The sequence below is a fragment of the Lutjanus erythropterus genome, chromosome 18 (genome assembly GCF_056507025.1).
Source record: "Lutjanus erythropterus isolate fLutEry1 chromosome 18, fLutEry1.hap2, whole genome shotgun sequence".
NCBI classification, from domain to species: Eukaryota; Metazoa; Chordata; class Actinopteri; order Lutjaniformes; family Lutjanidae; genus Lutjanus; species Lutjanus erythropterus.
Genome location: NC_139334.1, coordinates 18,298,375 through 18,442,553, shown reverse-complemented (window position 1 = coordinate 18,442,553; position 144,179 = coordinate 18,298,375). Strand labels below are relative to the sequence as shown.

Here is a 144,179-nt window from a genome sequence, read left to right as displayed (position 1 = left end):
AACTATTCCACCAGGCAACGCTGAAGAGAAATTGATTACAGCGCCGGAACGCCTGGCTGGAAAATGAAACGACTTCCAGGATGTTTTTTCTGTAATTAAAAATGAATTTGTCACAGCAGAAGTGAACCTGGCCACCGGTGAATACCTGTTTTCCTCTGCATCACCTGATTCAGTTTGAAACCAGCCAAGCCTTCGCCTTTTATGTGAAAGTTCCCCTCTAATTTTCCTTGTCTATGGTGCCCTGAGGCGGGTTGGTTGGATGGGGGGGTGGGGAAGGGTGACATCACACCATTTAGGCAAATTCCATATGAAAGAAAAAAAGGAACGGGCTGAAGCTGTCCTCCATAAAACAGTGGAAACACTATAAAGTTATAGGAAGCGATTAGCTGATAATTAAGCAACCTAAACAAACCCCCCACCGCTCTCACACATCATTACTGCCTCCCAAACATACAAAGCGGTGCACATGTGCGCACAAACACACACAGTGAGTGGAGGCTGCTGTCTCTAGGGCCGTAGGTTGAGGCATCAGGAGCGGCAGGGACCGAGGAGGGAGGGCTGAGGGAGCAGGCTGCAGCTGGGGTCAGGAGAAGGCACGTTAATCACCGCTATCCTGTCAACAACAAAGAGTGGGCCTCACCCAAATGCTCTGCTCGGTAGCCATAATAACACCACGTAGGTATCAGTGTGAGTCAGGCAGAGGTGTCACTAGAGGACCGAGCAGAAGGAAGTGAAGACATGGTGTGATGATGCAATTACAGGAGTAAAACAGGAGAGGGGAGGAACACAGAAAAAAAAAAAGATCTCAAGTGGTTCCTTTTCTCGCTTTAAGTATCACTTACGACCACAGGGGTTTTTGTCAGAGAGGGATCCCACACACCCGCTCACCCCCCAATTAAAATGTGATAAATTATCATCATTGGCTGGTGTTTGACATGACTTATTGCTCATATGCCCCACTCATCCCCGTAAACACAGCTACTCTTTTCACCCGCACCAGATAAACTAAAACTGAATGTGAGATACTGAACTTGGAGGCATTTTCTTTCTTTTTTTTTTTTTTTTAAATCTACACCAGGCAGTTGCGGTGATTCACAATTTTTGAAAAACCTTGACAGGCTTATTTTACTGACTGTTCTGTTTTATGCTAAACGTTAGATACCCGTATGAATATGGACAGAGCTTCCAGTTTCTGTACGCTGTGTTCATTTTGTCCATAATTGTGTTCTGAAAGCTTGAAGATATGAATCAAACAGAGAAGGACATGACGAAGAAGTTTTAAAAACCTGAAAGTATTGGAAATGATGTCTGCCATCCATTAGTTACTGAGGAGAATTATCTGTCCTCATGTTGTGATATATTTAATGGTCGCAGAGACCACAATCGTCTATAATGCTGCCTCTTTCTCAAGAGCTACATTATTATAACTTAAAGGACATTGGTATGAAGTGTGTGGTGACTTAAAGTGACAGGACTCCTTAAAAAACGTGGATGGCTGTGGTTTTGTGGGACATAGCAGTGACCATCTAACCCCATGCTTACATACAATATTAGATTAATGCATGTATTAGCAATGCAATGTATGAAGGCATACATAAAATGCTTTTTATGTCAATCTGCATAATTGCTGTCACCCAGACACACTGGCAGATTTGCAGTGTATTAAGTGTACTCTTCTATTTTTTTTTTTTTTTTTTTTTTTTTTTTTACTGTAGCTCTGTGACCTCTGACCCAGTGATTTTTAGGTAGTCTACCTCCTGAAGTATTCTCCACCGCTCTGCCTACACACACATGCTGCCATGTACCCTCTTTTTAGTTTAGCCCAACAAATGTGTTGTTTCAAGCTCCAGTAATTGAAACACAAGCCTTTCCTGCAGTGACCAGACCGCGACCCCACATTGGGTCACATTACCGAGCAACGGACATGTTTAGATTTTTCACTCCAAAAGAAAACATCATTAGGATCTGAGAGTGGATTTCACTTTTCCCTCATGTCCGCAACTCAGAGGTAATGGCGGCCTCCCCCCACTGCCAGGACGGTGGCCTTAGACCTGACCTTCAACCTGCTGGTCCTCCACAGTACATAGACACACAAATACACACACACACACACACACACACACACACACACAGAGTGATCTGCATTTAAAAAATTTTTGAAGTATTACAACTGGTTGTTGACTAATAATTTAAATAATTTCCTTATAGTTTTCGGCAATTATATTTTCAGAGGAAAACTAGACAATATCTAAATAAAAACTAATTTATGATGACTCAAACTATGCTGAAATCTACTGACACTTTCGTCAGTGAATAGAAACAAGACAAAAGTGTTATAGAGACAAGTTGGGGTGAGATCCATTGTGGTGTGGTAGGGAGATTACGCAATTGGACAGTACTGATGTACCAGGGAAGTCCACTAGCATGCACTTGCTGCATGTCTCAAACTGTACAGAAATGTCAATGTTTGGGACAAAGAGAAGGACAGACCTGTGGATAAATGTCACATTTGATGTCAAGGAGAACAAGACTCTTTATAAACCTTGTGGAGTGAAAATCAATGGTAAAAACACAATGAACTTGTAGCAACGTTTGCAGATGAGTTATACCAAAACTCAAGGTAAACACACACTTAAATGTTTTTGTTTTTCAAGATAATGCTGTTTTATCAGCTGACCTGAGCTGCTGTGTTTTCATTAAACTTGAGCTGCCCTTTATAAATTAGAGAAGTGAAAGAGTTGCTAATCTTATATCATAGATTAAAAGATACACACTTGATACACTAAAGATAATAAGTGTAAAGTGTTACTGTCCTCAAATTGAAACAAATATGTAACAAATCGAGGAATGCATAGTTGAAGACATGTAGCATACTTAAAGTTAATATTAATAACAGTAACTGTTGGGCTCAGAGTAGAAGCAAAGGGGGGAGTGCACCGCCGGTGCCCCAAAATTTGAAAAAACACAGCAAATGTTCCTTCTTGGATGCCTCTGTTTTAGATAGACATGATAAATTGCCTCTAAGGTGCCCTTCCAGTGGACAAAATGTGTTAAAGTGCCATCTAAAACGTGCGTCCAGTGGACAAAACATGATAAAGTGCCCTCCAGAGTGTCCTTTCTGTGGAGAAAGCATGAAAAAGTGCCCAGAGTGCCCTTCCAGCCTGATTCTGCCACTGATAAGAGGTGAATTTAAGTTTCTTACATGAATATATATGAGTTTGGAAGCTCGTGTTTAAATAATGCAGTAAACTTTAACAAAATCTAAAAATCTAACAATTCAGATGACTAAAACTAACCATGGCATTTTAGTCAAAAAGCTATGACTAAAACTACATCAAAATCTTTGTCAGATTTAACTGTGCAAGTGCAGACTGTCTCAGAGTGGTCTTTTTTTTCCCTCTCTCTTCCATCTGGACTGTCTCTGCTCCAGCAGTTGTCTGATCTGACACTCAGCCTGATAATAGGGTCGGGCCCAAGTGAAACCAGAAACAATTTGTTTTGGTCTGAGCTATCATTCCATTTCCCATAAGCCATGCCTCTCCCTTCTCTCCTCTCAGCCCCTCTTTGTATCTCTTGCCAAGAATTAAAAGGAATGACTTTAGACACAGTTATAAAAAGCAGCTGCTGAGTAACTTTCCTCACAGAAACATACTAAAGGCCATTCCAGATTTACATATCTTATTCCAAATCACAAACTGCATGCCTTTTAGAGAGCCTTGAGGCTGAAACAAGGTCCTGGATTGAGCAGCATTTCATTCGGAGCCCTCCTCTGGAATGAATAAGGGAGGAAGTGGAGAGGCCACACTCACCCTAAGGCAGGAAGTGACATACACTCAATGACGCTAGGCAGCAGTTGTTTTGAATCTTGTAAGACAAAAAGAAAGTTCTTAAGAGCGACGACGGAGCGCAGGGGAGAGGATGAGGAAAGGAAAAAGGTAATTTGATTAAAGTCGTTGCCTACAGCAGCATTTCCAATTCTAAACATGTCCGTCCTAAACCCGCTGATGTAAACACAGCGTGCTCTCTGACCTCTGTGGTAAACATCTGTTCAGGGATAGGCTTTCACCCTCACTCAAGCACCGCCCGACATGGCATTGATGAATACGCTTTTAATCACCAAAAGCAACACATAAAATGAATCTTCATTATCTACTTAAGCGACTAAGTAAACACTGCTGTCCTGTGAGCACCAGGGCCACAAGTAAAGCTGTACAAGCAAGCTTTATTGACACAAACAAGACGGACATTTCGAGCTTGTGATTAGTTTGCTGTGAAGTCTCTAATCCATGGAGGTTTACACAAAGTTTTTAAACTAAACTAGTCTTAAATACTAAATGACTTTGGGGCGAAGAGTGTCAAACTTTGTCCTAATTTATTTTAGGAGTAACTCTACTTTATCACTGCTCACCACCTTAGTAATTATTATCTGTCCTCCACCTTGGCCACTATATGCAGGTGAACTCGGACTGTCTGAGGGGCAGGGGCAAAAAAAATTTAAGAGCAGCAGCATCTGTATGCAGTGGGGCACTGCTGTGCTCAAAGTCATGAAGCACTTTATCACGTTTCGTCTGCTGGAAGGGAACTCTAGAGGGCACTCTGAATGGCACTTTAGCATGTTTTGTCCACTTGAAGGGCACTCTCTACTAGAACCCTCATACACTAGAGGCCACTTTGGAAGGGCACTCCAGAGGGCACTTTATCATGTTTTGTCCACTGGAAGGACACTCTAGATGGAGCTTTGAAAGGGCACTCATAGGGGCATCCAAGAGAGCACTTTTGCAGTGTTTTACCCTGCCCCATCTCCGAGTCCACCAGTGATACAGTTCATCTGAAAATGTAGACAGTTGGAGTCTTGGTGCCTCAGGAGACAGAAGAACATCCCTTGGGAGAAAAAGAAGACCCTTGAAAGGGGTGAGCTGCAGCCGGTTGGTCCGGGGCCTGGGTCTCGTAAAAGAGCCGCAGCCGGCTAGGCCGAGGGGGAGGAAGGAGGCAATTAAAAGACCCGCAAGTGGCCTGAGCGCTGCATGGGCACCAGCTGACTTTTATCGCGTCATGAAATAACTACATGCAGGGGTGATAGCAAAGACAGCAAGAGATGGAAAAAAGAAAGAAAGACGTTGAGATGGAGGTAGATGGGTGGTGGGACTGTATGTTGGATTGAGGCTATAGGCCTGGCCGGACCACCGCTGAGAAAAGGGGCAGGCTATCAAGACAGACGACTTCCTACTGGAGTCTGATTATCCCCTGGAGGCCCAGGGAGAGCCCTATAAAAGCCTCCTCATTAAGACCGGACCGTTTATAGACGGCTTAATGAGTCTAGGCCACTAAAAGAAGAGAGGGAACAAGGGACTGATAAAGAGAGTGTCCACTTACTACTTTGGGGTTCCTGTCTCTGCACCTCCCTGCCCTCAGAGGTCTCTGGTCAGAAAAATCACAACAATCATCTCTGTGGGTAAAAATGACACACGCCCAAGGAAACCAGTCAAGACCATAGTCAGAAATTATATTGGTAACAGCCATTAATAAATGATAAATTGATGGTTAATTCAATTTTATTTATTGGTAAAGTTTTATAAACATGAGTTGCGGCTTTTATAATAGCAATCCAAATAACATCTATAAACAACACATTCTCACTCCCAATGTTTTAAAAAAGGTAGCTTGTCAGTGACCCTCCACTTGACATTGGAGTTACCCCATTATAGTCAGTTTTGCGATGTGCAAGGCTCCTCGATCAAGTTAGCATTAACAAATATGTAACGTCCTGGTATACTGTCAAAACAAAGCTACAAAAACTACTGAGGGAAGTTCAGGTACTTGGTTAACTACTTGGTTAGCTTTGAGAAAAGATCATACTTCTGATCACATACATACAAGTTCACACATGTAACATAACATACAGAGGTTATATAGTAAGTCCATATGGTATTGTAATCATCACTTGCAACTTTATAATTTCCATTTAAATAATGTTTATAGATGGTTTATAAACAAATTATTTAACACTAACAACGTGTTACAAATGTCTGGTCCATCTCTCCACGTCATGACTTCTTACAGGTTTACAAATCAAAAATCATTAACAAATCCTTAATACGGTATAAAAATGTTAGAATCTGTGCTCTTAGTTTATTAATTTTTTTTTAATCAGAATGTAACTGAGATCGTCTCTGAACAGCTATGATGTAATAAAAAATTCATAAACAAATTGTTTCATATTTGATAAATTAATAATGAAATAACGTACAAAATTTGGAAACAATTATCATTTCATTGAAAAACTATTAACTTAAGTTTAATTAACTATCAATTTACCATTTATTAATGATAATTATTATAAAGTGTTGCCATTGCATTTTACAAAACCAAAAGTCCACTTGTCCTCTGACAACACTGTCCTCAAATCCTCATCTGCCTCAGTTAGCACTGTTGCCTCACGATGGGAGGATTATGTTTTGTATTTACGGTCCCTCATCCTGTAATAGGAGTCGCTTATTTCAAAGACATTATGTGGACTGTAGACTTACATCACAAGTGTATAAGTGTGGAGACCACAGTGTCCACAGTGCTTCTGTTTTACCTCAATGTATGTTGGAATGTACTCAAACCTCCCCATGACCTTTAATACGATTAAGGAGTGGGATAAACGTGCTACTTAGGCCACACTGGTCTCTAAACACAAATGAACATCAAACTAATGATTGCTTTCTTAAAGCTGGGGAAGGCAATTTATTGTTGGCAACATGTTGGAAAAAAGTTTCATGACAACTTTTAAGCATAATGTAAGAGAGAAAACTGAGAGAAAAACAGACTTGTGCTCCTCCTCTTGGCTCTGTTTTTCAGGCTTTGGTAAGTATTTGACAACCTGGGAATGAGACTCAACAATCAACTATATTTCTCCAGAACTGTTTATTGCACCTTTAAGTCGCACGACAGGTCCTGCAATTTTCACATCATGCTTGACGTCATTACTCGCCAATTTTAATCAATCACTCTCCCAACAGCCTGCACAACAACTCACACTTTTTCGCCTCGGAGGCAAAAACCAAACTCCAACCAAGTGACTAGATGGGCCCTGAGCATCTGATAAGTCCTACAGTACAAACAGAGCGATGACCTCCTATAGGTCATTCGTCATACCACTCCCCCCTCAAGCTCCATGCATCCTGGTCACCGCCCTCCACGGCTGATAAACCACACTGATCCTATCTGTTCCTCTGAGAACAACAAATGCTACATCTTGACACCAGCTCTTTTAAAGTCACACTGTGCACACACCGGCATGTGCACACGCATGCATACTCACCTGCGGTAAGTGTGCACAAGTATTTGGAGGCACAAACACACACATTCATAAACCACACACTGCTATAATCTTAATTAAAACCAAATGCTCCTTAGCAAGATGTTTTGGGAATAATTTAGCTTAATTCAAGAAGTAGAAAAAGAGAGAAAAATGACATAAAACGTTCCTCATTTACACTTTACCCAACACCAACCTCAAGAGCATGTTGTAAAATCCCTGTAAGACTAATCATGCAATACTTTATAATAATGCAATGCCCATAAATAGTGCAATAAAAGTGCTGGCAGTAGTCCTGGAATCCTTTCACAAGGCACTTCTGATAACTGCAGATGGATCGGTCTCTCTCTACCTCTTCACTTGCTCGGTGGCACGCTGGGTGTTATTCTCCTCCTCGGAAATAAAGAGGCATTTTGTTCTGTCAGAAAAGGGCTTCTGGGTGGTATCAGTGCGCCACTTTGTGCCAAGGCAGAGAAAAAGAAAAAGTGAGAGCAACAGTTTGAGGAAGAAGAGGCTTAGAAGAGTGAATGATTCATGACAGTCCTGCGAGCCGAGGGCAGTCAGGAAGGGATGAGACGCCACAACACGACGGGATGATTAGAATCTTACACATTTAATTAGATAGTTCCCCTCCTGTGGATCCCTTCAGCATTTGAATCCAGGTCACAGCATAATGCCGTGACACCCCAGTGAAAGGGATATCATAAAGAAAAAATAGCGTCCGACAATCAAAGAATAGCTGAACTCAGGGGAACTTTTTTTCTTTCAGCCAAACCGGGAAGCACCTTGGAGCATGAAATGTGGCTCCAATTGTTTCTCTGTGTGTGTATCCACCCATAGCGCTGGAGAAGGGTTATTGGCAGGCAGGAGGAGGGGAGTTTCGGGAGGGGATGCTGAGCTGAGAATGCCAGGAATGTCCAGCCCTGTTTACAGCCCGGGCCGGTTCACACCTGCAGGTCAGGGTGCTATCACCAGCCCCGGCCCCTCCTCTCCCTTCTGCCCTCCTCATTACAAGAGGGTCAAGCTCAGAGGTGACCTAATTAGAAGCTCATTACATCACAGACAATCTCCATTAGCATGCCAAGCTGGCCTGTTAATCCATTAGCACCACAGAGGCCCCCAGGGCAGCCTTTACATTCCTGCCCCTGTGGCCCTCACTCAGGGCCCCCGCCACACACAAACACACAGTCACACACACCCATACCTGTTTTGATGGGAGACACCAAAATAACAGCATCACAAACATGAACAATGACAGAAATGTTAAAGGTACCCATACCCTTATCAATAACAAAATGAATGCACTAAATAGTTATCAAGGGAATATCCTACTATATTGGCTGCCAAGTGAAATACATTATCAAGTTTCAGTCATTGTTTTAGTATCGTTAATGTCAATAAAGGCTCAAAGCGTGTTTTTGTCAAAATATTTTGATTCCAGGTTTCATTTTTCTTGAATAAATCCTCCTCTTTTTCAAGAAACTAAATGTTTCAATTAGACCATTGTCGTCTGCGTTTCCACCGCTGTAAGAAGACCCACAGAGATTAGATTTAAGTAATTTTTGTGTGAGACTTTACAACAACAATGATGCCATAAACAGCAAGCATCATTAGTCGTGCAACACCGCAAATACCAATCAGAAACGTTTAGCGCTGTAAGCCCCACCCCTAAAGTTCTGGTACATGTGGAAAGTACCCACTGAACAGGGACTTTTTTGAGGGTAAAATCATCAACATATATTTGTAGATGCTGCATTGGCCTGGATCTTATATCAACACCGCCGCCATTGGACGGGGTATATTATCACATTGACATTTCTCAACTGATTTCAATGAGTTGTTTGTATATTAAAGGATTCATGATCTACATTGAGTAAGTTAGAAAAGAATTTTTTTTTCCTCCTCCATGTAGATCATGGAGAAATGAATGAATTGAAATTGATTGAGAAATGGCAACAGGGTTGACACAGCAATAGACTGAAGCAATCAGTGCAGCGTCCAGTGCTACCACTGGGATACAGTAAAATAAAGCTGTAGAAATCTAAATATGTACTGCAGTAACTTTAATTTTCTCAAGTAATATTGGTCCCATGAAAACTCCCATTCAGGGAGAAATCACTTTTTGTTTTTGGTGGGACGCAGCCAACATTAAAGTTGAAAGCCATTTCAATGAAGCAGTGATGTCCTGACACTTCAAGGTCTTCGGGCTCAGTGGGACAGGCAGGGGCGGGGGGAAGTGTCAGCTACTTCTGGGCTTTTATACGACTGTGGTCTCTGAGCAGAGCTCCACCTGAGTGTTTTGGCCAGAGAACAGGCTGGAGACAAACTCAAAACATGTTAGCTCTACTCTGTCTCTCTACATCTGCTGAGGAGCATGTGCTGCTCCAAGATAAATCCTCTCCTCCCCCTTTTGACCATTAGAGAGAAATGAAAAAAAAAAACACAAAACTGAAAGTCATATTTCAGCAAGCTGTTTTTTGGCACTGAAATTGCAAAGTTACAACCCTCTATATACTTTTGTGTATTTGCCCTAGGTCTGCTTGTCATTATCGTACTGAAGTTTTAAAAAAGTGAAAAATTACAGATCCTCTCACAGTAAGGTGCTGAGGTGGAGTCAAGCATGTGTCAACGAAGTTCCCTGCTCCTTTTTCCACTGTTTACCCCCATAAATGAACTTCCCTCTCTGGGCCTTTGTTGGATAAAGTGCTGGGTGCAGCTGTGGGGTTGTGGCCCAGTGCTGCGGACTGAAAGAGCCAGTATCTATCTCCTCACTGGGGACCTGGGAGACACTGAGCCCCACTACCTTCCCTTTGAAACCTCTCCCCTCTGGTGACTGGCAGACCATACAACGCTCAGAGCTTTGTAAGTGACTCCATTGTCGGGGGCAGATTGAGAGGAAAAAAGGGGGCTAGCCCTAGGGATAGAAAAGCAAGGTGAAACAAAAAGGTCTGGCTCTGTGGTCTGAAGAGGGCAGGAACGGATCAAAGGGCTGGGTGCTGACCTGCGGCCTTTGTCCGTCAGACAGCCCTGGCTTCATTTAACCTCTCTCTGGAGGCCAGCAAAGCCCACTGGGATATCGTGCTACACAGAAGCCATGCCCTATGGGGACATCTCAGTGCCTCCTCTGCAACCCCTCCACCTATCCCTGTGTCTCCTCCTCCACCCCTCCACCTGGGACAATATCACAGGTGAAAGTGGATGGGAGGGGTTGGTCTGTGCTTCGCCCCAACCTGTCAGGGATCCACCACAAAGGGAGCTGAGCCCTCTCTCCGGATGCCCGGCGGCCAAGTCTTACCTTACTACACAGCATTCACATGGCCTCGCTGCCTCCCTGCCCTGGCTCCGCTGGGAGAGCCACAGCATGGAGGGAATCAGAACAGAGAGGAGCTCTCAGTCGCTCACCTGGGGATGGTAAACCTCAGCTATGTGGCAAACAAAGGTGAACTTAGTGGATCTCTGCTGCATTGTTTAGTTGGGGAAACTTAAATCTTCCAGCCTTAATGAACTGTTGAATAGAGAGGATTTTCTCTGGTTCAAGGGGCCATGTGTGACTTTTAAAAACCTGTCCATCATGCTTTCTATAGGGGCAGGCCGAACAAACAGGCTGTGCACAATACATCCCAGGATCTGTTCTGAGACAGTCAAATTAAATTTCCAGCAACTGCACTAAAAGTGCACTGTTACTATTAGGCCTGTAAACACATGAATTAATATAAAGCAAGTCATTCACACGTAAGGGAAAATATATAGTTAGTCTTGAATCATCCTGAATGAGTTGATTTCGACATAATGACCCGCTCATTGTCCATTATCCCGCTTATTACACAGCTACTTACTGAAAAAAATATTGACTTATAATGATTGTATTTAAGAAATTACTGCTTCTTGCAGATTCTTTGATCCAAACTTCATCCATAGCAACAGCCTGTTCTTCATAGCCACAGTGATTACGGATAATGTACAGTGAAGAGGTCATTATTGCAACTCTAGAGTGATGCAGAATCTTCCTGAAGGGGTTTTATTTCACAATAATGACCTGCTCACTGTACATTATCCCGTTTAGAAGGTTACTTACCAAAAAAAATTAAGAAGTTTGCCTGCATCCATAGTAACTGTTTGTTCTCCATAACACTGGTCTGCTATTCAGTAATAACAGACCATAGAGTGCTGTAACTGAACAATCAGAATTGAGTACTGTGAAATGTGATGTAATGTAATGTAATGTAATAATCAGTGGTATCAGACTGCTGAACGCCATACTTAAATTGTTTCTCAAAATACAAAACTTTTAGTAAATGTTATCTCCATCTCCCTGGAAATACATGGAGTCTGAGTAAAAAATGAAAATCAGTCATGTCAGTAGACTCCGAGGAAACCTAGTTTACTACTCCAGCAAGTAGACCAACCCTTTGTAACGACCTCGCAACCGAGATGATTTCTAGTCCCTGTTGAGTCAGCCAGCCAACTTGAGCTAACATTAATGCTTTGTAGAGATTGTGGCATTTCCCGGACTGAATAAAAACCACACATATAAGCATAAAACTGCTTTGCTCACTCTGCCTTGTTGTAGCTAAGATATCTGCTTAAAAATAAACTTCACATGGACAGATCTGACTGCTTTGTCTGCAGACTTCATATGTTTTTTTAAGCTAGTAGTGCCGTGTCAAAGACTCATTGGCACAGCTGATGGATGGTGCCAGAGCATATAATAACATCAAGACTAAACAGATTCCATGTGATCAAAACATTTCCAATACCTTCAGGGTGTTGTAAAATCCAAAAGTCACAATTTATTGAAAAAAGATTGATATAATCATTTCTAAAATGTTTTTAGCTAACGAAACATTCTGCTTCAATCACTATTTGCTGGCATTAATCCTTTCAAAAATAAGATTGAAAAAACTGTTTGCTCTTCAGCTTGTCACATGCAAGGGAGGCTGTACCTGCAGTAACAAGGTCTAACACCAACCTAACTGCACCATATCTAAAATGACAGAGAAATATTTTCAGCGAGGAGCACAGTGTGTTGATATACTGATTTGAGCATGTTCTAAATGTCTAATTGACCAATCAGATTGCTTGGTTTACTACCAACTACCTGTCATATACTTAAAAATAATGATTATGTAAGCTGCTGGTTTTAAGTGAAGGCCCTGTTCATCTTGCTTATCATGAAATTAAAGTCATTAGGGCCTTATAGAGAAGTTGAAGTGGCATCAGAGCAACAGGTGAGCATTTCCAACAGATTTGCCAAACAAAAGCAATTTGCAGGATTACTGGGTTGCTCTTCCCCAAAAAAGGAAGGTCAAGGTGTGGAGCAGCTGAAGAGCAAGATGGAAGCTGGGAATGGGAGGCAAATGGAAGCAGGAGTACCTGTGCTGCGATGGGGATGGGGGGTCTAACTATGTTGGGAAAGAAAGCGGCCAAATCGTCCTGCTTTCATTAGTGCGCTGAGTGAAGCCTCTGCCGAGGCCTCGATTCCCAAGACTCTCAGATAACAAGTGGCTTCCCACACTGAGGCTTTCTGTTTTCTGTTTCCTCTCCAATAAAACCAGCCAGGGAGCAGGAGAGAGAGGGAGACAGGGGAGAAAGAAGAGTGATAGACGGGTGGGGAAAGGGGAGAGGGGACCCCCTTGGTCTACTGTTATCTGTCTAACTCAGTCATTTGGAGGAAGGGGGGGCAGTTTGGTTTATTTTCCCCAAGCCCAATGAATGGCTGCCGACAAGGCATTTCTGATGGCCGTGATAAGATATCCCACCCCCGGTGTCCAGCCCCTCTAGCCCTGACCAGACCTCCTGCTCCGGCCTTTCAAGTAACCAGGTTAACCGTCCCTCCAAGAGCTGGTAATGACAGACAAAGTAAGGTGGTCTCGCGCTGAAATGCACAAATGTAGCAGACTGAGTGAAAGCGGAAGGCAATGAGTGGAGGTCACTTATTTGACCCCCCACACGCAGTACTGCAAAGACCAAGACAAAAGCATTCCATAGGCAATGCCAGCCGCCCTGTTAGTGATAGGCTTTAGATAGAGTCCATATAGGACTATAGTCCATGCAGCTGCCTCGTGTATGCAGAGAATGTTGTGTTTGTCTGAGGCCCAGCCACGCTCATATGGATGCAAACATTTTGGATGTCCAGAGGTCAGTGCTGTTGACTGTTTTACCAGCTGCCAGCTGCCATCATACTGTATGATCAACATGGATTCTGTAAATGGAGCAGGAATGGAAACAGTAAAAGTATAAAGAAGCACTCATGAATTTGTGATTTGAGCGAAAGGAAGCTTTGGTTTTTTGAAGTTGATTATGCAGAAATTGATCTAACTTGCATTGAACTTGCATAACATTTAGACTGGTAAAAGCCCAATATGCAACTATCCTGGCTTGCAAAAATTTTGATACTACACTCACTTCTGTTACTTCCACTCTGCGCTACAGAGTCCTTCAACGAGTCAGATACCCATGGGCACACACCGGGGCACAAAACAGGTGTAACAGGTAAAAAATATATATTTATATAAACAAAGAACAACAATGTAACACATAAAGTACAATAATATGTTTTCTCCCTGCAGAAATCAGAAATAAAAATGATTGTGAAGTATTTTTTAACATTTATATCCGCTAATACAGTAATAACAAGCCTATTCAGATGGCAGCTCACGTCAGCACCAAGTAAACAAGAAATATGGCAGTGACAAATTGTTGACTTTCATTGACAAGTTTAAACTCAAGTGAACCCTCAGTGGAGCTGAACCTTCCGTGCATGAACGACACAAAGGAGTAAAAAGGACATGTGACATAACAGATGTCATTATACGTTTTATTTTCCAGCACTCCAGCATTTCATTTTTTAGCAGGAGGTTGGAAAATTTCAGAGTTCCGAGTCACAGACCACCAACTATGTCACTGATTTCGGTGAAACTGGAACATATTTTATGGAGATTTTTTTTTTTTTGGTTTTCCCTCTGATGTCCTCCAGCTGCTGTAAGCTAGTAGGAGTATTGGCTGGACTGGGTGCTCAGTGCACCAGTGGAGTATTGGTGTGACACCGATTTCACAAGAGCTTTGGACCGCCAGGAGGAGGAGGAGACGGTGCCAGTGTCTGGACCCAAGTAACCATCCTATAGGTGGCAGAGGCGAAGAGACTGTGGAGGACACTGACAGAAAAAGAGAAAAAGAGAGAGTGACTGAACAAGAGGCAAGAGACGACAGTAAATGTGGCTTTTAGTGGTGAGTGGTGAGAGCATGGTTTAGTGTGTTAGTCAAGTTATTAACATGCTAGTTTTTGATCATAAGTAATATAATAACAAATATCAAATATTCGAAAGTCTGTTTAAATCAAAAGCGGGATAGCAATTCTTCCAGTATTTATTTGCTCTTCACCTCCACCTTTTTACACACATCTGTCATGTTTTCAAAGAAAAAAGAACAGCACCTGAGAGACAACATAGCATAACTTACCGTTAGTCCGCAGCTACACTTTTCACTGACTGAGTCGGAGATGTATCCATTTCTTTGATTGGCCCTCGCTCTCCACTTATGCTACGGTTTTCTGGTAACATTTATATGTTTATCTTTTTTGAGAAGAAATTGAAAATGTAAATGACAGTTGCCAGGGCATAAAACCAATGGTCTGTTCTTTATAAATTAAGACTCAATATGGCTTAGCCATCAATGCTGAAAAAACATTTAAAAATAGAATCAAAAGTCAAATCAGATTGCAGACTGTTAGAATGACACAGCTTACAACAAATGCACATGTACGGCTGTCCATGTTCACGACAGCAACATATATAAGTGATTTGCACTCTGAAACTGGGGCCACCAAACTGGAAAAATACCAAACCTACATAATGTTCCTTTAATCACAAGGTTAAATGCTTTTGAAAGATCTATATATATGCTACAGGTGCGGTCATATGAGCCCAGTGTGTGTGACAACATGGATGGAGCGTTTCCTCCGCTCTGCAGAGTCGGCCTGTTTAACGCCACATAAAAAAGAAGTTAGAAGGAGGCCAAGTAGGGAAGGAACAGATGAAATCCAGCGGGGGCAGCCTTATTACTTCCTGTCATATACCCTATCATCCCTCCTCCCGCACAGATGACATGACACACAGAAGTGCATTAAGATGAACTGAAGTGCATATAAACACACACACAGACAGAAAAAACCTGTGTAAGAACTCAGTGCTTCCTTGTCAGCACTGAGAATATAGAGGAAAGGATTAAAAGTGAGACACAGACGAGAGGCAGCATGGGCACAGAAGCCAAACACATGTACACTAATACACACAAACACACAGCCGCAGCATACTGAGGCAAGCTGCTTCTCATTTAGAGGTCCCACTACAGAGCATGCACACCACCAAATGGTCCTAATCGAACCTCCCTGCTCTGCCCCGTCCGCTCACCTCACTGATAGCGGCTTTCAGGAGGAGGCGGTGGAGGGAGGAGAGCAAGCGGGTGTTTGTGTTGGAGAGGTAGGGTGGCAGGGGTGATAAACTGTGACCTTCTCCTCATACTGCAACATGCCTAATGGCTGCTCTGAGTGCTCCAGCTCAAGGTGTCTGAGCCTCTAAATGGAGGGGTATTTTTATCCTCCTCACTCTCACACACACACACACACACACACACACACATACACTCACATATTATTAACAAACACTGTGAACGGTGTGTATCACCATGGTTGACGTCCGGGTGCACCACAGGGTGAGCTAGGGCTGGCGAGTTGGCACGCAGCGCTGGCAGTACTCAAGTTCCTGATAGCTTTCAGGGGCCTTTGATGTTCTTTGCATCCCCCGGCCCCCTCACCGCTCCGTCCCCCCTCGGCCTCCCCCTTGCAGGAAATTGCATTCTGTCCGCTGCCATAGCAGATAAATGAGGCAGGAGAGGGGCTGCACACTGTCACCAGCCGACCTGGCCTGTCTCACACTGCAACCTGCAGTGTGTTAGCCGCGTGTGCTGCTATCCGGCACCCACGGCTGGCCTCGGGGAGAGAGAATGCATGCGCACATACACGTAAACACACACATGTGCAGACACAGACGTATACACAGAACTGTAGACACGCATGCCGTTGTATAATCTCACATCATACACTCCTGGTGGCTTTGAGTTGTAACAAAATACAATTACTTCATTATTGTACTAGGGTAGAATCGGTAGGATTTGTCTGAACTGTCCGTAAACGCACCGGGAATATAGTTGATTGTTTTTTCTCATTCCCAGGACGTGAAATACCAATGTTTTGGGTTGGTAAAGTGTCCCAAACACAGCAAAATAATAAGAAAATAAGTAAATCCTCGCAGAGTGCAGGGCCTCTGCAGATACAGACACCATCACACACTTCTAGTGGGTCAAAAAGTGATGATTGAAAGGGCTGATGCTGCATATTACACCTTTAAGTAGTAGTATTTTTCAGATCTTATGTTTCTGGCAACTTTTTACTTTTATTCCCTATATTTTAACACACATATCTGTTCTATCCACTCCTAACTTTTTCAAAACAGGCTCTTTAATTTTATGCATTTGAGGGGAAGTATTTTCTACCCAAGTGTTTGTACTTCTACTTGAATAAGGACTATGTGTACTTTTGCCACCTCTGGAATTGTAGATGCTTGCTTGAATAAAGTCCTGAATACACACTGAATTGTATTGAATTAGATTTAACATAGGTACAGGCACTAAAAACTCCCAATAGCGGCTCAGACATACTACATATGTCCTCACTTTATCTCCCTGATATTAGCTTTATCATCAGACAAGGATAACAACACTGTTCACGCTTGCAGCTAGCGTGTCACATCTGATTACATCATGGTGAGATTCCTGCGATCCCTCCGTGGACATTGTCTGGGAATGTCGAGAAATAATACAGCTAAAAAGGACTGCTCACGCAATGGGGACCCCAGTGGTACTTACGGGCACGGAGGCGACTAGAAATTTACAGGACGTTGCCTCCGAGCACGCGTGTATGTATGTGTGCATATGTGCGTGAGATCATGCTTTGTGGTGTTTGAGATTGTATGTAAGTGTGCACATGTGTGTCCGTAGGTACAGGTCTGAGATCATGGGCGTATGTGCAGGCGACTCGCCTCAGCCAACAAGTATGTTTGATTAGTGTTGCGCTACATGCAACAGGGTCCACTGTAGCGAAATGAGTTACAGCTACAAGGTGATGTCAGTCCTATTGGAACCCAATAGTACAACCCCACCCTCCTCTGAGCCCTTATACTAGGGGGCCACTGTGTCTCAATGTTAAGAACTGAACTGGTTCTCTCATGTTTCAGAAATAAATCAAATATATCAGTCAAATTCAATTGCTTCTTCCAAGTAATGATCTACACACAGCTGACCTTGACCCTTATCATTATCAAGTCGTTTCAGAGATGTTTGGGGAGCTTAGGGGTCCACTGCCACATTCCCATGTGTAAAGTTTTATGTTGTGTATGACTCATAGAGGCCATGACCATGTTCATTACATTAAACATTTATTACTTTAATATATTGTCGTTTATCTTCCCACTCAATAGTCCTCCTCCTTCTCTCAGCCTAATGACTGAAGATGTTTGGTTTAAACAAAAGGTAATCTGCTCCATGTTCTGAGCTGTGTGTGGCCCTAATCAAGAAAGGATGTACCAGTCTGTATTTTCTCAGTCCATGTCCACATCAAGACAAATAAATCTGAATGAATTTTAATGTCAAGCAGAGTTCGATTCTAAAATCTCTGCACATTAAATCTCTTCTTCTTCCCCATGTTTGGGCAGACAAACAAATACAAGTGTGCTTTACCACATTCATTTGATAAGGCCTCAGTATGGAAGATACAGATGCTCTCACCCTGTCTTTGATTGGTCCTCACAATAGTAAAAAATGTTCTTATCCTTCTCTTTCTGATCGTGTGTCATAAATGCTACCTATCAGGATACGTCCAGACGAAAGCATTTTCATTTTAAAACAGCTTTTTAAAAATGATCTCCTGTTTTAGAATTCATGTACACTGGGCGCGCACATGCTGGTGTAAACAGGAGGCAGATTCTCGACTCTGTGGTCGGTTGCATAGTTGCAGAAAATACTACAAACAAGGCACAACAATGGCAAAAAAAATAAGACCACAGATTTGTTTTCTCCTGGTACTTGTATACTTTACAGTGTTTTTTTATAAAAACAGGTGGACGTATGCAATAAGTGTCCCTGTCTGGACATGCCTGGACTTGAACTGAGGACACTGCGGGCACCCCCAACACCCTGCTCTTTATTTTTTGGATTTTCTGGTGGAGTGGAGGTATGCAAAATGACATGAATGCTTTTTCTACAGGTGAAGCAGATGCAAGATCCAGATGTGTTTGTTTATATCAATTTCTTCCAGACATTACTGTCTTTTCTCTTTTGTGAAAAGGCAACCTTTTTTTTAGCAAAATTTGTGCTACTTTTTTCTATGTCTGGAATTTCTACTGAGGTTTTTATGTGCCAAGTGGGAAAAAAATAGGAGTCTAAAAATGTAACTTATAATACTACTTGTTTTGGCATAGAGTATCTGTCACAGAGTACAGTACATCTTTTTTTCCCAGCAGCCATTTTGACATGAAATAGTCAAATAAACACAGGTGCTACCAATGATACTAATTAAGGTTCTGTTCCATTCAGCTCAAACACAGTGGGGTGCTACTATTCTGCACGTTGGCTCACTGTAGAGGCTCTGCAACACTGAATGGAACGGGACCTTAATTAGAATCATTGGTAACACCTGTGTTTACTCTACTGCATATCAATGTGATTGCTGTGAAAAAAAAGGTCTGTTACAGAGAGCTGCAGGTGACAGAATGTGGGTTTCATAACATCGCTGATTCAGTCATGTCAGTGAAGATAAACTTGAGTTTTCAACCTTTCAGACCTTCATTTGGAAAGGCAAAACAGAGAGGAAAAAGATGCATTTTTAATTGCAAACATAGCCAAACTCCCTCACCCCCCCTCACGCCTTCCTCTCTGTAAGCACCAGCACTCCCCTCCCCTCCAACACCCTCCTGTTGATGGGAGTGATCCTGCATGTGGTGAGTGAGGAGAGCAAGGACACCATGTGGTTCTCTCCTGCGTAACACACACACCACATGCACGTACACACGCTTATGTACACACCGACCCCATTACCCACCACCACCACCTCCGCAGCTGCCCCACATGACCCTTCATCCTCTCCTGAGCTGTAGCAGAGCGCCCCGACACATCAGCGGACTTCTGATTGACAGGCCGTGAAGATACACCAACATGGTCTCCATTTAGCTCAAGTACCGCACCGCCATCACCTCAGAACCCCCCTACCCCTACTCCACCCCACCCCGCCCTCCTCTCCATGTCCCAGGAGAAAACACACTTGAGCCAAAGTGTTTCAGAGCAGGATGTTTCCTGGGGAGAAAAGGTTTCGTCTCGGGTCACCGTGCACCGCTGTGATGGAGGGTGCTTTTTCACGAGGGTGTGGGAGGGGGCGGTCAGCTTATGATGAGAGGATGGAGGAAAAGCCGAAAAGAGGAGGGGTAGTGAGAAATGGAAACAAGGCGTGTGGATGTTTGAAGACGCGAACTGTGGCATAGGTAGGGTGGCAGTAGTGTGCACTGAAAAAAAGAGAACTGTTGGACCAACTTTTAAAAATTACTTCAATTGGTAACGCACAAATGAATTTGAGTTTTAGCACTGATATCTGAGTTCTTGACAGTTTTTAGTATTGATATCTTGGTTGTTAACCATTTTTAGTCTTAATATCTGAATTCTTGATGATTTTTTTTAGCATTTGTATCTGGGTTCTTTGTGATTGCTTTTTCAAATCAAGTTAATAAGTTAGATGATTTTCAAATCATCTGTATTCATGCAACCTAAATTTCAGCCAGGTCTTCTTAAAAACTGCAGTAACAAATCATCAGTAATCTTTTAGGAGTAGATTAAATTATGCAATATGTTAATGGAGTCTGACAGTCATTGATCTCCACCTTTATTTTCAGAGCATTTGTTTTCAGGATAAAAGGCTTAACTTTACATTGACAAACAACTAACAGTTATAAACTGCTGATCAGCTTACAGTGTAGGACTCGTCACCGCTTGTTATTGTCAGTTTACAATGTGGCGCTCGCCTTGCACTCCTGCAGCCTCCCTTAGCTTTTCATGTCTGGAGAGGAGAGGGCGGGAGGAAACAACTCACTTCAATCAAAGATATTAATATAAATATTAAAAAGGGATTCAGCCTATTTAATGTACAGTCTATGCTACTTGGTCTGCAGAACTCATTTTTGGATGCATATATTGCTCCTTTAAGGGAACGAGATGCAAATATAAGTTGTTATAATCCACAAAAACAGACCAGCATCACTAAAGCAGACATCTGAATGGGACTCAAAATATACGTTATTTCAGCTCCTACTGAAATACACCTTTTACACTGTGTGTGTGTGTGTTTGGAGGGGGCTGGAAGTTGGGTGAGCGGGTGGTGGTGGGGTATAGCTGGGTGTCTGGGGGTTAGAGAGTTTGGAGAGGTGAGGTGGCGGAGGGGGTGCAGAGGGTGTTTAGTCCTGAGAGGAAACATTAGCAAAGCGAGGAGGAAAAGCTGCCAAATTAACTTCTCACCCTTTCAATCACACCCCTGAGAGTTCCTGCCCCACTTTACTTCTGCCGATCTGGCTCCGCTTTTTGGATGAAGGAGTTGTTTCTTTTTTTATCCTTTTCCTTTTTTTTTCCTCCCTCTGCACTGTAGAGAAACATTGCACCCTCACACCATCACATGCACAAACTTATGACCCTCTACACCCTTAACCATGCATCTCACCCCCCTCTCTGTTGCACCCCCAGCTTCACCCACTGGCCAAAACCAACTACAAACACCCGTCCCACAGCCAATCAGCTTGCAGGACCTCCCTCTGCCTCCGCTCCTGATCCTGCAGCGGCGAAACAACAGCAATGTATGAGAAATCAAACTCATACCTTGTTAAATACATCCACTCTCACATGGGCCAACAGAAAGAATCGAGCCCGAGAGAAAAGAGAAAATCGCTCAATGTATCACATCGTTCCAAGAGGAGAAAAAGCTGCATTAATGTGGGTTTAAAAGATCACCAGAGGAGTGGAGCAGATGGTCTTTCATGACTGGTGCTTTTGTAAAGCCATCCATGTGCATTCAGCTCAAACCCGCTCCAGCCTGCTGCATGAGCAGCATGGTCTGGACTGGAGTGTGGTAATAATACAGTTCAGACCTCTCTCCTCCTCTCTGTGGTTCTCTCCCACCCTCCCTGACATTCCTACACAGAGCCATTCTGCCCTAATTTGTTTGTATTTGTGCATTTATTTTTCAGCTTTCCCCACTTTCTGCTCTGCCTGCTTTCTTCTCCCCTGCTCCCTCTCGATCATGTACCAGATTAGGTGGTTGGTTCCTCCTCTTTAGGTCCCTTCAATCTAAAATAGATGATTAGAGTCATTCTGCAAGACAAATGTAACTTTTCTGGACGCTCTAAATCTGTTTAGGCACATTTAATAGTGTCAATTATTGTGGGGCCAGACGGGGGACTCGGGCCTTTCTGTAGTCAGGGCCCTTAATAACATTGGCTACAATGAGAAGCAGATGCTGACCCGCTTGGTCTCTTTGAAAAAAGACATTTGAGTAGCTCTGCTTCTAATTTATGAGCCCTCCTCCACATCTGGAATTCTTTATAATTAAAACATAAACCCCAAAGTTCTACTTCCACCTGTCAAACGTTGAGAAGATGAACATAGTAATGGGCTTCTCCTGCATTGGTGGAGAGATGGAGAGACTGGTTTTGCTTGTTCTTTTTTTAAAGCGAGGGAAAAGGGGCAATAAGGGGGTGCAAAGGGAGTCCTTCTTTTGTGATTGTTTTGCTTTACGGTGAGTTCTGGTGCACTGTGTGATTCTAAGCCCTCAGCAAGTTTAACTCAAGCTACCGTCAATGTTAAAGCCAGTTCTTCCATGATGCAAAGTGAGCGAGTCCACATAAATGTTCAGGACTTAATCGTCACTTGACACAAATACTCATCTCTTGGCATAATTTTTTATGTTAAGCCAAAGAGACCTGATTTTTGAGGTCTTTTACAAAACAATACATTTTTTTTGTTTTGTTCAATATATAATAATAACATTAACTTATAAAATAAAGAAAATGTTATGTTTTATGGTCGTATGACATGGAGTCATATAACTTTTTAGGTTGAAACATACAGTTTATTTTTGCAGTGTAATGGGAGTTTGTTGAACTGTTATGAACTGAATCAGTCAACCAGCATCGGTGCGGCTTAATATCTCAAGTTTATTGAATGTGTTTTCTAGCTACCAGCTCAAAATCCTTTACAGCGTCCAGCAGGTTTTGTGTGCAAGCTGTTTACAATAAATTTGTAAGTTGAGTGAGTGAACTAGCATTTACAAATACATCGACAAAAGTGAGATAGAGGTAGCACATTAAGTCAAATATTTAGCATTTAGAGTCAAATCCTATGTGGGTCAGTTATAGGTAAGAAAAACTTGAACAAATCTTTGTGCCATTTTTTTTCTTTTGAAGTCTTTTTTTTCCCTCAAGAATCAGGTTCAAAGTGATGTGAGACAAAAGCATTACAGCGAGACGGAAACAAAGATTTCCGATCTCACACTCAGCGCGAACAGGAAGCATCACGTTTGAGATTTCCTTTCCGTGTATTAGCAAGTAATGAAAGCAAAGAAATGGATTTGCCATGGCTGGTGAATAGCATAATTGCCCATAATAGGGTTTGTTCCAACAGATCAATAGGACCTACATGAGTGAGCGCTGAGTGTGTGTGCATGTGTACGTGCCTGTGCAGAGGTGTGCGAGCGCAAAGCCTCTCAGACTTAAAGCTCCCTTCATTAAATCGAATTAAGATCCTGCACCCAGCAGATTAATTTTCTTTGTCTTTTTCTTCTCTTTTCTTCCTCTCCTCCCTCCTCCTCCTCACACCCTCCTTCTTCGGAGGGCAAGACAAAAGCAGCTGTGAGAGGGGCCGTCGAGCTTGTGGAGGTTGGAGAGTGCAGCTCGTGCAGTTAATCCTGCTGTGAGTATGGCCATGAGGACAGCATTCCTTCCATTTTCTCCGCTATTACCAGATCACCATAATTAAGTCTTCAGTGTTAACAGGCCGACCGGGCCCGTTCAGAGAGCTGATCCGCACCAGCTTCCTGTGGCTACTGCTAGAAATAGGGAGGGGGTGGGGGGCTTCCCACATGCTGAGTGTAGGAGGAAAGGGGTGTCTGGGAATCTACTCCCAAATGCACACCTGTAACACCTGCAATAAGACTCATGGACATCCGAGCCTGCTTGGATGAATACGAGCTCAGCCACATAAAAACGCAGCCAAGCGCCTACTTTTTCTTCCCAAAGTAAAGGTCAGCTATGGAGAACTGTAACTGCCAAAATCAGAAATAAATAAATAAATAAATTAGTGAGTTAATTAGTAAATTAAAGGGCCATGATGATCATGATATGTCATCAGAGATATTAAGTTGAAATACTCGCTTCTCTGAGAATAAACGCTACAGATGCCGTTTGAAATTTCTATTCTGGCCTGTAACTTGTGTTTTTGTAACACTAATTAGCGTTAAAATTAATGCAGAATGTTCAGCAAATGAGTTAGTGTCTGTTTTGTGTGGGAACTTATCATTAATAATCTTTTAGAAGAAGCAGATGTTGTGTAACCGTTAAATTAAGCAATATGTAAAAGGAGTCTGGCAGGCAGAAGAAAGTCACTCACTGAACTCAAATTCCAGTGTGTATTTTCAGAGCTTTTGTTTTCAGGATAACAAGCTTATAAACACCTGATCAGCTTACAGTGGAGGACTCATCGTCGCTCTCTTGTCTTGCACTCCAGCGGTGTTCGTGCAGCCTGCCTGAGCTTCATCATGTCTGGGGAGGAGGGGGTGGGGGGAGGCAGCTTGCTTCAACCACAGATGGTATATTAAATAGGATTTCAACCTATTTAAAGTACCTTTTTATGGCTCCAACTCGCTATTTGGACTGCAGTGCTCATTGTTGGATGTGCAATTGTTACATATAGTTTCATTAATATCCCATTAAATGCACCAAAAATCACATTGAATGTTATTTAACATTTTATTTATTAATTTATTGATGTTTTATTCATTTTTATGCCTCCACGCCGTTGACAGCCATAGCCAGAAGCATTATGTTTTGGGTTGTCTGTTTGTCTGCCCTATTCTTATGAACGCAATATCTAAAAAAAAATGCATTGTAAGAATTTCTTTAAATTCCTTCCTTTTGGACCAAAGGATGAACTAATTAGATTTTGGAGGTCAAAGGTCAAAAGTCAAGGTCACTGTGACTTCAGGTGTATCCCATTCTTGTGAACACAATATCTCAAGAGCGCCCGAGGGGAATTTCTTCAAATTTGGTACAAATGATGAAGGATGAAGTGATGAGAATTTGGTGCTCAGAGGTCAAAGTTCAAGGTCGCTATGGCCTTTATGACTGTCCCATCCTTATGAATGTGATAGCTCAGGGAATTTCTCCAGACTTGGTACAAACATCCGTTTGGACTCAAGATGAACTGATTAAATTTTGGTGATCAAATGTCATTGTGACCTCATCAAACACATTTAGGGCCTTAACTCGAGAATTTTTGTGCTAATTGTAACAAAATTACAAAGTGATTACATTTTGTTGGAGACATAGAACCACAAGGTGATTCTTCAGTATTTTCTATTTGCATTTCTTAATGCATTTCTGCTTCCTAATATGCAACTGAGGGGCCTGTCACTCAAAGTGTGCCGTGGGGTAATTGTTTACGCCTGTATTTATTTTTTATAATATTTAATATTTTCAGTGCATTTTAAGGCATATTAATTTATTAACTGAGTAATTTGTTTCTTTATTTTTGATTTTGGCAGTTACGGTCCTCCATAGTCAGCATCCTGTGGGTATCGCACACCTGATGGGGTCCTCACAAATCTTCCTCAAACTCTGCCCTCTGTTGCTGCTGTCATTTCACACTGTCAGCAGTGATGAAGAGACGCAACATTCTCTGCAGGTGCGAGGCAGTTAAAACCAGACTAAAGTAGTTCCCAACAACGACATAAAACGCACAGCCTCAAAGGACGTGTAGGCGGGTGTTTTTAAAAGGGAGGGAGGAGGTTACACTGTTGTCCTGAGGGAGAGAAGTGAGCACAGTGTGTGACAGGTTTGGAAAAAGAGCGGGGCAGCAGGGAGGAGAAAATGAGCTAAACAAGGTGGACCGAGAACGAGAAGAAGGGAGAAAGAAAAAAGGGGGGAAAGTGGCAGAAAAATAGGGTGAGAGGAGAGAGGCGAGGGCAGGCTACTACACAGGGAGGGAGGGGGAGGAGGGCCTCTTTGTGGATCATTGACAGATAATGGGCTCATTAGGCCAAACGTAGCTTAAAAAGGCTGCGGCTCTCTAAACAAACAGAACGGGTGCTGAGGAGACGGACTTAAGCGCCCGACATGGATAGAGATATAATGAGGCCCTCCGCCCGCGTCCTGCAGAGCAAAAAGGGAAGCCTACCAACTGGCTGCCCGCTCAAATTCCCCAACCATCAGCCAACCTGCTTCAACCCCAGTCGCCCTCAGCTCCCTCACAGACAAACCTCCTCCAGTTCTCTGTTTAACTCTGTCTTTAGGTCTCTGTGTTTTTTGTCTTTTTTTTTTTTTCGTCTCTTAAAGATGAGTTTTCGAAATGTATAAATTTGAAAAAGCTGAAAAAAACTAATCCCACATGAGGTTTTGGCAAAAAATAGCTTCCACAATGAATAATTGTGAAAATGTGTTTTCTGCATCGTTGCTGTATGTGGTTGGGGTTTGGTCTTTGGTTAGGTTATGGTTAGGCGTTGCAGAGATAACTGGTTGGAGTTAGGATAGGGTTGGGTTGAGGTTAAGCATCACACAAAATGATTGGTTCGGGTGAGAGATAAATTTGGGCTCAGGTTAAGGTAGAGGGAAGCACAAATTGCTGGGGGAAACAGACTTGGACACAACACATCTTCTTGTGCTTTATTGTCCAAAAGAGAGGTCACAGCCAGGGACTGTGTGAAGTAAAACACAACTTTGTGTCACCTCTGACCATCTCTGTGATTGCTTATTCTAAATGTGAATATATATATAGTTAATTAACTTGTGTTTATGTTTGTTTTGTCAAATTGCCTCACAATCACAAAGTAGTGATTTGAAGCACATCTTGCCACAACAGCTGTGGACCAAATCTGTTCCATCAGCCCATTTTTCTGAAACCCCAACATGCTCTCATCCCAGCTCATTGAATATTGACGCTGCTTTTCCAGCGTGTACTTGGCCTGGTGTGTCTCACAACCACAAAAAGGTTCCTTGTGCGTTGTTGACGGGAATTGCAAAATATTATTTGACAAGTTCGGAATGAGGACACGCTGGACACCCCAATGTCTGAAATATGTCCCACCAGACCAAAAACCTATTTGTCTGAAAGCCTGTTATCCCCTAATCTAATGCCCATTTTTTCGAAGGGCCATTGCTCTGAAAATACATACCCTGCGGTTCTTATTCAGGCCCTGTCCATGGTGCTGAATCGGCAGGGGTTTTGCACTTAATAAACTATCTTTCTGGCCTTACATCAAATGTCATTTCTTGCAGGTTTACTGTCACAGGCAAATTTCCACTGTTGGAATAAAATCATGAAAGTTTACCTCAGTTGCTGCACACTTCTGTCACCTGGGTCATTAGATGGGATAGGGTTGGACTTGTAAGACTCCCCGGATGCAGACTGTGGGTATAAGACTGACAATGGCTGCCTTTTTCATTCACCTGCCCTTCTGCTGTCTTTATGTTACCACTTTCAAAACCCCTCTTGTTACAGGAAACGAGGTAGCCACCAACACACTGAAAATGGCAAGTAACCCTAACCTGGTTGCTAGCAATATAAATGTAAGCTAGCTAGCACTGCTCTGTTTTTGCAAGAATTTGGCCAATTTAATAATTATTAATTTAATAATTGAATTAATAATTTAATAATTTGTCTTTACTTTTGTGAAATGGTAATCTAACACTACAGACTAGTCTAAAACATCTTTGTGAAACCGGCTCTCCCCAAATATTCCGCCAAAACAAGCCCCCCCAAACACTATTTTGTAGTGGAACTGTCATTGTAACCGCCCAAGATGATTATAAATGGTTTAAAGAAATAAAGACGAGCCAGGATATTTCTTCCTTATAACAGAATGATCTATATGAAACCACACCTTTCTCCAGTGCTAACACAGCACTGTGGAGATGGTCTGGCTATGGACTAAAGTCAGGGTTAGCAACTGCAAGCAGAGTGTGGATTTTCAAAGCAATGGGTGTTTGTTTTTGGGACAAAGGGCTGGCAGAAAAAAGAGCTCTCAGTCCAAAGGAACACTTTCTTGAAGTATTGGGGTTTCAGAATGATGGGCCGTCTGGACAATGCCATGTCACCGATCAAATCACTTTTTAATGCTTGTTCAACTGTTACTTTGGCTGTATGAAAAATACAGGTGGTCACGGATAGCAGTGGGGTACTAAACAGTAGTTTATGAGAAGATGAGACTCATCCTGTCTCATCTGGTGTCTCATCTGCTGATGATGTCTGGCCCACTCCATACCAGATGTTGGCTGTGATGCTCAGTCTTGCTGTTTGCCAAAAGAATGAGGACAAGGAAGAGGAGCTTTGACAATTTTTCTATTGTCTACTTGAAGTGTAGACATGGATTTTCCCAAAAACCTGTAAACACTAAGAAATGCTGTTTTTGGATATAGCCTGCTTTGTGCGGTTATAATGATCTTTACAACACATGAATTCAAACACTTTTCAACTCCCCTCGCTCCACTTAGTGGCCTGGCCCACACATCAGCCCCCCAGCTCTTACTCACTGTAAGCAGCTCTGCTTGTTGACGAGTGGGAAACACTCATTTTGACTCATGCTTTAGATAGGTTCTCCTTCACAGAACACCTGGAGCTATTTATTTTCCGTCACCCTATAAAAAGCAGTCAACATCATACCGTACACATCATGCTGCATTATTCACTCATTAGACTTAGCAGCCCAAAACTGTCCTCATCCCCGACTCTCCCCGAGGAGCAATATTGCAAAGGAAAACCCTCAAGTGATGCAAATAAAACGTTACTGAGAAGAAATGTGAGCTGCAGTGTTTAATGCTTGTGGTAAAGGGATGCTGTTCCAACAAAGACGTTTGTGGGAAACTTGAATTCCTATTAAGCAATTGGGATGTGAGTTGCATTGCCAGAAGGGGATCGGCCTTCAGTTGTGTTCACTGAGGTGCCGCTTACAGTAAAGAGCCATCTCTTTGCAGCAATTGCTTTGGTGAATAACAAATTCCTTTAGAGGTCCAAATTGATATTGTATGACAGCGCATGCGATTGAAGTGCTCCACTGTAGCATGCTATTAGGTACCATGGCTGTAAGCAATAACAGAGCAGTTCGCCTTGAACTCCTTTGTAATCAGCTCGGGAAACGTTAACACAGGGCATGGCCATCCAGCCATTGAAACTGCCACGAGATTTATAGTGAGAAGAAGTAAAGAGGCTGCTGTCTGGTTCTCCAGGAAACCCAAATATCTTCCTCTCCTCTCCCATTACAAAATGTTTGCCTTTGTTTGCCTTTATTAATACCAATATATTACACTGGGAAAAAAAGCAGGAGAGCATTACTTGGAAGGACAGAATAAAAAATGGAGGTATTGTAAGGGAGGTCGGGGCGGTTTCTGTTCATCTCCAGCTGCTTCCCTGCTCATCACGCTGAGAACTAACATGAAACACACTCACGCTACGGCCTCCTCTCACACACATCTGACATCCATTAAGGATACTGATGGAGGACCAAGCCTCTGAGGGGACTTGCGGTCCCATCTCTCAGCTCCTCTCCGAGAAAAGAAAGGAAGGGAAGGGGGAGGACGGAGGAGATTGAAAAAAGTGGATGTTTCTGACAGCTAGAAATTGGTCCAAACTTGAGCTACAATGCATGCTTTTTCTCCTCCAGATGGGCACCCAACATCTTCAACATGTGCATGTATTTTTTTGACCAAAGTCATTAAAGCATTGTACAATTTGGTAGACAATTTGTATTGTTATTTTACCACGAGTACATACATTTTTAGTATGTTCGACTCCTCCTCAGGATCTTACTACTATGTACTCATAATTCTATGGTCCAGTCGATCTGATAATGCTAATGCTACATCTAAATTAAAACCACAAACTGAAAAGGTACTGAAACAGAAATATGGACAGATGAGACACAAGAACAGCAACAAAACTCCAACAGTGTTTTGTGATATGTCTTCAGGGTCAGCAGTTAGCATAAACACTCTATGCGGTTGGTCAGGGCCACAACTCGTACGAGGATCCACACGATCAGTGTGACTTTCCGTGTTGCTCACTCTGCGGCCACAGTGGCCTTGATGCCCCGCCCGCACTGTCCCAGCTGATTCTCCTGATTTCTCCTCGGTCTCTTTTCTGTAAATATGGTTTTTAGACACAAGTGTCTTTTGTTGACATTCTGATTGGGCAACATTAAGTCAAACACCGCGCACTTAACCATTGGTGGGTTAGATTTCGAGTCTGGTGTGAACTGCTGGAAAGCCATCAGGCTACTTTGTGTTACAGAGTGAGAGAGAGAGAAAGTGCTCAGGCAAGAAATGGGGCGTGCGAATATGGACAAAAATGTTGATGTGATATGAACTTTCTTTGATCATGAAGCCAAATGTTACTCCACAGTTCTGTGGGTTACACTGCAGACTGCAGTCTCTGATAACAGTGAGATCATATGAACAGCTGGATCCACATTGCACGCTCACCTCCTTCATGTATTTCCATTGTGCTTCTACTGAAATCCTGTCTCTTTCTATGGAAGCCCATTTATACTAGAGGGGAAAAGGGAGATCCTGAAAGTGATTATAATGAGACACTTTCTCAAATTAGTATCTCAAAATAATGATTCACTTTCTGAAAATAATGACTTAGATAATAAAAAAATGTTTAAATATATTCCTTGCCCTGGTGACCACAGCGGCAGTTTTGCAGAGTCTGGAGCAAACGTGTCTTTGAGGGTCCCTGGGCCATTCTGTAAAAACATTCCAAAGTTGTCTGTGGGATATGTCTATTCCCTGGGAACGTTTTCCCACTCAGATAAGTCAACCCTGACAGTGTGAAACATCATCTGAAAACACAGAGGATCGGCCCAACACATGTAGGCCTCTGTGCAGGGCCACGGAGGTCCTGAGGGCAGAACACTCACCTTGTAAATGACAGGCAGATCTGAAAGAGAAAATGTACTCGGGGACAATGTATTAGACATCACCTTTGTGTGTTTATGGGGGCTGTCATCCTTCCTGGAAGAGAGGGTAAAGGTGGGTCCGAGAGCAGTGGAGCACAGACTTTAATTCATGTACAGGCAGTGAAAAAACAAACTTTTTTTTCTGGAAGTTAGATGAGAAGTTCACAAAAAGAAGTAACAAAATTCACTATCAGTTCTAACACTCACTAATTAACATTTTATACCACATTTGTTTAATCTGCACAAAAACAGAAGTGTAAAAATGACAATTTGTGGTTTTATAGGGGTTTATACGGGGGACTATTTCTTGGCTGGCACCTGATTGCCTGACAACTATGTGACAAGACAAGACAACAAAACTCCAGGGTGTCACTGAGACTGTTTAAACCTAGTATTAACATAGATGATCCGATCACAAGTGGACAGCTCTAAGAACAGGTGTGAAAGTACCTAAGACACACTGAGGACATATCTGAGATCTGGTCACTCCACCATATTCGTAAGTGGTCATTTTGTTTGGGCTCTCCTACCTGCCAGGATAAGCAGCGAGTGTTTGTGAACGTGCTTGTAACCACAGTATCCCCAGACTCTCTTTACTCTTGTTGAGTCAGGAAATTTTAATAACCTTTTGTTAAAACTCAGTGTTAAATGAAATATATTAAGTTGTTTCCCTCCTTGTAAAAACACATTGTGGCAGGAGAGACCCTGAGTGGTCACTGGGACACACATTTTTACTTCCTCTGATTCTATCATTAATGGTTTTATTTGTCATCTACCAGTTGTGAACTCTCTCTTTATGCTAAGCTAAGCTAACTGGCTGCTGGGTATCTTTATCTTTAATTGACATGCTGTATTTATGAGAGTGGTGTCATTCTTCTTAACTAACTCACAGCAAGGTAACGCCAGCTCCCTGTTTGATGTGTATAAAGCTGAGTGAGAGGAACATCACCCTGCTGCTCTCCTCTACTTGTTTACTCCGGCACGTTACCCCATCGGGCCGCCCCACACGGACCCCCACACACGGACCCACAGCCCGCACAGACAAACAGAGGGATAAAGAGAAGGATGGTGTGAAAGAGAGGAAAGACACACCTCATTAATCTTCCTGGCACTTTCCACTCCACGGCTGTCTGTTTTACCAGCAAGTTTACTTTTACATGGAGGTGAAAGTGACTGATACCCAAACGGCCGCCTTAACATGCAAAATGTTCAACGTCACCCACAAGTAATAATTTACACAATTTGTAATTTACACGCCATCATATTTTCTGAACTACTTCATGCCCTCTGCATTGCTCTTGTCTCTTAAATGGAGTTCTCTATATGTTTGGACACTTTCTTCTCCTGTCTGGCATGTTAAGGAGTGCGACTGGTCTATTATGACATGCTGAAGAGAGCACATCAAAACTTACATGTACAGTTTTCCTGATTAGTTTCATTATCTAAAGGCTGCCCTCGTGAAGTGCTCTGCCTCGCTCACGCCAAGTTATTTTACTCAAGTGAACGACTTCTGTCTGCAGACACAAACCAGGCGGACAGACTTGTCCACCTTATAAAAAGGTGCGCTGTGTACTTTTGTTCTTCTGGAACTGACAAAAACAAATGTGTCAAGGAAGCGGTGGTCTGGTGGTGTGTTAAAAGAAGTGTTCGAAGATCGCACTGACTTCCTCGAGTCTTCTGTGAGGTTTCCAGGCGACCAGCAGCAGACACTCCAGGAAATTACTGTTCCTTGCCAAGAAATAGTCTGGCACATATCTCCCCTTAAAACCACAACTTGTTGGTTTAACACTTTTTTTTTTGATGGATTAGACAAACAAGATACAGCATGTTCATTAGTAAAGTTTGGAAGTGCAGGCAGGTGGACTTTTGGTAGAGCCAGGCATGCCGTTTCCCCCAGTTTCCGGTTTTTATGCTAAGATAAGCAAACCATCTCCTGGTCCCAGCTTCAAATAGAGAGCAGGATTGTGACATGAGCAGCAGTATGCAATGCAAGACACTGTGGAATTTTGGACACATAAACTAGAAATTGAGCTGCACTCCTATTAGTAGGCTTAACTAGTATCACACAATTTGTGTAAAATTTTGTCATAATTAGCATATGAATTCTTGAGCTACGGCCAGAAAATATGCTCACTGAGGTCACAGTGACTTTGACCTTTGACTGCCAAACTCTAATCAGATCATTCCTTCAGTCCAAGTGGTCATTTGTGCCAAGTTTTATGAAATCCCCTTAAGGCGTTCCTGAGATATCAAATTCACAAGAATGGGATGACCCAAAAACATAATGCCTCTCCATGGAGGTATAAAAAAAGTTTATTTTTCGAATTCACTCAGACGCACACAAGCACACGCACACACATGATTGCATGATAATGACAGAAAATTACTCTGATCTTGAATCTCTTTATTTGTGCAACATAATGTTGATTAATGTAATGTTTTAGTAAATATTTGTATTGGGGTTAGCTTCTCGTAACAATTCGTTTAGATTAGTGGTTTTCAAACTGTGGTAAGGGGTCTCCAGCAAAGGAAGGAATATAGTATTTTAACATTTATCACTTTTTTTGGAACTTGGAACTCCTAGTTTGATCATTGATTGACCATGAAGATCTTTAAACCTAAAAATAAAACAATTCTCAGAGGGGATTCCTTAAGACACAGGGGGTCCTCACGGTCTAATGTGCATTTATTGTGGGGGTCCTTGACATGAAAAGTTTAGGAACCTCTGGTTTAGATGACCTGGCCATTCTGTCACTGTGTTTGTACAGATGAAGCCTGTTTATTTCCTGTATTTTGTCGCAGCAGCGCTCTTTTTCTTCCCTGTTCAACCTATCTTGGTAAAGAACCTTGTACTTGATCTTCATCTGTTCCATTCATTTTTTTTTCTCAGTTGATGTGTGTTTGTTGTTGCTGTGTGCTCCCGGTTTCTGAAGCAAAATAAATATAAACAAAGACGTGTATCCAAAAATATGGCATCCGCTGCCAAGAATGCAACGCCAAATGACCTGGTATCGATCTTGCCATCTAAATCATGGAAAGAAAGCAAATAAGTGTATTTCCCAAAATGTCAAACTTTTCCTTCAACCTTCCCTCTAATGCAGGTCTTACCAACTTAAGTCTTTTCTGTTTGTTTTCCAAGTCAAATAACAAAATAGACATCAACACAGACACTAGAACAAACAATAGACTTGATTAGTTAGTAACAACACATTGTAATTAAAATACCACATATAAAGGCTTATTATTCCTGACAAGCTTCACATTCTCCCACACAAACAAACCTGAGGACAGCAGTCAGGCAGACCGTCCCAGGCCAGGCTCCAGTGTGGAGGGATATCAGACTTGTGAATTGTAGCTGGGGGTCTGAATGACAATGGGTCTGGCAGCCCTGGAGGAGATCGTTATGGGCAGCAGGACCAGGTAACGGCTGCCGTGTGCTGGAGTCAACAGCCCTCAATCACCCACCTGGAAACCTGGAGCCCAGACAGCCGGGGGGAGGCGGAGCCGCCGGCTACAGGCTGCGGGGACGGAGGAGCCCCCATCCCAGACGCGTCAACCAGGACTGGGATGTGTCTCTGCTTTAAGTCTCACCCTGTTGAAATCATGTGTTAAAAACCAAACTAGGCCATCAGATAAAATGTCACAATACACAATCTCACAATATATAACTTTTTTCTCTTATAATTAGCACTTTTTCTCTCATGATTTCAACTTTCATCTCATAATTATGACCTTTTCTCTCTTAATTTCGAATCCTTATCTCATACTTGAGAGTTTTTATCTCATAATTTCCACTTTCCACTTTTTATCTCATACTTTCAACTTTTTACCTCACAACTTTGACTTTTTATTTCATAATTATGACTTTCTATCTTATAATTATGACGCTTCTATCTCATAATTATGCACCTCATAATTTTTACCTTTTATCTCACGCCCTGCATGCGCCCCTCCCTTCCATTATATTTGCCCAAAACCAGCCTTGTTAAATTCCCCTCCATTTGCTACCAGCTCCTCCTCTGCAGGATCCGTTTGACCACACCCATCCATCCCCACCTAAAACTGCTGCTGTGCTCCAGTTTAATCACCTCTGGATGTGGGTGGGGGGGGTTTAGGGGTGGAGGCGAAAAACCACACATTACATCATGTATTTACTTATCCAGGGTAGCTAGTAGAGTGACATGGAGAGTGGAGCTGGGGGGTGAAAGGTGAAGGACTCAGGAGTAAATGAGTCATGACCAAAACCAAAGAGGTCGGATTCTGGGGGACAAGGTTGCTTAAACACCAAAAGGTGGAGAACACCTCCACAAAGACACTCACATACCTGTGGTTGGAGCATAAAACCTTTCACCTGGGGTTCGTGTGATTGCTGCAGACAAATTTCTAAACTAATCCTCAGAGGCTTCCCAGATGTACGCGTCTTGAACATAACACCATAATGTTTCCCAGAATACAGAGTAAGCACTTTGAGATTATTTGCTATTAATGAAAACAATTAGGGGCTCAGGCTTTTGGTAGCCTGCCAACTACTGTTTCAACATTTTTCCCTTTCCTTGCAAGTGGAATTTGAACTCTCTAAATTGCTTCCTTTTAGTAACAATGCAGTAAACACCCTCCAATCCCCTCTCAACCATCTGCCCATGGTCAACATCACCTCAGTAACTGCTAGTGACATGTGCCGCAGATCCGCCTTGTAGTGCGTCCAACACCGCCCCACCTTAGCGAGGTGGTGCGGCTCAAAGAGACCAAACAGATCCACTGAAGTCAATCGGCAGACTGTTCCATTTACCCTGAGTGTGGGATTTCTTTTTTCAGCGGAGAAGTACTCCATCCTGAAATAGGTGGCTTAGAGAGGGTGAAACTATGGAAGCCCATTTCTGCCAGTAAAAGAAAAAATAGCCCCATTGTAAATCATATTTAAAAGATAAAACATGAATTATGAGATAAAGCATCATTTAACTTAATTATTACTGATGAACATACAAACTTTCATGTTCATACTTACATACTTAGTGTTCAGAGGTATATATGTACTCATAATTTTGACTTTTTATCTCATAGTTATGACTTCTTATCTCATAATTGTGACATTAAAACTCATAATTTCGAATTTTTTCACCTAGAATTTTGACTTTTTATGTTATAACTCAAATAACTTCAAATTCATAATTCTGACTTTTTAACTCATAATCTTTACTTTAAATCTAATAATTGTAATCATTTATCTCATAATTATGACATTTCATCTCATAATTTTGACTTTTCTCAGATAATTGACTCTTAATCTCATAATTTGACTTATCATCTCATTATTTTTGAATTTCTACCTCTTACCTTTGACTTTTTATCACATTTTATATCACCTTTTATATCATTAAATTAACTTTTTATATCATAATTATAACATTTATCTCAGAATTTTGTATTTTCACCTTATAGTTCACTTTAATTTTTTTTTTTTTTTTTTTATATCAGAATTATGACTTGGGGACATTTTTCCTCTCAGTTCTACCAGTGGAAATGAGCTTCCATAGGTGAAACCGAGGTAAAAGAAAGATAGAGGAGGTATAAGGAAGAAAAAGAAAAAAAAGAGGAAAGCAAAAGAAAACAGAAGAAGGCCAAGAACAGAGATGGGTGGATGGACGTCCACTCATTCATCTCCCATGTCCCAGAAACCCTTGCCTGTCTGCTGGAGCGGCAATGGCCCGCGCGGAGACATCAAGCACATTCCAAGAGTCGGCCCAATTACGGGCAGATGAGGGGCAGTTCTCTTTGTTTAAGAACAAAGCCAGAAGTGACACAACTGGTCTTTAAAGGGAGCTCTCACAGCCGTGGCTGTGAGGAGAGGGGGGCCCGGTGGGTGGGGGAGGTGACCAGCTGGTTATAAATATCTATTTGGTCAGTTACTGGAAGGAAAATTTGCAGTTTGTTTGTCATCCACTCATCCAGGTGGTGGGCCTGGTGGTTGCAAAACATCAGAACAGAGAGAGGGAGAGGGAGAGGCCAACCTGTTTGAGTCTGACTGCCAGAAAGGAGGAATTTGACTAATTCTTATATGAAAGCCACATGTCATTCTCTAGTGTAAACCTGCAGAGAGAAAGCCCTTGGCAAGATCTCATTGCATATTTAACCCAGTAATTATTCTGGCCATACAGATTAAATATTACTGCAACGTGAATTAGTCTTGCACTCATAATTACGCAATGTTAGAGCAATTCTTAATGACTATCACCTGGCAAATATTACAACATTCATGCTGAGCTGACTGAGCCTGCAGAACATTCTTTAAACAGCAACTTATCATTAATCAAGAATATTGCAAAAAAAAAAGTTCAACATCTTGAAATTTCCTGGGTCTCTGCCGCAGACTGTTCTGTTCTACTATCAAAACTATGAAATGCAATTAGAAGCTTGTGTGGGCCATGGATTGTGAATAACTGTTGCAGCAAGGCAGCTTAGCAGCCAGTGCCAATGTGTGACCATGATATCCCTGTCAGAATGACCTGATACAGTCAATCCAGCATGCTCTGTTTGGAAGTGGGCGTTACACCCTTAAAAGAAATTTTCAGATTTACTCGGCAAACAAACTCATGATCCCCACTGTCATCATGCAGGCCATCAGCAGTGGCTGTGAAACGGCTAATGCTAGGTGTGTTAGCTTCACCCTCTGCGCTGCTGCTGGTGGTTTTTGAGGTGGAGGATATGTCAGTCTTTTGCTCATGAAGTTACAAAATGATCCATTGTGGCTCACTGTCTGTACACTTGGGATAATAATACAGCTAATTGGCCAATATGTGTCAATAATACGTAGCTAACGTAACACGGTGATTTAGTAGGTTACATGATTGCACAAAGATTCATGGGTCAGTGTTGTGTAAATTAAGTGCTTTAGTGTGTGTGTGTGTGTGTGTGTGTGTGTGTGTGTGTTTTACAAATAGGCTGATTTATCTTTGCTATGTTGGATTCATGTTAATGCAATAACTTGGGGGACTCCCTGCAGTAAGTCTGAGAACGCCCTGGAGCTCTCGGACCCAGTGTTGAAGACGCATCATGTGATGAGCACAAGCGGCTAAACATTATTTAGTGTAAGTATTAATACGCATTTTATGGTTTACCAGGATATCGCTGCAGACTGTTAGCTAACTACAGACTTATATAGAGTGTTCACGCAGAATTCAGTAATATTAAATTATGTTATTAGGTATATGTCCTGCATTAAAATCAGAAGGGACGCAGTAAACTCAATATCAACACATCACAGTGACTCAGACTGTCCTCCTTTCAGTCTTTCTTTTGTGTATGAAACAGTGGGATAAAAAGGTGTAAAAAGTTTCTTTGTCTATGAGCGGCAGCTGCGTGCAACTTGAATTCAGTTTGGTACAGTGCTTTCTCAAGGTGACAAGTCCACAGAAACTTCTCAAACCATTTGTGCTTTATAGTCCACTTCTAAACTGTCCATCCATAAGCCCAATGTTCCAAATCATCACCAACACATGCTGTTTCCACATTGTACTATTGCCCTCAAGAACTCCTCCAGAAGCTGTGTCTTGTTGTGAAAGACCACATTTTTTTACAACTACCTTTGAAGCCTATGGGGGGTGCGAATTTGATACTAAAAAACACTGATTTTTGGGTGGAGTAACACTTTAATAACGCACATTGTGCAAGTGGTTGTTGATGGCCAGGAGCATGGAGTATTGGACTGCAGAGGGGCGGGACGAGTTTAAAGTTTAATTCCCACTCTGCAGTAAATTAGAACACAGCAGGGTAATGTCTGTTTATCCCAAATACAGCTGCCTGGGCCTCTCTCCTATCCTCTTCTCCTCCTTCTCTCCCCACAGACCCCACCACCACCACCACCACCACCACCACGACCTCCACCATCACCTGGACCAGCGGCACACACTCACACACACACAAATTGCATTACACAAAACATGCATTATATGCAAACACATGCACTCGCATAAACAAACAAAGCAGTACATGCATGCATATGCAGACAGATTCAAGCACAAACTCACACTGTAGTACTCACGCACTCACACACAAACATGCAAACACACTGGTTGAGCACTAAAACAGACATATCACAAATAGATTTTGGAGTCAGCGACACCAATGAACTTCAACTGGGATGCAGTTACTTACTTTGTGGCTACTTATCTACACCGTTTCTCGCTGTACTGAATATTTTATGGAGAATAGTCTATAACAGGGAATTTGTACTGAGACTGTGCTACTTTTGTTCTAAAATTAAAATTTGTTGGCTGCAGCAAAGTTTGCTGGGATGTTGTCTTGGGCTGTTATTTTGTCCACCTGTGTGACTAGAAACTTTGCAGCAGTTTGTAATAGTGTTTTTTTTTTGTCCTGAGAATAAACTCACTCTAAGGTCTCCAAAAGCAGCAGGGCAGCTGGGATGTTGGAATTAGCTTTATAATGAATAGGTCTTTGCTGCCCTCTAGTGGAAGAATTAGTAATTGCAAAGCTGGCCTTCAATTACACTACTGTTTTGGAAGGACCAGAAGTAGTGCCAATGGGGCAGACATATTAATCTTCTATGTCTGAGCTGTAAATTTAGGAATTGTATATGTATAAAATAACACTCTTTATTTGTTTCTCCATTTTATTGGTTTTCAGTGCACCTTTGTGGTCCTAGTTTAGGTGTTGCTTGTTGTTTTAATAAACACAATTTTGCAGTTAATATCATTTTCATTGGTTAAAACCTTTTAGAAAATAAGTAAAAAATAAATTAATTAATAAACTGATAAATAAGTATGTAATAATAATAAATGGGTGTTTCTGTGCTTAACAACAGACGTAATCAGTGAATGGACTACTTAGCCTACTAATAAAATTATGCTCTTCTACTAAACACCCATAAACAAGAGTGTTAGCAGGTTATTTAAATACAGTCACAAAGGTATAGCTTGATAAATGATCAAAGGGCCAGATTGAGGTTGTCTGTTGTAAAGAAATAACTCAACCATTAATTATTTGCCAGGTCCTCTCCTTATCCGTATCAGTAATAATGATTAAAGCAACAAATAATTTGAACTTCATATGTAGAGATAAATGACAGTATGGTTGAAGACTATGAAGGTGGGGGTGCAAATGCAACTGATTTTGATATTATGAATGGTGTCTTGAAATTTAAATTGTTGAAGGGACAGTTCAGATTATTTGAAGTGGGGTTGTACACAGTACTTATTGATCAGTCAGTGTACTACCTACAGTAGATGGTTAGAAGGAAAGGGGAACACCAGCATGAAAGCTTAGCAATCTACTGCTGTAGAAAGTGAACATTCTGTTACAACATGTTAACTTCTGTAATAAATACCAACTCCAATGAACTGCAATTGAATGATAAAAGCCATATCAGTCTCTCAGAGATCACTGGTTAAAACATGATAAATAGTTGTATTTCACTCTTAGTTCTATCAGGCACAAAGTCACAGGACAGCGCTGGAAGAGACTGCAAAGCACAACACAGATAAACAGACTGCCCAGCACATCTAACATTTAGACAGACAGAGGGAGGGACATCACACACTGCAAACTATCACATAAACTTACTGTCAATTGCTGATGTCAAACTTGGAGAAGAGAAAACACAAGTTAACTGATTAGTGTTCACCCCATTCACTCTCATGATGTTACAGATAAAGGAATTCCACACTAACTCAATTAGTAAGACAACATGTTCTCAAGAAACTTGGGGCTGAAGAGGTCAAGAACATAAGAAAAAATATATTTCACTACCACTTTTGATAAGAAGAATTATGTGAAAGTTTGGAATATGTTTTTCCATTGTCAATAAGTGCAATCGTTCTGTGACACGCACAGCTGGCTGCAGTCCAAGGAGATGAGAAGTCACCCTTGACAGTTAAGACAGTCAAGTTTGTTATTCCTGTTTAAAACATGACCTTGGATTTATTATTCTCAAATATAAATACAGGGGAAGTTTTTTTTATATACAGAAAAACAGGCACTTCAAGCGAAAGCCAGACTGAAGAATGAGCCAAAACTCTTGAGTAAGTCAAGGCACCTGTTAATGACAAGAAAGCACTTAAATTAATTTGAAATAAGATCACTTTTCCAGATTATGTTTTTATAGTGGAGATTATATTTACAGCACAGATTATATTAACAATGCAGATAATATTTTAGTTTTAATGCACATCCTGTCAACAGTTTGTACACAACATTGAGTACTGTCAGTATAAATCCTGCACATCTGTTTATATTGAATGTCGCACACTGTATATAGATGTATACATGCATATAATGTACATAATCATCCACTCCAGGTATATCCACTTAATATCTACGTTATTTTTAATGTTTACAATTTACAGAACACTTGACATGTATATATACAGTTTTTATTTAGGCTGTTCATTACTGGTGTTTCTTATATATATTTATGTAGCTATACACTTACTTGTCCTATTTGGCCTTGTCCATAGCTGTTATGTTTATTCTATATCTGTAAGTACATTGAGAGACATGTTAAACAGAGTCAAATTCCTGGTATGTGTGTTATATGTTAATGCACTTTTCCAATAAAGATTATTCTAATTCTGATTATTTTATGTACTGTTTGATTTTTGTTTATGTGGTTTTTTTTTTATTATTATTATTTGGTTTTGTTCTTGCTCATCCTGACAGATCTCTGATTAATAAAACATGTAAAATGTAAAAAGTCATATTTTTCATCTCATTATTACGACGTTCTACCTTATACTTCCGACTTTTTATCTCACATTTAGGCCGCTCATAATTTTAACTTTTTATTTCTTATCGTGGAGATATTTTCTTTTAACTGGCGGAAACAGGCTTTCATATAAATGGGCTTCCGTAGTAGGTACATAAGTGGTTAAGGACCAAACTTTTTTCCAGTCACTTACAAAATTACTCAAATAAAATGTTGCTGAAGGAACAGAAACCAAGTTGCGATGAAACAAAACCCGTATTCTGGAGTTCATGCCTGTACTAAAGGAAATTCATAAGTGTTTGTCTCCATCTAGTGCAACAAAAGAAGAATGCGTCTAATGAACGGAGGGGAGGGGAAAAAACATGTCATGGTTGCGCAATCTCTACGTGCGCGTTCACGAATAGATCCTGTGATCTGTGCGTCAGCTGTCAAGCCATATACACGCATACTACAGTCCTGTCTCTATGCAAGATTTGTTTGGACAACGAATGAATCAGAAAGTCTGCAGAGACCGGAACACTCAAAGTATGGTGACTGCAGTAGTACTCCTAGCAAGCTGGACTACAGCGACTTGGTGACAGGAAAGTGGTTTGACAGCGGTTTATATTAGTTAGAGGAGGAGAAAAAAGGTGAACAGGTTTTCCGGGTGCAACGTTGCAGACTTGCTAACAAGCTAGCACCGGAGTTCTGTCTCCAAACAACCGGCGTCGTTAGCCGGGCTAGCTAGCGAGCTAACACTCAAGGAAATGCGGTGGGAGCTTTTCTTGAGGTCTTTAATTTTGTTTAAATTTTAATTTTAGCTCCGACTATGATGAGTCTTGTGGTAGCCGTTGTGGTAAGAGCTGTGTTCAGGAGGTGAAGCGATAGGTGAGGGGGTTGGTGAGGTTGCTCAGATAGTTATGAGCAGTTTCAACATTAAGACCTCCACATTAAAGAGCTCCTCTCTGAGCACCGACGGTAAGCGGTCACCGGTCAGCGTCGACGCCGCCAACAACAACAAGGAGTGGGGACTGGGAGGCGATGTGTTCCCGTGCTGTCACGAGATGAGTCCCATGGATGAGAGGATACAGGCGGGGATGTCCTCAGTCCAGTCCGGGCTGGTGGACGGACACCTGCCGCTGCTCCACTCCAGACACCACAGCACCCAGGAAGGGCTGATGTTGGACCTGAGCTCCCCTGCTGCAGCCTACCTGGACAGCGGCAGCTCTCTGGACTACAGCGACACCGACGGGAACAGCGCTGGTCCGCTGTTCGAGAGGAGGAAGAGGTCGCGGTCCAACAGCTCCAGACACCGCTTCAGCGAGGTGGTCACGGAGCTGGGTCCGGAGGAGGTGCGGTGGTTCTACAAGGAGGATAAGAAGACTTGGAAGCCCTTTGTCGGGCATGACTCGCTCAAAATTGAGCTCATGTTTCGGAAATACTGTGAGCTGAACCCTGGTGCAGCAGGCTGTGGTAGGGAGGATGAGTGCGGGAATAACGGCGTGGAGAGCAGAGGGCTGAACGGTGCGGTGCCGGTGGAGACGAGGACCAGCAGTGTGCACGGAGGCCGGGGATCCCTGGACACATCCACCGTGTCCTCGGATGAGAGGGACCCTGACAGCATTGAAATCAACGTGGAGCCTGTGTGTGTCCGAGGAGGGCTCTATGAGGTGGACGTTAAAGAGAGGGAATGCTCGCCTGTTTACTGGAAGCGTGAGTATCATAACAATCAGAAGGTCACAGTCTATAAAAGCATAGTTTTGTTCTGCATCAGAGTCAAATGAGGTCTCACTGGCAGCATCACTAAGTGCATGTCCATAGGCACCTCATATATACTTTATATTCTCTTGTATAATGGGTGACAGCATAGAGATTAATGACCCACAGCCATTCACAAGGCTGGCATTTATTCACTCCTATAAACTAGCAGCTGAGATACAAGACAATTAATTTGTCATTGTAGGTATACAGTGAAATTATATTTGGTAACTCTTGAGACCAGCAACAATAGAAACCAAAATCAAGGATATAAATAGAAATGAAAGGATAAAAAAACAGAAATAAAGGGGAAAAAAGATTAATAATCAAGATAAATGTAATGTAGCATCCTCTGTCAACTGTATCTGCATAATAAATAAAGGTATTTGGATGGAGCAGGTAAACAATGATGGTGCAAACAATGCATTATAACGAGGCGTTCCACAACAGTTTAAGTAGTTAAATAAACAATACTGATATGTGATATTATCTTATGGATTGTTTGTTACAGTTGTGTGTGCATTGTCTCCAATAAAGTGTTAATTCACTTTTTGCTGAGTCCTGTAGAACTGGAGTGGTTAATCACATACGTGTCATCTGTTAAAGTAGTTGCCAACTATTCAGATAATTTATGAATTGGTTTAAGTAATTCAAAGGAAAAAGCAAGACAAATCAAAATTATCTGATTCCAGCTTCTTAAATGTAATATTTTAATGGTTCTTTACTCCTCTATGGCAGTGCATTGAATATCTTTGGGTTGTGGACAAAAAAAGACCAAGTGGACCAAACAACTAATCAATTAATCAAGAAAGTGATTGGCAGATTAACAAAAATAATCATACATGGCAGCCATAGTCACAAATGATTTTGCTCCTGGTGGCAGCAGGTCTCACTGGCAGCACCACTGAGTCCATGTCCATGAGCACTCGTTCCTCATGTGTGCCTATATCATGTATATAATTTATATTCTGCGTATAATGGCGGACATCATACAGATTAATGACCCACAGCCACTCTCTAGTCTAGTGTCTATTCAGACCCACACAAACTAGCAGCTGATTCTTCATTTAAAGTCATAGTTCAGATTTTCTTGAGGTGGAGTTGTACTGTGCGATGTACTTAACCCAAAGTGGCAGTTGGCATGCCCCCAGTTTGAAGAAACAGCAGCAGAACTAGTCAAGGAAGCGAAGCAATGTACTGCTGTGCAAAGGCTTTGCAGCAAAACATCTTTTGAGCCACCTTAAAAAAACAAATGTCACCTCAAATGTTTGCTTTATTTACAATGTTTTTACCACTTTACTTTGCTGTTAGCCAGCCTCGTCTGAAGGGAAACCATTGTTATATAAGTTAAATATCATTCTCTCCACAGCAGCCAGGTTCCCATGGTAAAAACAGTTTTACCTCGCACAACATGAGAGCCTCAATTGGCTAGTATGTTTGTGTTATTGTGAGACTTTAGTGAATCCGAATTAACCTTTTAGCACACTACAATCACACAATAACATAAACAAACCAAACAAACTAACAGATCAAGGCAGCAGTAGACCAGCAACTCCCATGTTCTGTGAGGTAAAATTAGAGTTTTTACCAAAGGAATTTGGATAGAGCAATACTTGGTTTACAAAAACTCTTCTGTGAGAAAAGGTAATGTGAAGCAGTGAAAATATTAAATATTGCATACACTTAAGGTGATACTCTGCTTCAAACTGAGGTTGTACCTGCCATCATCCACAGTAGTTAATACAATGACTATGGACAAGTACCTCACACAACCCTACTTAAAAAACCTGAACTATCCCTTTAAGTTACTTGCTGAGTCCTGCATTGTTCTGCAGCTTTTTCACTGGCCAAGTAATTACTTTAGCCTGGTCTTTTGGGAACATCTGAACAACCCGGGAAGTCATTCTATTGGGCTCAGCTGATCTGTGCTAACTAATTCATGGACATTTCCAGGAAAAGTTGGCGAACAAATGAAGGCGGGAACTATAGAAGCCTCGGAAAACCTGACCTCGATGAAAGAAAGAGTTCATGGGTAGCTGGTTCTTTTGAAGGTTAACGCCAAGTGACATTTAGAGAAGCAGTAACTGTACTTTCCTGAATGTTCATGCTGTGGATATAAGTCCTTTGTAGTCAGCTCAGAGCCTCGCTGTGCCTTTTTGAGCTTGGCCTATACGACTGATACATAATGTCATGTTAATATTAAAGACCTTGATGCACTGCACTAATACAAGAGGAGTTTATTTAAGAAACAACCAAATGCATATCGGTTAGGGTGCAAAAGGCCAGTTAGTGTAATAGGAGATGAGGTGGGGAGGTGTTGTTGATATACTGTAATCCAAGAAGTAAAACACCTATAAAAATACAAAGAGGTAAGGTTTTGAAGGAGTTTTGGCAAGTATTTGTAATAGCTTTCTGTTCTGACATGTCAATGCAGTACACAAAGTAAAAGGTCCTTTTTCCCTCATGAGAACACTTTTATCTTCACACTTATCTTCTCTGGCCAGACCTTAACAAATGAGTGAATAGTACCTACTGTGAGCCTCTATCAGTGTGTCTTTCTTGGGTGGGTCTCTCTGTTTGTAAATTAGAGTATGCTCATGTCATGTGTTTTTATATTTGTACAGATGAGCAGTCTCACTCTTTACTGAAAGGGCACTGTCTTTTGCAAAGTATGCCTACATTTAAAGCTGCCTTCACACTCTTATTCACCACCAGAGAATCAGTTAATAATGTCACACCAGACTGTAATCAGAACTGGCCTCGCTCCATAAGCCACTGAGACTTGGCCCTCCTGGATTTGCCAGACTTGTTGAGTTAAATGAAAATCAGTAAACTCATTCTGAAAAGCTGAGTGATGCACTACTTGAAAGTGACTATTGTAGCACTGTTACTGGAAGGGATTTCTACTTAAAGGCAAAATATGCAACACTTTCCAAAGGAAACAATCTATAGACTTAGAAACAATCCCTTTCAATCATCGCTTATGACCCCCTAGAAATATGTGGTGGTGGTTTTATCTACACCCACCCTGTCCTCTGGCTGTGTTTGTCATTATTTTGGTATGTTCAGGACACTTTGCAGATCCAGAACATCGGTATTTGATGTCCTGGGAATGAGACGCAACAATAAACAAACCTTTCTGGTGTGTTTACAAACAGCTCAAACAAATCCAACTGCTTCCACCTTTAAAGGTGCTCTGTGGAGTTTTCTTGTAAACAAACAAACTTCAACAGCTGCAACAATTAGTCAACTAATTGATAACAAATGTTATTTGCAAAGCCAATTTTTTTTAGGGTTTTAAGTCCAGCAATAGCAACAGTTATCTTGAGCAGTTATGCTTGAAGTCTTTGTTGGTACATGGCTGCATATCATGGCATGTTTCTGCCATTTTTAGATAAGTGTAATAGTGGGAAACCATTGGCTGGAGTGTATACTGTGTTACCTGCACGTCTGCAAAAATAGGGAACAAACAGCTGCATAATGCTACTAGTAGGTCAAAGAATCCACAGGGAATCTTTTACATATAAATAGCAAAACAAATGTATAATGACTTTGTTTAGCTGAACACCAGACTGACTGCATAGGCTTCTGACATCATAATGCTGGCTTAGAGATGTCCGTCCCTACAGTCAAGTGCTCATTCTGTCTCTAAATCCATGCTTTCTTCTACTGTGTTACAGAACAAGACCATATACCTGTCATGAGAGGCCAGTGGTTTATCGATGGTACCTGGCTCCCATTAGAGGAAGAGGAGAGTGACCTCATCGAGCAGGAGCACCTGAACCATTTCCGTGGGCAACAGATGCAGGACACTTTCGAGACGGACTTGGTGGTCAGGACCGTCGATAGCAAAGATGGTGAGAGAGTGGGAAGGGGAAGAGTAGAAGAATAAGGATAGTTTAGTATCATTTTAGGAATTAAAATCTGAATAAATAAACGCAGTAAATCGCATTATTATAATTAGATTTGATGGTGAATATTTTCATAGAATCAGAGTTTGGTTTGGGGTTGAAATGAAAGGTTAAATAATTAGTGCTCACTCAGCAAAACAAAAAAATTGCAAACGCCTTTATTCCAGCATTCACGAACCCAGCAGTAGTTTTACTCCAGCCAGGCAGTATCATTTAAAAGAACACTTTTATCGTGCCATCTGTGGTAGGGCAGAGAGTAAATGCCCCCGTGTGTGCCATTATTAATAATAGATTCTATTAAAAAGTAAAGTCATGGTCTTCACAACAAAGCCAGAAGTAAAGCATTGTGAGTCATAACTGATGAATGATGTGACAGCCCTGCCCGCTTTAGTATCGATGCACCGTCAACAGAAATGAATGGCTCAGGCCGGTGCTTCCAGTCATGTGAGTGTATATTTTGTCATGTCACGATCCCAGTGTAAAGCAGGTGCAGCTTGTACATTCCGGCACGTCCCTGTCTGTCGCAGGGGGCTGGCTCGGGCGAAATGTAGCACGCTTTAGCTGTGAAAGGCAATAAGAAAGAGGCCCTTTGATTCAGCAGTCTCCTTAAGGCAGCCAGATCTCCAGGACCTTCACTGGTGATGAATGTGTGGGTGTGTGAATGTAGCAGATAAATAGAGAGGAGCAGAGAGGGAAAAGATGCAGCAACTGTTAAAAGGGAGTGAGAAAAGGTTTAGTCTGCATTGTAAAAAAGCGAGCAAATAATGCGTGAGAGGCACAGAAACATGCATCAAAACATTGCCAAGGTAATCTGGAACATTATGCAAAAAATTTAATCATCCCCTTGAATCAATGAATAGCAGTTAAACATCCAATTAACCTTATTTTCTGTAATGCTGATTAGTTGTATTTGAATAATAACTGCATAATGACTGTTAAATCACTGTTAAATTGCTATTAATTGCACAGAGTCTCGGTCAGTTTTTTGTTTCTGTGTGTCAAGTACACCACACTGTAGCTTACATGTCAGCACTGTGTCTCTCACCCTGTGCACACTAAATTAAGGTCTAAAAATAAAGACATCAACAGAGAGAGGGGAAAGTGATTACAGTAGTTTGGTCAGTCTTAAATCGTCATTCTTTGTTTCATGTACTCGTAGCTACTAGCCATGTTTCCATCTAGTCTAACTGTCAACCGAACTTTTGAAATGTTGCAAAAACGAAAATGTGAATTAGGCACATTTCCATTAACTGGTTTGGTGTAAGTAAACCAGGCAGTGCAAAGCAGAGATAACATAAATAAATAAACAAACTCTCTGTGATAAACAGATTAGGAGAAGTAGAGGTAGCGAACTGGAAACAAAACCATTTGTTTGCCAACCACCAATTCAGGATAGTTTTTCAATTGTTCACATTGTAACTATTATTTCATGTCACCTACATTCATGACAGCAGAAACAGCTTCTCCTTCTTCTCTCAGGGCAGAAGCAGAGAATCAGTCATGTGAATTAAATGCTCGTTACACCAGACCTTACTTGGAAAAGGTGCTTCCATCTCTCAATAAACGTATTAGGTCTTTTTCAAAAAGGCAAAACCTGCCTCAAGCGAGGAAGAAAAAAAAATTGAGGAAGTTTTGCCATTTCCATCAACCTTTTCTAATGTGATACTTCAAAATGCACATAAGACTGCTTTCATGGAAACATGCTGACTGGTCATACCTGCCAACACTCTTGTTTTTCCTGGGTTTCTCCTATATTTCAAGACCTTTCCATATTGCAAAAACTTATTATTCAAAGGTCCACATCTGATCTTTATTCGAGTCAGAGGTCTGGAATGATTGGTGATAGCAAAAGAACATTCATTCAACTCGCTTCTAACTTTTAAGCAACGTACGTTCAAGTTCAAGACAGTTGAGACAGTCCATACATTGACTTTTTGCCTGCAATCAGTTAGTTGAATGTAGGCAAACAAGTGTTCTTCAAAGACCCTTCCTACTCTGCCTACCAGTAGAGTACTCTTGTTGCATTTGATCACATTTCTTGTGATTGGGCCAGCACAGAACTGAGGCATACACAGATTAGAAAATGTTACACTTCATAACATCCTCATCCAAACGAGGGCCGGACTTTGAGAAGCCCTGCACACACACAGTCCACAACCTATATGCAATTTCAGTCCACCTGGCACTGCCATCTGGCAACCCACAACCTGATTCAAACCTCCCATATCTTGAAATCTAAATGCTGGCAGGTGTATGACTGACACATACCTGAACTGAATCACAGAAGTTTTGACTCAAAACTGGAAGGTCACTTGCGGTCCACAAGCATTTGTGTACATATACACATGGACATGAAAAGATCTGTACAGTACATGGAAACAAGCATATAAACAGTCACAAGGGAGTCTAAGTCAGATTATCTGCGGGCCAGGTGTATGAAATATACTGTAGTGCAAGGACAATAGGTTGTGTGACATTTGGAGGTTTCTCCCTTGCACAACACACAGATCATATGACCTCAGCCTGTCCAGTGTGTGACCAGTATTACAGCAAAGATGGCTAGTGCAGTATAATTACACTCACTGTGTCATGTGTTGAAAAATCCATACATAGCCTTACACATTATAGCTTATTAAATCCCAAAGCTGGGTGTATTTCTGTGATCTTGTAATTTCCTTTAATGCATGGAACTTGAAGTATTATTGAGCATCTGTTTGAAACCCTCCTGCTGCTTTTGTTGGCAGATTGTTTTCTATTCCTATATTTAGCAGAGCGTTAAAGCGAACAGAGTGAAAGATGCTGTTAATTCGCCTCTTCGGTCTTTATTACAGGGAGCCTTTACAGTAGACTATTCTATCTCGGAACTAATAATCTAAAGCACTTGGAGCCGTAAGTCGGCTACCTTGAACTGCATTACAATTGATAAATGGATCATAAAGCCAGCGAGCTGTGCTCTGACATTACTGCAGTACATACATTTCTCCTGCTATCTCTCTCCCCTCCCTCTATCTACTCTCCTTCTTCTGTCTTCTTTCTCCTTGTGCCTGAGTAGCTCGCTGAGACTAAAGGTTAGTACAGCAGGAGACATATAGCAGACATACCAACGTGCTATGCAGGCATAACACTATTATGTGGGCAGGACTACTGATAGGTACAAAATGTGCATGAATGTCCTCTTCTCTCATGACGCAAATGCACTTTTCTGCTTATTCTTCATGAATCATAAAAGAGGAAGGCAAAATCAGAAGTGACACTGCTAATGCATGATATAGTGCAGGCCTTTAGTTACATTTTTAGACAGGCCAGAATTGAGAAAAGTAAAATCCCAAGGGGCCAGATGTTAATATTTCCTATGTCTGACTTGCAACGTTGGGATTTTATTTGTGTAAAACAATGCATTTTTAATTTTTTTTAGTTTTGACAATTGGAAAAGAAACACAATTTACAAAAGTGCAGAAAATACAACCATCATTTCTAATCCTAGATTACAAATAGTTTGTCATTTTAATGAACACAGTGTTGCATTTAACATCATTTTTCATTCAGTTTGTTTCAATAAAATGATGATCTTCTAATAAATAATATGAATAGCCATAAACTTGGAATGCTTACAGGTCATTTAACAATAAAGGCACGATGATATGCTTTTTTCATATCTATCAAAGATCGAAGGGCCAGATTTGGCCCACAGACCACCAACTGAATAGGTCAGATTTAGTGTATCCTGCTAAAGAAATATAAATAGTTGGTTTTAGTACTATAGTCAGGAATGAACAGTGGTAATTTTCACAGTAGTTATTTCAGAAGAAATAAGCATTGATTTGATGTATTTTTTCAAAGTAAGAAATGTGCTTCACAAATGTTTTTATTAATTAAAAAGGGCTTGTCTGATCAATATTTATATTATTTACCTGTATAGATGATATGCAATCATATTTCCCCTTCCAAATTCATCATTCCTTATTCATTTTTCTGTGATTCTGCTTGTAACTGTCTTTAAAGATGGGCGTCTGCTGTATGAGCGGATTGTGAGTTGGTGGCATCAGAGAAACAGCCGCAGCTCTTATTTCAGTTGTTGGGTCTGACAATGGCCCCAAGTGTATGACAGTTGATGGATTTTATAAATGTCTTTTAATTTTTTGTTTACCATTGACCAACTTTGAACAGCAGAATTTTTTCTTAGCGTAGTTTGCCAAGCCAGACTGAGGGAGATGTTATTTACAATTTTCAGAGAGCTGAATATGAAACAGAAAAAACAAACAAACATTTAATTAGAAGGGGTTCCCGTCTATTCACTTGAAGCTGCATGGATTTGTGTATATGGGTATAGAGCAGCAGGCCTATGGTGGAAAGTATAGTGTGTGTGTGTGTGTGTGTGTGTGTGTGTGTGTGTGTGTGTGTGTGTGTGTGTGTGTGTGTGTGTGTGTGTGTGTGTACTGGGTGTGTCCCAGTCTGTCAGGCTTCTCGGACGTCAAGGCAAAATAAAGCCAGCGGGCTGGGCACCAGGTCATTTGTCAGCATAACGCTTTTGGTATTTTTGAGGCAGACGCAGCCCACAAGTTTGTTTGTGTACATGACATATTCAGCTGCATATTTATTTAACCTGCACATGACGCAGAAACACACTGCATGACTGATTACTGATACATCCTTAAAAAAAACAAGAGTTGTCTCATCTATTAACTAGCTGTTGGCATAATTTGAATGTTTTTTCTATCTATTTATTTTCCAGTTAGATTTAGACATCACTTCTCCTTAGGATTTCACATATGTTTTGAATCATCAGTCTTTCACCCTTGATCAGCATGAGATTGTCTAAACCTGCTGCTCGTCGTGATAACAACAACTAGACTTGTTTGTTCTGATCTGGAAATTAGTGGTGGTGATGGTGCAGCCATGCCTTTAAGGGACATAAAAGTCATGTAGTGTGATCTAAACCACAAGGATGCTCATACACTGCAAAGTATCACACAGATTAATTGATCCTCAGTACATCCATGAGGATTCTGTGCATAGGAGATATATTCCAGTCATTAGGGAACACCTATTTCTGGATGGATCCATCAGTACTTTAATGCCCAGCAGATGGACTTCAGTTAATAGCTTTTACAGCAAACAAACTTCCTGTGCAGTCAGCAGGTCTCTCCTCCTCCTCAGCCTTTCACCTCTGCAGAGGGAGACGCTGCTGACATTTGCAAGTCTGATGTCTGTGCTATCACGGAAGGAATGATTTAGTCAGATCTCAGCTAAGACCTGTGGATTTTGCTGATTTGTGTAACAAATGCAATGGAGGTCTTTTTGAATGTCCAATAAGGACATCCACTTACAACTTATTCAGTGATTTGAACATAGAGCTGCTGTTTGATTTTGATTTGAACTGGCATGTAATTGTTCCTCAGGACAATCATTTGGACATATGAATTTTGGTTATACAACAAATATTTTCCAATAATTATAATATAACATAGTGTTCACATATATATGTGTAAGTATTGCTATGTATGTTTTAAGATTTGATTTGGCTCCCATGACATCTTATATCACAATCAAATTATTGTTTTCAGTGTGGAAAAACACAGCTTCTCGTCAGCGTAGGAGGCTAGGATTTAAATCACTGAGAGAAAACATTGTTTAGTCTGGATAATTGCTGCATGATTAAATCAGTGTTAAGTCATTTGTATTTGTGGAAAAATACCATCTGCCATTGTATCACTCTTACATGCCTACAGTATATTTCAGACTCCAGTAATTGGAACATAAAATTACAATTGCAGCAGGTGTGTTGTGTTTTTACATTCCTTTATTAATCTACAGTAACTTTGCAAAGAAAATGACAAACTGTCTCTAAAAATGCTGCAATTTGCCCATTGTTTTCTCCACAGAAATTATATTGCAAATTATTTTTCTTTTCATCTGAACAGATCCATGTAAAAAAAAGTAGCTTGTTGTTTTACTGTTACATATCTCCTTTTTTTTGTAGTCAGTAGATTTCTCCCTCCAGTTCCATAAATCATTTATAATATGCAAAATACAAACTATTAACCCAAATGGACACATAAGCACTGCTACAGTAGATGCTGTTGGGAAATTATAAGGTTTTGTGCTGTTTGTTTATTTGCATTTCACTTCTTTGCAAAAGGTCTTGAAATGTTCACTTATTTGTGCCACTTAATTCACTAAATATTAATATAATGATACTTCTTTATTATTATTTTGTCTTAAATGCTTAATATTTTAAATGGAAATTTCCACCGACTACAGGGCTAAATTAACAAACAAAATGTTTTCCAATCGTACTACTCACACAAAAGTGTAAGATATTAAAGAAATTGTTAACTTTATGACATGTTTAGTCTTTACAGGGAAGACAGCAGATTTCTGTAATGAGTGTAAAACAGATGCTACCTCAGTCATCTTAGGCGTAATGTCAAGCAGCGCTGCACTTTGAACTGCAGGCCCACATGTACCCCGGCCTACTCTTTTAGAAGCCTATTTCCGCCAGTGTGATGGAAAAAAAAGATCCTGTAAGTCATAATGAGAATCTTTCTCAAAATAATGACTTAATATCTCAAAATATTGAGTTAGTATCTCAAAATATTAAGAAACTTCCTATAGTAGCTCATTATTTTGAGAAAGCTTCTCATTATTTTGAGATACCAACTCATTACTTTGTGTTACTAAGTCATTATTTTTAGATACCAGTACAATATTTTGAGAAAGTTTGTCAGTACAATGAGGATTACAGGATCTTTATTTTTCATCACACTGGCAGAAATGGGCTTCCATATATTTCTAAACCATTTTAGGCTATTTTCTTGATATCTACCTGCAGCCACCAGGTTCAGTCAGTAACCAGCACAGGCTGTGTGTCCAGAGCCTTGAAGTGGTAACCTGATAGCAGCGCTACTTGATAGATTGGCCTGTTCAGGAGTGATGACAGCGGTAGCTTCCTGTGTGACTGATACCAGGGTAATGGCCATTACTCACTCTCTCTTGGTTGTTAGTTCTCTCCCACCTGCCCCCTTTCTACCTCCCCTTTCTGTTCAAATGGAGTGGATATCAGACGAGTGCTAAAACTACATGTCACAAGCGCAAACGCTGCCAAGGTACTGTAAAATGCCAAGTTATTTTTTTGTGTTAGATCTGCTAGCTTGTATCCTCTCTCCTAGTAGATCCTAGGTCCCTATGGAGCTAGATTTTCCTTTCTGTTGTGGTTCTGACCTGTACAATCAAATATTTAGAGCTAGACCTAGGCTCAGTTAGAAATGGTTGTGCTAAAATGGATTTAGGCTGCTCTCCAAGTTCTCCATTGCAGCCTTAACTGGGCCTAGTTGCTAGAACTTCTCCCTTTGTGCTGTGACCCAGAGTTTGGTACTTCTGCTGTTGCCGCTTTTTGAGGAAACCTGTGCATCTGCCTCTCATCTCCTTGCTGGGATAGTGAGCAGACAAACATGGGGTAGGACCCCTTAAATCAGTGGATGTGAAATAAATAAGCTGGTTCTCAAAAAGCCAACCTTCTTTTACCCCTTTTTATCTCTCCAGCTCAGTCTCCCACTTTCTCTCTCATTGCTTTCTTTCTCTCATCCCCCTTCTGGCAGTTTGACCATCATTAATGAACCACCGTCACCAGTTCTCGCTCTAAGAGCAATGAACAAAGCTCTCTGTTGAGAGCCAAGCACAAGTGATGAGCTGAACAGAGGAGCTATTGTGGCCCTTTACTATAGCCCCCCTAACATGGTGTGTAGAGTCGCCCTCTTAGAAGTCCATCACTGTCCTAGTTCTGGGTGTATTGACCCTTATCAAAAATGCTAAACAGAGAGGTCTCGAGGTCTGTGTCCTCATCGCATAGTAAATACAAGCAGGCATTGACCTAAACCCAGTGTAGACCTGAACACAACAGAGACCTGTGATGTTTCTGCCTAGGTTGAGAATATTACAGTACTGCACCTACCACACTTAACCTAACAATACATTAAAATAACATGTCAGATTATTTGAAGTGAGGTTGTATGAGGTGCTTATTGATCATCATTGTATTACCTACTGTATATGCCAGTCAACACGCCACTAGCAAAATGTATTACAAAAAAGGCCCATATAAAAAATCAATATCAGTTTAAGAGTGTGCTATAATTAGAATATTTGCAACACTTAACCTTGCTATCAGACAGCCTTTTCCGATGGGAAACTGCAAATATTTAAGCCAAATATAACATTCTCCAAAGCAACCAAACTCCATTGGTGAAATCAGTAATTTTATCTCACAGAACAAATTTGTAGTTGGTTTGCCACTGCCTCAATCAGTTAGTTTGTTAATGTTATTGTGTGACTTTGGTGAATCAGAAATAAGCTTTTAAATAACCAAAGTCACACAATAAGACAGACAAAGCGATTGAGGCAACGATAGACCAGCTACATGCTTGTTCTGCAAGGTTAAATTGCTGATTTTACAAGTAGAGTTTGGTTGGTTTGAAGAAAGTGTTATTTAGCTTATATAACAACAGTTTCCCATTGGAAAAGGCTGTCTGACCACAGGGTAAAACTGCGAAAATATTCAAAATATAGTGTAAACTTAAACTGATTAATATGTTTTTTAAGTTGCTAAAATACACAGCAGTATATCACTTAGCTTCCTGCACCGACTCCTATAGTCAGTATATTAGTATAGGTAATACACTGAATATAGATAAGTACCTCATATAACCCCACTTCAGATAATCCAAACTATCCCTTTAACATGACACTAGTATACTGTCTGGGAATGAAGGGAATGTTGCTGGTATGTTTGCCATGCTGCAACCCAGAAAAGGTTGTAAGTCTTCAGAGTCCCAGACCAACATTATAGCACCTCCTTTTCATGTCTTTCATAACTCCCCTCCCAGCTGTATGTTTCCTCCATCTCTTCCAGTCTCTCCTGCACACAGGTTCCTTGTTTCTCTTTTATTCAAACAGTTTACCACATCCTTTGCCCCTTATCCCTCCTTTTTAACCCTCTCCTTCGTCATGTGTCTCTCAGTAACTTGCCATAGCAGTGTTAGTAAACTCTTTAACCTTTCTTGGTTGACTGCCAGGTGCTCTGTGCATTTTGATCTCTCTCATTTCCCTTCCTTTCACCATGCATCGCCTTTCATTGTAAAACAGGAAGTGTCCTTGTATAATTCCTAAGCATTACTCCATCTTACTGGCTACATTTTAACGTGTATATCCCATCAAACTAATATTTTGTATTGATTCAGTCAGTTTAGTGGAGAAGTACAACATACTTTGTATTCAGACTGGACTCCTGTTTTACAGTAGACACGGCTCCAAATAAAGCTCAACAGTCTGAAGTGGCTTCATCCAACCTTGTATAATAACTGTGCAGCTGGCTCATGGCACCAGCCACCGTCCTTTTCTCCTTTGTGCATCCATGAGGTAGACAAGGACAGGAGGCCACTTAAAACTGTTTGAGATGAAGCCAAACTAGATGGTGAACATTTCTTTTCTCAGAGGAGCTGATTGTTCCCCTTTGCTGCTGCTGTCATAGAGTGGTTTAGTGATATTGTGTGCCGTGGTAGAGGTTAAGCATATGTTTGCTTTGCTGTTGAGTAGTTTTGTTTGAGGTTCTGCAAAGATAAATGGAAATGTGTGAGAGAGGAGACTGTGTATGCAACTACAGTATATCTTTCACCTCAGGTTCCTCAGAAGCTTTATTGTTTCATCTGTGTAGAAAAACAACATCCTTCCCTTTGTTATTCCACATCTAACTAGTGCCCTTGACTTCAACACCTCTGTTCCCTGTGAGAAACTCTTCTTCTAGATCCTTGTCCTTCTCCTTTAGAGGCAGCCATTCTTTTCACACAGGTTGTCCTCAGAGCAGACAGGTCTCACCTAGTGTGCAGTAACTGCTTGGCCTCATATTACCTTGGGGTCATGCCTGTCCAATGAGGAAATTAGCTTTCCAGGTTACAGAGGTCCAGCTTAACTCCACCATGTGACACACAAACACACACAATAGAGATGTTATTTTATCCATTTACACGGGAAGTGGAAATAAAAAATCTTTTCCTGACAAATGTCTTACTTACTCTTGCCCTGTAGACCTGAATGGCAGTATATTTCCAAGGAATGTAGTAAATAGTAAATGTCCAAATATAGAAGGTATAGTTTGGATTATTTGAAGTGAGGTTGTGTGAGGTACTTAGAAGCAGAGAGGACTACCAGTATGGTAACTAAGCAATGTACTGTTGTGGGCAGGGTCCGCAGCAAACACTTGTATGTCACTTGTATGTATGCTGTATTTATAATGTTTCCACTTTACTATGCAATCAGACAGCCTTTTCAGATAGTAAAGCGCAATTATATAAGCCAGATATCACCCTCTCCAAACCAACCAGACTCCATTTGCGAAAGCAGAAAATTACCTCACAGAACACTGGAGTTGCTGGTCTACCACTGCCTCAGTTTTTTGCTTATTTGTCTTATTGTGTGACTTCATTATTTTAAAAGGACAATTTGTATTCTCTAAAGTCACACAATAACAAAAAAAAAACCTAGGCAGCGGTAGACCAACAACTCCTGCATTCTGCAAGGTAAAATTACTGATTTTGCTGTTGGAGTTTGGTTGAGTCGGAGAGTGATATTTAGATCAATCTGGCTAATATAACATCAACTTCCCATTGGAAAAGGCTGTCTCACAGTGGAGTAAAATGGTTGTCATTGCTTAGCTTTCACTCTGGTAGTCCTCTCTGCTTCCCCAAACTGGGGGGCATGCTGACACCTAGTGTAAGTAATACACTGACTATCAAGAAGTCAGTGATAGTCATCACTGTGATAGACTATCAAGAAGTCAGTGATAGTCATCCAACCCCACTTCAAATAATCTGAACTATCCCTTTAAAGGATGATTGAGAAGAAAGGATGCACAGGTCTGATACATAACACAAGTTAACCTGATCATTTTTCTCTTGAAGCACACATTTCTTCCAGAATTTTATTTTGTGTTGTTTGTGAGACTATGTTGTCACAGGTTTTAAGATAGCAAAATAGTGCTCTTGAACATCTTATTTCTCCAGGCACTTTACCCCATTCTTAAGGGGTTTTAATCCCCAGATTGGTTCAGTGCAGTACAAAGAGCCATGACTGTGCTCTGGACCTACGCCAAAGTCTGCCACCTATTTCATCCAGATGAACTTGACTGCACAGGACATTTAAAGGACAAGAAGCTGCAGAGACATAAACAACTCTCTCAAGTCAACCAGTTTCATTTATCGCTCTTAGCTTCTGTAGAAAATGGTGTCTCCTCTTTAGCCATACCTCTGCTCTTACTTGCCCTTGTCACTGCATTACACTTGCATTACACTTGCATTACACCCCAAGCTACAACATGGAGACAAATTTAACTAAAAGTCATGTGAATTCAGATATCTGCAATCTAAAATGTCTTCAGTCTAGCTTGATACACAAGCAGGACAGACAAGCAAGAGCTGAAATATGCAGTTGTGGTATGTGATAGTTTGACGTGTTTTTCTTTCCAACTGCAGATCAATGCTCCTGAGTGCATTTGATTGAGCTGTGTGAATAGATCGTTCCTAGACTGTAGCTGTTTTTGATTTGTATTTAAGATGATCATAACTTGGTGTAATTCTTACAATGTCTTCAGTCTCTTGTTCTCTGGTGATTGGTGAATCTTTTTCCTTCACCCTTTTCCTTGGTTGTTTTTTTCCCCCTTCTTTTTGCCCAATTTCCCACACCACCTGCCCTCCTCTTTTTCCTCTGTCTATTCATTCATTCATTCACTCACTCCTCTTTCACTGCCCGTCCCCACAGCCATCCACAGTCTGAAGCTGAGTCGGACCCATGTGGATTGGCACAGCGTGGATGAAGTATACCTCTACAGCGATGCCACCACATCAAAAATTGCACGTACCGTCACCCAAAAACTGGGCTTCTCCAAAGGTTTGTAATGTACACTGTCATTATCTTTTCATATAATGAGCTGGATAGACAGTTCCCTGATCATACTGTACATGTCTGTTTGTATTTGTATCTGTGCCAATTAATTTGATATCCACTGTTAATATAAGTAATTTTATTTTAAATAATTTGCTCAAACTGTTTAACTCTCACTACAAGTGACTGCATTAACTTACACATGACTACAACTACAAAAAATATTGATCAAAGAAAGATTTTTAGTCTGCAAATCTGTATGACACTTTTTTGAAATATAAAAGCCAGTGCTGTTTTGTGCTGTAGTGTCTGTGAAGCCAAACAAGTTAAACAAGACGAAGGGTCTACATACTTGCCATATTAGCAGTAAGTGATGGTTTGAGCAAAATGCCAGTGTTAGCTTACTAGCAACAGGTAATAATAAACCCATCGTAAGTCCCGCCCCCTTTCTCTCACTCCGTTCCGCAAGCTTGATTCCTGTACTTAAAGTGCTATGTGCCAGGCTTAAGAAAAAAAAATTGAAAGTGGTTAAAAGCTGTTGCAGGGTGACCTTTAAAAGAGGCATGTATTCACATCCTTAGTTAATTAATGTTGCAAAATGCTAGCTAAGTAGCTCATTTATCTACATAAATTGTTAGCAAGCTAGCTTAGCTGACATTTTGCTAAATTGATCAAGGTACCAAGCCAGCTCAGTTGTTAGTAGAGCACTGAGCAAAAAGGGGGAGGGATTTGTAGTATATTCATTTTTTTTTGTTTAAATACTTTAATAAAAAAAAAACAGGTTTGGGGATCACGAAAGTCATTAGGATTCATGCTGTGGTTGCTATGAATGTCTGCAGAAAATTTCATCGCAGTCCATCCACTATTTGTTGAAGTTATTCAAGTATTGAACCAGTCAACAACAGACAAATATTGCCATCTATAGAGTTATCATAGCTAAAACCTTTACTGCTTCCCTGTTTCTTTAGGTTCTCACATGTTCCCACTTTTCTGTACATCACAAATTATATACTCAGCTGCGCTCACAGTGTGCTGTCATTTGCTATTATTCAAGTGTTATTTAAACATGGCTGGGTACAGTTCAGTCTCTTAACTGGATTAGCCCAGAAAATCACACAGCATCCATCTGCTGTCTTCAGGGACCGGGTTTGATCAACCGGCCCAAGTGTAACTGAAAGGATGGCAGCCAAAGTTTGACCTCATGTCCGATGTTTGATCGCTATTGATGATTCTAATCTGATCCTCTGTCTTCCACCTCTACGGCACATTTTCATCTCCTGCTAACAGATTATAAGAGGAGGTGCTGGCACTGGTTATCTCAATCTCCCGTGAGACACAGATGCTCAGTGAGGGCAAATCTCCTTAGTGCTATCCAGACAGCCATAAAGTCCATTGGCTCCTATCACCTTGCTACACAGCACATGACTAGACTAGACTATAGATTCTAAAATAGGACACACACTCAACCCTCTGGCCACATTACAACAACAGAGTCACAGTCACAGCAGGACTTCGTGTCTCACCTACTGGCCTCTTTGGACTCAGAATAGCATGTTACTTAAACACAGTCACTGAGTTATTTATAGACTTCTAGTGAACACAGTGGAAATGAGAGCATTTAGCAGTGCAGTTCAGAAAATACAGTGAAATTGATTTATTTTCTTGCAAAAATCACAAGCCGTAAGCTTCAATGAGTAATAGTCCAACCCTGTCCTCTGTCCTCTTCCAGCCTCCAGCAGTGGAACACGGCTCCATCGGGGTTATGTCGAGGAGGCCTCACCAGAAGACAGACCCCCTCAGACTACACATGTTGTCTTTGTGGTCCATGGGATTGGACAGAAGATGGACCAGGGGCGCATCATTAAAAACACTGGAATGTGAGTTTTTAGAGAGATAATTTTTTAGATTGAGAATTTGCTTGAATGCACATTGCAATTCACTTTTGTTCCATCAGAATTTGTAAAGATGATAAGGCAGGTTTAAATTTATTCACACACTAAACAAATCAAGTCTAAATTAAGAAAAATCTCACTGGGATGACGTGATGTTTGAATTGCCATGAAGTTTGTTTGTTCCTTTTCTCTTCTTTTCCAGACACAGTCTGGCCTCTTCTCATTCTGACATTCTGTTTTTCCTGTGGCTTTTATAAAGATAGCTCACTCTCAGTTCTTCTATCTTTTTACTTTTTACCTCTGTCTCTAAAGACGCATGCAAAATAGCGTGATAATTTCTTTTTAAACCTTTAAATGAGTATGAATCGTGCTATAGCATTTTCTGTGTTCCCCCTGGCCTGACTAAACTTATGCTGCATGTTGTATTTCTTATGAACTGACTAGGGTTTCAGATATCGACTTGTGTGACAGGTTCTTGTGATTCCAGATAATTTGTTTTGTTAAGCACCATTGCCAACTATGTAACTAGTGTATTTATGGAATGCACAACTAGAGTCCTCACAGAAAAATGTAGGCACTCCTCATTGCATACTAACAGCTGTTCAATAAGGGGGCTATCACATCATCACTTGACCCCAAAGTCTAGTTTGTTTGATTATTGTGAACACTGCATACTGTACTCAGGCACAGTTTGTTTATCTTTGCCTGGGTCCACTTGAAAAGGTGGTCTTGAGTACAGTTCATGTGTAATTAACTGCAGTCTTCATCAGGTGTCAAAACGAACTGAATCAAAACAAGAAAATGGGCTGCAAGTAGGATTTTTCAGTTGAACTGTAGGATTTGATTGGAATCAAGCAACAACATAAACAAATGTTGTGTAGATGATGATGCAAGTGTGCTTCTTTCTTCCTTCTTTCTCACGTTCTTTGTCTTCTTCCATTCTGTTCTTACTTTCTACTTTGTATTGTTAATTTTCCTGCTGTACAGTTGCAAGCACAATGCACTGAAATTTGAGAAAACACAAGGGAACAAGGAAATATTTGCCTGACGCATGAAATTGCGAAGCTCTGCAGCACAAACAAGTACAGAAACAATGCAATACATGTGCAACACAATATAAGGCAAATATTTAAAAAACACTTTTAATATTGTGTAAAAATCTAGATGAAATGTATATAGCCCGACTCAAATTGCACTCATGCTGCCTCAATGTTAAATCTTAGCCTCTTCCAATCCAATTGAAATATATTTTTTTAGGAGGAGAGAGCAGGTCAACAGTATATGTACTGTACATAGAACTGCTATACATCCTCTGAAAGCTGGGACCTTGAGGATTTATTTGGTATCAAAGACTTGACATTTGTAGATTGTTGTCATTATACCACAGAAGATTGAATGAAGAGTTTAAGTAAACTAACACCATCAATCCATATTGCAGGCCTGTGCCTCCATGTGTGCCAAGTCTAACTTCTCAGTGTGTTTGAGCAGCATCAACAAAATTCCATTTCCTCCCATTTTATTGGGGAGCTGGCACAACTTTCAGAGATGGATATCTTTGGCACATAAAACTGGGACTGTCAGTGTGGCCTGATGCCGCTAACTGATCCTTAAGCCAGCCAGTCGACTTCTTTTTTGTCTTTCAAAGACCCACTGTTATAATGAGGAACTCAGTCAGTCATGGACATTTGTGCAGAGGCTGCAATTAGGAAGTTACAAGAAGAAACCTGACAAAGCAAATTATGGCAGTGTCTTTGCCTTTTTAAGAGCGATACACCAATGAATTCTTGCTGAAGCTTATCAGGCCCCTGGTCAGTTTTGAATCACTACTTTAGCTTGCCACTTGTCTCACCCTGAATGGCACCACTGTATTTGCCCTGAGCCCTGAGCCTTACAGGCAGGAGTACAGAATGTACGGACCAGAGCCATGTGTGTCTCTGTGTCACAAAGTTTGTCTGGCCACTGCCCACGGCTTAAGCCAGCTAAGCAGGTAAAGTAGACCAAGTCAAGCTGCGTAGCACTTTAAGCCTCACTACCAGCTCCCTGTGGATTACAACATACACGCTTTCCTCAACCAAGAGGAAAGATCAACCTGACATGTCTTTCCAGTTATTAGTTTTGTCTTTTATTTAGTACATGTGCCTTTCTGGGTGTTGTCAGCAGCAGTGGGGGCTGAGGGCTTTATTACAGTACGCTCTAAAACAAAAAAAGTTTATTTTTAAAACCCATTTTACCTACACCTACTATGACAAAGGAAAAATTCAGTACTTGTCACGTGGATGTCCAGGCAGTAGTAATGGTAAATGTATTCAATTGAAGCAATAAATTCAAATATTTAGTTTCATTTTTCAGTTCCCTGAAAAAATATGAACCTATTTACCAAAATGTGGATAATTTAAGTTATCTGTTTTATCTCTTTAGTTTTCTGTTTCAGTACCTTGCCATTTTTCCACTGACAGTGGTTTCTCTTTGCTTTTACTGTTTAATTTGCAATGCAAATATGGTCTTTGCCTCTGGGTAGCCAGGTGTCATGAAGGATGAGTATTTTTGCCACCGAATGCAATGTTTTGACCAACAAAGTGAGAGCTATAGGCTAGGTTGGTAATACGCAAACTTATGGGCATCAGCATCTGAAGCTCACTTGCAATGAATCCTGGTGCCTGTAGGCACTGCCAGCATGACTCCACAAGTAGGAGAGCTCATCTTTCTTGGTCAATATAGCATGCACTGATGATTTTATTGCTTCGGTTGACTACATTTACCATCAACACTGACTGGGCATCCACATGAAAAGTGCCAAATTTTCCCTTTAAGGTCAAACAAGGGAATCTTTTTGGGTGCAGCACAGAAAGCTCTGTATTGCAGCTCTCAATGCTCTGAGCATTTAGGTTCCCCTGTAGACACACTTGCATGCACACAGTCCTGTCAAGACCTGCATTAGGTGCCCCATTCACAGACCAGCCACCTAAAAGCCTCTCTCAGACTCCATTTACCCACATCTGCAAACAGCCTACCTCACTCTCACTCTCTTTGTGTATTTAGTGTTTCCTGCAAGCTAATGCTGCCCCATATATGACTAGTGGCATTGCAGCCTGTGTGTGTGTGTGCTGCATGAGGGAAGCTGCTGCATCAGTGAGCAGCAAAATGGGCGTCATTCTTCTCCTCCCAATGGTCATTAAAGTCTGTGAGTGCAAACACAGACTACCCGGTCAGTCTGTAGCAGGGCCAGATAGACGTAGAGGATGTTACTCATCCACTCAGTGCCTGTCATTATCATACACTGCTGCACAGACAATGTGATGATGGCATTGTTTCTTTAAAAAAAAAAACACTTTTACTGCCTTTTTGTAGCTGAATGTTTTGGCATATAAGCCAACATATACACTCTACTCTAAAGTAATAAGGTGTGCATTGTGTTGTCATGTACCCTCATGTACTGTGTGGGCTTTATTGTGTCTGTTCAGGCTGAGGGAGGGTGTGAGGAAGATGGAGGAGAAGCACTTTTCAGAGCACAATGACGAGCATGTGGAGTTCCTGCCGGTCGAGTGGCGCTCCAAACTTGCCCTGGACGGAGGTTAGTGTGTGTTGTTGAGACTGTGCCTGTAGTCTGTTTAGTTTTTGATTCAAGTGTGATTAGTTTAAGTGAATTTTTGTCAACACTGTAAACAGCGGATGTGTGCAAGTTGTTCTCATGTGTTAGTCTTTCCTGTTCTACTGCAAAAAGTTAATGAAGCATAGCCAGAGGCTTACAGAACTGTATGAGTGTGTAGGTAACAGTACCTGTCCTAATCATGTTCATTGTGCAGATATAGGATAAGATGTATAATTAACTGAACATGTTACAGGGTTCAACATCATATATACAGGGTGTTTTTTTCTTTACTTTTCACTTGCACGGTCAGGCAAGTGGGTCAGAAATCTACTTGCCCAACGTCAGTTTTTATTTGCCCTTGTACACATTGTTTTATTTATTAGTAATTATTATTATTAACTGTGAAGCAATGTGTTTAATTATTTTTTACAAGTTGCCACATCAGATTTACTGGCCCAATGTGGTATTTTACTTGCCCAGGGCAAGCTGGCAGTCCTTATTGTTGAGCCCTGGGGTGTGAAGGAGTTTGGTGAATCAGAAGACATGACCTCTTTAGCTGTCCATAAAGTACATGAAAAAGTCTTTAAAATGTTATATTTACTCTATACAGTGGGCATTTTTTAGGTACATCTGTGAACTCTAATGCAATCTAATACAACAGCTCTACCATATATTTTACCTTTTTATAAGGATAAAAATGTTCACACAGTTAGGTATTCATCCAAAATTTCTTTATATTATTACATGTCTCCTACAAACTTGGAAAGTGCTTTACGTTAAGCATTATATTTTCAAGCTCAGGAATATGCTTGAATTTGAATATACTCCTTGAAATAATGCTTCATTTGAAACATAATCTTGTGTTTCACCTACACAATCACTCATGTATGCCAAAAATCTTTTAATATGTGAAATGAAACAGTATTTGACGTTCATAGCTAGGCTATGTTTATCCCTAAAAATAGACCTTTGTCACAGCAGCCATTTTAACACGAAATATTAGAGTAAACACAGGTGTTATCAGTGGTACTAATCAAAGTTCTGTTCCATTCAGGTCAAACAGTGTCAGGGTGCTGCTATTGTGCATGTTGGCTCACTAGAAGGGCTCCGTTACACTTAATGGAACAGGACCTTAATTAGTAGCAGTGGCAACTTTACCCTAGTATTTCATATCAAAATGGCTGCCGTGAAACAGGACTTTTGGCAAGCATTAAATAATGAGGATCAAAATATACAATCAAAGTTAACAGCTGGTAAAATAACATACATTACATACATTCATTGCTGTTGGTAAAATAGAACTTGCAATCGCATTTATATAGTAACAATTTAGGTGTGATATAAAGGATTTGAGTGGAAATCTTTATTTTAGGCACTTTGAAACATGCTTGAATTTTACTCTTAAAAAGCTGCATGAATCCTATTATATGAAAATGTGTTTCTAATATTCTTCCCCCCTCCATGTTTGGAAATTGGTAGGAAAAATATTAGACACACCTCTCCTTATAACAAAGTCCAGTTCAATACTAAGCCTTTAAATTAATACATCTCTGACGGTGCCAGTCAAAACTTAACATTATTATAAAGGTAGGCTGAGCTGTTGTATTGAATCATATGAGATTCTATAGTTGTACCTCATAAAGTGGCCACTGAGGATATGAATATAGGCACCATCGTGTGGCATGAATCTCCCTTTTATACTGTGATATTGGTGCTTTGATTCTGTAGATACGGTAGACTCAATAACACCGGACAAAGTGAGAGGACTGAGAGATCTACTCAACAGCAGTGCCATGGACATCATGTACTACAACAGCCCTCTTTACCGGGATGAGGTGAGAGTCCCACACTTCCAAAAACCAGAAATTATGAGTGTGACTCACTTTTTCTCCTTTAAACCTCTCCACTCCCTGTCTCTCTCCAGATTACCAAGGGCCTAACAGAAGAGCTGAACAGACTATACTCACTCTTCTGCGCCCGGAACCCTGAGTTTGAGGAGAGGGGAGGCAAAGTGTCCATTGTGTCCCACTCCCTCGGCTGCGTCATCACCTATGACATCATCACAGGATGGGATCCTGTGCGCTTCTGTCTACAAGAGCATCACGCAGTAGAAGAGGAGCTGGACCTCCGCTGGATGTCCTACGAGGAGAGACACCTTTTAGAGCAGCTGCGGATCACAAGGACGAGGTAGAGCTTGTTAATGTAGATCTTCTGTGACTCCTAAAGCTGGAGATATACTTGCTTTTTAACCATGCACAGACAACCAGATGCATTGTGAATTTAAGTGGTGTTTTTAGTGAACAGATGACTGGTGACGTGAAGTTAAATTTTATTTATATAGCCCAAAATTACAAATCACAGTTTGCCTTTACAGTCTGTACAGTGTACAACACCCTCCGTCCTTTGGGTCAAGAAAAGCTCCCCAAGAAAAGACAGAAACGAAACAAACAAAACAGAAAATTGAAGACAAAATTGCTAAGCCAGCTCAGGTGTCTGAAGACTAGTAAACAAAACACACCATCACCACTGTCCCAACTCTGTTTTTCCAATATTTTACACTGTATCTGTAGCACATGAATCAGTTCTGTGACAACTTCTAAAATGGAACTTAACTGTCGCAAGCTATTTCACACTGTGCAGTGGAAATAAGTCATCATTGTTGTCACTGCTCACATACCTTTTGACTCTTTACCTGGTCACATTCTCCTTACTTTCCCTACACACTTCCCCTACCCTTAGTGTGTATCGCGTCTTGCATACCTGTAGCATTAATGTCTGGGGACGTACAGAGCAAACACCAAACAGACGCAGGACCCATGAGGCAGCCATCATGTGCAAGCAAACGTGCTATTAAAAGCAACTACATTTCTGGTTTAAGTTGGTTGCAGGGACTGCATGTGTAGCTGATCCTCAAGAGATTTTACAGGGGAAAGTGATCAAGACCTCAGGGAGCCTTCAGATATAAATTTTGGTATGCAATACATGGTCTTCTGATAATAATTTAAGGTAGTAATTAGTTTGTATAGCAGCAGAATACTAACTAATGAACTGACTGGATGATAATTTGGACTTCATTATGAGATTATGACTAATTTACCTTCAGCTCTCTGAATATGAACAAGGCCATTCATCTCATGCTGCATTTTCAGGTGGCAAGTTGTGCTTCCTGTTTTGTGAGGCAGCAGGGTATTGTGATGCCTCATGGTAAAATGGAAGAGATGAGGCTCTCAATATATCTCCACTGCACCACCCATCACCATCATCATTTAGTGTTTTCATCATTACCTTAGATCAACAACCTTTTTCTTCCTAGTGGCTTCTTGTTTGTGAGTGGTACTGATATCGTTTGATGACTGGCTCAAGGACAAACATTTTCTGTAGATGATGGAAGAATCAATACGTGTTTCTTGGTAGCTTGAGGTTATAATAATGCACAAGATGTTTTTTTTCTAATTTATGAATATTTTGTCCCTTTCTGCTCTTAACAGGCTACGAGAGCTGGAAAATCAACTCGTCACACTGGAAGCCTCCAAACCCTCAGCACCCCCAGCCCTCAAATTTAAGGTAAGACGGTCACTCATGTGGACTTTCTGTGTATAGCATTACAGTATAACATTACTCTATAGTAAATAATAATAGTGATTACAGTGGGGTTTTTTGCAAGGATATTTGTTATAAAGATCAAACAACTTAAATCAGCACACTACAAAATGTCTTGACTTAAGTTTGTAAAGATTTTTTTAATTTATATGTATATATTATAATGATTTATTATAATTATTTGTACTGCTTTTGGGTGTTATCTTCATATGTGCACCATTGGAAACAAAAACAACAGAACAAATAAAATATTACACCCTTAGCTTCTGTAGCATTTTTGTCCAAAGCATCAAACAAATGTTTTCTATATCAATACCTACTTATGTCAAGACTCCTCTTTGTATATTTACGTAATCTTTTTGTCACCTTTTTGTCTCTTAGGTGGAGAACTTCTTCTGCATGGGTTCTCCACTGGCAGTGTTCTTGGCCCTGAGAGGGATCCGCCCTGGGACCAGCTGCCACCAAGACCACATCCTGCCCACCACCATCTGCAGCCGGCTCTTCAACGTCTTCCATCCCACAGACCCTGTGGTCAGTCCCTCCCAAGATGTATACAGATGCTGTCTTTCACCCAGGGTTATGACATCAAGTCGAGATTTTCTTTTTGTCTTTTCTCTGTCTTCAACTGAGCCCACACACATTTAGGGTGTGATTTATAAGAAGGGATTGTTTTTACTGGACTTTGTAACTCACTCAGAAGTCAGATGTTTAAATTAACTTTATATATTCGACAGCTTGAAACAAGTAAGTAATTTATGTGGTTTTATTGCACTGTTCAGGCTTACAGACTGGAGCCCCTCATCCTCAAACATTACAGCAATATTGCACCTGTTCAGATACACTGGTAAGAATTTTTTTTATCTCATAACACTCACACTGTTAACCCTTGCTCTTACGTGCATTTTTTGAGTATGTATGTTCTTAATATTTGGGGTGTATTTTCTCTATCAGGTGTAGTGCCACTAACCCCACACCCTACGATGAGATGCGACCGACTTTCCTGAACCCAGTCAAAGACCCGACATCTGACACTGAGAGCATCCCCAGCCCGAGCACATCTCCCGTCCTCCCTCGCAGACACTACGGAGAGTCCATTACCAGTCTGGGAAAGGCCAGCATACTAGGTGAGACACTGCCATCACTTCTCAAAAATAGCTCTGTTGGTGTACATGAAACTGTTTTCTGTATATGATTGATATGATGATTACTGTGGTCCAATCCCAATGTCCACACTCACAGACTTAGGGACTTTAAGCCACATTCCTGGTTAGGCCCATCCCACTGTCAAACATCAAGTGCATGAGGACTCTTATACAGGCTGTCTGAGTGCTTTATGCACACTTTCCATGAGCGAAACTTGTTTGTTTATATGTAAATGTCTTTTATAATGTATAATGTGTTTTCATATATATTTGTGTCATTTAAATTTGATTTGTATGTGCTGCTATTGTTGTATATTATCATTTTGTCAATTAAAAAAATAAATACAAAAAACAATAAACACACATGGAAGGAGTATCCACAGGAAAATATAAGTTTAGCATATTTTTTGACACTGTCCCTGAAGTACCTCAGCTATGAAGAAAGTAAAAAGCCTAAAATAAAAAGTCTGAAACCCTCAAGATAATGTGATATGTCCCAAAGCGCTGTCCCATTCCTATTTATACCACTCAGGGCCCTTGCAGCCCGTCATATTCAAGCACTACCAGGAATGAAGTCCATGAGGCTTCAGGGCTTAATACTTTAGGGAGGACATTGGGACTGGGCCCATATGACCAGTCCAGAGGAGTTGTAAAATTGTTAAATAAAACCAAAATAGGTCATATTTAACTACTTACAATTGTGTGAGGATAGGCTGCTGAAGTGAAAATTGTCTGGGGTGGAGGAGAAATTAGTAAATATTCTCTTTTTATTGCGTGCAATTTTTCTGCATCTGCTTTTACAAGTGGCTGTTAAAAGTTCTGACAGCAACGAGAAGCCCAGAGACAGATCTGACAGAATTAAATTCCACTCTGGAGACAGTCTTCATTCCATAGGTAAAATCTATTCTCTCCTGTGAGAGTCGATGTTTGAAGTAATGTGAGGCACCGACTTTGACTACATCACTATGTCAACAGTGCCATCATGTGGACAGATGGAGAATGAGGCTATACACTTTGCTTTCCCGACACAAGGCCTGTTCAGTTACATTTTTAGGAGATTTAGCTTCGAAAAATGGAAAGTGCCAAGGGATCAGACATTTACATTTCCTATGTCTGATCTGTAAAGCTTTTTCATTCAGTTTGACTCCCCTAAATTCCTTCAGCATAAACAGCCTGAGTTAAATCTTCTTAACATATCAAGTGTTTTTGTGCTTAACAACAGACGTAAGCAGTAAATGGCTTAATTAGCCCATTAATAAAATGACGATCTTCTAATAGCCAATTAAAAAGAATAGAAACAAGAAAATTACTGCTGTTCTTTGGTCCTGTTCTCAACCACATCTCACCCCATATATCTCACTTTTTTTCCCCTCTCTCCCTTCAACACTGAATGTAGGCGCGGCGAGCATAGGGAAGGGCATCGGAGGGATCCTCTTCTCACGTTTCTCCCGCTCCAACAGTCAACCCTCAGTGTCTTTAGGACTTGAGGGAGTTGCAAGCACTGAGGAAGAGGAGCAGAAGCGTACAGAAAGCCAGTCAGCATACGGCCTCTCCACTATGACTCGGCCCACCTCACCTACTACTGACACATCACGTTAGTTCACTTATCCCGTCCAATATAAACAACCCTAGAGAGAGCCTCACATCTTCTGGTGCATTGGGAGGGTGTTATAATGTCTCCGTTTGTTTCTTACAGTGGAGCTGGAGCGGCGCATCGACTTTGAGCTACGAGAGGGTCTAGTGGAGAGTCGCTATTGGTCTGCAGTGACCTCGCACACAGGCTACTGGTGCTCACATGACATAGCGCTCTTCCTGCTGACCTTCATATACAAGCAGAAGAAGACAACCTCTACCGCAGAAGAAGATACACCAGAGCCAGACTGAAGCAGCACACTGGTTACAACACTTGAATGGTGTCTTATATCCCTGAAAGGGTGCTTCATCTTCTTGACAAGATGCAACAATAAACTTAAGTCATTTATTTTTCATGCACACAAACTGCTCAGATACACTAATCATCCTTTCTTTCCTACAACTCCCTGTGATCCAGCTCTTTTAACATTCAGGAGTTATTCCTAACAAACTGACTTATTTCCAACATGTGCATTTTTGTCTCTTTTTGTGTCGTTTGTACACAATTGCGCACCCTAAGGGTGACAGTGTTGGACTAGGAACCCCTAAGGAGGTGCACCCTTTGCCAGTATGACCACAAGCTACATGTATACATGGAATATGGGACTAAAGAGTTTGAAACATCTGAGTTTGTTGCACCCAGAGGAGGAAGATAGTTCTAACTTCATCCCCTCAGCCTGTTGATAAAGTGTCCATACGTGTTCCTGTTGATCATTGTTTAAATCCAGCCTCTCTCCCACAGACTCAGTCTGGAGCCTTGTGACACACTTGCCTGACCCCTCAGTCACTGAGGCCTCAAGGTTTGTGTCTGTGCTTTTAACCTTGTTTTTTTTTTTTTTTTTTTTTCTAAAGGAGAGGAAAAAATAGTAGTTTTATCTGTTAAAATAAACCTTTAGCTACTACATTTTGAAACACTCAATGCTAACAAGCAAATGCCTTTCAAAATTAGCCAAATAATGTTACTCATGCAGAACATTGCTGTTTAGCTTTCCTTAAAAACTTAGGACATCATCCCTTTAATAATAATGTTTTGGAAGTATGAAGAAAGACCTAACAAACATGCTATTTTCAGCTTGTTTTTCTTTTCTTTATTTATTTTTTTATGTTTGCTTCTTTTTAACATTTTTTGACTCTTGAAATAGATATGCACCAAATGAAAACATGAGCAAATGACCGCTTTTATTACACTAACTACACAGTCAGCTACAACAGAAATTCCTCTTGATGTTTATTTTCTGGGAGACTAAACAGTACATTTTTTGTTAAAATACCGGGAACAAAATGTCTGTTACTAACACAGCAGTTATGGCTGAACGTTGCGTCATTGTTTTCCATGTGATATTTACTTAGAGGTTTACAGCCACATGAGGCTTGTACCATGAGACGTGTATGCAGTTATTTTCTTATACCCAATTTATGTCTCAAAATCTCTTGATGATGTCATTTACAAGACAAGAGGTCTCAGTCAAAAGCTGTTAATGTCATTCAAATTCATTACCAGGCTTCTATGTTCTAAAGATGGAGAGAATTTTTTTCACTGCTATATCTTTATATTGTTATCCAGATTAAATCAGTGGTACTAGATGTATTTTTTCTTAAAAAAAAAAAGAAATATTTTTCCTAGCAATTTTCACGCTCTTAACTCGGATTTCATTTTGGTTAAAATATGATTAAAACTTGCGGCCAAATAACACTTTTGTGCATCTAGCTTATTAGCTGCTCAGCTAATTCCTACTCTAAGAAAAAATAACTGCCCTAGAGTAAAAGTAGCTTCATGTTCATTTGGAGGCTTTTGTGATACATTGCACGCAAAAACTTAATTGTATCTCCTTTGCCTTTTATGTGACCAATTCACACTTTCTCCTTCAGAGCAATGGATATGACAGCTTGTCTTTTCTTCATGTTAAAAAAAGGGGGTCCTTTAGTCTTTAAAATCTATGTATTTGTCTAACTGGCACTACTTGCAAATTTACTCCCAAAAAGAAAAGAAAATGAGCACAACTGAAGGCAGATTGTGATTTTTGTTTTCTTAAAATAACCTTGGCTGCTTGTCATGACTCTTGCCTTAGGTTTGTCAGAGCAGTTTATTTAAAAAAAAAAAAAAAAGATGTGGTCCTTTTTAAAAACACACCCAATAATTATGCAGAAGTTAGAAAACATCCTCACTTTGCATGATGTCATATTAATAGTAAATGGATGTTGGAACAAGAAGACATTGCAGAGCGTGCCAACAACACACATCAAAGAAACTGCTTTGTTTTCTTTATTGAGTAGAAAACCACTCGTGATTGTTTTTGGATTTCTAATCAAGACATTTGCATTGGATGAAGAAATGGAATCGCCCTCAGATTAATGTTTGTGGGGTTAGTCACATGTGACAGACTTGATTGTTGTCAGTGTCAAATTTTCTTTGTATCCTACTTGTTGCAATCAAAGAGCTTATTTTAATTTGCTATGGTGCAAGCTGCTGCTTTACTGTTCCACACAATCAAGGGCTGTGGTTGACTGGTCCATCACAGAATAGAATCCATTTATTGGTTTTTGATGTGATGTTTTTGTGGTATTTATCCAAAGGCCTACTGACTGAAACCAGGCTGCCTGATATGTGGCTGGGAAGTAGAATGGAACCTGGGACAAAAAAGGGAGAGTGATATGAACGTGCAGTCATTTTTGATTTGGTGGGTTTTGCCCAGTCATCAGCTATGAATTTCAAAAAAGCAGCCCATTGTTTATTTTACTTATTAATGTTTGCCATGGTTGCACAATAAAGTTAAAAAAAAATGCTATTGCAATTATTTAGACAGATATTGCAATTAGTTGAAATGATAATTCTTGCATCACAATTTTCATTTTTACTTGAAATTGCACAAAAGAATATATAGAAAACAACCCCTTGTAAATTTTATTTTTTTGCTAAGCATGTTGTACATTAGGTGCAGATAGAAGTTTTAAAATGTTACTTGGACGGCAGGCATGCAGTATTCCTTGGGGACCTTAGACATGTAACGCAAAATACAAGGACAGTTCCACTGTTGCCTCTGCATCTTTAAGTCACACTGTGTGGGTTCAGACACAGCGAATAGGAACGTGGACAGACTATTGCAACAATAACAACGATGTTCCTGCCAGTGTTTGAGATTTGGCTGTTTGTTTCCAAAATATTTGTGAAATTTATACATGTGTCCATTCTAGCACCTCTTGATTCAAGCACAGATTTTCAATGGAACTCTTGCTTGCTTAAAAAAAAAAGAAAGAAAACTTTGTCAAGAGACATCGTACTTTTGACTATGAGCATTTAATGCACAGCATTTTGAATGATGACAGTCTATTTTTCTTGTTAAAGGCACCATAAGCATCAGGGAAATGTCTGCTGTTATATGTTTTGTAGAATCAGCACTGTTGATGATACTAGTTTGAAGCCATTATTTAAGCTACTACAAGGAGTTATTAACTGCTTATGAAACAGTCTCAGTTTATTACTGATGCCTTCATATGACCTACACAAGTTAAGATCATCTGTGAGAAGATCAGCTGTTGATGTATATTTTTTTCCTTATGTTTGCCAGCAGGTCAGATTTTCCATGAAATTAGATAAAATGACCCTGTGTTTCCATTTTTCCAGTCAAAGTTACAGTGAGCAGCATGTTAGCCAGCAGAAGGACATTTTTATTCGGAAAATTTTATTTTTGACATTATGTTTTGCGGTTATTAAACTAGAAAAACTACCGCTTTTGTCCACAGGGGCCCCCAAAATAGACATAATATGGAAGTTCCTTGTAGTAGCTTTAATTAAAAGAATTAATCGCTGTCACAGATTCATATTTGAAACTTTAACCAAGGTCAGTAAGGAAGGGTCTGCAGCCATATTTAATCTGAGAAGTAAGTGTTGAAATTCATCATGGGTGTATTGAATGAAATGTGTTCTATTTCTGTCGGGTACCAGTGTATCTCTAACATTGAATGGAAGTCCTGGAAAGTCTATTTGTCTGTCTTTAGAGCTGTGCAATAACCCATGCCTGTAATGGATTCTAACTGCCATCCAAAGCACTGTATTTATTTCCTTTTATTAAAAGCATTTCTTTTTTGGATACAATGACTACCTCTTCTTCTTCATCTGTCACATCCCACAGATAATAGCAGGGAAAAATCTGTTTTTGCTGTCGCGTAGGAGGTGGAGGTTAACATTTCCAGAGGAAGATGCTCTCATTGCTCATTTCCAGGCTGATTTTTAGGAGGACAAAAGAGCTATTTGTTCGTCTGAACCTCAGATCAGATTCTTTCCGAGGCACCCCCCTGATGTGAATGACAAAGCGGACTTATAGATCATGAATAGGCCGCATTGTTGTAATCCACAAGCAGACATGGCTTCCACATGAGTTACTAGAACTTTAATGCTGTTAAGCAACATCTGCAGAGGCAAGAGGTTCACAGATGGGAGCAGTTAGACCAGAGGTGACTCTCATAAATTATGCATTGAGCCCTGCTGTTCTGCGTTCGGCCAGAAGAGGTCAGTCATCTATAGGTAATGCTGGAACAAAGAGCCCTATTGACCATCTGTTGTCCACTGCCCTTTCTCTATTCCCGTTTCTATTTATGGCCCTTAACTAATTGAGCTATTTTGACAGTTGTTAATGCTCTTATCTATAATTGTGTGACTTGATCAATTATGTTTTTACACTGTAAAAGTTTGACATTTCAAAGCATCTTGATTAATGAGCCCAATTCTGTTACTACAAGAACTTAATAACTGGTTATGAAACTGTTTCAGTTAAATACCGATGCCTTTATATGACCTACATAAACAAATGAGACCATCACCTAGGAGACTGGCTAGTTCTTCCTAAAGCCCGCCACTGCGTCGAATTCGCCTCGAAATCAGATGAAACAAGCTTGCATGTATGTTTTCCCTGGCAATGTTACAAGTAGTAAGATTTTTATGTAGATAATTGTATTTTTGACGCTATATTTTGTGGTTATGGTGGTGGAAACACTACCGCTTTTGTCTATAGAGGCCTCCAGAATTAACAAAATATGAAAATCCTTAAGTTTCGAAACAGTTTTACCAACCAATAATGTTTTGTGAGGTAATTTACTTTTCATCTCTCAATAAATTTTAATCTTTGAGTTTTAGAAACGCCAAAAATTGTATTTTGAAACGAAAATTCAACTTTATATGAGACAAACAAAAGCACCAGGAAGATACCAACCTGTCAAATACCAACACAAAACTCAAAAATCTAGCTTAGGCAGTTGCCTTAAAATGACTAGTTTTTACAGTGTAGGTTGGTTCGATATGTTAAATTGGCATAAAATACATGAAAAGTTTTACCTGCACAACCACTGAAATATCACAACATTTGCAAACAAAAAAGCTGAAAAACTGATTTTCTTTTCTAAAGACTCATGCAGACCGTGAACCTCTTGAAGCCCCCCCACCCCCCCACATCCTCCACCTCTCTGCCTCCTCCTTTCTCCTCATCCACATCATCAGCCAAGCCCAGCTCCGCTATCTGACTCTCCTGCTCTGCATCTGACTGACTCAAATGTTTACTCTGCAATTAAAACACAGCCTATAAAAGGCAACGGGTTGGGTGCCAGACACCGACGAGGGGGTCAGAGCATGCAGAGGAGAGTTTATAAATCGCTTTGATGCCTGACTGCAGTCTGAAGGCCCAGATTCCTGAGAGCTGGAGGACTGGAGCTGAGCAAGTTCACTGGGGGACGGAGCCAGAAAACACTGATGATTCATGGGTCTTTGTGCCGCAGACCACTTGGAGAGTGTGTATTGTGCTGCTGCGTTGGAAAGAGACAGCAGCCTTTCTCAACACCCCCCCCCCCAGCTTTTCATTTGTGTGAACATTTGATTGAATGCATGTATAAAATGTCATAATTCATCTGCAGCAGCGAAGACGTGAGCAACAACCTGCAGACGATATTATCTTCAGTGATGAGGAAAGCCATGACCTGCTCACTCTGATCTCATGCTATTGCATTCTTGTACAGTGATCCTCATGCATGCTGTCATCGGACGTCCCAGTACAATTTTAAATTTGGTGCACGAGGAAAAGAAAACATTGGACACGTGATGTTGACCTGCACAAGATTATTTTCACATAGTTACAGGGCTATATAGGGAAACCGCTGTGGACAGTTTTAGATGTCTAAAGTCTATTAGCAAATAAAATCTGATACAGTATAATGACTGACTTTGAAAATGTGAGTTTCATAAATAAAATTAGATGAAGTGACTAAAGTGCATCTATTCATTTACTGCACTTAAGTTTAATTTGGAAATACTGGTACCTTATTTTCCATCTCCACTTTGTGAGAAGTTGTGTTTTATTTCCTTTATATTATATCTCGCAGGTCAATACTGCACTTTTTTATTACTCCTCTGCAGCTGTATGTACTTATTATGCTCCAGAATAAGAATTTATATCAGATAAAATAATGAAATGTAAGGCTTTTTTTACTTTAAAACCCCGAAGAGTATGTGAAGTATTAACTCCACATGGACCGGCTATAATATTACAGTAAAATTCTTCTTGAATATATGCGATGTGTCAGGAATGAAAGTACATATCTGTGTATCTTGGCTAATTCCTACACTTAAAAGTCTTCCACTGGGGCTTTTTAGTCCAAAGGCGTAAAGAAAAATTGGAGAACCACTTAAGGAGAGATATTTAAACTGTAAAAGTGACAAAAGCCGAAACGTCTTGTTATTCTGTGCTCATACTCCCGGGGCTTAAGACCCAAAAGGTCCCTGGATGCTGCTGCAAGGCTCAGCAGCACTTATTGCCATAAAAGGCAGCTTGAGATCTTAACTGCATGTCCATTATCCCTGCCACAAACCGTTGAATTTTGTGCTGTGGAAGGTTGCGCTTTGACAAAATCCGCATTAAAACACAAATATAAGTAAAAGAATGCCTTATTCTGTTTACATTTACATACTGTGTTGCTGAGAGTTATTTTAAAGATGTGTTTTACAAAGACAAACATGATATTGATATAAAAATCACATGAATACATATTTGTTTTTCTTGTATTAAATGAACTACAGAAGTGGGAAACTCTGGCAGAGAGTTCTTAAAATATGCTGAGAGGTAAATATAGTAGTCTGTATTATTATTATCAGCACCTGTGTTTACAACTTAAGCTCCAGAATAATATTTAAAGGGACATTTCACCCCAAATCAAAAAACGCTTCAAAAAATCAGTCTCGCCTGTGGTGCTATTTGTCCATCTAGATAGTTTTGGTGTGAATGGCTGCATTTTGGATTTATCGGCCGTAGAGATGTCTGTCTTCTCTTGAGTGGCATCGCACTCAGCTTGTGGTGCCCAAAAAAAATACATTGGAAAAACTTGACAGCAATGTTTCTCAGTAGTTACTCAAGATAATCTACAGACCCTGCTGTGAGCAGATTCAGCTATTTTCTTTCTACCAAACAACACATGTCAACTGTATGTCTGCCATAGCAAGCTCAGTGATGCTTAGCTGAGGAGGACGCCAAACTGGAAATTGGACACTAAGATGGTGACTATTCAGTCCAATAGGAATGGCTCATCTGGCACATACACCAAAAAAGTTCTCTAGATTCTGGGTTTACCTCCATGGTATGCCACCCACTGAACAGGGCTGTGTGACAAAAATGTTTCTCCCACTGGCCAAAAGGTCTTGCTCAAGTCTTTATAGACTAGATATTGTGATGATGACACAGATTTTTTAAAATCAATTCTCTCAGCTTGAGGAAAGTTTATAAAGATATAAAACCTACATGGATCAAAATTCTGTTATAAAAAGAGTCATAATTGACCTTGTTTGCATTTCAAGGTGTCCTGTTGACAGTTTTAAAGATGTCTCTTTAATGATGGTGGCTTATGGGGAAAATGCTTTTTGGACCACAGGGGATTTTTCACTGCAATATCATGAGTGGCCACTGGGGAAAATTGGAAGGTTTTTTTATGTATCTATGGCTGCAGCAAGCATAAGTCTCTTGTCCATTAGTAGACGCATGCTTGCTTCTGCACTGGGACACGGTTTGCAGGAGGTTCTGTACAAAGAAAATTCTTCCTGCATGAAACTTCTCACAACAAGATCTGTTGATTATGTTGAGTTATCGGGTCATGATTTCTGGAAAGAGACATTGCTGTGAGCACCACAAGTCGAGTGCCATCTACTTCCATTATATTTGAGAGACATTTTTATGAAACGTATCTCCAAAATTTATGAATATCTCCAAAAACTCACCAATACACACCAAAAATATCTAGATGGATAAATGGTACTACAGGCAAAAGGTAAAATATGTATTTGTGATTTTAGGGGTGAACTGTCCCATTAAATGTGAGAGAGATCCTTAGTGGCAGAACTTTATTGTAAGTTTAAAGAAGGAAAGCAGATGGACAAACTTTATACAACAAATAAAATGCTGTACACATTAGCTTTATTGTTTAATAAACGTCTTTTTTCAAATTGTAATTTTTCTTTGTTTTTTAATGTGGTGATAAATATCGTATCATGGGCTTTTTATTGTGGTATTATCGTACCTGTCAGATTCAGAGGGAAGCACAGAATAACCATGAACCACTAATAAACAGATTTTGAACAAAAAATGCTATAAACATCAGACTTATTGTTTAATACAGAGCATTTTTCATATTTTTCTTTGTTTTTAAACAAAGGTGATTGTTATATATCTGTGAGGTACAGAAGTGGAAAATGTGTCAAAGTTTTAAAATGTCTTAAAGGTGCAATATTAAATTATGGGCCACCTGTTGAATTCATACTTCAAACAAATAGAGGGCAGCACATTACCAGACTAACCACTGATTGCTGAATAATTTCACATATAACTTGATGAATTAAGGGTTTATTTCAATCAAAACAGAGCTGGAAATGGTCTGAACAATTCTTAAGCATTCTAACTTCAGTATCTCTGTTACACAACACATAAAAATCTTTGACATAATGTTAGGCTACGTCTTCACATTCTGTTGGTAATTTTTAGTAAATTTCTGAATGTTTAAATCTAAAATTCTTTCACAGTGCACCTGAAATTCACACCATAGTACTGGACTTTAAAGTGAAATGACTGAGAGAATTAACCCGCAAGTCACACACACACACACAGATCTCTGTGTATGCTAAGTGTGTGTGTGTGTTTTTGTGTGTGTGAGGCGACAGAATTTTAAATGTGGGAGACCCCTGTTGGTATAACTTACATGTTGTGTATTTACAGAAGGAAAGCAGAGGCACTTTAATTTAAAATGGATAAACAAATTTCATATGAGCAAAAAAAAAAAATAATAAAATGCTGTGGAAAGAAAAGTCAAAGTTACTGATTAAATAAGTATTTTAAAAAGGCATGACTTGTGTTTCTACAGTGACTCTCTGATTAACATGAAAGGTCAAAAGGGAGAATTAACCCACAGTTCACAAACGCACACACAGATCAGTGTGTGTGTGTGTGTGTGTGTGTGTGTGTGTGAAGTGTGTGCGCGTGAGGGGATCAGTGGGGACCAGTAGGCGACCAGCAAAGCTCCCAGTATGAAAGGAAAAGTGGGATTGGAGCAGTGACGTTATCTGCTGCTGGTAGGAAAGAGGGAGGGAGAAACAGAGGGACGGCGGCTGGACTCCATTAAGCCGAAGCCTGCGGGAGGAAAACTGTTTGGGATACTTCACTTCTTCAGCGACTTCTTCGGGGATTTCTCTCTGGTTTTATTGCCTGAACAACACTTTATACATGATTTAAAGCGGGGGAACTTGTTTCGTACCGTGTAGTCGACTCTTTTAGTGTTTTTTTTTTTTTACGTCTTTGTGAAGGTGAGTTAAATGTTCGTCCTCAAAGCTTTGCTCGTTCGCCGCTATGAAATATGAAAACGTTTCCTTTCCTGCTTCAGTATTTCACCGACGCTTCAATTAACCACGTCTCTGCTCGTTTTCACCACTTTATCTGCTTTTGGACACTTCTTTCTACTTAACTTACTCCTTAAACGACCGACTGAGCGAGTGTGCATGCAGCAGCCGGGGGAGCTGTGCTGTTGTACGGACTCTGCTTACATAATTAACCCCTCTGCTCTGCCTATTTGTAAGAGCTCCTTTACCGTTATTTTTAACAGGTGAACCGGCACATTTAACGGAGACTTTAAAAAGCTGCCAAAGGTGCCTGTTGAACTTGTAAGCCGCGGGCCTGTAGCCTTTGTTCGGCCGTGTTTATTGATCAGGAGGCTGTTTTGATCGTCAGGCCACTCTGTTAACAGGACAGAGTCGCATCAAACAGTGACAGATCGGCTGTAATGTGACTTTTCTGGCAGTGAAGTCAGACGACAAGGCGCGTCTGATTCAAAGCAGAGCCGTGGAGATGTCAAACTGTGGATCTGTGCTGATTTTGTTCACCTTCATCCCTCTGTGGATCATCCCTGAGAGTCAAATGAGCTAAATCACCTCATCTGTTTACCATAGTGTTGTAACAGTGTGCTGTTGTTGGGAAGAAGTCCATTTTACTTCACTTAAAAGTAGAAATACTCTATAAGTATAAGGTCTGCATTCAAATGCTGCACTGATTTATCAGCAAGAGTAAGTGCTCTCAATGAGGAGTGAACCCTGGTAGGAGTGGCCATCTCAATTTTTTTTTTTTTTAATCATTGCATATCAACATATCCATGGAAAATTGAATGACAAACACTTAATGGATAAAATAATCAGATAGAAATGTATGTTTTTGTCAAATCCAGTGAGGATCAAATGTTCAGCAGTGAGCTAAATCCCCTCATCTGCTACCACATAAGTATTGGCATAACTGTGTGCTAATGTTGGAAAAACTTTTCTAAGGTAAAAGTAGCGTATGGTGTTCAACATTCAAAACTCTACTGAATCAGCAGTAAACTGTTCCTGAATTACCGAGCAAGTATCCAAAGAGCTTTCAATGAAGGATAAACCCTGTTGGCAGTGGCAATATCACATGTATTTTGTTATCATGAAGTGGGTACATATCAATAAATCAATGGAAAATCAATGGAAAACCGTTTACCGATAAAGTAATTAGATAGAAATGTTTGCTTTTGGCAAATCCTGTGAGGAGCAAATGTTTGTCAATAAGCCAAATCACCTCATCTGTTACCACATTAGTATTGTCATAACTGTGTGGTTTTTTTGTGTTGTATGTTAAGTAGAAATACCAACATCGGAAAAATACTCTTAAGTTCTGCACTCAAAATTGTAAAACAAAATACATTTAAAATTAAATTGTAAAGTACTCTCCATGAAGAGTGAACCTGAGTAATTTTGTTTATCAATTGAATAATAATAATCATCAATAATGTTTATGATAAAGTAATCAGATTAATATGTACATATAAATATGATTTAGTCAAATCTAGTGTCTTCAATACCTTTAAAATTAGAGCAACATCATTACTATGAGGCAGAAACAGTATTGTTTTGTGCTACTAAATGTTACGAGTTAAATCACCTTATTTGTTGCCGCAGTAGTTTTGTCATAACTGTGTGCTAATATTGAAAGAAGTACCTCTTACCTTTACTCAAGTAAAAGAAGCAATATCGGAATGGGGAAAACTACTATAAGCCTAAGTTTATCGGAAAAGTAAAGTATAAATAGACTAAAAGTACTCTCACTGAAGCATTATATGGATATATATCAATATATCAATGGAAAGGCAATTGAAACTGTTCATAAAGAAGTTGGGGTTGGATTATTTGGATAGTCTGGATAGTTTGGTGCATAAAGTTTCAGAAAATAGTGAAAAATGTTGATCAATGTTTCCCAGAGCCCAAGATGACATCCTCACGTGTCTCTTTTAGTCCACAAACCAAAGATATTCAGTTTACTGTCATGAGTAAAGAAACCAGATGCTACACAGTTGAGAGGCTGAAATCAAAATGATAAATTGGTCAAATCCAGTGTATGGAATGCCTGACAATTAGAGATACTTCATCATTTGGATTTAGAAATCATACAAAATCAACAATATTGTCGACAGTTCTGTTTTGTATTGGTAAGTGATGTTCAAACTCCACACCTCCAGCGTGTAACACAGGGTTTCCATTATAAATAAGTCCTGGTCCAGGCCGACATACAGTAACCATGATGACATCACTGTGACATAATCAGGGATACTTTTTCCGACATTGGAAAGATCTTTGAGAGAAGCAGAAAATATTATGCAACTGTTAAAACTGTTAGAGGCTGAGTTGTACCAACCATGATGACTAGTCAGCTGACACTGATGTGTGAAATTGGTGGATAATGGTAACTAACACCACAAAATAGCATAATATTAAAGCAAAATGTGTTGATGCCTTTGTGTTTGAGATCTGTTTTAATGGCATAGCATGTCTAGGTGTTGCCCAGTCCAGTTCCCTTGAATACCATCTGTTTGTTTAAAGGAATGTGAATGTCAAAGTCTGCAAGGAACCAGCAGCTACAGCTGTTAGACACTGTAAATGCAATGGATATGGAGTAAAAGTATATGTATAGAAATGAAAGTACTGAATTAAGTTTTACACTCAATAACAGTACTCAAGTACCAATCATATCAGTCTAGTCTTTGTTTGAAAACATCCAACAGTACAGTTCTTTCTCAAGACCTTGCATGCATGAGCTTTGCACCACATTTATTTCCCTCCGGAGGGGTCAGAGGGTTTCTTTTCACTCCAGTGTGACAGAAGTGTAGCTGGACTTTTTCCCCTCCTCACTGTGGGTCTGTTTGGCAGGATGGCGCTGGACGGGATCCGGATGCCCGATGGCTGTTACGCCGATGGGACGTGGGAACTGAAGATGCATGTCACCGACCTCCACAGGGACGTGTCGCTGAGGGTCACCGGGGAGATCCACATCGGCGGAGTCATGCTCAAACTGGTGGAGAAACTAGGTATGAACGCACGCTGTTGTCTCGCAGGGGTCGGGGTGGTTCATTGCAGCTATTCAGAGGGTCTTATCTGAAGAGTAATAATCGCGCTTGAGCATGGTTTTAACTGGTTAATTCTGACACGTGATAGAGATGACAGCAGTCTGTCGTGTGTCTGCTGATTTTAGATGCATTCCTTTTGTAACAGAGTGAATATGGTTGGTGGTAATGAAAGCCCTTTTCTTTGATTTCTGCTCATGCTGTAGTGGAATTTCTGTGTGTGCCAAAGGCTGACTTGTGTTATCAGTTCTTATTTGTTGGGCAATAAAAAACTCAACATAGCTATCATTCTGAGAAGTGAGGTTCCACTAAATGAACACCACTTTTATATGCAAGCGTACAAACTGTTTCTGAACACAGGCCAAATTTAGGAGCAAGCATTCTCCAACTTTGGCATGGCTGGGAACTCAAATTTTGGTTTTCTGCCAGAAACACGAGAGAGAAATGCGAGAAAATGTCAGAAATCAGAGGTTGGAGACAAACTACATAATTGACTTTGGAGCTAAAAGTCTGTTTTGTTCAGGGTTCTTAGAGGTGCTAGGAATAATTGAATTTAATGCACTGATTTCGGGATTTGAAGTGCCTGGATTCTGGATATAGAGCTTGAAACTGTAATTGCATTACTTAAATAATAACTTGCTCTTGGACTGAAAAGGTTGCTTTTTAGATAAAGGAAAAAAAGTCAGAGAAAGCTTATTTGCTTTTGCCTTTTGCACAAAAGGAAGTCAGCTCTACCCGAACCTCGTTTGCCACTGTACATGTGTGGCTACACTTCCAATATGTTCACATTAATGCCCACAAAGGTGCAGGCTACTTTTATCGTTTTCAATGGAAGCCAGCAACATGAAGCCAGAAACTGACGTCTGACACTTGTCAGGTCAGGCATGATGCGCCACAAATCAAAGTTCTGCTGGCCACAACTTTTGATGCTTCAGCCAATCATATGTTTTTGTTTTGTCTTTTCTGGCTCCCCACAAGGCCCATGCCATGTGGAAGAAATGGAAGAAAAACTTATTCTTGCCATTTGCCAGTTTCCAGTTTTCTTAAGCAACATTTCACTGGCGACTCAGCAACAACATAGCTGGCCATGTTTGGCTTTTTGTATCAATGTTGGCGGTATTGTGAACATAACAGTAAGTGGGATCTGTCAGTCTTTGTTGATGTGTGCCCTCTGGTGTGACAGTGAGTAGGAGGCTAACAGACAACAACATGCCGGGTCGCCGTCCAGTAAATGTTGGCCTGAATGTAATTTTTTTTTTTTTTTTATAATGGAAAGGATTTTATTGGAATTAAAGTTCTACAAATAGTTCTAATTCATCTAATAATAGTTTGAGTGAGAGTGTTTTATATTGGCTCAACCAGGTAATAAAGGATGGCAAGTCTGCTTACAGACAGGTGATTCATATTGAAATATGAACCTTTGTTGTGTTTTCTTATGTTTTTCTTGAATTTGTATGAAAAATAATTGTTGTGATCATTTTGAACTTACAAAAGTGGATATAAATATGTAATTTACCCCAGCTGTGACATGCTAGAAAAATGTGAAAATGCACCTCAAAAATGCTCAAAAATTGCTTTGGAAAATGTGCAGGGACCTTGTTTGTTGCAACACATTAGCTGCAGTTTTGGACTGTGGACTCTCAGGGGTTAATATCCCTCTTTGTTACCCTGTGGCGTATATGGGTCAGTAACCCAAGGTATAAAGAAACCATACAGAGCTTCCCTCCCCCCTCTGTATCATGCACTGTTCTGTAACTGCAGTTACGCACTTGACAAGTTTGGGTGCAAGTTAAGCATAAGAGTCCTCTGTTCCAGCCACTTGAACACTGCCCTGTTTCACAGGGTCTGGAGAAAGTTCAGCAGCAGCAGCAGCAGCAGCAGCGGTGGTGGTGGCAGTGCGTCTTGGGGAGTGACAGTGTGTTGTGTGTCGATGGTGCTTGAATGCTCAGCATTCCTGCAGTGCTCCCAAGGTTTTATTCCCTGCCCATGGTCCCGTTTTTAGCTCTCCTGTTAGAGCTCCACATAATTGAGGTCTTTGTTCCCTGTGGTCGTCTGTGCTGTGCAGCATCTACGCAAGGCGAGTGCAGGGTTGCTGCCGCGTGTGGGACGGCATGAATTCATTGGTCCTCCCACCCAGACTCCACTCAAGGCCCGGCCTTATCCATTGTTTGAGTTGTGTTGGCGCTTTTTTGTTTAAGGTCTGGTTGAAGGGTATGACTTTTCTTGAGGTGACACCTTCTCTGTGGTGAAGTGTGGGGGAAGTGTTTGAGTGACTGGACACATGAGGTATAACAGGAGTAGTAATGTTGTAATAGATTTTGTTATTGGCCACGTGTTTCATATTGTATCAGTTGTGTTACAGTTCTATCAAGCTTTATTTGGGACATCCAACCATCTTTAAAGGGACAGCTCACTGCAAAATCAAAAGCACATGTTTTTCGTCATGTGCATAGTGCTATTTATCCATCTAGACTGTTCTGGTGTGAGTTGCCGAGTTTTGTAGCTATCAGCTGAAGAGATGTCTGTCTTCTCTCCAATATAATCCAAGTTGATGGCAAAGCAATGTCTCCTTCCGGAAATAATGATCCAGTTACTCAAGATAATCCGCAGACATTGTTGTAAGCAGTTCATGTTTCATGAAGAACTATTTTCTTTGTACTGAACCAACCAACCACCAAGGAAGTGTGTATCTACTCATGGATGAGAGCTTCCTGGACCAGCCCCCGCTTTGTTATGTGCCCATCCAGGGGAGGTACAAGGAGGTATCAGCTGAGGAGGACGCCATTAATGTTTACATCCCGTGCTGTCATAAGCACAAGCCTCTCACCTATGAGTAGATACACACTTCCGTCTGTGCAGTGATGCAGTTGGCGGGTGTAGTTTGGTAGGAAGACGATAGTTCCTAAATGAAACTGGTCACAATAAGTGACTGTGAATTATTTTGAGTATAAAGATACATTGCTGTTGAGTTTCAAATATAGGTGTTTCAAATATATTTGAAATATAGGAGTTTTAAATATATGTAGATGGATAAATAACACCACAGATAAGAAGAAAAACATGTCTTTTTGATTTTGGGCTGAACTGTACCTTTAATGTTTGATGGGAGTTGACTGCTTTTGTTTTCATCATTCCTAATTTCTGTTGTCCTGTTGTTTAATGGATGTGGCTGTTTTGCAGATGACTTGTCCATTTTTATCTGCTTCAGATTCCGGTGGCTTGAGGTCTTCACGTCCGCATTTGACAGTAGTTTTGATTTGTTGGACATGGTTTGCTGTTGGTTGTTGTTGTTGTGCCAAACTGAAATAACAGGACGTGGGTGTGCATGTTGTTTGTGCCACTATCTTATCAAAAACACATTCTAATTTCAGACTTGGTTACTATTCCTCTTGATGAAGGACATATGCCGTCTTTTAAGATTTGTGCAGCCCTTTTCTTCTTTTTCCTTCTTTTTTCTTTTTTTTAACAAATGAAAGAAGGAAGTCTACAGTCCTGCAGCAACATTAATATTTAGCCAGACCATCAACACAAAATTCCAAAAAGCAATAACGCCCTAGGAAACCTACATTGCACAAACATCACATACCTGATCCAAACACAAGTGATGCTCAGGTAGCTGGCATGAAACCTTTATGTCCAGCAGTTCTTTAAAGAGATGTTCCCTCCCAGTCTCTCCGCTATTAACCTGCTCATAACTTTGTCCACTTAAGTGGTCAAGGTGACAGATCTCTAGTGGAGTTATCCTTGTTATCATAGGTAAAGAGCACCATGATTGTTTTCTTTTGTAGTAGTCTCAAAAGACATAAGGTGGGATTTGTGTATTCCAAATCATCTCATTCAAGAAAGCCTTGGTTAATGTCCTTAATATTATATTTAAATCCCCCTGACATTATCATACTACTACTACCATTACTGCTGTTAAATGAGTGTACTTAGGTGAGCTTAAAGGTAACAGACCCTCTGATAGAGAACCAGAACTCTTGCATTGACATTAACCTCTTCTGTGAGCACTGGAGAGTGTCTTTGTGCCTCTTGACTGGTTTCACAAAGTGAGTGTGGGGACATTTTATTTGACTGCCACCTCCCTCCTGCTCTGAGTCAACAGGTTGTTTTGCATTGTAATCATTAACTGGCCCACAACATGGGTTTTCCACATGGGCACACACTGCAGAAGACTGTACACTGTTTGTGAGACCCTGACACACAGTATTTTGGGTAACTGGCAATGTAGATATGCATTTGATAGTTTATTTTTAAATATTTGGTATACTGTGTTCTTATAATCTGTATTGAGCTGTTTAAACTCATTTTATGATTTGGCATGATGATTTTTCAATGGATATTTGTCTCTCTCTTCTAGTGTTCATTTATGTATTTAACTTGCTGCTGAAACACAAGAATTTCCCAATTTGGGTTCAAAAAGGTACTCCTACCAACCAACCTACCTGTCTGTCTATTTGAATATCTGGAACATTTTCGACCAGAAATAACATCTCAAACATGACACATTTTCAATTGAGACCTTGGAAAAACCAACACCACGCTATATATTAATGTGTAAGTGTACAGTCTGAGGTGAGACATCAGTCTGTCCAAGTTAATCTTTTACATCATGAGATTAAAGAAAACGGTACGCAAACAGTTCTCATGTGACGCCCTTCTGTGGGAAAAATGTTCAGGGTCTTTCTTTTGTCAGTAAGCTGGTGACGGTGTTGCTGCGCAGTCATCACTGAACACCTCTTAAGTGCTGTCACATACCTACTGTTGCATTGACTGATATGTTGGATGTGGTGGTTATACATAGATACTGTACATGTGCACGCATACATGGAGCTGTGTTAAAGGACACGTAGATACCATTGAGTTTTGGCAGGCAGTGCGTCAGTCTCGCGTTGAAAGGACATCCTGGTGCAATGACGAATCTCTCTCTGTCCTTCCCCCTTCACTGTCTGTCTCCCCGTCCCTTACACTCCAAAATGAAGGACTTCTTGTGATTCAGTAATTGCCGTCCTCAAGGCCGACCGTGCTTGGTGTCATGTTTTTTTTTCCTCTCATAATCATTTGTTGCTGTATGTAGAAGCTTTCAGAAGCAGTGGAAATGCGCTGACGTCTGCAGTCTTCAGTACGACGGCGAATGTTCTCATTAGTAGTATTTATGCATGCGTTTCCACACGTGAGCAGGGTTGGGCGGTGGTGTCGGTGGGTGTGTCCCGTCCACATGTATCCTGCTCCCATCTTTCAACTCTTCCTGTGAGCTGCAGGTCTCTCGTCCACATCGCAGGCTCAAATGGCCTTCGATAATGGATTAAATAGACAAATGCCAGGAAGGCACTTAGCTATTGATCACACTAGCGAACGCAGCCTCCATCCATTTCCCCTGCAGCGCTCCAGGAGAGCAGCAGTATTTAAAGCCAGCTGATTGAGATCCCCTGCTCCCGTAATCCTTTCATCCTTCCGCTGCTTACCATCACTGCTGCTTTGTCTCACTTTGTTGATGTTTACCAAAAGTGCCGCCCTCCTCTCTAAAAGCTAATATTGTGCATTTAGAGGGGAAAACAAATGTTGCACAAACAACATTAGATGGCGAAGTTTTATTAGATTTAAAGAGATTGTTCCTGAGTTACATAGCTTTCAGGTCTGGTAAACTATTGCTTACAGTAAGTGCTAAGGCTATCAGTGTTTCTCCTTCCTTAAATGCATTGTTATTGTGCAGACACTAAAGGTGGAAAGAAACTTTTTTAGTGATAATGGTGTACTCCATGTCAATACTGTGAAGCCTATAGATAAGAATAATACATTATAGCTAAATGTACAAACCGCTTAGAATGAGTCAAGAAAACTAAAGTGAGGGTCATTACACACACTGTGACTATAGTGCCATCATGGAGAAATACTCTAAAACCCAACACATCTACGCTGTATGATCTTTCAAAAAGAAATGCCTGGTAAAAGAAAAAGAACACACTTCAAAGAATAGTATTCTGATTTTTTTTTCAAATGTGCACAGTCCTTTATTTGCTTTTGGTTTCCAAATAGTATCCAAAGATGATTATAGGCATACTTTACAGAGCTCGTGGTGAGTCAGATTAAAATTTAGAGTTTTGATTCGAGGCAGGCTGCTTTACCATGATTTGTAGTGCTAATGATAGCTGATCACATGGGAATATGATGTGTTCAAATGACCTGTTTACAAAACCTCCGATTATTCTTTTCTTATTATTGGCTATAAACTAATCCCTAGCTGTAAAACAACAGGAATACTATATATCATTAGCCATTATTTGCCCTGTCAATTATAGTAAAGCAGCCTCCAGATCGAACAATATTATATCATGTTAACAATATTTATTTATCCTAAACTCAATAGCATTAAGGGACACCTCACTTTCAACATTTTTTTCAGTTTGCTATGGAGAGCATTTTAATTTGACTCAGCATGAGCCTAGTAATGTGCACCTAATCATTTTTGGATTAGGCTTGGGTAATATCTGTTTTTTTTTAATACCTTCCTAACACTTTACTGGCGTATACACTTTTATGGTAGTATTTGTTTGGAAAAAAAAAAGTTTAAAATGGCTCAACTCCACTGTACTCTACTGCGCTGTAGTCCTCCCTTAATGTAGGTTGAGGGGATTTTTAGTTCATAGTGAGTTCTCTAAAGTGTGTTCTTTCATTTTTTTTTTTTTTTTTTTTTTACGTTTGATGAATTTCTTCATCAAAGGTAATTCAGTGTATATACGTTGGGTTTTAATGCTATCCTCCATGCATCTCCCAAAGGTTTTAATAGATCAGGAATCAAACAGGGCATAGACTGAGATGTGACTATGATGTAATGACCCCTCCTTCTTTTTTAGTTTCCTTGGGAACGAATAGCATTAGCTTGCAAACGTGAATGATTGGTGAGAATCCTGCTGGAGGTATCCTGGTTGTATTTGGCTCTGCTTAGCCTCACAGAAGACAGCTGAGGGTAGAGGGAGTGGATGGAGCAGAAAAATGGGAGGGAAAGAGAGATGAAGGGGGGGGGGGATGTGTGGAGCTCCTCTCTCCGTCCCTCTCTCTTCTCGTTGTGACGTTAGCCACGCTGCTAGAATTCCATAAAAGTCTTTGACGAAGCAGGAAATGACTTCCAGGGTTTGGCATGTTGTTCTCTGGTCGCTGCCGTCATTTCTGGATTCTCTGCTGCCTGCTTCATCCTCCTCCCCCCTCTTCTCTCTGTCAACCCTCCCTCTTTTCCTCTCTCCTACTTCATCTACATTTTGTGGAAAATATTTTTATTATTTTGTCTCACCTCTTTTTTACTTTTGGCAGCCATGTCTTACTATTTGACACCATCCACTCCTCCAGCCACGTAGCAAGGCTTCATAATCAATAGAAAATTAAATGAAAGTACATAATGTTCACTTTCTCATGGTTACTGACCCAGGTTCATGTACACACTGACTGTTAAATGTTCCATAAATAGAACTTGAGCAAACTAATTGGTCTGGTGTGGCTCTGATAGTTCATGCGGTTGTTTCCAGTGAGGGGGCCGCAGTTTTTGGCTGCCGTACCACCAGCCAGCCGCAGAGAACTTTCCCTGCATGTCAGAGAAAATGTGTGTTTTGTATTTATGATGACCTACATATTCACATCACAAGCGATTCAGCGAATGTCATCATCCCCCATTGATTTCAGTTTTGCTGGAGCAAATCATGTAGGAAATAGATCTGAAATTAAGTTTTGAAGTCTATTTTTTCCTCTCTGTTCAGGGCCACCTCTAACAAGACAGCACGCAAACATCAGTAATTGTCATATTGTTAAATTAGAGATGACTTAGAAGCGATTCTAACGTTTCCTCTGAGCAACTTTGTTTTCAAGATATGTTTCCACTTTGTCAGCTATTTGGATTCTGTGTCATTTTTGCATTGCCAAGATGCCGTGTGTTGGAGGTTGTGGTGACCAGAGGGAGATGTCTTTGGTTTGACAATGGAGTGCAGGTTTCATTAGGAAACAGACGCGATTTAACACAGGATGCTGAACTTCCTCTGGGCTTTTTTTAAGCGCCTTCTCCCTTGTGCCTTACTTGCATTCTTGCCTTCCTGCCCTCTCAGTGTCCCCTTACTCACTGAAGGAAAGGACGGGTCTTCAGATGAAGAGGTGAGATACCGTAGTCATATCTGTCCTGATGATGTGAGAGTTCCGAACAGCTCACATCTTTGCACTCATTACCTCATAGGTGGCTTTAACCACTTTCCCTCTCCTCATATCATCTTGCCGTGACACACAGTTCAGATATATTGCCCTGTGTAATGAGACTCATTGATTGCAACTGTGGAGCCGTCTTAAACGCTTGGCGTTACGGAGTGAGAAACGGCCTGGCAGTGTGTGTGTGTGATCATCTTGCTCTCTAATCTCTTTGACAGGAAGTAGTTAGCCTAAGTAGTGGTCCTGCCCAGGCCAGAGCTTTCCTGTTTCACCAGCAAGATGCTACAGTGATTGTGCTGCTCTGCACTCATAGTGCTCACACACAGACCCACAGCCTATATATTTACATACATACTCATTGTTTCCCTTATATAGAGAGTTAATTTTAGCTGTCCACACAAATAGATCTGCCCCAAACTAAAAGATTTTCAAAATATTTTAATGATTTTCTTCTAAGGTGGTGAATTGTATTGATATTAACTTGTTTGGAACGATACAATATCCACTAATTATAGTATCAAAAGATAGTATAAAGAATTATCTAAATAGTTTGAAAAAAATATTTGCGATTATTTTTGACTGATGTGATTTGCAATAGTATTTTGACACACATTTTCCCTTTAACAAATACTGATGTTTTCTGTACCAGCACTGTTGCCATGTCCAATGAAAAAAAACGTACTTCCAGAATATCACCTTTTCAGGAGCTCAGAAAAGCAGCCATGTTGTCAGCGCTGGGGCAATGCATTTTTCAGATGATCCAGTGGCTTTGTAAACAGTTTGTCTGACTTAAGAAATAGGAGAAGTGTCTCAACTTATAAAGGAGCATTCGCTCCTTCAGTTTTTCCAAAAAATTCAAAATCACCAAATTTGGAGATGAATGTTTATTTTGTTTTTGTTTTTTTACAGGACAGCAATGATGTGTCACCTGATGCTTTAGTACTTTGATGGAGAATTTAAAGGAGATTGTGTCAAGGGAAGAAACCAGCTGTGGTGATGAATCTGTGCTGTGCCACCAAGTTAATTAATGTAAATTTGAGCAAGGAAAAGTTTCTGTTAATGTTCTGTTAAGTTGAGCTGAACTTGACTTGGACAGCTGTTAGTTTCAGTGTACTCTCTCGATGAGGGGTCATGTGGGAACACTGTCAGCTGCTTCGTTCTCCAAATATCTCTTGATGCATTATTCAGGTAGCAGGATTTCTAGAAACTCTGGTCTCTTTAAATATGTGTGTGTGTGTATATATATGTGTTTAAAAAGCACAAAAGCACAGAGGAGGAAGATTTTTTTTATTTGGATTTTGAGAGTACAGTTGAAATGTTGAAAGTTAAGTCCATTATGGTCAGTGTGGTGTATTATTTTTTATTCTAGACATTTTGACTTTATTCTCAAAATACAAAATTAAAAAAAGTCTTCCCCCTTTTTTTTCCTCTTAGTTTTCTGTTGTACAGTTTGCCGTATTTGGAATATCTCACCTTTTCTTGTCCAGTTTTCACTCTTTGTCCACTTTCATGGAGGCACTGCTGTGCTTGTTAAGGATGATTTAATTAGCTATGTCTGGCATCTTAAACATGTAGTGGAACAAACTTTCATGGCTCCTCTGGGAATTTGAAGTTTGTTGATTTTTGTCATTCTCAACTTCCTGTAGTGGCCGGCAGCAAAGTGGATCCAGTGGAAGGAAATGTTAGAGCAGCTCATTGTTGTTGCTAATACCACACACCTGTATGTCAGTGGAGTAAACTGATATGTTTTTGTCTCGGTTCTCAGCCCACATTTCATTCACTTAAACTTTTCCCCACCTCCTGGTCTCTGTACTCCCACTTAAACAGAGGAAAGGGAGGTGTTTGTTTTCATAAATAAGGGATGAGGGTTTATTAAGGTTATAGTGTCAGAGCATAAGTTGTGCAAAGTTCAGACAGTTGTGCAGCTAAATCGTCCTTAAATCTTTACATAATTAACATGCCAGCCAATTTAAAGTCAACAATGATTCCCTCTCATTTCATTTTCTCATTTGCTCCTTGAGCTGCAATTAGTTGTCAACTACTAAATTAAACGTTAAGTATTTAATCATCGATCAATTGTTTGATATAGTTTTTGTAAGCGAAAATGTGCAAATTCTTTCATTTCTACTGCTTATATGGCGTAATTTCTAGTTACTCTAGCCCTACTTTAACTTAAAATGAGGGAAAAAATGACAATGAGTAAAAGGATGAGAAAAAATCTGCATTTAGTATCTTATTAATTATTAATGACTTATCAGTTTTCACCATTTTCTGACACTTGATGGACCAAACGACTAATAGATGAATTGAAAGTTTGCTCCACAGCAGGTGCAAAATGATGCAAATAGCATAAAATATGTTAAAATTGCTTATTTAGTCTGCCTGCGGTCAAACAAAACACTAAATATACAGTTGGAAACTTTGTGATCAGAAGAGACTCTTCATTAATTAATAAATCGAGTATTTGTTTCAGCACTGCTATATATTGCCTAAATATTTAACGTGGAAACAGCCTCAAGTACTCAGAGGACCAAGTCACTTAACCATATAAGTTTACTTGATGGTTTCTAGAGAAATGGAGCCTGATGCTGGGGAGCATCTGAGCTTCCTGTTGAACTCACGGAGGCATCAGTGGGACGTCTTATCAACGTCCTGAGGGGACGTCTGGCAGGATGCATACATGGATAGAAGGACAGATGAATATTGTCTATCTGCTCCATTGATCTTAGTCCCAGAGTTTCTTTGTAATGTCATTATTCCACCGGGTCCCTGAACACCTAATTGTATCAAGCTGTGTCAGGGCGGAGGGGGAGTACCCCCACTGTTTTGCTGTGTTTGGAAAATGACACAAATGGATACAAACTATCTGTCTCTAAGGAGGTTTCCTCTAACAGGCCTCCTGGCCTCTCCTAATGCATCAAAGACAGTACTGTTGCACTCTCTGCTTACTGTAACAGGCTGGATGCTCCTAAATTTCCTGTTAAGATTTTAGATATTCACTCCACTCTGAGGAAATGTCCTTATTGTCTTTTAGTGGGTATAGAGCCTGATTCTGATTCTACCTCTTCACCTGCAGACCTTTGTTCCTGCAAAGTGATGCACCAAAGCTTCAAATCCCAGATGGACAAGCTGAGTGATACTTAATTTATTATTTAGGCTATAGATAGATGACCATGTTCTGGGTTTGTGACAGTGTGTGTGGTTGTTGTTTAATCAGACAGCATCTTCATTTCTGCAACTTATGCTCCAGAAAACAGAAGATATTTGGTTTTGGATTGGATTTATCTGTCTGTATGTGCAGTGTATCCCTTACAGGATGACTCAGCCCCATGGAAGAAACAAAATATTCTATGTTGTTGTGGGCTATTTATTGGATTTATGTGGACTCTTTTCATCTCAGCACAGTGAGAGAGCCTTAATTGTATTTACAGTTGCGCAATTTCTCTCTTCTTAGGTGAAAACAGGTGAGGTGACATTGTTGGTACCGTGATGTAACCTGGTGCTTTTTATGTGGTGTATCGGTCATATCAAAACATATCAGGCAATTTGGACTTGTGTGCTTGGATTAATTTCACATGCAGTTACAACACCAGTTTTAATTTTGTTTTAATCAAAAACATATTTCCTTGCATTCCCTTTTTCCCAGTGTTTTCACCAGTGTTTTGGAAAAAGGAAATGACACAAGTGATAGACAAACCAGCTTTAAAAGTGATGTATTTTCTTTTTTAAATAAGTTCTGTGCAGTGGATCAGATTTAATCAGATGTGATGAGTGGTTCATTTGGATTTTGAAAAGAAGCTGATAAAGTTTTTTTGGCGAGTCTGCTTTGGTACTTAAGCAAATAAACTTAAAAGTGTTACATTTTAGAAAGGACTTTGGTTGTGGTGGTAGAAGGGGAACATTTTGGCAGTTGAAGTACAACACTTTTGAACTGAATGAATATCTGTCACAACATCCCCTGACTCCTTTTAGACCAGCCATGACCTTAAAGGATCTCTGTGTATCACTGACCTCAGTGAACCTTTTGTTCTCTTATTTCTGCAGCCTAAAAAGCTTTAATGGCAGCATTAAGTGTCCCTTTGTCCAAATGATTTGTCAGGTAATGTTTGAGTGCTTGAAACGGTTCAAGCTTTGCAGAGTCTGGGTCTTAAGTCGCTGTGTATTGCATATTTAATACCTGTGATAAATGGCCCAATTGATTGACTGTTGGCAAGAAGCTGAGCTGTTGTATAATAACTGACAGAAATAAGCTCAGCTAACCTTGTTCAACTCAGGTTGTCAGTAGAAACCACTTGAGTTTTAATGGTATTGGTTAGCAAGTACCCGAAGGACACAGCTGGAATAGATGAAAATATTAGGCAATGATTTCATCTTTATGGGGAAAATGATGTGTTGCCAGTATTACTCACTCTTGGTTGTGTTCTAGAAGAAACAGATGCAAGTATGACCTCTGGATTTAACTTGTTATCTGATGATCATTTGTCACAAGTCTAGAAACGAGTTTGTCTGCTGTCACATCTGTCTGTGACTGACACAGAGTGATAATGTCTACTTAATGCCACATACATTGTCTTTACAATGAGTCAAGGTATCGTTGAATTCACTGTATCACGTCAATCTTCCACTGTTATCTCATGTGACTCTCTATCTCATGTCTGCCATACAGATATTGTCATCACCTGTCTCTACCGAACATGTTGTGTACGTGTTGGTGAATGCTGTCTAGCGTGAGTGAGTGCCTAAAGGCCATTTACAGTAGATCTAATTTAAGGACAGTGCAGAACAGTTGCTTCCTGTATCTTTGCTTGTCAATACCGACCTTCACCCTGCTTCAGACGGGAAAATATATTTAGAAAGAGAGGAGCTTTCATGTTGTAGAAGGGAGGGATAAACTGTGTGTGAGAGAGACAGAGAGAATAAGACTTGCAGCTCTGCGTCTTTGTTGTGTATGAAAACAAGTCGTCGCCTCGCTCCACTGCCCCCGCGGCGTCAGCCAGGAGTCACCAAGGAAACGGCATGACCAGCCTCACCCAGCTGTAATGTTTTTATCAGCTGGCGGCTGAAAATGACAAAGCCGTGCACTGCATGGCCGTGGTTATCACTGATGGTTAACAGCATGGCTGTGACAGCTCGTGAAAAACATTTTCAGAGAAAAGTCCTGATTGTAAGTGTGTCCATTCTTAAATCACCTCCATCAATGATGGTGCAGATGTATTTTGCTTTAGGCGTCAGCTGACTGTCACTGCTTTGCTGGTGCCTAATAAAGAGTGAATGAGTCATTGAGTGCACGTGCAACAGCAAGGATTTTTCATCTGCAACTACAATGACTACTTGATTAATATATTAATTGATCGTGTTAAGTCATGTTAAGATTTAGAGCGGAAATTCCAAACATTTGACAGCTCTAGCTAGTCACATGTAGGGATTTACTGCCATTCTCAGCCTTATGTGGTACTAAATTGAATATCTTTGGATTTTGGACTGGAAATCATCTGGAGACACTTCTCCCTGTCAAAGCAGTCAGAGAGTAAAGGGAAGAGGTGTTGCTCCCAAGAGGCCAAGACCAGAATGCTACTGGTCAAATAGGACAATATGTGGTTTGAGAGGGCTATAAAGGCACAATATAAAAAGATGTTATTGGTCCAATACTGCCCTGCCAGACGCCAAGATGCCACCAAAACACTCAAAAGAATGGAAGTTAAAACAAAAAGAAATTGAATTTGAATAAAGTACTCCATTGGTATCAGTATCACTTTAAGGGTACTGGTGATTGAACTGGTATCATTTTTTTTTTTAAATAAAACCCATCCCCACAAACAGCTGAAAGTGTCATCACCAGCTACCAAATCTGTGTGTTTGTGCGCAAATGTGTGTTAGCAACAAGGAAATGTCTACTCAGCTGCAGAAATCTTTACCGTCTGATGTGAAGGCAATTAAATTTTATGCAGGAGATAAAATTTGAAATGGTATACGTTTAGTATTTTTGGCTTGTAGACTTTAATTCTGACTTTCCACTCCCTCGCGCTTACTTTGGCTTGCTCTGTCTCATGAGCTCCTCCCTCCTTGTCCTCTGCTCATCCTCCTCATCTCTCCCTCTTATGCCCTTTCTCTTACTCCGTCTCTCTCATCCTCTCCTCTGTCCCGTCCCCTCCCCCTCACAGAAAGGCCTCCATAAACATAGCTGCCTCCTAATGTAAACACCACAGATACTCTTCTGACAAGCAGGGGAGGGATGGAGAGAGCAAAGGGAAGTTATGGGAGGAAGAATTCAGTTTCCTGTATTATCTAAATGAAAGCCTTGCAAAGTGGGCACATTTTTGCCTAATGTGCAACATTTTAAGCATAAATTCACAGTTTTAGCTGCCCCTTTTTGCTTAATTGCTCTGTAAAATACCCCATATGTCTTTGTAAAGTCGTATTTCTCGCTGCGGTATCTGGTGCACAAAGCCGAGGAAGTGGTCTTGGTCTCGGGAGCTGTCGTGGTGGTGATGGTGGTGAATGAAAATAACTCAGTTTGACAGAATTTATGGATTAATTTAGCTTGTTAAAGAACACACACGCGCAAACACACACAGCTAATGTAGTTAATGGATGGATAAGAACACCCTCCCCTCCGACAGATCCCCAAACCTGTGCTCACAATCTCTGTATCATCTTTCACGTCCTGCAGAGGTCATAAAACATGGTTTTCCCATTCTGTTTCTCCTCCTCTTGTCTTTCAGGCCCTCCTCATGCACACACACACACACACACACACACACACACACACACACACACACACACACACACACACACACACACACACACATCACTCTGTGGGCCCACATTTAATGCACCCAATTACTTAGGCCCCCGCTCCTCTGGCTGCTGCATTACGTCAGGCTTGGCAGGCTGTATTTTTAGCTTGGAGATGCCATTGGCCCTCCCTCCCTCCCTCTGTGTGGATTGAGTTACCACCTTGTTGCTGAAAGAACCCAATGGACGCCTACCCGAGCTGCCCTTCGTCCAATCACAACACATCGAACCACTGACACAAGCAAGCAGAAGGAAAGACTATGTCCGTTAAGGTTTTTTGGCGGTGGGCAGCAACAAGGAAACAGTGGAGCAGGGCCCATTGAGAGCGTGTTGAGGGTAATGGGGACCAGCCAAGACGTGCATTCATGCCTCACCACAGACTGTATGGTGGCCGTGCATGCTGAGTATGAGGACGTTTCTATAGAGCGTGGTCTGTGGTGAAGACCTGAGTGCCAAATGTTAATGCTAGCTATTCTGCATTGCTCCCAGACACCAGAAATTACAAGGTTGTAAGAGGAAAAACTGTGAGCAGCAGAGTTATGAAAATATATGCATGTCTATTTTCAATTTTCCTCTCCTCGCTCCCTCTCATTATTTCAGCTTTTAATAGCTGTAGTACACTTAAAGGAATAGTTTGTATTATTTGAAGCAGGGTTGTATGAGGTACTTATCAGTGTATTAGTGTATTAGCTACGGTACATGGAGGTCAGCACGTGCCCAGTTTGGAGAAGCAGAGGGACATCAACTTGGCAAAGCAATGTACTGCTATGGACAGGGGCAGCAACTAAAACCACTTGGCCACTTAAAAAAAAGGTCTACTTAAAAAATCAATATCAGTTTAAGTGTACGCTATATTTCGAATATTGTCACAGCCTTACATTGCAACTGGTGGGAAACTGCTGTTATATCATATAAGTCATATATCGTCGTCTGCAAACCAACCACATTCTATAGGCGAAATCAGTAATTTTACTTTGCAGAACATGGGGTTTGCTGGTCTACTGCTGCCTCAATCAGTTAATTTGGTTGTGTTATACGAACTAACCTTTTAAAACATCAAAGTCACACAATAACACAAACAAATTTACCAATTGAGCCAGTAGTAGACCAGCAACTTCTGTGTTCTGTGAGGTAAAATTACTGCTATTGTTCATGGAGTGTGGTTGGTTTGGAGAGAGAATGATATTTGGAATTCAGAAAAGGATGTCAAATGCCAAGGTTAAGCGCTGAAAATATTCTAAACATGGGGTTGATATCTTTTATTTATTTTTTTAGCTGGGGCTTTTTCAAGAGGCTAAAATACCTTTTGTTGCTGACCCTCTCCACAGCAGTTTATTGCTTAACGTCTGTGCCGGTACTCTTCTCGGCTTCTTCTAACTGGGGGCATGCCAGCCAGCACATACTGTAGCTGATACGCTGACAGCCCCACATCAAATCATCCAAACTATCCCTGTATGAGTGCGGTTTCCGTGATGGTAGCAATGAAGTTGTGTTCTACACAGCTGAGGCATCAGAATGGAGCGATGACAGCCAGACCTCATGCTGCTTGAGCAACTCACAGAGGGACTTAGAAAGAAAGCTTGGAATGTTTTCACTGAAGTACCAAGTGCCCCCCCCCCCCCCTCCGGAGTAAACAGGATAAAACCCAACAGCTTGACAAACAACTCCCCCACACAGATCAATTCACACAGTCCTAGGCCTTCACAATGACATCTGAATTGAGATGCTTGTGGTCACTCCTCTTCTCCAACTTCCCCTGCCATCTTAATCGCCAGTGTAATCTCTTCCTCATTCCAGTTTGCTTTACTCACATCACAGCACCCAATCTGTTGTTTCACCTACTCACCCGCTAATCCTAATTATTCAACTTTTAGACGGGATCAGCAGGCGAGTGTCAACAATGCATATGGGTGCCCCTATGTAAAGTTGAGGTCAGGGGAAACAATGGCACTGCATGGAAACAGAAGGCCACTCAAGGTTTAGGTTACCATGGCACCCAGCTGTTTGACATATGGAAGAGGTCAGCGTAGAGCAGCGTTCAAAATCGTTCCCCTGGATTTTTAAAATTGTTACCATATTCCTTTCATAATGAACAGAAGCAGTGTGCATGTGTCAGTGTTGGATTTCAATGGAAAAATTACAATTTGCCATGTTAATGTGTGTCTGCGCTCTGCTGTTTGCTTTCTGTGTATCAGTAAGTAATTGTAGTCCATTATGGCTCCAGTTTGTCCATTAGTGGCTGTGACCTTCCTCATGTAATAAGTGGATGAAATATGCTGATGCTACATTTAGATTATGTGCTTCCAGCCTTAAATACAAAATAGATGCACTTCTGAATGAGGGTCAAAATGCAGCTCTTGTTTTTAACCTCAGGAATAAGGCTGGGTATAGAAACGGATACCAGTTCTTGACTGGCCAGTATTGAAATATTGATAAGCTTCTGGAATACCGCTATTGGTATTTATATAACGTTATATCAACAACAAACAGGGCAAAAGTATTGCACCAAATTCTAAGAATATCGATAAGCAGTAGCAGTATCTATCAGGGACAGTAAAATCGTAATGATACCCGCCCCTACTCAGGAGTAGTCATCATCATTACAGTGATTTCTGGCCCTAAGGCACAGATATTTTGATTAATTTCTATTTAGTCATCAGTGAGATGCTGCTGAAACATCTATTGATTAATCTGTTAGTATCTCAACAGAATATTAATCCTCAACCAGTTTGATACTTGAGTAATCATCTAAGTCATTCATCAAGGAGAAGTTCTAAACATGTGCTGTCAGAAAGAAAATTGGAGTCGGCTAAAGTCTGAATCTGCAGGTCATCAGTGCATCTCTGGTTACCACATGTAAAAAAAACACCTGCCTAAATTGTTTGAAATGGCAAACTTAAATATTCTATGTATCATACATACAAAAAATATACCAAAAAGCAAAAAAGTTAGCTAGGTGACAAGAATAATATAAATTTACTGTGTATTATATATCTATTGTCTGGCCATGATTCTACTGTAGATGACGTCATTTTATTATACATCTCTGCACATGTCTATAAACACTCTTGCTGCCACAGCTGTTTATAAGTCGAAACAGTTCAGATGAACTGCTTTTATTAAAGGATGACTGAGCAAACTGACGTCTGTGTCTGGACACAGTGACTCTGAGAGGAGGGAGAGAGACAGAGGATAGGCTGGAGAAGCGATGATGGTGTATGTGGGTGGAGGAAATGAGACACCGCTTTGGGAAGTGCCTTCCTGGACTAATGCCGGAGTAATGACATCACTACTCCAGGGGAACATCTGAAAGTATAATAGGCTAAAAACTACAGGCCTGTTCACTCCATCTTGACCATTGTAGACCGCTGTGGCATTTATACTAAACATAAAGTAACAGGGTAAAAAAATAGCTAATAGATATTTTTAACACTTTCAAAGCTACTTGCCCCACTATTCATCTTAGATTACATTTTGAATGTATCCCAGTAAGGTGATAAATAGATAAGAAATGGTTGCAAAGGAGCTCTCACTCTTTGAATGCATTTTACCTTTTGTTTTGAAGTGATTTTGAGCTCAAACACAAGTTCAGCCCTTTACAATGCTGCTCGTATAGAAACCAGAGCAAGGTGATCTGCACAAACAGCTGCTTTGAGTTCCCTTAAATCCCTGCGGTTTTCACCTTCTCCCTTGAAGTCAGACATACACACCATGAGACCACAGGTCCGTCCCCATTGTGCCGAGCCCCTGCGGAGCAAAGGCCTGGGAGCTATGTGGGGTTTTGGGTGGCTTGTGTCTGCTTTAGGGGGATCACAGTGCGACTTTGGAACAAAGAGGGAGGTATGAACCTGATATCCCCACAGTGTCACACAAACAGCCACGTCTTTCACGCACTCAGTCGTCTCCTCCCGCTCACTTTGACTTCACCGCCCTCGTGAAAACCTTTTCTGTGCCCCCTCTTCACCCCAGATGTGACCCTTTGCCCTAGAGGGACATATTTGGTGAGCTCAGGTCAGTACAGTGTGATGGATACAGACTGAGCGCTCTAGTTACACTTTCCTTTTGCTGGCAATATCTTAGCCTTGCTGTCAGTAGATATAAATGTCACTTAATATAGTAGGGTTAATATTTTTCATGGAAATTTCACATCTACACATTCTATCTCAAGAAGAGAAGCACACTATCCTGGGAATCCTTGGAAAGGCACTTGTTTTTAAGGTATAACTTTAGCTGCAGTCAAAACACATCGGTCACATTTCAAGCAACACCAAAGGAGAGAAATGGGTCTTCAACTTGACCGCTTAACTGTATTATTTGGTAGTATTTAGAATTATTTAAGAAGAAGAATGCAATTTATATTATTCAACATTAGGATGAATGTGTTTGTACATTTGTGCATGTCTTCACTGTTTTTAAGTGACTGACGTGTGTTGACAAAATGAAGATTAACCCTGGTATGATACTGAGACTGGCCATGTGCCTCTTTTGCTCCCTAATTAATGAAGGATGAGGCCTTTATGGAAAAAAATCAGTGTCCTCACCTAAACACAGGAGACTTTAATTTCTCCTGACTTTGCTGCAGTAGGTTTATGTGATGTGGTTTATAGTGTAAACAGGAGTATCATGAGTTGCATTTGTATGTGTGAGAATATTTAGGAATTTGTATGCTGATATTATGTGTCTGCTGTTATTTTGTGAGTTTTCTTTTTTATGATTACATTCGCATTTGATATTTTGTTTAATGTTAAATAATACAGTGTTCTAGCATGCTTTGGGCTTTCACAGAACGCACACTTTGCGTCTTCATTGTTCAATCTTTTGAAGTATTTCCATACAAAGCTGGTGGCAGAGATTGTGATGTGTCAACCTTATTTAGATGATAGAGCCAACAAGTTATTGCACCAACTGTATTAATGGTCTGAAGTGTTTGAATGCATGGGGCTTTGTTTTTAATAAATACTTAATGAACTCTTTCAGTGTGCTTTACCTGGACACACAGCTGTTGAATATGAATCTTAAAATAGACTTTTATTTTTAGGTAATTCCATTTACACCACTTCTATAGTTATCAAAAGTTATAAGTAAGAACAGTACAGAAAAGAAAAAAAGAAAAAAATCAGAACCAAAGCGTTCCTTCTGGCTGAACACAGCACATCCTGCATGCCCCAGATGTTCACAAAACCATCTGTCTTTTTGGTCAGACTGAATATGTTTTAAGAAAGTAAACAAGGCCCACATATTATCTAAATATATTCTTAAATGTTTTAAAAACTTTCGTCCGGTTTTACTGTTACTTCCTGGGAAATCGGAAGTGGTTATGATGGGCATTCCCAGGAATCCTGTTTTCCGAGATTAAACCCTATAATAGCCATGCAGTTCAGCCGCTCAATCCTTTTCATCTTTGCTGTTATTACTAAAACTCACCCAATCTGCTGTTTTCTTCTCTCTGCAGATGTGAAGAAGGACTGGTCAGACCATGCTCTGTGGTGGGAGAAGAAAAAGACATGGCTCCTGAAAACCCACTGGACGTTGGACAAGTACGGCATCCAGGCTGACGCCAGGCTGCTTTTCACACCGCAGCACAAGCTACTGCGCCTCCAGCTGCCCAACATGAAGCACATGAAGGTCAAGGTCAACTTTTCGGACCGCGTCTTCAAGGCCGTGTCTGACATCTGCAAAACTTTCAGTAAGTGGAACGATTGACTGGTGTGCAGCCTTCACAGTTTAAGTGGAGATGTGGAAAACAGTCATGAAGCAAATGTGAGATGAGGTGTGACCGATTGGCAAAGAGTTATGGGAATGAGCGTAGACTGGTGGTCCAGTCTACTTAGCCCTACTAAAGGTGCTCACCCTGCTGAAACTAAAAACGTTTTCCTGTGAGACTATTTTTGGAAAGCCTCTGGAAATGTTCAACATCAGACTTGGTTAATCATGTCCTTCCTCTCACTTTGTTTTCATCCCTGGCAATTTGTTGTGTTTATTAAACATGTTCTGAGCTCTGCATGCTGGAGTCACGTCTGCAGACTGGCAGTCCATTGTTGGCTCTGGAGTCGTGTCCTTGGAACCAGGGCTCCATCGGTCTCACAGTAATGTTTAGTAAATAGAGATTATCAATCTGTCTCAGGTTTATAACACAGGCACACACCAAAGTACAAATACATGTACATGCAAATAACTCGTACTCTTGCTCACTGTCTTTCGTGCTTGGGTTGCCACTTGATAGTCTAACAATGGCACAGCTGTTGGTGCTGAAAATATGTTTAAATGAAAAATAGAAGTTTTCTCTCAATCCTAGATTATGGTGATGCTGGTGCTTCCACTCTTAAACCTCTAGACTTTAGTTTACCATTCTGCGCTCACATTCATCACCGAAGAGCCCTGTGATTCTCACCATTGCATCTGTATAATAAAGTTGGTTGGTTCTCTCTGCTACAGAGGTGTAATAAACACCTGTCCTTTCAACCATGGATCCCTTACTGTACATTCACCAGACTGGCCCGCAGGGTCCTACCAGACTCGTTCCAATATCTATCATATGCTTCAAGTCCTGAGGATTTATTCTGAACTTGGAAAATCTGCCTTTAGTTTTTGTGCACCTGGCTAGTGGTGTGTGGCTGTGCAACATCAGTTATCTGATGTTGTAAATTAATAAAATAATAATTAGTTTAACTGACTAGTATTTCTGGTGCTGTCTATCAAGGGTAGCAGTGTTTAATTGTATAGTTGACTAATCATGCACATCCCTATGAATATCATGGCCAAATATCCAAATTTAAATTTCTCCCATGGTGTAGCTTGGACCCAAGGGTCAGACACTATCGATATCTTCCATCGCTGGCACCACCCTGTCCTGTCACAGATGTGTCAGAGGTCACACACACACCAGACCTCAGTGACCTCTGACCTGCTAACGCCCACTTCCTCGGCTCAGACCTCGCCCCTTGCCCCTGCCTCTTAGTCACTGTCTCCAGCAGGGTTTGCAGGTCTGAAGAACCCCCACCAATTTAAATCTTTCCATCAGGCAGGGTCAGAGCACACCTGTTGTGTCTTTGTCACTGGACTGTGTTCAACAGGCAGGATCAGGAGCCCCAGTGGCAGCTCTGCTATTTTTATTGGCCTCTACAGGTAGCACTCAAACTTATTTTCAATTTAACAGGAATGGAACTTTTTTTTCTGCGGGGTCTGCACAGCAGTTCTATGAAATGAAAAGAACAAACGGGACATTTTATTTTGTGTAAATATACAAAGAGGCTGTTTTGGAAAGCAGAGGCAGGGGGATGGGGGAGAAACAGGCATGTAGTCTTTCTCTCAGCCAGGCCTAGTTAGGAATGTGTCTGCTGCTTCTGTAATAAATCTATTTCAGCTTTGCAGAAATTCAGGACAATTTGCTTTTGGCTGACACTGTGCGTGCCATGATGTAGCATGATCTATGGTGGCTGAGAAGGACCCCTCGGTGTGACATGCCTCTACTGCTGTATTTGTATCACTCTGCATTATTGTTTGCAAAAAGCAGAACTGAGGATAAGGACACTTGGAAAGTTGTTAACTGTAACTGTGGCTATGACAGCTGACTTAGCTGACTTACAGCTGCTCTGCCCTGGAAGCATTTTATTTTTTGTTATCAGGGCAACTTTGAGTTTTACAATTTCCTGTGCATATTTTCTGCTGACTCCTCAGTGAGCTGCTCAGCAAAGAGAATCAGAGGGGACAGGAAGAGACGAGGCCTTTCCAACTGGCCTTCATTCCAGACAGCAGAAAGGGAGGGACAGGCATACTGGAGGATAGTCAGTGGAGATTTATACTTAACGAGTGGCTCCTACTCCCTTTCTCATATTTATTTATTTATAATTGTATTTTTTGCTCTGGTGTGTCCGGCCAGTTGGTCACACAGAAGCTATTTCCTGTTCCAAAAACAAGTGTAGTATTAATCAGACTACAGTTTATTACACTCTAAAATTTAAAAATGATATTATGCTGTCAACCTTCTGTCTGTTATTTTGTAATAATAAACTTTAGAGGGTGGGAAAAATTTGACTCTCATAAGTATCATGATCCTTTTTTTTTTGTTTGCAACTCCTGAATCATTTATTTTTTATTGTTGAATCGATTTTGGCCGAGTGCTACCACATAACATAACATAACACGCTAACATAAATTAGCATCACAGTTGTGGTAATATTGTTTTAAGAAACATACATTTTAGACCACATACTTAACATAAAATGACATGTTTGCTTATATTTTCAGGCATATATTACCTATGATCTGAGGAAACAAACTAATAGCTGCTGACTTAATCTGTTGCTGTGACTTCAACACTCACTGACCAGCTACAGCGAGCACAAAGGGTCAAAACTTAAGCTCAGTGCCCGGTTGGTCTATTTCCTTTTGGCCTAACATCTTATTTCATTAATTATTATGTTTATGGCACTGTCTCTATGAGCAGGAACAGCTAAAGTTTACTTCAAAAAGTATTTTATTCACCAGCATTTTAGCACTGATGCTGCAAATTTAAAACACACAGACTGACTGACATGGTGTGCATTGTTTTTCGTAAATGTGAGGCATGATGTGCTGTTTCTGAAAGTGAATGATTCATCTTTTTGCCGTGGTCTAATAATAATAATAAAAGCAAAGAAAAGCAAACAAAAAAATTGCAGTAAATCATATATCGAATTATAATACATATCAAATCTGCACCCAAGTATGGAAGTATTGAATCTGGAGATAAGCCTGTCATGCCAGGCCTAATTAACATGCAGTAGATTTTTATCTCAAACTTTCTGTTTTGTCTTTTTTTTCATTCTCTTTAGCACAACACACAGTCTGACAGTGAGCAACCCCATACAGTGGAAAAGCATAGAAAATCAACATAACACTCTAAGTTAGCAGTATAAAACCAATTATCCCCGCTGTACTTCTCCCATGTCCATGGCAGCTGTGTCCTGACACAGACACAGTCCATCTGGACTGGCTGGGAACTGAGAGGACTCAGCGAAAGGTTGATGTACTGTAATACATGAAAATCACTCAGTTCCACTCCTGTTTTGACCTCTGGTTCCTTTTGGCAGTTCTTACATCCTGTGCTGCACTACTCACTTGATGGTGAAGAAAATCATTGGGGATTTTCCACTTTTAGTCGCAAGATAACATTTTTGAACTTTGTCAACAATTCTGAGAATTAATTTTGAAGGCTGGAGTGTTTATTGTCTTATAGTGCCAGCTGACACTGTGCAGATATGCTGCAGTGCTGCAACAAAAGATTATTTTCCTTATCAATTAAGCTACAGATTATTTTTTTTATCTGGAGCCCAATTTGGCATCTTTAAATGGCTTATTTTGTCTGACCAACAGTCAACAACCCAAGGATATTCAGCTTACAGTGATGTAAAACAGAGACAAGCATAAAATATTTACTTTTGGGGAGAAGAAACCAACAAATATTTGCCATTTTAGCTGGATGAACAATGATTAAAGGCTAACTATGCAGGATTTTTCCAAAAAACAATGCATAGACCAGGGCTCAATGATAAGGATTGCCCACTTTCCAAGGGCAGGTAAAATGCCACGTCAGGCAAGTAAATCTAGCCACTAGCTTGTTAAAACGGTAACTTGTGTTTTTAACAAGATAAAAAAACAAATTGATTATCGATTAATCATTAAAGTAATTTTTCATATAAAAATGGCAGAAAATGCTGTTTTCAACCTTTCAAATATGGATTTTTCCCACTTCTCTCTGTTTCTTACCATATTAAACTGAATACCTTTGGATTTTAGACTGACAAAACAAAACCTTGGACTTGGATGTTTTTCACTATTTTCTGACATTTTAGAAACATTGCAGCACAAGATTAAAAATGACAATTAACTTCTCTCCTTTTTGTTATTTGATAACTGGTATTAAATATGGCAGTCTGTACAGGACCAAGTTAAAACTGACTGTGGGCAAACAGATTGCACTTGCCTGAGCGGACATGTAGGAAAAAAACATTAAGTTGAACCCTTATAGACTCACACGGAAATAATCACTCTTAATCATCATCCATGACCCACCAGAAGTGTGCGGTGGTGCCTACATCCACCTGTACTTTCTTATTTTCTTATTATTTTGCTGTGCTCGGGACACTTTACCAACCTAAAACATTGACATTTGATGTCCTGGGACTGAGACTCATCAATCAGCTATCTTTCTGGCCTGTTTACAAACAACAGCTGACACATCCTACTTATTTTACCCTGCCGACTAATTACTAATCAGTTATTTCAGTTCTAAAATGCTGCATGAAATGCAAAAGGTCAGGTCTGTAGTTAGGAAAAAATGAATGGCACTGAATTGGCTCCTCAAGCCTCATTTGCTCGGTGAAAAGTCACAGTCAGACAGGAGCTTGTCCCGTCTAGACAACCTGGACTCACTTCCAACACATTAAACACACATAGACCTCCTCCTCTTCCTCCCTATGACAGGAGGCTGTTTTAGTCTTCCTGTGAGCCAGCACACAAAATGTACTCTTCACAACTGACTAACACATGACTGTGGAGCCTGAGGTGGTACAAAAATGAGGCTGCTTCTCTCAGCAAAGCACCACTTCAGGGTAACGAGAGTCAGGCTGCTCCACTTAAAGTACTGTGGGTTTTTTTGTCAGCACTCCTTTGCTACCATGTGTGGGAAAACTGAGACACAATGAAGGCAGCAACAATAGTGTAACATGTGGTTTTTGTTTGTACTTCTCTGAAACATTTCAATGAGACAAATTAATGGCTAGAGAATCGATGACCAGGCAGGAAAGGATGTCGGTATCGCAGAACATACTTAGCACAGTTGACAACTGAGAAGGCATACTGCAGTGAAGTTTTCAGTCAGAGCACTTTATCCTCAAGAAGTCTTTTTAGATATGTGTGGGGCTGTTGCTTCATCATTTTGGTCCAGGAGTTTTATGGCCCATCACCCTGTGGTCTGCTCGACTGGCCCGAGTGTGCTAGCCACTGTTGTCATAACACAGGAGGAGTGTGGTTTGGCCTCACCTCCAGCTCCTAAATTAAACTGCATTATTATCTTTTTTTGAGTGGCCTTTTAGCACCTTTTTAGCCTTCTGAACCTCTGACATTCTTAACAAGTTGCGCAAGTCAATAAATGTCATTTTTCCTGAAAGGGCGACTGCGTCTGCATTCTTCTCCGGGTTTTTCAAATGGAAACTGGCACTCAACAGGTTACAGCACCGATACCCTCCCCTCCCTCCACCAAGGGGGTTTATTTGTGGCAACGTCACTGTGCAGAAAGCTGCGTCAGGTCATGGGGGGGGAAAACATTTTTAGAGGGATTTATGAAAATAACATTTTTATGCTGAAACCAGAGGTGTAGTGCTACCAGGGTGCACCTTTGATGTGCCTATGCACACGCACATTTTATCTGTGGCTCATTTCAGGTCATTTTCCCACACTTCCTATAGTGGCAAGGTTACATACATCAGTCAACTATTGCCGACCACACGATTGAATGTTCGACTGACTTTATGAATAGTTTTATCATGTTAAGAAAAAGGATATTGACGATTAATCATTAATTGATGATAAATTGATAGTCTAGAAATGGCAGTAATTGTGCCACATTTGACGTTACTTTGTCTGGCTGAGCCATTATTTGTATAAAGAAACTTGAATTTAAAATAAGCAAAAATGAGAAAAACTTTTGTTTTGTACCTTTTTAACTTTTAATGATTTATCAGTTGTTGTACATTTCATTTATCAGTTAAGGAAAATGCACAAAATTTGCAACTGTAGTTGACAACATTACTTTGCAGCCAGTCTACTTGAGCTCGGTCTCTCTCTTTTCCTGCTGTGGCTGCGAGTCTGCATCATACGTTTCTCAAATTGACAACTTTGAGCCATTCCATTTGTTTTTGCTGGCACTCTCGTCTCTCATCTAAAATGTGAGGCGCCATTAGTGGCGCGCAAAAGACTCACTGCCTATAGAAAACAACTGGAAAAAGAAACCTCTCACTGCAAAAACTGCACTCTGTCTGATTTGATCTTCAAAAAAAGAGAATGTGAAATGTATATATTCTCTCTTCACTCTGATGAATGATGAGTGCTCCAATAAAAGACTTTTTGCCTGTATCTGTGTGGTCCAGTGGTACTTTGGACAAGTCATCTGAAGTTTCCTCTCTCACAAGAATGGCTTCACTCTGAGAAGCACTTGACAGGCTGATTCCTCTGTTTGTGAACCAGTTTGAGCGCGTCTTACCTTTTTCTTTACATGCAAATATTCTATTTTCTACCGTGGAGGAAAACAAAGTGACAGCGGTGGTCTGCTCCGGCAGCACTACACGTGTGGCTAAAACATATGTACTTGGACTGAAGTTTGATTGTACAGATTTTAATACATAAGAAACACTACTGGGAAGTTATACGATGATGTAAGTCCTCAAAAAAAAAAAAAAATGGACCCGCCCTTTGAAATTAGAGCAAAAAATAGCTAAAGTGCTCTATTTGTGTTGCTCATGTGATGGTACTGAGTCATAGCATCATTCAACTCTTAAATGCCAAAAACTAACTTTATTGTACTTGTCATTAGCTAAATTTTTAAAACAGAAAATATTCACTGTATCTACATTATTATCTTTTTCACATTGGACTGAGACTGCATGTGTGAGTCATCTTTTGCCCCTCATTTGTGCAGACTTCCCTGGAACAAACCCACCATTTATGTTCTTCTGAGTATTGATTAGTCAGCCTTGAAGCTGAATGAGTACCTCCTCACAACTTTGAGAAGTATGCAGGGGGGAAACAGAAGGTGAAATCACTCCTCCTTTATTTTATTTAATTTTTTTTTTGTCCATTTAGGGTCTTAAGCTGTTTGTACGGTAAACTTTAGCGCTGTAAAATTAGACTGTGACGGTGTTTGTGATTCTTCTGCGGCTGGCCTTACTCACTGCAGTGAATCATGTGTTCCAAGGAGTAGATCTTGCAAGCGCAGCTGGCTCTCGGTCAACCCCTTCTCTCCTCTCTGGCTCCACGCCTGGTTCCTGCCACATGTCTGCAGCATGGAAGATTGGGGTCTTATTGTCTAAGGTGTCATTTCTGCTAATGGAAATCCACCAAGCTTTTGTAAGCAGACTCTAGCCATCACTCAGCCTTCCTCCTCCTCCTCCTCCTGCTGACACCGGCCACAAGTATGTGGTGAGTGTAGGAGCAGTCTTTTCCCACCAGATCATGATTCTTGAATTATCAACTATAAACATACAATTCAGCACTCAAGTAAGTATGTCAGCAGAAATTTGCTGTAACATTAATCTGTCTGTCTGAAAAATACCAGTGGAGGGAGGTTTTTTTGCATTTTCTCCTTCACCTGGTTTGGACATCTTTATCTCTATATTTTTGATAGTGTTCATACTTTAGCAGACGTGAAATCTCCATCATATTGGCTACGCCCCCACTCCCTCCATGGGAGTGATAAAAACCACATACAGTATCTGTCGATTTATTTACTCCACCCACCCATTTCCTACTTCTCTTGTTTTCCAGACACAATGATCCACTAGAGATGGCTCAAATATTACTTTTACAGCCGCTTTTGTATTTTAAATCCCTTTTCTGATAATGGATCCTAAACCTGTCATAGAAGATAGATTTTTGTCACATTGAATAATGGTTTTATGAAGATTTTATGGCTAAAATCTTTGCTTTAGAGCCACTCTCTTGCTCCACAGAGGTGTTTAACTTGGAAACAGTTGATGAATATTAGCTAGCCGCTGTTGTATCAGATTGATCTTTTTGCACATAATATTTATACTTTTTCTCACTCATCACTGGTTTAAGTCACAGCATCTCCCAACAAAAAAACACAGTTGAATTTCAGCCTGCCCACACATTTTTTCAGCCTAACTTTGTTGAAACAGAGCAGTTAATTTTGCAACAAGTTAGCGGCCTGCTGAGTTAGATTAGCCAGGTTTAACATGTTTCCTGAGTAGTTTATCTTGTAACGGCATTGTTTGCATATATTTCCACACTGCTGATATATTCAAGAGAAGGGAGAAAATATCCTTGTCGTCTTGTTCTTGGCCGCTTGCCATTATCTGCCTGATGTTGGCACTGTCTGAATGTTTAGGAAGGAGGTGCCCTTGGACATAAACAATGACATAGACGGGCTGTGAAGATGACGATACGGATCAGTGTTTTCACTTTCAATCAATGACATTGAGTCGTTGATCACTGAAGAGGTATATCGATCCGGATGGATGGATCGTGTTGGTGACAATAAGGTCATAAGCCGAACACTGAAAGTGACATTGTAGTAAAATGCCACGTCTCTGCAGTGCTTCAGCAAGACTCAGTCCTACCCACATAAGCACAGTTTGATACACACTTCACTGTGTGTATTTGGCCTCTTCACACAGCTCAGTGGGGCTAAAGCTCGGCAGCACGCCTGCAACTCACATGGCTGTATAAGGGCACAGGGATTGTGCTTCACCGCTGCAGCAGAGCGGGAACGAGGGAGGAGGGAGGTAGAGAGACCGAGCGTGAGCTCCCATCTGGTAGTTCTTAAAACTCCTGGAATGCTTTTGCTTTAGTTACACAAACCAAACAAGCTTTCTCACCAAGCCAGGACGTTCTCTCTCCCCTTCTGCTCGTGCTCTCCTCAACACCCTCTTGCAACCTCTTCAATCAGTCTGCAACCAATCCCTCATCAGAGATTTATTTCAGTGGATATGAGAAAATGAACATTTTTACAACAGTCCTGCACAAATCAAAGTGAAAATAATGAAACAAAGCTCTCAAATATCAGCTCATTTAATTAATTTATATGGAATTTTTGAGAAAACCATATCCAGCTGAGGGTCCAGATGTGCCTGCTTCTAGACAAGCCCCATCTATTCCAGTCCTGACACTTTCTGGCTGTCTCACTAGTACATCAGAAGCATCCCGTCTTAAAACATCATTGCAGTGTTGAGTGATGGTTCCCTGGTCTCCAAGCCCAGAGGGAGAGAAGCGTCTCTGTTTTAGTCATTATATTCAGTGTGGTGTCTTTACTGTCCTGCACACAGATCACACACAGTTAGGATGTGGTTGTTTATTTCATTTATAGTATCTCAGTATCTTCAAGGTTGACTTTTTGGTGTTTTTGTGAAAGTGCACTGTCCTATTACTCGCTAACAGCATAACTGAATAGTGCTTTCTGTGTATGTGTGAGAGGACAAGTTGGAGGAATAAGGAGGGTAAGACGGAGATAGAGGCTGTGTCTGCCCTGTCTCAGTTTGGGATTACAGTTAAAGCAAGATTTGTTGGGGCCCTGAGAAAAGGGATTTGCAATTTTCCACCCCTCATGTGCACAGCTGTCTACAGTTCTTACCCATCTCTGCTGTCGCCTCTCTTACTCTTCCACTTTTTACCCTCAACCTCTATCATTTTTTTTATCTTGACTCTTCATCAAAACTTTCTGGAAGGAAGTGGCGAAATCATCTAAAAAAATAAAAAATAAAAATTCAGTGTTTCTGTATCAGTACAGCATTCACATCCCTCTATCTTGGACGTATTTCAGTAAAGATCACAGTTACCTTTTGGATCTTACTAGCAGCAAGTAAAAAGGCTATTACAAAACTTATGGCTTCAGAAAAACTGTCTGACTGCTGACTTCTTTATCAATATTGAAAAGTTAAGATAAAACAAGATGATCCTTTATTAGTTCCACAATAAGGAAAATTTGCAGTGTTACAGCAACAAAGTGGATAGCAAAGTAGAAAGCAGCACCAATAAAAAACAGTAAACAATTATTAGGAAACAATCAATATAAACTAGAGGAAACATTAAAAAATCAATATGGATATCAATATAGATTTGCTTTTGTTTATATCAGTACAAACAAGAGGAAATATAAGAACAATATAAACTGGAATATGATCAATACAAACAAGCAATTCTAAAAAATAGGATTAATATAGACAAGAGAAAATATGAAAAACAGGAACGACATAAACAAGATGAAATAAATAAAATAGAGACAATATATGCAATATAAAAAAGACACAGACTCAACAGTTGAGTTTATACCATTGCACATAGGAAATATTAATAATAAACAGTTGAAATGAGTTTAATATTGCTGTCACACAGTGTGAGATGAAAGTGATTGAGATTGCAGTCAGTAAAATCAACATCTTCTACTTGTTGTACTTTACACTACATTAAAAAAGAATGACTGTGTTGCTGTGTTTGAAAATGGCTTAAAATTATGTTTATTTAACCAAAGAGATAAATTTTTCATAACTGTTGTACAGTATTTATCACATGCAACATTTTGTTTTAAAGTAGGCAGGTTTGCCTTGATTTACTGATCATCCCATGAACTCATGTTTCTTTGCTTTTTCTTTTTTTTAATCTGTTTTTTGCTTACTCTCCTTATAATGTGAAAAATGTTCATAAATCTTTCAATTTAAGTTGCCTTGACGTCTCTGTGTTCAGCTACGTTGTCTGCGGGCTTTGTGAGAGGTCATGTGGTTTATTTAAAGCCTGTAGTTGAAACAACACAAAATGACTTGTTTTGTAGTGACTTGTTGTGAGGCAAGCTTGTGTTTATGTGGCATCAAATGAACTTTCTTGCTCGCTCTCCCTCCAGATATCCGCCACCCAGAGGAGTTATCTCTACTGCGTAAGCCCCGTGATCCCAAGAAGAAGAAGAAAAAGTTGGAGGAGGCGGAGGAGGATGATCTTGAGCTGGAGGGTCCGCTGTTAACCCCTGGATCAGGTGAGCTAATGGAGAGTAACTCCTGCATGGAGAGGAAGCACTTAAGGCTCCATCACGCTTGTTTTACAGCCATTGATCCAAAAAATTATCTTTCTTTCACTAAAGAATTAGATAAATTTAAGTTTTGCTCTTCACGTGTTAAACTGATGAGTTTTAAAAGAATTTGCTCATGCAGACTGAAGTCTGTGCATTCAGGTTTTTAGGTTCAAGACCTTCTTTGACGTAATTGTGGAGCAAAGGGTTTTATTTTTGCATTTCATTGTGAAAAGTAATCATCTTCTTTCCCTCAAGCAGCAGGTTGAATAGCAGGTTTCACCAGCTGTTATGGAGCGTCCTCCATTCTTTTTTGGGTCTGATTGCACTTGTGGTTCGAAAACCACTAAGATAACTCCAGATTGCTGCACCCTCTGCTTCTAGTGACCAAATATGAATGTGTGAGTTTGAGGCCTGCATGGGATCTACAGCCCCGGCTCGGCTCCCGATTCCTTGGCAGGGAGGACGAAGAATGGTTGAGATTCCACACATAGTTGGTCACGCTGCCATTTTAAACCCAAACCAGGCTACACGACTGCAGTTATACCGGCCCTCCTCCCTCCTTTCTTCTGCCAGTGATGGGAGAGTGTACAACCATGTGAGCAGGGAGGAGCAGAACAAAACAGGCTGTGCTGCTGTCACAGAGTTAGCATGAAGCAAAACTGCTAACGCTATGAGACAGGGTGAATGGGACTCTTTGTGTGGCTCGAGTCTCTTCTGCCCCGGCCTCTGGTCTGTCCGCTGGCTCCTTAGACTCGGCTCAGCATGCACAGAGACGCTCTCATCTGAGTGGAAAGAGGGCTTAACAATCAATGACTATGTTTACATGCACAAACTATTCCGTTTTTTTTACCCATACTCAAAAATAACAATATTTCTACTAAGCTGTTCACATGGCTAATGAAAATGAATATTCCTGTAATATTGGCGTTTTAATGCAGCTGTGCATAGCCTGAGATCAGACTGAATATTCAGTCTGACAGCCTCCACTCTAACAGATTTCCCTGAGGGGGGGCAGATTTGATTTTCCCTAACCAGTCACTTGAGACCACCATCATTTTAAGTCGACACTGTCGCATTGCCATACCAACGTGCTTTGTTTTTACCCCTAAAGTCTGTGGTTTTGTTAGAAAGTGAATGTGTGAGCAGCAGTAGTACATTACTTTAGTCGGCCATAAAGCATATTATGATCTATGTGTTGTGTTTGCTGCTGCTAACGTTAGCTATTTAGCAGCTACAAGTCCGGCAAAAGATATTTAAAATAGCTTAAAACCAGAGGTCTCCCGAATATGGTTTGGAGCTGGAGGCTGCTGGCAGAATAACAAACAAGATCAGATAACTGCATTTTCTTTCATGATAAAGTTAGCTTGTAGCGCCTAATTAGATAACTCTGCTGCTGCATAAACATGGTACATAAACAGAGGCCTTGTATTTCTTTTCTGTGGCAGCAAACCCAACATACTGCTTTTTTGTAGTTATTATGCAGCAAGCTGAGCTCATCTACGCACATCTCTACTTCAGTCGCTGTAAAACCGCCTCAACAGCAGCATCTGTCTTGTCTACAGTGCCCACTGTTGTTGTTATTACTCTTCCTCAGTTCTGGCACACAGGTGATCACAGACTGAAATCCTGCCCCATAATGCTGATTGGTTAATCATTATTCCCTCACACTGGTCATTGGTTGTTTATGTTTTAATCAACAAACCGCTGTCACATGTCATGCCGTCTGGTCAGAGAATCGGTCAACTCAGTGGAATGGGTGGATTCAAAAGTCTGGACCCAGACAAAGCCATGCATACTCCAATCAACATGACACATTATACAGCATATATATCCTATCCAAAAACCCGCTGATAGCCAAGTCTTCATGTCAAAAAGTAGATGTGTTTCTCCCTCTGACCAGAAATGGAGTTTTATCTATCTCTCTTGTTGTACAATGCACAGGCAAGAGACCTTGTGTAGCAAACTGCAGTAGAAACGCCACTTGAGACGCACATTTTGAATGTGCTGTATGTTCAAAGAATGATCCTTGTACCCCAATAACATCAGCATATCCACATGTCTTAATTGGAAAATATTATATTTGAAATAAGGCCTAATTTGGAATATCCAAACAGGATATTCTGTTTAGGTGACCTGTATCAAATTCGGAATAATGCCATATTTGGGATGATAGTGGGAAAAGAGTTTGCATGTAAACATAGTCAAAAAAATTAACTAAAATTAACTTACATTAGCTTCACTATGAAGCTAACTGTAGATTATGTATCAACAGTATTTTCTTATATACCGAAATAAAATGAGTGACAGAAAATGCAAAAAGCTGCAGCTTTCCATTTTTATGAGCAGCATCTGACGATCACACCCAAAGTTGCATCATTACATTTCAGGGGTGTGCTACATTACATTTTGTTCTCAGTGGGCGACTGTGGTCTCACTGTTAGTTGGTGCAGAGAAACAGAGTTTCAACAGGAATGTGCAGAATCTGTTTACTGTCGACACTCTCCCTGTGTGTCTCTCTTGTGTGGGAGCACACACGCATGAGCACACACACACACACTTCCTGCGTTCTCCCCATCATGTCACATGCTACAGTCAGAGAGTATGTTTCATGGCCAAGTTGTAAGGCATGATTCCATTCCTTGTGGAAAAGGGCTGACCTCTTTGCTCAGGTCTCCTGATAGAAATCACAAGGCTTTGCAGAGAGGCGGCGAACCACAGACTTCTCTGTGCAGCCAGCTGCTTCTGTAGACTCCTCCACACCAGCGTATAAATGAAATGAAGGAGGACTTACTGTAGCTCATCATGGTTTTACAGAGTAAAGAAGTTCTTTCAGAATTACTCTAATCACATTTAGGGCAGCAGCGGTTAATTTATTAATCAATTTGTCAGTCAACAGAAAGTTTTCAAGCAAGAAATGGCAAATATTCACAGAGTCTAGCTTCTTAATGTGAGTAGTGACTAATTTTTATAGGCCTTGTTCAGACATCCAGCCCAAATCCATTTTTTGGCAAATCCAGATTGTATCCGAATTGATTTTAAAAAGTCTCACAACATGAAATGTAATTTTTTTTTGTTTTTGTAAATTAGATCTAAGATACATATGTAGGTGGTTTGAACTGCGATTCCAATTGGATTTCTACAGATGCATCTCAGTCCGGATGCTCTGGCTGCTTGAAGATTTCAAAGTGACGGTCTGTCTTCCGGTTTAAGAAACAAATCAAATTTGCCTGCAGTCTGAACAAAGTCATTGTCTCCTGTGATAGTGAACTGAATATACTGAAAATGATTGTTGGTCAGACAAAACAGAACACTGGAAGGTATCACCTTGAACTGGAAACTGGAAAGCAAATTGATTCATCATTAATGAAAATAATTACTGCATTTTTTGCCTAAATTTCTCCCAGGTACCTTGGCTTTTAAAGGGCCTTGACCTCACCCTCTTTTTAGTACCTTAAAAATGATGATAATAATAATAATAATAATAATAATAATAATAATAATAATAATAATAATAATAATTTCTACAACTTTTTTCAAAAATAGGTTCCAAAGACATAAAAATGAAAGAAATTACAAGATACGTAATAAATAAAGTAGAACTGATAATAAAAATGGCAAGCGAGGTATGAGTTACTGAAATGGTAATGTAAAAATAAAATAAAAAAAACGTTTCAAGAGAAAGCAGTTCTGAATACGTGTGTTTTTAAGAGACATTTAAAAGAGGAAACAGAGCTGGCCTGCCTGATATCCTCTAGCAGGTCTTTCCAGAGTTGTTCATAATTGACAATGCTGGGAAAACAAATTGATAATGTGAAATAAATTCCTTATATATTTGCTCAGATGCATGCAGTGGAGAGTACGTATATACACTGCACTGTACAGTGACCTCAGAAGCACATGACATGGGTGGATTTTAAACACTATGGTCATAAGGAGTTCATGACCAATTATTTCTACTTAAAGATGGTCAATCCTTTTCCAAAACCTCAACCTCCACCCTTAAATCTACCATTTAGGAAACTCCGTGTCTGCCTGTCGGCGCACTCATGTCAAGTGCCCCACAGAATTGGTCACTTCGTTATAAAAACCATGTTACTAATCCTCAGCTGTTGTCATGACTGGCCATGATGCCAGTCCCATCGAATCCCTCCGGGCCCCACCGCATCTTGTCGTGCCTGCTGTTGTATCTAATTATCTTTGCTGTCAGCGTGGAGAATGACATCCCTCAGACAGCCAGTACTTTCTATTTGTGCTGCAGTTTATACATGCAGGGCTGGGTCACGTTGACCAACGCCTTGCCTGTGTTTTCAATCAGTCATGCTGTGCTGGATGGCTATGAATGGGTGGATGGAAACGACTGAACCTCACTAGTCATTCCAGGGTGATCTCCCTCTGCGAAAGAGGGTAAAACTGAGTCATCCTCCACTCTGAGGCGAGCCGTTGGCAGTGCCCGTGGAAATGCCACGGATCTCCCCATTCTTATATTTCTCCACTTTTGTCTTTTCTGTTTCCTCCTGTCCTCCTCATAGAGTTTTCGGTATCTTAAATCTGTCCTCTTGACGTTGTTTGTTCCCATTCCACTTCTTCCCTCCATCTTTTTCCTGTCTTTCTTTTCTCTTACTCTTTCTCTTTTCATCCTAGCCTCTGAGGTAATATACATCGGACCTGTCAAAGGTAAGCTTTCCTCTTCCTCTGTCCTTTACTCTTCAGCACTGCTTCCTCACCCTCGCCTTCCCCTTCCTCCCCTCCCTCCCCCCCACAGCTGGAGTGTTGAGGTCACATGACATCTGTAACCTTGTGGGACGAGCAGCCGAGTCACCTGACTGCTCCTCCAGAGGAAGTCAGCTGATTCGGGTGGTCACATGATGAAAGCTTTGCCTCTCATTAGAGATTAGATGAAAGCTCACTTTTTCTTACAGCTACTCCAGGCCTGCTCACTGTGCCTGCTGACTGTTTTGCAGGATAGCTGATCACTTTATGGGAAGGTGGTGGTTACTGAGATGATCATAAAGTCTTACTAGATGTTTTTGTGTTTTTGCTATACTTTTTATAGGTATTAAAGGGATCATTTGGATTATTTAATGTGGGTTTGTATGAAATACAGCCTCAGTTTAGAGAAGCAGCACCAGCACAGAATCTAAGCAAAGAACTGCTGTGGACAGGGTCCGCAAAAAAAGATATTTTAGCCACTTAAAAAAAGGTCTGGCTAAGAAAAATCATACTTTTAAGTGCACACTATGTTTATTGTATTGATGGCAACCCCACATTAAAAAATCTGAAGCATCCCTTTACACAATAATTCTTATTGGTCCATTATTCTACATACATGGCACAACCAACAGCCCACACAAGAGTTTTGTGTAAAAATCACATCCACAAGAGACACTTTCATTTATTGACAACCCTCCCATGGTTTACTCCTAGTCTTAACAGCACATGGTGGTCCAGCTCCATCCAGCTAAGCCCTTTATGAATCCCCAATGTGGGAGCCTTAGGGAGTCAAGTCAAGTCAACATTCTTTGTGCCTTTTCGCCTGTATCAGAGAGTCCGTAAACAGGATGGAGGAGGCCTAGTTGTGTTTCTAATGGACTGCCAGCTTTCACCATATACATGGTCTCTCTGGATATTTGGGATTCCTCAAGAGACCCTGTGGGAGATGGGAGTACTCTCCCTGACCTGATGAACTCAGCACTGAGGGAAAAACCTTGAAGGAACCACTGAATCACACCCTCCCCCACAAGGGTTGGGTGACCATAGCCTGCACCCTGTTCTCATGACCTCAGCTCGCAAACACAAACACACACGTGCACACTCACAAACATAAACCAGGCCCACTTCCTGATTTCTGAAGGGATTTAGTGGTTTAGCCAGTGTTGCTTCTTGACCTAGGTCCTACAGAGGGAGAGAGGGAATGAAGGAGTATGGGGCCAAAAATACTCCCACAAGGCCAGCCAACAGGAAATGCAACAGCTTTATTTCTGTGGCTTGTTATGTTTGCACCCAAAAATTACAATAATTGAAAAACTAATGAAAAATCCAAAGAAAAATATACAGATATAATAAAGGGATAGTTCAGATTATTTGAAGTGAGGTTGCACGATATGACAATAAGTACTTCACATAGCCCCACATAAAATAATCCGACCTATCCCTTTAACATTTAAATAATGTAGACCCCTTATTCAATGGTATATTTAAAAATGACATGGCTCATTTTTCCCCCCTACTCTCACATATTTTTGTTAAAACACCACATCTCTGCACTCCCCCTCTCCTCTCTGTGGGCAACATGTGCAGTAGTTTGCTGTGTGCAGTGCATTCCTGCAGTTTTTTTGACTGTGAGTAAGTGGGTGACCCCTGATCATGTTCTGCAACATCTGCATGCATCAATCCCGCCATCAGCAGGAGGACATTGTTGAAGCCACTCATCTGCAAAGTATGGGCTGGTAGTCACGTGGTGTTATTGACCGCTAGCTGGCCTGGCTAGGCTGCAAGTGTGTGTGCTTTTTGAAAAGTATTCACTCCTTTTGCCCCTGACGCTGTTTTTGATGTTCAGTATCTATGAATGTGCACTTCTTTGAGAACTCACAGGGTTTCCGTGGGTCCTTAAAAAGTCTGAATCATAATCTGAATTTTAGGCCTTAGAATGTCTTAAATTGCCTTAAATATGAGCCTGACAGGTCTTAAAAATTAGAGCTACGAAATTGATATTAGTTTTATAAAGTTTCATTAACTCATGGAACATTTTTCTCATTTTTGGAGAAAAAGTGGATTTGGCACAAACTTTGTATTTTCTTCAAATTCCAAACACGATAAATTGAACTCTTTAATAAAATACTTACTAAATACATAATATTTGTTCAGTGCATGTCCCCGAGTCAGACAGAGACTAAAGGAGCCCTCAGCTCTAACAAAAAGTTGTAGTTCAGTTGTGAGATAATTTTTTAAAATCACTGTTTCTGTCCTTGTTGCATTAGCCTGATGAGCTAAGCTAATGTTAATTTGGCAAAAAAGATCATTGTGCCAAACTGTGCTTAATAAAACCATTAAATGAAGACCAATTTGTAAAAAAAAAAAATCTATAAATCTATCTAATCTATAAATATATATATATACAACATATTATGAAATTCACTGTACCTTAATGCTTAATGGAAATATTTCAGATTTTATTATTAGCTTTATTAGCTGGTAGCATTCATGTTAGTCGGTTCAATTGTTTAAACAATTGCGTAATATTGTTTCTTAAATTGATCATTTTCTTTATGGACTTCAGTGCACTATAAGGAACTAACTGATGATTTTTTATTTTCAGGGAGCATCTACTCCAGTCCAGGCTTGTACAGTAAGACTATGACCCCCACCTATGACTCCAGAGACGGCAGCCCGCTCTCACCCACCACTGCCTGGTTTGGGGACAGCCCCCTCTCGGAGGGCAATCCCAGCATCCTCGCTGTCAGCCAGCCGATCTCCTCTCCAGACATCCTGGTCAAACTCTACAAGCCCCAGTCCCTTCTGGATAAAGCCAAAATCAACCAGGGGTGAGATGAACTTTGCTTAGTGGTTTGGTGGTTTTGGTTAAACTGCTCATAGTCAGAAATGCTGTGGTGGTTGGATTGCAGTATATTTAGAGCTGTGCAGCTGATCGAAATAGAGGAATCAGGGGCTTCAGAGAGATTGTTTCAGTAGACATTGTTTTCCTTGTCTGTCTGCAGGTGGTTGGATTCATCCAGGTCTCTGATGGAGCAGGATGTGAAGGAGAACGAGGTGCTGCTGCTGAGGTTCAAATACCACAGTTTCTTTGACCTCAACCCTAAGGTACGTCCCATGGAGAAAGCAGCACAATTTCACCTTGCAAAAGGAGTCTTTGAGGACATTTGTTGAGGTCATGGTGTGCCAGAAAGCAGCTTATCTTTTTATATGGAAAAAAAACGCCAGAGTTGTGTAATAGTGATTCTCAACAAGTATCCAAACTGAATATAACAAGCATAGATGCTAAAACTGGCAGGTTAGTTGGTGTGATTCTGATACACATTAGTATTTTTATTAATTTGAGGGATTTTTTTCGTATTTAGTTTACAGTTTATAACAACATAATGACCACTTAAAGGGGAACTCCACCCAGGGCACAAAATAAGCGCCAGCCACCAGCCAAATGCTGGTAAAATATGCACATGTGAGATTTGTTTCACTCACCAGCCAAAAGAAACAAGGGTAATTTTACACATTAAAGTCTGTTTACAGGTTTTGGGGAGTACTACTGCTTATGTGGAAAAATTTGTATAAAACCAGATTATATCAGAATTTTTTCTTTATCAGGTAGAAAATGAAAAAACCTAGCATACCAGACCGCTCCTCATCTCTGCTTGAGGCCAGCAGCTCAAGGGTACATTAGCTACTACTAGCATAATACACCTACATCTCTGACCAAACTGTTGACAGTCAGGGTGCATTATGGGTAGTGTAGATGCCAGGTTTTGAAAAGGAAGAAGAATATGTATAGGAGTGCTGTTGGGTCGAACAAAACAAGATGGGGTGGCATTGTTGCCCCACCTCTGGGCCAGCGAGGGAGGTAGTAACAGAGCTGAATCAACGTCAAGAGTGAAGAAGCAAGATGGGATGCAACACTACTGAGTAACAAGTTCATTGCTGTTTGTGTTTTTAAGTTACGTCCTTATTCCAAATATTTGTCAGTTGTGTCCAAATAGAGAGGAAGCAGGCACACACACTCACAGGCAGAGAGAGAGGGAGAAATCCCTCCTGCAGATCATCACCCAAGGCAATCCTTTTACCTCCATTGTTGCAGAAGAAGCAACGCCCTTCTTATCCCAGAACACATAAAAAGCTTCACGCTGTTAATTCATGAGGTTATAATAACGATCAGCTCTGCATGTGATTAGAAAAGAGCAGAGGAACAGAATCACCTGTTAATCAGCACGGTCATCGCACTGGAGCGAGCCTTTTTTGCAGCAGTATTCTGTGATTTCTGTGTAAAAAGGCCTGATGACATAGGACTAAAATGCTCAGTCCATTACTCTTCAAAGTAGAGTATTTGAAAGTCAGTGGACCACAGTCATGATGCTGCAAACCGCAAACAACTTCTAGCCAGTGTTTCACACAAATCTAGTTATGTCGTGTGTTTACCAGAGAGCGTGAGAGTCTGTGTTTATTCACTGTTTGTTTGCATGCATTCTAACATCTGTGACTAACCTCTCCGCAGTATGATGCCATCCGAGTGAACCAGCTCTATGAACAGGCCAAGTGGGCCATCCTGCTGGAGGAAATTGAGTGCACGGAGGAGGAAATGATGATGTTTGCTGCCCTGCAGGTAAAGAGACTGTGTGTGTATCTGTTTGTGTCTGTGCGCCTGATCTCAGTTTTACTGTTTCAGCACTGTTTTGTCAGGGTCTGAAATTTGAAGACCCTGCAGTCCTCATTTCATTGGCCAATGGGCATATTGCCTTTTCAACTGCAAGCTTAATGAATTGGATGGGCCCTCAGCCCAGAGCTGAGCCATATGGCTGCCAGTTCTGCTGTGGCATGCATACTAAAACTTGGCTCTTGTACATTGATGCAGGATGAGCTAATGAGGGCATTATCACACATATTCCCACTGGGACTCTCAATATGCTTCAATATCAATCAGTTACCTTTTTTTCTGACCCATAGTATATAGAAAAAAAGAGGCATTTGAGGCTTTTGAACAAAAATTCTCTTAGGAATAATCAGTCATAATTAACTTCAAAGACATTAAGACGTTTGGCTAATTAATTGAGTGTCACTTTGAATGCCTGGAAATCAGGCCAAGTGAGTCATTATGCAAAGAAATAAAACATGATTAAACATTATATGCTAATTTTCATAAATGTTCTTGTTGATATGTAATAACCTATAGAAATCCCCAGATTTATATTGTTCCAACATTAAATTCTCTCAGAATGAGTCAATGGAGCCATTATCACACATATTCCCACTGAGCTTCTCAGCATGCTTCAATATCAATCAATTAACCTTTATTTTTGGCTCGTAGTTCATAGCAAAAAGGGAGTCATTTTGTGGAAAAATCTCTTTTAAGTAATTGAAATTTGCTTGAAAGACAAAAATGCAATTTATTCTGTTTCACTGCATGAGGTGAAGTGTCACTTTGTAGGTCTAAAATCCAGGCCAAGTGAGTCATTAGGCAAATAAATAAAATATTAAAAAGAAGCATTATGTTGTAATTTTCCTAAATGTTCATGTCGATATATAATAACCTGGAGAAATTCCCAGATTTATAATCTTCCGTCATTAAATTCGCTCATGTTTGTTTGTGGAGCCAAGGCTTTTAGCTTTGTGTGAGTAATTCTGCAAACCTTGAGGCAACTCGCTGCAGGCTCTTATACAGAGCTGATCTGCAGCAGACATTAGAGCTGCAACAGTCAGTCAATTAATTGATTAGGAGTCAACTATTAAAATTAATCACCAGCTATTCTGATAATTGATTAATTGTATGAGTATTTTTTTAAGAAAACAATAGCAACATTTCTGATTTCAGCTTCTTAAATGTGAATATTTACTGGTTTCTTTAGTCGTCCGTTACAGGAAATGTGGATGTCACCTTGGGCGTTGTGCTTTATCCAAAAATGGACATTTTTCACAATTCTCTGACATTTTATGAACCAAACAATTCATAAAATAATAATTAAAATAATTGCAGCCTGGCTTCAGATTTAAAGAGGAGGAAATATAGGGAACAGTGGAAGTGATATACAGATGTGACGCCCTTTAGCCCCCTCAGGTAGCCCCCTGTAGTCTGGGGGTGGTGGCCCTGCTATTTCTGATCCTCATAAACTGCGGGTGCCAAGACCTGCGGACGCCACCCTGTCCTCACCCCCGGGGTAATTATAGAGCATCTTGGGCCACAGCACCCCAGTGCCTCGGCCCAGACCACCCACCCCCCAGCAGGACACTGTCTCATCATAGATCTGCTCACATTCCTCTAAAAGCCCTCCTACACGCTGAGGTGTTAGGTGTGTTTCATCAGAGCGGTTATAATTACACTTAACTGGTTTCCTGTTACTCTTCCTGCTAATCTGAGTTGGGTGTTTAGGCTGGCGGCTCCTCTGTCACTACCTGTCTGTTAGCGCTTTGGTAGCTGCTACTATGTTTCAGCTGGGTAGTATGAGCTCAGGGGCTTCTTGCTAAGGTTTCACTGGTGAGAGTGGATACACTCTCTAAATAAAGAGCAGTGATTGTCCACACACAGTATGTTGCTGGCATCCTTTCACCTGGATGTTTTACTTTGGCAGCACATAGAAATGATGTAATCTGGAGTCAAGAAAAGCGACCCCACCACAGAGGCACAGGTTGTACTTTGTATTTATGAGTGGCTGAGCACATGTGTCTATATGCTGAGCTACAAACAGGAAACGAGCCCCCCAGTGTTGCAGTTTTTTGTTTTCACTTAAATGTTTATTGGTTATTTCAGCATTTATATACATATAAAACTGGCAGATGAACGTACAAACGAACCCAGAAACAAAACAATACAGAAAAGAATATTCTCTTAGTTTCATCAACTAAATCGCTGGGTCCTATCTTTGTCTTCATCACTGTTTTGGCTCCAGAATAATATGGATTTCTCCCACTTTTCTCAAAGGAATATCATACCCCAGTGTCTTTTGCATAGCTCTGTATTAGGGTATGTTGTGATAAGTTTGGCAGATATCCACAAATCATGATTAGTGGGAATGATCACAACTTTTTTTCCCACTTAAAAATACTGTTAGAATCATGATGATGTGACACTTGTTGGGATCCGTGCCACACAAACATGTTTTCTTACATCTGTAGACCAAGATTTATAGGCCAGGGCATCTCTGCCTTAACTCCACAGGAGTGTGGGGTAATAGATGCATGGTAGCATGGTAAATTTCATGTTTAAATATTTACTTATGACCTCGGGCATGATAAGAAAACTGACATTTTTCCAAGAAAATTCCCTCCATATCTGTGAATGGGTGGATGTCTGATCCTCCTGTATTTTCCACATGCCATTCAGCATCTGAAATTTTTATGTTGAACTTTGATTCCCCCTTTTTCTTTTTCCCATTTAGCAAGCAAGCAAAGTTTATTTATATGGTACCTTTCACAGAGACCAGTCACAAAGGGCTTCACGGTCAAATAAATGCAATCAAATAGAATCAAATAAAGCAAAGTTAAAACACCTGACAAAATGTACAGAGGGAGCCGAGAACGGGACAGGATTAACACATAAAATACCATATGATACGCAAATGCTGGTCTGAACAGATTTTTTACAAGTTGTTAGCTGCTTTCTAAAGTCCAGAGTCCAAAGATTTTAAGAACAATTGCTCCATGAGTTGAAAAGTGTTGAGGAAACTAAACTTAGAAAAACCTGAGTAGAGGGTCTTTGGTTTGACTGCCTGTTAGTCATCAATTTTTAATACAGATAAAGTATAGATATATTAAAATTTATTATTTTATTCCTTTGTAGAAACTGATTATAATTTGGATCACACCACTCACACCCACAGAGGGGTCTGTTTTGATTCACTCACCAGACTATTATCAGTCTCTTAGTCGTGGCTACCCATAGAATTCATATTTATCTTTCATATTCCTGAAACTCTTCAGCTCCCCATCCTTCTGTAACGAGTAGCATGCTGTGATTCCTTTGGTTACCCACTGTTTGAATCCTTTATCATAATAAGCTGGTTTAAAATTACTGTCAGATGCTGCCCATTTTAGCAACAGCGCTGCAGTTTTTAAATGATTGTCACAGAGGAAGAGGCGGAGGAATGGAGTGTCATGGCGAGCCCTTTGTCCCACATTCTGTAACCTTAGCTGGCTAAAGCCTCTGTATCTCTCACTCTCTCGACAGCTGTTCATTCATATATTGGTGGGGGGTTGGTGATGGGTTGACATTATAAATACCGTTTGTCAACAGGTTGTATTTAGTGTCTGTGACTCACACGAACAGAGAAACACGGTCAGGTTTTCAGTAATGGCCCCATCCTGATGAATTGTTGTTTCTAGTTTTACGAGAACGCACCGTCTGTTATCCCATCCTATTGGCCCAGTCTCACATATGTTCCCAGTAAAAATATTTTACAGTCGAAAAGACATGCTGAGACCACATGGTCAAAACCATACCACTTAGTTTTCTCAGTGAATCATCGTCACCAGTCACTCCATCCTCTCCTCATCCTGAAACCAGTCTCCTCATCTTCATCTCCTTCAAAGTTAAAAGCCATAGTTTCATCATTTCAAACTCAGTGGTGCATACTGGCAGCACTTGCTAAAATAATTGCCAACACATCTTAAAGTGTTTATTATGGCAATTATCACAGACCAATTCACTTTTATAAGACAAAGTTGGAGGGTTTATGCATCAGTAGCACACATGGCAGGAAAGTTTATAGAAACTGACAAAAGTGTTGACGAAGGTGTTGGAACAGTGAACAGTTTCTTGCAAAGTCTATCCCCAGCTCCATCTTCCTTTTCCTTTTTCAAGTCAGTATCTGGGACTGGTTGTTTTTCAGGGAATCAGTGAATCTGGTGAATGAACACATTTTGTCTATTGATAGGGTAGGTCTAGGTTTTAGCAATGCTGTGAGGATAAGACTTCGAAAACCTGTCCACAGAACTTTGCTCCAACTAGCCTCTGTTCTCCAAAACCTCTAAAGATCATATTGAACACGTGTCCAAGAGGAGGATGTTATGAAAAACATTTTTAAATTTCTCTGTATGTAACTGGGTCATATACAGGACTGAGAAATCAAGAAACATATAGATAATAACTCAAACCAGCGGTCTCAAATTCATAAATCAGCTTTGGGCCACTGATGGTATTGTCATCTCATAGGGGGACCACTTCATTGTTGAAGTACTGCAAGAAAGTGCAGTATTCTGAAAACGTGCTTTGTTTCCATTACTAACATATTTTCATCACACTTAACAAAAAAATGCAAACAGACGTTTTTATACATGTTTATTTACATTAGTTAGCCGTGCATTGAACCCAAACTCAGCAACTCTTCTGTCACTTTAAAACGGTCATTAATACACCTGATGAAAATGGCTAAATGAAGATCATCAGTTTCGTCTCTGCTTTCTTCAAAAGCCACAGGCTTTTTGGTGAAAATTCTAGCTTTGTAGCTTAACTGATCATAAATGCCACTAGATAACTTGCTAATGGATAAACAACACTACAGGCCAGGAGAGAAATATGTATGTTTGATTTGAGGGTGAAATGGCCCCATGTCCATCAATCTTTTAATTTCTGATTTAAGATTTGTATTCTGGATCATTCACCTCTTTGTTCAGTACAGGAAGGTGGCGGTTTCTTTTAGATTGTATTTCACGTTCAACACACCAGCTTGGGTTAGCTGATAAAATAACATTAGCTTGGGGAAAGGAAAGATGAAGGGTGCTCACTGCTTACCTTTGCATGAATTTGCATGGATGGATGACTTGTCTGTTGTCGCTTTAAGTTCGTTGACTTTTTACCAGTGATTGTCGACCCACACCTTCCTGTAAGCAAGAGCGTGCTAGCTGACCTCCCAGCTAGATCATTACTATGAAATTCTGTGCATCTAACCTCCTTTCTGGTACCAATTAAGGGTCTGGAAATACTTGATCTCAAAATAGAAAGTGTCTAGAATCCCTGGTTTAACACAGAAAATCGATCAACTAACTGGAATTATCTGTTTCTTTTCCTCAGTACCACATCAACAAGCTGTCAATCATGTCTTCAGACAACCACATGAACAACAGTGAGAAGGAAGTGGATGAGGTGGATGCAGCTCTGTCGGACCTGGAGATTACTCTGGAGGGAGGAAAGACGTCCAACACACTGGTATGACAACACACCACGGCTTCACAGTCACTACAGGAAATACCTTTTGGTTGTAGATTACTAGCACTGGGTTTGTCCAAGTGAATTTATTTTCCTTATTGTAGCAGCTTGGCAGTGTGTTCGCTCCTTTGTTTCTGTGTTGTATTCTGATGACGTTTCCTTTCATCAGCCGTATTAAGCAGGAGCGGAAACCTTCTCGGACACTGTACACTGACCCAGGGGAGGGGAAATCGTAATGAATTTCACTGGAAGTGCAACATTTCACCCTGTTATTTATGACAGAAGCCTGGTGGTGTGAGATGTGTGACACTGAAACAAAGCCAACAGTGTGTGGGGTTGTGTGTCCATTATTACAGAAGCCCCGCCTCAAACACTTGTTAAGTTTATACAGCTTATCAGAGGAAACTGAGCTTTGAGATATCACATAAGAAGTGTTGTCTTTAGCACGCTGCTCTGAGCAGTGACATTGAAAGTGTACAAAGTTGAGCCCGAGGTCATTGTTTTGCCTACAGTATGTTTAAACTTTTTCTTATTCTTTTATATGAAAATCTTCCATGTGTATACTAACAGTGGGTTTTTCCCTTCCTGCTAGGGTGACATCACATCTATTCCTGAGCTAGCAGACTATGTCAAAGTCTTCAAGTAAGTTCACATCCACAGCCACATGCACTTTCATCTAGGGGTGGAGCATTTTTACAATTATCAGAATCTGACAGGGTTTCTGTAGGTCCTTTTAAAAAGTCTAAAATCCATTATTCATTTTAAGCCTTGAAATTTTCTGAAATATTCGTCTTTATGTATTTATTTTTTTAATTATAAAGTTGGAGTTACTTTTATGAAATTGCATTAACTTCAGCCTCACTTTTAAATATGTTTCTGGGAAAAATTGTATTAATCACGCTGGAAGAACTACAAAACAAAAACCGAACCAATAACCACTAATCCAAACTTTTTTACTAGTATGGACATGAAATAAATTGGTCTTCAAACATTTAACATGTTGAAACATGCTGATCTGATCTCTTTTTTTTTTTCAACCTTATCACCAATTTGATTCACACTGATTCAGAAATGTGCTGTTCTGACACCAAGGTTTTCTTTTTTACTGCATGTGTATATTTAATCCAAATATCTGTTGTTGGTTTCCTTTATTACTAATCTTCTGTATCTGTGTCGGCCCTGAACAAAAACATCTTGGTCATCAACTTTCACTGTTCTGATCACAAATACTAACAACTGTGTATGCGTGCAAAGGTTGCATGTGTCGCAAAGATGCTGAGTCTATCAAAGAACCCGGAAATAATATTCCCTGGCTAGATGAGTGGGCTGTTGTCTGGTTTGCATCAGTCTAATAGGCTGCATTGTTTGCCAAAGGACATTTGCAGGCTGAGCTTTCAGTTTAGCTTTTTGGAAGCGATTAAAGTTGGACCAAGCATATTTTTAACTATATTCATTTTTGGCTTTGAGCCTTTGCTGACAGGCAGGTGGCCCCTGTGGTGCTTGTCTCTTAAAATGTATAAACCACAGGGGGTGATATCAAGAGGCATTTCCTCTTTAATGGCTTTCCATTAATGTTCACATCCAATTCTGGCTTCTTTCCTATTTACCTTGCTGACTTTGCACTTAAAAGGCTCTCCCTTTTTTTCTGCCTCTGTCCTCTGTTCTTTGTATTCACTTATGTGACCACTAATAAAGAAAACGGGTGTTTCTTTTCCATCTAAAGTCTTGACATTTCTCCCTCTGTTTGTCATATATTTTCCAGACCCAAGAAACTGACACTGAAGGGCTATAAGCAGTACTGGTGCACATTCAAGGACATCACAATTTCCTGTTACAAGAGTAAAGAAGAGGCACACGGGACACCTGCTCACCAAATGAATCTTAGAGGTGCAAACACACACAAGATGTCATTTCATGTCCATGCAAGAATTTTAATGCTTAATTTTTCTGCTGAAACTAGCTGATTTTAACAATGTGTGGGACTTTTGACCCTTTCTTCCACTCTGCACTTTGGCTTCCATCTGTAGGTTGTGAGGTAACTCCAGATGTTAACATCTCGGGTCAGAAATTCAACATCAAGTTGCTAATCCCTGTGGCTGATGGCATGAATGAGATCTGGCTTCGGTGTGACACGGTAAGACTCAAGTTTTAGTGCATCATTTACGACCATTTCTTTTCCCTTTGGCAGTTTTTTATTTTTTAATTCTCTTTGTATTGGATTAGTGGTCCACATATCCACAACACATTTTCTCATTTCTTACGCAACATGTGACAGCAACCTCGCTGAACTGCTGCAGTTTGCAAGCTTTATCTTTTTACATTGAGTTTGCAGAAGAGTTTTGAAGACAAGAAGGAACCTGAAAGCAGTGTGATTTTTTTGTTCCCCTTGTTCAGAGAGACAGAGAGAGAGAGAGAGAGAGAGAGAGAGAGAGAGAGAGAGAGAGAGAGAGAGAGAGAGAGAGAGAGAGAGAGAGAGAGAGAGAGAGAGAGAGAGAGAGAGAGAGAGAGAGAGAGAGAGAGAGAGAGAGAGAGAGAGAGAGAGAGATAGAGGATGGAGAAAATTTTTTTTTTTTTTTTTTTGCCATTTCTGTGACTTATCCTACCAACATATAAAATGAAACTGCAACAGGTTCCACCACACACACACACACACACCGCTCACATAGACTGTATATAAAGAAATGGACAACATCAGAGCTCCCTAAAAGTAAAGCCAAAGCGTTTCAATTTCCCCCTGATGGCTGGCTGCAGTACAAGTCATAAATCCTGCTTCCCCCCATGTTAATAGGGACATGGAAAACTAAAACATTAAAGAACACGTCAAATAAATTATTTCCAAATATGGTTTCTGGCATTTTATTATGCTGACGTTTGTTCAAGTGCACATTTTTCTGATTATTTTGGTTTTAATTAGTTATTTGATGATATAAAAAGTCTGAAAAGTTTCACGCTGAGATTGACAGTTGAGCTCTGCTTGTGATGGAGTCGGCCAGCTGTGTGGGCAGGAACTAGAAAGCGCGTGTTCAGCACTGGTCATTACTCCGTAGACTTGGGCTCCAAATGATGTCACCAGTGCAAGATGACAGAGCTTGTATCCAGGATATTTTGGCTTCAGATTTGTGGGAGAAAGTGGAGAGGCATCTTCCATTTTTCATTTATGGCAGCAACTGCTGAGGTAGCCAGTGTGGTCCAGCCATTGTACACAATAAATATGTTCTGAAAAAAAAAAAGAAGAAAAAGAAAGATACAATAAAATTATCAATATCAAGATGCTCTAAGTGCATCATCACCCCCTTTTGCCCCTCCCTTTTTACCCTTTCTTATGTATATACATCCATCATGACACTTCAAACTAATCATTTAATATAAATAATAAAAAACGGAAAAGGCACACTGAAAAATGTTCTCAAATCTTTCTCTTTTTTACCCATCTGGGCTACATTTGTTCTGTTCCAATGTGGACTTTTGGTGAGTTTTTAAAGGCCAGTGTTTGACTTTCTTCTTCAGGAGAAGCAGTACGCCCACTGGATGGCTGCGTGTCGCCTGGCCTCCAAAGGGAAGACCATGGCCGACAGCTCGTACAACCTGGAGGTCCAGAACATTCTGTCCTTCCTCAAGATGCAGCACATGAACCCTGACCCTCAGTTCATTGAGCCAATCACCACCGACATCAACCCAGAGTGCCTGGTGTCCCCGCGTTACCTGAAGAAGTACAAGAACAAGCAGGTAAGTTATGTATGGAGTTCAAACACACAACTTCTGAATGCTCTGTAGGCTGTAATTAAAGCAGTGTGGAGGGTAAAGTGTTTGGTTACAAAAAGATAGAATAAGGAAGGTAACTATCTCGTTGTTTACTTGTTTGATGAGTCGGTTGTGCAGTTTAGACGGAGCAGTGTCTGATGCTTCCCAGATGGGCGCCTCCTGGCATCAGGCTTGTCTTGCATCGGAATGTAGCCTCCCTCGACTCCCCCTCCTTTACTCTCCTCTTCCCTCCGCTCCTTCTCCCCACCCCCCACCCCCTGTCCGAGGGGAAACCAGGACAGCAGACGTCCAAACCACTGCACATACAGTAGAGCTGCTTATGTCAGACTGTAATGGATACTTTGTCTGCTCTCGGCCTTTGTGCTTGTAGACAAAAGAGCGGAGATCTCAGTCACTCAACTCGTAGAAGCTCGGTCAATCATGTAATACTGGCAAGAAATTGTTGAAACCCAACATTTTGAAGCAGCACGTCACCAGCAAACATCTTAATAACTATGTGTAAAATGTAATCGCTTAGAATGAATGAACTTTTTTTCAAGCGTTAGGAAAAGTCTACAGTGTGCCCAGCAGATTTGCATGTAAGCAACAGACTGGTGTGTGTACGAAGGAACAGCTGAGTACACGGCTGCCATAGCTGTGTTAGATGGGGATGGGTGAGGGAGGGAGTCGAGGGGGGGAGGTTGTCTCTCCAAAGCTTACTCAATCTGGCTTTGTTTAAAATGTAGTAGAAAAGTGGAATCCTTCTAGGGGGTTTAAGGGATGTTTGAGGGTGTTCGTACAGTAACTGATGACTCAGAAATGGTTTGGACCACAGCCTGAAACATACTGGAAGTCTAATGACAGTGAGAGGTAGACAGAAAGATTCGGGTCCAGTAAATGGATGTCAGCTTGGCCGGTCGAGTGTGTGCGCTGAAGGCAAATTTTTCCAATAGGTCAAAATAAGAAAAAAGAAAATCAGGCTTGCTTTTCGTCTCTGTCATACTCCTTTAACACAGGAAACATGAGTATGTCACTGTTCAGGAACTGCAGTTTCACACACAGTGCTGCTAAAAATTTGAATTAACCCAAAATTACAGAAGTACCAATTTAAGTTTCAGTTCTCTCTCTCTCTCTCTCTCTCTCACTCTCCCTCTCTCTCTCTCTCTCTCTCTCTCCCTCTCCCTCTCCCTCTCCCTCTCAGGAAATCCTTAAAATATATCTGGGGTTACATGACATTACATTAATTCATCATCTCAAATAGAAAAATAAGAAAAGAAAAGGTCACAAAACTAGGTCAAATGAAGCACGGTGACCCATTCAGACCAGCCAACCTGTTGGTTTGACCCATGTCGTGTCAGTGCTTTGGTCTAAATGAGAGTCTTTTGGTGTCCTGGTTCACTTCTTGGTCAAATTCAGGACTGTACCCAACTCAGAATTGTGTCAGTTGAATCGTATTTGCCGGTTCAGTATGAAGATTCAAAGGTACTATCAAGTTTTTGGGTACAGCCTTAGTTAGCTTCTCTATGTCTTATAATTTCATTAAGTTTCTTTCATTATTTTTCTCAGAGTTGAAACATGACACTGATGGTTTCCTTAACATATTCTATGCTAAAAGACTCTTAAATGTGCCAGAGAGTGATATTTTAGCAGCTCTTCTCTTTGCTAGCGTTTTAAAACTATAGCTCCCATGAATCCCTTGCATGCTATCAAAACCTCGTGGGAGCTGTAGTTATTGAATGCTTACATGATCATTGTTGTTTTATCTTCATTATGAGCTGCTCAAATATCACAGTCCCATGTCCACTGACCTGTTTTCTTTAGAGTATGGACAGAAAACACCGGTATCATGTTTCAGTTTTTTTCTTAGTCAAATGGAAAAGAAAACCCTGAGTGACATAATACTTTGCCTGGAATAGAGGCTAGCCTGAACAGAGGGCAGGACTTTGACTTTTAAGGAGTATTATTAGCTCGGCAGGGTGTGCGTCTGTCTGGGGCCGTGGTTCTTTCTGGTCCATCTCCGGTCTCACTCAAAGTCCCAGTCTGATAGGGGGTATCCCCAGGCGCAACATGAAAGAGTAGTGGCATTATGTGTAGTACGTGTACTGTATGTACCCACGGCGTGCACTCACACACATGTGGACTCAAATAGTGGGTGTGGGGTATCAGGAAATGAGCCGTGCCTGGGAATGCTGCGCGGGAAAACTGTCTGGGAAAAGCCCGTTTGCTCTCAGTCAGCTGCGACCCCTCCCCATCTCCTCCCTTAAACTGGACTTCCTGTTGCAAGACTGGTCCGAGGAGACTTCCGTGCTGCAGCTCCCAGCGGACACACACATGCAGGAATTTTTAGATTACTTGGACCAGCGTGGCCTAATCTATACTTTAACATAAGAGAAAACAAACAGTAAAGTCATGATAATAACCTCCTGGAGTATGGAGGAGACATGGCACTCTACACTACGTGTTTGTGCTGCATGGTCCATACCGCCATCATGTGGATGAAAGGGGAATTAAAGAGGACTTGGGTGACTGATTTAATAGCTCATTGTGACATTATCTAGACCTGAAATGTACAGTTCCAGTGCCCACTTCTACACACATGTTGTGTAATTTCCCCTCTTTTCTCTTATAAATGACACAGTGTCTGACTGCTGCCTGCTGTACTCTTGCTCCCTCTTGTGGCTGAATACTGCATGACACCCCAGACTCCACAGCCCCTCTCCCCACTTTGTTTCTTTTATTACAGTTATGGCCTCCTGCTTTGTTGTTTTGAATCTTTCCTCCCTTGATATTGATCTTACTTGCTTGTTCTTTTTGTCCAACCTTTCTTTATTTTCTCTCCTCTTTGTGTGCATCTCGTTCATTCCTCTGTGTCCTTCTCCCATCCCCACCTCCCATCTTCAGCCAGGCTATATCAGGGACTTGGTAAGTTGAGTCATGTGTCCACTGGGTGCCTTTTAAAGCTTTAGATACGTATGTATGTGCATGATCGTGTAAACTCTGAACACCTCTTGTGTCTGGGTTGCCTCACCTAACCAACTGTAGTGCAGCTTTGCTGTCATAGGCCTTGTTCAGACTGCCAGTCCAAATCTGTTTTTGGCATATCCAGATTTAGGGCTGAGTATCGTTTAAAAGATTATGATACCGGTACCCTTAAACTGATATTGATACCCTAAGTGTACTACATTTGCAAAAACAAAACTTTTAATACCCATCATGTGATCATGTGAATGGAAGCATTCCTGAAATAATCTGACATTTTCTGCAGTTATTTTTATCAGACGCCACGACAGACTGTATGGGTTGTAACTGCTGCTGCAGTGGGCCTGTCACACACGGCATTAAATTGAACGCTCGTGGTGATTGGCTGTAAACAAAACCATGGTTTGAAATGCAGTTCCACTCAGATTCAGTCTGGACACTCAAACCAGATTTCAAAGTGTCTTTTGCAACAACAACAACAACGTCAAATCTAGAGCGATGGAAGTGCATCAGAGCCAGAGTCATTAAAATTTGGTATTTTTCATTAGTTTTTCTTTTTCAATTCAGTTTAGTATCAGTTAATTTCCAGAGTGGGTTTGCTTGTTTGAGTTTAGTTTTTATTATTTTCAGTGTTAATTGTAGGGTTTTTTAAATTACACTTTAGGGGGTATTTATCTGGATCAAGATTTAAGAAATTCAGAGTAGTATTACAATATAAACGCACCACTTTGTTAAAGGAGTTGACTCATGTCATGTCGACATCCCATCCTCCATAAACATATGCACCAATGCCTCCTCATGCTTGTTATTTTGACAAATTTTACTAAATTGTCTAAACTAAAGACATCCCCTATTTCTTTTTCTTTTATTTGAGTTACTTTTGTAAGGACACAAAAGTTAGTTTTCATTAGTTTATAAAGTCTAGTTTTTAATTTTCATTTCAGTTAACTAAAATGTTTTTTTTATACCTCATTATAGTTTTAAACCTTAATCAGTGCGACTCGAGCATTGCAGTGTGTCCCAGCCCCCTCTGTTGCTGAGTTTGTCTGGTGTAACTGAGGACGTCTGCAGTGTGACCCGACTGTGCGTTTTTTTGGAGTGTGAGATGATGGATCTCTATTTCTCGTGCTTCTGCTTTGGGAAGCTACATCACCGACATATGCTGTTACCAAGGCCTACGTCTTAACCACTGTAACCCATGAAGATAGGTGACGTCTGGACACACAAATCTGATCGCTTTCAAATAACAGTGCAGACAGTCTGTTTTAAAGATCTGATTTGAGAAACAAAATGTGATTTGCCTGCAGTCTGAACAAAGTCTTAGTGGCTCGTAGTCACAGTAGAATAGATAGAATCCTTCATGTTTAGTTGTTTTGTTTATGTTTGTCACTTGTCATTTGCTCTAATGTTTTTAAGGTGCCATACGACAAAAATGACTATTATACTATGTCTTTGGATGCAACATTTGGGCATCTGTGTTGTGTTTGTGTGTTTCTTCTCTTCAGTGGTAGAGAGAAGTAGTCATAGTACAAAAAAACCTGGGATATTCAGTAAAATAAATGCACCATACAGGTGTTTCTGCATGTTTTAGCCCATTTAACAAGTTCTGTCTACATAACATTAAATTTTAAAACATAGTTTTTTAGATTATAGGAAGTTTTAATGTGTTTTTGTATATTGTGTTGTAGTTTTCTGTCTCTGTAAAATAAAAAGCAAAGACTAGAAACTTGCTCAAAGTGAGCCATCACAGTGAGGTTGATTTATTTTTAGTTATTTTGTTGTCAAACAGTTGAACAAGGACTGCTGAATTATTTTTGTGTTTATGCATTGGAGTGCTTATGAGAAGCTGTGGCTGTGAATTGCTTCTGCACAGCAACAAAATTATTAACCTGAGCAATTAATTCCTAACACCCACATTTGATTTTGTTTTGGGTTTTTTTTCCCCCAAAAATGTGATTCTTAAGAATGCAGTACTAATCAGCAGCTGACCGTAACGTGGGAGGTTTGCAAAATGAAGTTCACTGTAATGGAAAATGCTCTACTTGCTGATTATCATACCGAAAACTGAAACCAGTGGTGACCCAGAGGGTCAAAAAAGCACAATGATAACTCTTCAAGGGATAATTCAGAGTATTTGAAGTGGGGTTGTATCCATAGTCCGTGTATTACCTATAGCAGATAGCAGTCAGTACAGAACCACTTTGGAAAAACAGTACGAGTACTGTTGAAGCGATCACTAATAGGAAGCTGAGCATGTACTGCTGTGGTCATGTTTTAGCCACCTAAAAAAATAAATATTAGCTTAACTGTACGCTCAGACAGCCTTTTCTTACAGGAAAGCGTCGTTATATAAGCCAAATATCAGTCTCACCAAACCAACCAGACTCCTTTGGCAAAAACTGTCCAAACTGTCCTTCTGAAACACTGCAGTCACAAAATAACAAAAAACATGCTAAAAGAAAGAGGCACTGGTAGACCAGCAACTCCCCTGTTCTGCGAGGTAAAATGACTTGATTTCTCTCATGGAGCAAACTTTGACTTACAGAACAGCAGTTTTCCATCAGAAAAGGCTCACATTTTCCCGCTGACCCTGTCCACAGCAGTACATTGTTTAGCTTCCATACTAGTACTCCTCTCTGCTTTTCTTTTGTAGATAATACGCTGACCATCACTAAGTACTTCATACCATGACAAATAATCCAAACTAAACATTTGAACATGCTTCAGAAAATGATCAACAGTGGGTCGTTACTCCTCCAGTTGAATTAGATGATAAAAGTTTGGGGCTTAAAAAGGATTTAGGGTCAGTTGGGGAAATACACACACCTGCATGCACACTCCCACAGATTGTAAGCTTCTGTTGGCTCATTAACTGTAGTCTGGCTCCTCAGGGAGCTCATAGGTTTATGTTTGTTTGTCTGTGCTGTGTGTAGTAGACTTTTACTGTGACAGCTCTCTGGTTATTGGCTGACAGCGTGTGTGCTGATGGCTTTATGGAGCTGGCCACAGCTTGTTCACACACTGGGTGTGTGTGTGCGTGCGCGTGTGTGTGGGTTTGGGTGCATCAGGTGGTTAAAGTGTGGTGATGGGATGCATTTGTTTACAGTGGGGAGTGTGTTAGTATTAATCATGACTCAAATGGTGGGAACATACTGAGAAGTCACATGTGTAATGTGTGTGACTGTGTATTCGTCAGATTTCAGCCCGGATCCTTGAAGCCCACCAGAATGTGGCCCAGATGAGTCTCATCGAGGCCAAGATGCGCTTCATCCAGGCGTGGCAGTCCCTGCCTGAGTTTGGAATCACTCACTTCCTCGCCAAGTAAGATTTGTCACAGCTGGAAAAGTTCAATAAATTTCCGATGTCTTTATACTGATAACTGCGTCACCCACTCACTGTTTTATGTGCTCACAGGGACCCATTTCTCATTTGATCTACACACTTTCATTTCACTGTGCATTGTCTTCTTCTTCTTCCCCGCAGGTTCCAGGGTGGAAAGCGGGAGGAGCTGATCGGCATCACCTACAACCGTTTGATCCGGATGGATGCCAGCACTGGAGACGCTATCAAGACCTGGCGCTTCAGCAATATGAAACAATGGAACGTCAACTGGGAGATCAAGATGGTAGGAACTCATTGAATTTGACAGTTTAAATCTCACACATAATCTTTTTGTTATCGTAAGTTATGCAGACTTTATTGTCACTCAGTGTTTAACAGCAGATTAATAGTCTTCTTGTTTATTGTGGGAAAAAAAAACAATGCGTTCTATGCTGGTGATGGCTCCTCGCTGAAACATGTTTGTTTTGCACGCAATAAATGAGAACACTATTTATCTGTGAGTGCTGGTATTCTGGTTCTGTTTCTAGCTGAAATAACTTGTTGATTAAAGGGGAACAGCACCAATTTTATACAACATCCATTTACAGATCATAGAGAGTACTACTGTATATTTGAGTGTGTGAAATCTGATAAATTGCTTCAAGTAGTGTCACTTGAGACAGCATTGGTTGGGGCTTAAGACAGCAAGTTTGAAAATTAACAAACGTGGGGCTAAAAGTGAGCTCACCCAGATCACTGCACTCCTCATCTTTGCTTGAGGCTAGTGACTCAAAGCTACATTAACCTACAGTACTAGCATAACACCTGAATCTCCAACCAAACTGTCAGCAGCAGAGATGCATTGTGGGTAATGAAGGAGAATGTGTGGAATAAAAATGATGGCATCTGTGGTTATGCTGCAGCAATTTTCACACGTTCAGCTTGGGTTTTTAAAGACTGTGCAGGTCAGTTGTCACATTTCTCTGACATTTCACAGACTAAATGATCAACAGATCAATCTATAAAATAACTGACCAATTAATTGATAATCATTAGTTGTGGGCAGCTCTATTTGTTATAGTATGAACAGCACAGAAAAGCAGCACAGAGCTTTAAATCTGCAGCACCAACCCTTCCACAACACTGGGAAGTCATTTAACTGTAATAAGAAAAATATTGCTCAGTGGAGGTGTGAGAAAAAAAACCCATCAATCTAGAAGCAGTTATTTTTTGAGTGTATATTTATATTTCTCGTTCCTATGAAAACCCACATATAATTCTTAATATAACTTTAATAGTCTGTCTCATTATGCACCTGTTCTCTGAACGCTATCAGAAGTGATTCAGGGAAACATCGGGCGTCTTTGAAAACCAAAGAGCAGTTTTGTGCATCACACAGTCTGCAGCACATCACCAAGAAACTTGATTACATTTCACTGTCTTTCGTTGAAGCACAGCTGACATTTTTCCCTCTGTGCGCTCAGGTGACGGTGGAGTTCGCAGACGAGCCCAGTCTGTCTTTCATCTGCGCCGAGGTGGACTGCAAGGTGGTCCACGAGTTCATCGGCGGTTACATCTTCCTGTCCACGCGTGCCAAGGACCAGAACGAGTCTCTAGACGAGGAGATGTTCTATAAGCTGACCAGCGGCTGGGTCTGAGCTGCCCCACACAGCCGGGGGTCAACGCTTGATTGTAGGTCAGGGTTCAGGAGGGGGCGCGGCTGGGTGTGGTGGGGGTGGGCGGTGTAACCACAGTGTAATGGGGTTTATTTTATTCTACTATTTCTCTTTTTAATTGTTCGGAGCTGTGCTGAAGAGTCCAGAACAGCACTACGATACTATTGCCATGGCTGACACCGTTTTTATTGTTATTATAGTTTCTTTGCCTTAACGCTGACAAGGTCATTTGTTACAACACTAATATGGTGGTGAGTGCAGTCCAGATGAACTTTTGAACCCCTGTGGTTGAGCAGAAGCCTGAACCGGGAAGCTGTTTTCCGACGTTGACGACCACCTGCCTCCTCTCCTCCTGGACTGATGGCCATCAACTTACGTCCATGACAACCCTTTAAAAACCAATCAGATTTAATCCCAAAGAATCTTCTTTTTTTCACTCTTTCTTTCACCGTTCTTTTCTCTCTTCTAGAACTGGACTAAATGAGCTGACGTCAAACTGTTATTAAAACATATTTTAACAGTGGTGCCACAGATACCTGCAGTTATATCGAATTATTTATCCTAAAAAGTCCAATCATAAAGGGGGTATCTGTAACAGCAGTGGCCACCGATTGCAGCACTACATGTCCATCGTCTCCGTTCTATGAAGGGTTTAATCTCCTTGAAGTCACATTTAAGCACTTCTACAGTATACAGTCCTGTTTATGAATAAGCTGTTGTTTAACTTCCTTTTGCTTTTGATGTCTGTTGTCTTTGTTTCAGAGCTCGTCCAGAGTGTGTCGAGTCTCTCTGTTGAGATCTCATTGTATTAGCTGACAGGTGTGACATTGCAGAGCCTGATGTTTTGTTTTGTATTAAATAGACTGCTAATAGTGAGCATGTCTGGAAACACACTACAGTTCAGTGCACTGGGATGAGAGTCGTGCAGGTTTGAATAGTCTTTTCCAACTGATATGATACAAATATCCTCTCTGCAGAGATGTTCATCTTAAAAAGTCATTAATTCAGTCTGTTTAAACTTTCTTAAAGGGATAGTTTGGGTATTTTAAAGTGGGGTCGTATGAGGTACTTATCCGTAGTCGGCGTATTAGTGACAGGAGATGGCGGTCGACTGCTCCAAGTTTGGGGAAGCAGCAGGAGTCCCAGTGCAGGAAACTAAGCAATGTACTGCTGTGGATAGGGTCAGCAGCAAAATGTTTTTTAGCCACTGAAGAAAGCCCACCGGAGAAAAACAATATTATGCTGTATTTAGAATTTTTCACTGCTTTTACCTTGGTGTCAGAGAACCTGTTCTGAGGGGAAGCCGCCGTTATGTGAGCCAAGTAATTCACCTCACAGAACCCTGGAGTTGCTGGTCTACCCCTGCATTGATCTCTTTGTTTGTTTGTGTTGTTGTGCAGCTTTGGTGCTTTAAAGGGTTGGTTTTGTTAATTCACCAAAGTCACAATAAAATAAATGGATCAAAGCAGCGGTAGACCTGCACCTCCCATGTTCTGTGAGGTAAAATGACTAGTTTTGCTAATGGAGTTTGGTGGCTTTGGAGAGAGCAATATTCTTCTCATGTAACAGCTGTTTCCCATCAGAAAAGGCTGTCTGACAGCAGGTAAAGCAGTGAAAATAATCTAAATATAGTGCACATTTAATGTTGATTTTTTTTTTTTTTTTAGATGGGACTAAAGTACCTCATAGAGACCCAATTCAAAAGATCTGAACTATCTCTTTAAAAAGTCATTAATTCAAGTCTACATAAAGTCTCTCAAAAACAACTTGTTTTCAAAAATATTCCAAGACTAAACGAGAAGCGACATGACTTTTCAAGGTGTCCATTATCTTTTCCCAACTTAAAGCAGTCCCCTTGGAAGGAAAGGTGTTTTCATCTGTTGATCTGGAAGCGCACGAAAAACTTTCTGTCACATTTTTCATATTTTAAACATGGCTGTTTATGGCTGCTCTTCCGACCACCGTTAAAAGTTGCTAAATCTCAACAGCATGTTTCAAAGTGCATCCAGAAATCAAAAAAACCCAGACATCTCATTGCTGAGTGCATGTACACTACATAACAGGAGGGCTCATAACTCCCATGTTCCACCTCTTTACTTTATTGCCATCCTGTTTCTCACACCATATAGTATTATTATTATTATTATAATTTTTATCATT

At 40.6% G+C, this 144,179-nt stretch overlaps 2 protein-coding genes across 6 annotated transcripts; both read left to right on the top strand.

Annotated features, from left to right (window-relative positions):
- The first annotated feature begins 41,754 nt into the window (after positions 1-41,754).
- On the top strand, positions 41,755-72,768 carry ddhd1a (DDHD domain containing 1a). 2 transcript variants are annotated; one of them, XM_084742602.1, is made up of 14 exons: positions 41,755-43,020; positions 46,746-46,922; positions 53,981-54,082; positions 58,785-58,913; positions 60,637-60,784; positions 64,261-64,370; positions 66,117-66,223; positions 66,313-66,575; positions 67,877-67,952; positions 68,370-68,519; positions 68,768-68,832; positions 68,940-69,112; positions 70,527-70,724; positions 70,827-72,768. In XM_084742602.1, the coding sequence occupies exons 1-14, from the start codon at positions 42,228-42,230 to the stop codon at positions 71,012-71,014; spliced, it is 2,679 nt and encodes an 892-aa protein (XP_084598728.1). In that variant the 5' UTR covers positions 41,755-42,227; the 3' UTR covers positions 71,015-72,768. The 2 variants fall into 2 exon arrangements, with proteins under 2 accessions (XP_084598728.1, XP_084598729.1); XM_084742603.1 differs by lacking the exon at positions 53,981-54,082.
- A 7,584-nt stretch (positions 72,769-80,352) lies between these two features.
- fermt2 (FERM domain containing kindlin 2) lies at positions 80,353-143,062 on the top strand. 4 transcript variants are annotated; one of them, XM_084741951.1, is made up of 17 exons: positions 80,353-80,585; positions 83,496-83,653; positions 104,121-104,354; positions 115,278-115,406; positions 120,084-120,116; positions 122,758-122,983; positions 123,158-123,260; positions 124,663-124,770; positions 130,168-130,302; positions 130,895-130,944; positions 132,065-132,189; positions 132,330-132,436; positions 133,810-134,028; positions 136,945-136,965; positions 140,219-140,343; positions 140,506-140,647; positions 141,828-143,062. In XM_084741951.1, exons 2-17 carry the CDS (start codon positions 83,497-83,499, stop codon positions 141,999-142,001), a joined length of 2,088 nt encoding a protein of 695 aa, XP_084598077.1. In that variant the 5' UTR covers positions 80,353-80,585; position 83,496; the 3' UTR covers positions 142,002-143,062. The 4 variants fall into 4 exon arrangements, with proteins under 4 accessions (XP_084598077.1, XP_084598080.1, XP_084598079.1 ...); XM_084741954.1 differs by lacking the exon at positions 120,084-120,116; XM_084741953.1 differs by lacking the exon at positions 136,945-136,965.
- Positions 143,063-144,179: the final 1,117 nt, after the last annotated feature.

Coding starts and splice junctions, on each gene's coding strand:
- ddhd1a (XM_084742602.1), top strand. CDS start 42,228: ATGAGCAGTTTCAACATTAAGACCTCCACATTAAAGAGCTCCTCTCTG. Junction 60,785..64,260: donor ATCATTAAAAACACTGGAAT/GTGAGTTTTTAG, acceptor GTGTCTGTTCAG/GCTGAGGGAGGGTGTGAGGA. Junction 67,953..68,369: donor CCCCAGCCCTCAAATTTAAG/GTAAGACGGTCA, acceptor TTTGTCTCTTAG/GTGGAGAACTTCTTCTGCAT.
- fermt2 (XM_084741951.1), top strand. CDS start 83,497: ATGGCGCTGGACGGGATCCGGATGCCCGATGGCTGTTACGCCGATGGG. Junction 115,407..120,083: donor GCTGTTAACCCCTGGATCAG/GTGAGCTAATGG, acceptor TTTTCATCCTAG/CCTCTGAGGTAATATACATC. Junction 123,261..124,662: donor TCTTTGACCTCAACCCTAAG/GTACGTCCCATG, acceptor ACCTCTCCGCAG/TATGATGCCATCCGAGTGAA.